Consider the following 144179-nt stretch of genomic DNA (forward strand, 5'->3'; position numbering starts at 1 on the left):
GTTAGAAATAACAAATGGTTAATTCTGGGAGATAATATTTGTAACCCTGGAAGCTGAGGGTCAAGAAAGACTGCAATCATGATCCAATGGATTTGTTCAAAGGAAAGAGTCTTCCACTACCATGAATTGGCTTAAAAGTATAAAGAAAACACGAATATGAGTAGGAGTGAGTTTGAGTTGGCATGAACCCACATCACTTTCCCTTTGGGTCTGTTTCTATGCCTGTAAAACTGTCTTGATAAAGTCTCTCCTAATTTCAATAATCTAGATACTCTTGATGAATTTCAGTTATCTGACCTAGATAACCTACATTCTTAGACAGTAGAAGAACCAATGGATTTTATTATTGACCCATACTTGTAAGATTTGTAAGATTATAGAAGATAGGACAGACACCACAAAATAGGTGGACAAATGTCCCAATTAAAAAAAAAAGGACAAGAAGTCTGCCAATTATAGATCAATGAGTCTGACTGATTCCTGGAGAAATTCTAAAATGTCTCATTAAAGAGATGGTTAACTAATGGGTCTGTATCCCAAAGAGATAATTTATAAAGGTGAGGGGTGGGGGAAGGACCTACTTGTACAAAACATTTATAGCAGCTTTTTGTTGTGGCAAAGAATTGGAAATTGAGGGATTGTCCATCAATTGGGGAATGGCTGAACAAGTTGTGATACATGTTGGTGACAATACTATTGTGCTATAAGAAATGAGAAGCTGATATGGGGTTTGGGTTTTATAAATTCTCTTACAAAAATGAATAATATGGAAATGTATTTTAAGACTCCAACATCAGTGTGTTTATGGCTTTATTTTTGGGTTTGGGTTTTGAATGACTTTGTTCTTACAACAGTGGCCAATATGGAAGTGTTTTGCATGACAGTAAAATTTTAAAAAAAGTCATAAAAAGATGGTTAGTCAGTTAGATAGGAAGGTGATGATCACAATGAGTCAGTGTAGCTTTATCAAGGACAAGTCGTGCTAACCTCGTTTTGGTGAGGAGGGGAGATTTATAGGGTGACTAAATTGATAAGGGAAATGGGATAAATATGGTTTGCTTGGATTTCAGGATAACATCTGATAAAATGTCTCTTGTTCTTGTGGGGAAATGGAATGGCATGAACTAGATGATAAAACAGTTAGATATATTCAGAACTGAACGAATGACTGGACTCAAAGAGAAATTGTTTATGGTTCAGCGTCAACATGGAAGGAGTTCTTCAGTGGAGTACCTCATGGATCAATGCTTGGCCCTGTTCCGTTTGACCCTTTTTTCAAGCCATGACCCCACCATCTTCCCTCAAATCTTGATGGGGATAACCCAGCACCGTGAGCACAAGTATTAGTGTCTACCAAATCATTGGACCTAGGCTTCTAGCCCAGCCCCTAGAAACATCATTAAGAGGAGAAATCATTATGGAGAAGGGGCCCAGTTTCCTCATCACCACCAGCAACAAGGGTTGACCAGATGAAGTTCTAGAAACAACACTCTCCATACCCTTGGTTCTGCTTTCATCCCAGCCCTTCCAAACATCATTTGGGGAAGTGGCTTCTGTGGAGAAGGACCAGTCATCCCCACTAGCTGACCACAACTCACAGGTCAGGCAAGCCAGGTTAGCTGAGCTGGCAAGGCTCCCTTGGAGACAAGAAACAACCTGTTCCAAGCAAGGCAAACCACTCTGACCATCCTCTCCCCTCAGATCCTGATGACTCTGAACCCAAGAGCCTTGGGAATAACAGTGCTTCCAACTCACTACCCTCAGCCACCATCCCTGGAAGCAACCCCAATGGAGATGCCATCTGGCCAGCAACAGCTACTGAAGACCCTGATAAGAAAGTTCTTGCTGTTGAAGTCCTTGGCAGTCAGATGAGTCTCCATCAGAAACTGGTATGTTTTTGTTTTTATCAGTGGACATGACATTAAAAAAGAGATGTTCTCATCTGCTTTGCCCCTGAACCCTAAAGACCATGGCACTTCCACCTAACTTCCACAAATATTGTTTCCTCCATTAGAATGTGAGCTCCTTGCGGGCAGACCCTGTCTTGCTTTTGTTTGTATTCCAGCACTCAGCACAATTACACATACTAAGTTTTTAATAAATTCAGTGTAATATAATGAAAATGAATAGCCAGCCTCAAAGCCAGTAAGACCTAAGTTCATGCTGATTGTGTGGCTTTAGAAAAGCCACTTGACCTCAGTTATCTAGGCAATGTTGAGGCTAAGTTGCTTAGAAAGTAAACCCACCTACTTTTGTGGAGGGAGTCTCCTCATTTGGGAGTTCCTTATACCAATTAAATCACAAGTCTAGACTTTATCCTTATCAAAGACTTGGGACAAAGTCCTATAGAAAATGATCATCAAGTTTGCAGATGGCATAAAACTGGAAGGGGCAACTGATACTGACTGGATAATGATTAGGATCCAATAAGACCATGACAGATTAGAGTTCTCAAACTGAAATCTAAGAAGATGAAATGCCAAATTGCATAAATGTCAAGTCATACATGGGTTCAAAAAATCAATCTCACAGGGTATGACAAAGTTGGAACACTAATGCATTGCTGGTGGAGTTGTAAATTGCTCAAATCATCGGGACAGCAATTTGGCTTTAAAAGAATGCATGCCTTTTGATCCAGCAATACCACTATTGGGTTTATAGCCCAAAGAGATTTTAAAAAACTGGGCAAGGACCTGTTTGCACATGAATATTCATAGCCACACTCTTTGTGGTGGCAAAAAAAATTGGAAAATGAGGGGATGTCCCTCAATTGGGGAATGGCTGAACAAATTGTGGTATATGATGGTGATGGAATACTATTGTGCTATAAGAAATGATGAATTGATGGGTTTCTATGAGAACTGGAAAGAACTACATGAACTGATGATGTGTAGTGAAATAAGCAGAACCAGGAGGAGAACATTATACACAGAGATTGCAATACTGTGGGACAACCAAATGTGATTGACTTTTCTACTAAAAGTAATGCAGTGATCCAGGACAATTCTGAAAGACTTATGAGAAAGAATGCTATCCACAGCTAAAGAAAGAACTGTGGGAATAGAAATCCAGAAGAAAACATGTGATTTATCATTTGTTTATATGGGCAAGTGATTTGGGGTTTGGGTTTTAAAGGATTACTCTTTTACAAAAATGAATAATATGGAAATGGTTTTGAGTGATAATATACATGTGTAAATATATATATATATTTATATGTATGTATGTATGTATAACTCAGTGGAACTGCTTGTCAACTCTGAGGGGGGAGGAATGAGGGGAGGGAGAAAACATGAATCACGTAACCATGGAAATTTTTTAAAAAGAAGTGTTTTGCATGACAATAAAATTTCTAAAAATTTTAAGAAGTGAGTCATAAATAAATAAATAAATAAAAGTCATAAAAAAAGGGGGGGGGGGGAGTCAACCTCACAAAAACAGGTCAGGACAACATGATTGGATTGCTATTGATCTGCAAATATCTGAGATTTTATTGGACTGCAGACTATGAGTCAGCGATGCGAAGGTGGAAGTCAAAAACAAAAAGTTTATGCCATATTTTGTTGTTGAGTTGTTCCAGTCGTGTCCAACTCTTCATAGCCCCATTTGGGATTTTCTTGGCAAAGATACTAGCGTGGTTTGCCATTTCCTTCTCCAGCTCATTTGACAGATGAAGAATTGAGACAAGCAAGGTTAAGCGACCCACCCAGTGTCTCACAGCTGGCTAGTGTCCGAGGCCAGATTTGAACTCAGGAAGATGCCTGACTCCCGGCTTGGCACTCTGTGCACTATGGTGCCACCTAGGTGCCCCTTGGTCATCTTGGGCTGCATTTTTTTTTAAAGCATAGCTTCCAGCAACGAAGGGGTGATAAATCCTTCCGTATTCTGCCCTTGTCAGACCACATCTGGTGTCTCCTGTTAGGAGTACCAGAATCTGGGGATGGTAAGTTGGAGACCATCCAGAATGGTTCAGGCCAGTGAATCAGTTGAAGGAACTAGCAATATTTAGCCCAGAGGAGAATTGAGAGGCTCTAAATCTTTGGGTTTTGCAAAGCATGGAAGGATTTTACTTGTTTTCTTTGGTCCCACCAAAGAGAACTAGAAATAAATGAGTGGAACCTGGAGAAGGGCAATTAGAGCCTTCCCTTCTAAGGTTACTCCTATCTATTATTATTATCTTATGTGTGTTGATTTATAGATGTTTCCTCTATTAGAATGGAAGCTTCTCTGAGGACAGGATTTCACTTTTTATCTATATATACTTAGCACATGCCGGAAATATAGCTTAATTGATTTAGGAAACGGACCCACAAAATTGTTTTTAGTGCCACGGAGAATAAAATGGGACATGAGAAATGTTTTAAAACTTTTTATAGGGGATAAAAAGTAGGAGAGAAAAATGGGACCAGGAGACTGGACTCTTACCTCTGGGGTTGGAAGGAGAGTTTAAATAAGCCTCATTTCTACACAGGAGGGGGCACGAAGTGAATTTAACATAAAAAATACTGAGACTGCTAAATAGTTTGGGATTTTTTCTTTCTTTCTGAGCAGCAATTGCTCTCTGATAAAGAAAGAAGGGGGATACGTTTGGACATGAAGGGGATTTTTTTTGTCTTTTTTTGTGAAAATTTTATTTAGTCCATTTAGAACATTATTCCTTGGTTACAAGAATCCTATTCTTTCCCTCCCTCCCCTCCCCCCCCCCCAATGAAGGGGATTTTAAAAGAGCTAGAAGTGAACATTTTTTTTAGAGAATTAACAAAAAGGAAATTTGACCATGTGAGATCTTTGCCAGTGCTCTAAGGGACCACCTGAATGAGGGGAAGAGGCAGGGGAGGAATGGCCATCGCCAGGAGCTTAGCAGCAGTCCCAATCTTGTATTAGGAGTCCTTTATAACATCAAGGTTTTGGGGGGTCCTCCCAACCCCTTGAGAGCCTATAAAAGACCAAACACTGGAACGATGTGTAGGCCTGGTTCTGCCCCCAATTCCCTCCCTGTCAGAGGTCCAAGCGGTCATGGGCTAACCTGGAAGTCTTTACGAGAAGTGAAAGGAGGTGAAGCCCGCTGAACTCTGGCCCTGCTTTGCCTACAAGATGGGCAATCCTACTCCTACTCCAAACCCAAAGCGAAGTTCCTCTTAACACGTAAAAGTCCACCCTTTAATCAGCGGAACAAAAACCAAAATGGTGCGGCAAGGCAAGCCCGGCCTATTAAGTCTGAGATTCATGAGGGAGAAAATGTCTTTATGGGTTCTTTATGGCAATCATGTTCCCCCGTGAACTGGGGGCTCGGAAACGGCAGGGAAGAAACGCTGCCCTCCTGCCCACGTGCGTCCTGTCAGCCCCGCCCCCAACCGCGCAGGGTTACGGCACCGTGAAACGGAGCGCATACATCCGTTTCTTTATTAAGAAACACACGGGACGTTCCCCCACCGTTTTATTAATGTGGACAATTCTAGAGGCGCAGCATTCATTTGTTTGTCCCTGTTCTCATTTGGTCCGTTTTCCTAAAAAACAATACAGAACCCTTTACAAATACTTTAGGAAATTAGCAGAAGTTAGACAAGTGGCGCTTGCCCGTTCTTAGAGTGTTTAGACAATGAGATGGTAAATGACGGCGTGCCACGGGGCATCGTCAGACTGAACACACACGAGCACTGACCTTTTTGTTACCTGTGGGCATTTTTTTACATCTCTCTCTTTTAAAATTCTTTTAAATTTAAAATTTAATTTAAATTTGATTTAAATTAAATTTTAATGTAATAAAAATTTTTTAAATGTTTTAAAATCTCTTTTAAACAACCACATCGCCAGTCGCTTAGGCGTCCAGGGGAAGCGTCCAAACGCCGCTGGTCACTTCTGTGCAGTCACGACAAAGGGTACGCGCGGTCTGCCGGCCCTGGGCCACGGAGCGCGGTTGGTTTCAGACCTGGGGAATGTGGGGGAGGGCCGTGAACGGCACCGAAGGCGACAAGAGGGATCGGAGCTGCTCCGTCCGGCTCCCCGAGAAAGAAGCAGGAGGGGTGGGCACAAGGCACAAAGGAGCACGTTCAGGCGTGATGCCAAGCACGAGCTGGGCTGCCTCAGGAAGCCGCGGGCTCCCCCGGGCCAGAGGCATTTCAGCAACATCGGGGTGACCACCTGTTGGGGTTCTCTTTCTCTGGTATGGACTGAGCCCGAGGGACCCCGGAGGAGTCGCGCAGCCCTGAATCCTGGGACTGTTCCAACGATGAGTGGAATGAACTCATTTCCACGCCGTCCACAATTCACAGAAATGCACCGGCACTCGCCGGTTTTAACGTGATGCCAACGCTTCCTCCGGGGTCCCTCGGGTGCTGGGCCTCCCGCGCACTGGGCAGAGGGCAAACGTCCACTGAAGCTCTCCGGCACGGACGTCTCCCCTCAGTCAGGGCTGAAACCAAGTTCGGAATCCAGCCGGGGGACGGATGAGGGTCGCTCGGAGCGAGAGCCTTCGCCGTGCCTCGCCGTGAGAGCAGGACGCCGCGCGTCTCCCTCCAGCTCTCTGGGAGTTTTATTACCGTCCTACGTGGGATCTCTCATCGGAAACTGTCCGTCCTCTCCCAGATCTTACTGGAAGAGTTTAGGAGGACCCCAAAGGCTGGGACGAGGCCTCCTTCCACAGCTGTAAGGAGGTTATTGAATAAACAAAGTAGATACTGATCAATCTCTGGGTAGAAGAGGCGGAAACCCAACTGTGTCGGTAAATCTTCCAGAAGCCCAAGAAGTGACTTGACAATGACGAGACGAACACTGAACAGAATTCTGTTTCGGCTCCCTGATTAAAGTTCGTAAGGGCACTTCACTGGTTAATGCTTTTCACTCGGATAAGAGACAGTCACTTATTGGGTTATAAACCCTTTTCGACTACATCTATACTTGTCTAAAATAATACCATCTGCATGCACGACATTTCGGAAGAGTTTAATATGATTAATATTCCACTCAAACTCTCCTCAAACAGCTCGAGCTGGCATGAAGACGAGCCTGGGTTCTTGGAGGCTCAGCGCCGGCACGTCCTAGAATGCTGAAGAGCTTTCAAGCCTAGGAGCAGCCTCGCTCCGTGTGGAGAGGTTCAGTCCCTGAAGACCAGCCGAGGGATGGCGTTTTGGGGGGCCTCCCAAGAAAAACAGATTGGACGGCTTTCACGGAAACCCCGCGGAGTGCTGGAGGGAGAAGGCTGGGACTCTCTACGGTCAGCCGGGAAGAAGCATCGGGGCAGTGACGCAGGCCGGACTCTCTTGGGGCCGTCGAGCTCAGGAGCTGGTTCCCGCGGCGTCCCTCCAGGGCCGGGACCCGGCCGGGTGACCGAAGCTGCGGGAGGCCCCGTAGGTCAGGCGCCTCACTTCTGGGGGCACACCGGGGGGCAGCCCCTTCTCGGCACAGGGGAACCGTCCTGCCTTCTGCCCACGCGGCCGCACTCCTCTCCTCAGCACCACCCAGCATGCCGCGGGGCAAGGCCGGGCTGGCACAGAGGCCACTTGTCGTTCCACAGCGGCTTTGTCCCCCGTCCTCTTCTCCACAGCCGGCGGCTGGGCTCTGGGAGGACACGCGGCCACGGTGGGGAGCGGCATGGAACGTCCGGCCTGGAGGGAGAACCCGCGTGGGAGGAAGGGAACAGCCGGGATGCCGGATAGCTGGGAAAACGCCACCCGGCCAGTGACCCTGCGGAGGGGCCATCGGGGAGTCGTGGTCGCGTGGCCGGGCAGACAATTGGGAAGGCCTCGGGTCAGCCTCGTGGCCTGCCGAGGGGAGGGAAGATGTGGGACAAAGACAAAGAGGAAGGCGGGGGTGGACGCTGGACGTGGTAGTCGATCTCTAACACGGGGCTCCCAAAGGAAAGCCATGGGGGAGGGGGGGCAAACAAGGGGTCCGACGTCCGGGCGGCGGGGCTGAAGGCCGCTTCCTTGGGGTGCCGGCCCCGAGGAGGCCAGCCGTGGCCCTGTCTTTGGCACCGAGCCCTCCGGCTGCAGGGCAGGCGGCGATGCCTGGGGTTCACTCCGTGCTCTTTTTGTCTTTCCAGCTCTTCTCCCGTTCCTGGAGTTCTGCTTGAGTGAATGCGGCCGGTCCCCAGTTTGTAATTAAATGGGGGTTTTTTGGACCTGAAAAACAAAGAGACTTACAGACTGGCTGTGACTCTGGAGGGCGCCCTGCCCCCGGGATGTCTGCCATTTCTCCTGCCACATTTACAGCTCTGGGCAGGAGGGTCACGCGGAGGGGACCCCTGAGAGCAGGGACACCCCGGGGGCCACTCATTTGGTTTTCTTCACATGTTTGTTCCTCGGGATAACATTTCCTTCGGGATCCTAAGCCTGCCATCTCCTGCATGGGAAGCCCTCCCGTGAGCAGCATCCCGCGTCTTCCCAGACAGACAGACGCCCCAGAGGAGGGAAGAACCCCGCAGAATCACGCCCACACGCAGAGGACGGAAAGCCCCGGCGACCCTTACCCGGTTCTATCAGCCGGATGAGCCCCTCGTGCTGCGCCACCTTGTCCTTCCAGCTCCTGGTCTTGCTGGCCGCCATCTCTAGCTTCTTTTTGACTCCCTGAAATACAGAGTGGGACTGGGATGAGACCTTCCCCAGTGTCCGTGGGCGCACGCATTACTCTAAGGAAAAAGCGGTCCAGACTGGAAACCCACGTGGCTGTCTAGGCCTCGCACCCACGTGATGAGATAAAAGAGGCCTAATAAAAGAGGCCCTCCTCGAATACCACCACTCTGCTCCGACCAGCACCCGCCCTCCCTCCCTCCAGCCTCCCATCCTCGCCTCCAGGACTTCCTTTTCCTGACTAAAAACCACTCCTTTGCTGAGACAACAGGCAGATAAAAGTCAGTTCCTGTGAAAAAAGGCATCTCAGGGGCTGGCAGAGGTCATCAAGAGCCGTCCATTGCACATGGTTTCAGGCTTTTTCAAGGCCCCAATCCATTCTGCTGATCTTTCCCCCACGTTTTTGCCTTTAAAAATCCTTTCATTTCCATGGAATGGCTCTTGGAGAGAAGTAGGGGCACCGGGGGCCTTATGGTGACATAAAGAACAAAAGCCTTTAATGAAAGCTAATTTATAAGAACAACAGACACAAGGGAACAAATGAGAATTCAGAAGGAAGTATGGACAAACAGGACAGCTGGGAAGGTACATGCTAAATAGCCTGCTCTCTTGAAAACCAAAATGTACAAGGAGGCAGCTGGGTAGCTCAGTGGATTGAGAGCCTGGCCTAGAGATGGGAGGTCCTGGGTTCAAATCTGGCCTCAGACACTTCCCAGCTGTGTGACCCTGGGCAAGTCACTTCACTCCCATTGCCTAGCCCTTACCACTCTTCTGTCTTGGAACCAATGCACTGTATTGATTCTAAGACAAAAGAGGAAGACAGGCAGGAAGGCAGGCAGGCAGGCAGGCAGGCAGGCAGGCAGGAAGGAAGGCAGGAAGGCGGGAAGGAGGGAAGGCGGGAAGGCGGGAAGGCGGGCAAGATGTACAGAATAAGTGATTCCAAGTAGAACCTTTAACTTTGCCACTTTGCATATGGAAATGTTCTCTTTGTTTGATGTTTATTAAATTCAAAATTTTAACCCCCCCCCCCAAAAAGAAGGAAGGCCTAAATGTTTGCAGCAAGCAAAAGAGAATCAATAAAGGTATTTACTAGACTAAAGGAGTCTATCTACTACAAAAATATGGCCTAGAAGACCCCTATTTTTCTGCCTTTTTAATTCCCCCTCTTCCCCCTCCCCTATTTGCAAGTTCCTAAAACTGAAGTCCTGTTAAAAATGAGGCCTGTACAGAAATCCCAACAGCCCAGGGGAGGTGGGGGGCCCCTGAGCTGCTTGCCTCGTATTGCTCCAAAGCCTGCTTTCTCTCCAGCTCCAGCTGCTCCAGCTGCTCCATGGCTTCCTGAAGGGCCCGCTCCTTCAGGACGCGCTCGTTTTCCAGCTCCTGCTTCTCAGCCTCGGTGGTCTGGATGGCCTGCTGCTGCTCCTGGTGCCATCTTTCTAGCTCAGCTCTCTTGGAAGACTCTTCTTCCAGCAGCCTGCAGAAGGAGCACTGGGGATCAGACAGAGAAAACGTCCCCCACCCCAGCAACTGACTGCCAGGCATATTAGGGAAAGAGGACAAACACATAAAACAAAGCAAAGGATTTGAGGGAGGAGAGTGATGATGAGAAGTGGAAAAGGGAAACGAGAAGGTCTTCTAGGCACTCAGGCAAAGCTCCCAGGCACGGTGGGATTCCAACCAAATGAGCATGCATGACAGGGAGGGTGGTGAGCTGCCCGAGGCTTCAGGCATCCAAGGCCGAGTGGACCATTACCACTGGGGATAGGAAACGACATGCACACACAGATGAGAGAACCTGATAGGAGCACCGGGAATCACCACTTGAGAGGTCAGATACAAAATCTGTAATTGACCTGTAATAAACAGAGAGGAAATTGACAGGCCGTTACGGGGCTCTGTGCGGAATGGCATCCTCCCGCCAGGGCAGGCACTCCGAGGGAATGACGCCGAGCCCAGCACATTGTCGCGCACACAGCGGGCCCTTGATAAATACTTGTTAGTTCGGCATGTGTTGCCAAGCAACCTTCTGAACAACTTAGAAAGTGCCTTCTTCCGTTCCTGATGAATTCCTGCAGGGAGCATAATCAGCCCCTTCTTGCCCCTGGCGCCTGCCTCGTGGGGTTACCCAGAAGAAGGCTCTGCAAGGCAGGTGTAGCCCCAATGCGGAGCGCTACCACGGCGTCCCTCTGAAGGCTTTCACGTCCTCCCCAGATATTCCATTCCTGGCCCGTCCATCCGCTCCTCCTCTTCCATGGCTCTGAGCCTTCTCCTGGGCGCCCTCCAGCCAGCCAACGTCCTCTGGGAAAGGTGGAGCCTGGCACTCTCTCCTCCCTGTCGGAGAGCACAGGGACACTTTTTGGCAGCCACGGCCCTCCTGGCACATGCCAAGCTGGGAATAAGACTCCTGGGTCTTTTTTCACACCAATCACTGCAAAGCCTGTCCTGGGCTTATCTTATTTGGCAGCCTTGCAAATGGTGACTTAATGGAGGCAATTAGGATAAAGATGAGCCCAGCTCCGAGGGAGGGGAGCTTATTTCCTAGATTTTTGTCATGATTTCATTCATGGGCTGAAACCAAGACAATAACAAATGCTTATCATCCGAAGCTCCTTCAACCTCCTCCTGGTCTGTGCACTTGAAATGGACACTTCAAACCGGGCTGCAGGGGAAACGGTAAAGCATTCTGATGGCCCAAGCTTCTCTCTCAAACAAAGACCCATCTTTGAAGGCGGATGCTGATAAGGTGTTGCGATACGGCTGCCCATCACCCACCATGACCATTCTTTGAAGAATCCAACTGCGGATCACCAAAGGGGTAAAGGGAAACACAGAGCTGGCCATGATGGGCAGCTGCAGATTTGAATGACGAAGCAGGTGCAGGAAGTTCTATAAAGCCCAGGAAAGATGGACCACAGTCCCAGAGGGGGTTCCAGCCCTGGGGGTGTACCAAGACCCACAAAATCTTATAGGACCTAAAGGGAAGCGCCTGATATGATGACTGGACTCTGTAGGAAATGTACAGGAAAGCAGGGACAAGAACTGAGAAAGCGCCCATCTGTTTTTCTCAAAGAGGTCCCTAAAAACCAATGAGATCCAGGTGCAATTAAGTGCTGAAAAAGTCCAAACATAAAGCCAAGAAGAAATATTTGTTGGATTGTGTGGCATTGTACTCTTACTCTGTACAGATCAGACTGGACTGGCAAGTATTTTCAAGTTTATTGAATACAGATGAATGTAGGCATCATATAATGTATTTTCATACATGAATGAGGTTTTTTACATTTTATTTTGATCTTCAGCACCAAATTCTCTCTCTGTCCCTCTCCCACCCATTGAGGTGACAAGAAATACACAATCTCTCATCAGCAAATACAGGGATGCTTCATGAAGTTGGGGGGTCATCTCTGCACAGGGACCGTACTAACCTCTGTCTCATTCCAATGTTGGCATGCTCTGCTGAAGGAAGCCCAGAGGACAACATTTTTCCAAGAGACACGTCTATTAGAATATGACAGTACTGGCTAACCCATGCCTGCCCTCTCTGTTTGTAAGCTATCCACTCTATTTGTCTTCCTGTAAGGGAACTCTCCAGACTTCTCTAGCCAACTCTTTACCTTGGGAGGCACCGCTAGTTCCACCTCCTGTACGTCGTGCCCCTCTGGCACCTCTTCCATCCCTGTGCAGCCTCCTTTGAAGGGCAGTTTCCCCTCATGAGACTGTGAGCTCCCTGAGGGCAGAGTAGCAGGGCTTCCTAAATGTGGACTGACTAATTGCCTTATTATAGAAGTCTAAAGCATGCTCCCACGGTCAATTCCATCATGAATGATTTCAAGTTTCCACCATAAAATCCTAATCCTAAAAGTCAAAGACATCTTTTTCAACCAAGGTGGAGATCCATGTTCTTCCTGCATGTTTAACCCTAATAAAGGCCGTTAGGCAGTATAGACAATGAAGAAATATAAGTAATCAACATGTATGCACCAAATGGTATAGCATCCAAATTTCTAAAGGAGAAACTAGTGGAGTTGAAGGAGGAAATAGATAGTAAAACTATACTAGTGGGAGACCTGAACTTACCATTATCAAATTTAGATAAACCAAATAAATGAAAGAATGAATAAATAAATAAATGAACAGATAAATAAATAAATGAGTGAACAAACAAATAAATAAATAAATAAATGAGAGGTGAGAGATGTGAATGAAATCTTAGAAAAATTAGAGTTAGTAAATATACGGAGAAAAATAAATAGGGACAAAAAGGAATATACCTCCTTTTCAGCAGCACATACATGCACATACATACAGCAGCAGTACATGCACAAAGATTAACCATATACTAGGGCATAAAAACAAGGCAAACAAATGCAGAAAAGCAGAAATAATAAATGCAACCTTTTCAGATCATAATACAATAAAAATAATAATCAGTAAGGAAACATGGAGAGGCAAATCAAAAATTAATTGGAAATTAATAATATGATTCTCCAAAATCGGTTAGTTAGAGAACAAATCATAGAAACAATAATTTCATTGAAAAAAATGACAATGATGAGACATCCTTTCAAAATCTATGGGATGCAGCCACAGCAGTACTCAGGGGGAAATTTATATCCTTGAGTTCATATATTAACAAATTAGGGAGGGCAGAGGTCAATGAATTAGACATGCAAATCAAAAAAACTTGAAAGCGAACAAATCAGAAATCCCCAGATGAAAACTAAATTAGAGATCCTAAAAATTAAGGGAGAAATTAATAAAATTGAAAGTGAAAGAACTATTGAACTAATAAATAAAACTAGAAGCTGGTATTTTGAAAAAACAAACAAAATAGACAAAGTACTGGTCAATCTAATAAAAAAAGGAAAGAAGAAAACCAAATTAACAGTATCCAAGATGAAAAGGGAGACCTCACCTCCAATGAAGAGGAAATTAAGGCAATCATTAAAAACTATTTTGCCCAATTATATGGCAACAAATATGGGATGAATATTTACAAAAATATAAATTGCCTAGGTTAACAGAAGAAGAAATAGAATTCTTAAATAATCCCATATCAGAAAAAGAAATTGAACAAGCCATGAAAGAACTCCCTAAGAAAAAATCACCGGGGGGGGGGGGGCAGCTGGGTAGCTCAGTGGATTGAGAACCAGGCCTAGAGAAGGGAGGTCCTAGGTTCAAATCTGGCCTCAGACACTTCCCAGTTGTGTGACCCTGGGCAAGTCACTTGACCCCCATTGCCTAGCCCTTACCACTCCTTCTGCCATATTGACTCCAAGACTGAAGGTAAGGGTTTAAAAAAAAAAAGAAAGAAAAAATCACCAGGGCCTGATGGATTCACAAGTGAATTCTATCAAACATTCAAAGAACAACTAATCTCAATATTATACAAACTGTTTGACATAATAAACAAAGAGGGAGTTCTACCAAATTCCTTTTCTGACACAAATATGGTACTGATTCCAAAGTCAGGCAGGTCAAAAACAGAGAAAGAAAACTACAGACCAATCTCCTTAATGAACATTAATGCAAAAATCTTAAATAGAATACTAGCAAAAAGACTCCTAATAAAGGCCATTGCCAGAGCCAAACCCTTTAAAAACCATTCAAAACCAAACATCTAAGAAGAAACGAGGAGAGGTGATGTGAGCAGCTGCTGCTGCTGGCAAAGACAAATCACAATCAGATCCCTGCAAGTTGCATATTAACTTAGAAAAATACAAATGAGCACTATATCTGTGTTGTGCTGTTTATCTAAAATTCTTTTGGACATTTCCCAGGTACATTTCAATCTGGTCTGGGCCTCCCTTTGGGTCCCTTTCCCAGCTCCCTCCTCCAACTTGGACACTTCTGCTAGAGAACAATCACCGACTCAAATGAAAGTGGTGACTTTTTTTTTCTTTACTACAGAGCACTCCAGGAGAAATTTGCCCCATTTCAAGCTCAACTCATGACAACTTCAAGGGGGAAAAAAAGAGATAAGAAAAATAACTGATATTTGGATTGGAAACATGAAGAAAAGCTATGTGCTCAAAACAGTGTTAACTAAGGTTGAAAGAAATATTTTTAGAAGAATTTCTAAAACAAAAGTTTTGGGGTTTAATAACCCTTACTTTCCACCTTAGGATCACTACTGTGTATTAGTTCCAAGGCAGAAGAGTGGTAAGAACTAGGCAATGGGGGTCAAGTGACTTGCCCAGGTCACACAGCTAACAAGTGCCTGAAGCCAGATTTGAACTCAGGACTTCCTGTCTTTTGGCCTGGCTCTCCATCCACTGAGCTACTCAGCTGCAAGTTTTATTGCTCAAATAGCATAGTTATCTAAAAGTTTCTCTTCTCCAGAATAGTCAATAGGTCAGTCCATTCTGGACCATCAGCAATGGCTGCTTACAGCTGATCCTCAAGTTTCCTGGGGCTTCTGTCATTTACTCTTTGGTGTCACTTACTGAGAATTGTACCCTGAGAAACTTCCCTTCAGATTCCAGGCAAATACCTATATTCAGAGCCACTGAACCTGAGAGAACGAAGGACTTTCAGAAGTCGCTGAGTCTACACCGTCCTCTACAATGAATGTCTATACCACTCTCTCATCTATTCTCTAAACTAAATAACTGTCAGTGAGAATTTACTAAGCCTGGTGCTGAGGGCGGTTTGTACAAGGACAGAAGAGAAGTGGACTCAGCCTCCCCTGCCCTTGACTGCAGAATCACTGGCCCAGAGGGCCTTCCAGAGACCCCGCACCCTGACCATTATTGGAGAACGCCAGCCACAGCACTTCTGACCACCTCCACATCCCCGGGAAAGGAGGAACACCATTTTACTTCTTTAAAAGAGAAGCTTATCCATCTATAGAGAGAATACAATATAAAATACTTAGGAATTCATTTGCCAAGACAAACACAGGAATTATATGAACACAACTATAAAACTTTCCACACAATTAAAACTAGCTCTACCATGATCAAGTAGGATTTATCCCAGGGACGCAGGGCTGGTTCAGTATTAGGAAAACCATCCACATAATCGACCACATCAACAAACAAACCAACAAGAACCACATGATTATCTCAATAGACGCAGAAAAAGCCTTTGATAAAATACAACACCCATTCCTATTAAAAACACTAGAAAGCATAGGAATAGAAGGGTCATTCCTAAAAATAATAAACAGTATATATCTAAAACCATCAGCTAACATCATCTGCAATGGGGATAAACTAGATGCATTCCCAATAAGATCAGGAGTGAAACAAGGATGTCCATTATCACCTCTACTATTTGACATTGTACTAGAAACACTAGCAGTAGCAATTAGAGAATAAAAAGAAATTGAAGGCATCAAAATAGGCAAGGAGGAGACCAAGTTATCACTCTTTGCAGAAGACATGATGGTCTACTTAAAGAATCCTAAAGATTCAACCAAAAAGCTAATTGAAATAATCAACAACTTTAGCAAAGTTGCAGGATACAAAATAAATCCACATAAGTCATCAGCTTTTCTATATATCTCCAACACAGCTCAGCAGCAAGAACTAGAAAGAGAAATCCCATTTAAAATCACCTTAGACAAAATAAAATACCTAGGAATCTATCTCCCGAGACAAACACAGGAACTATATGAACACAACTACAAAACACTCTCCACACAACTAAAACTAGACTTGAACAATTGGAAAAACATTAACTGCTCATGGATAGGACGAGCCAATATAATAAAAATGACCATCCTACCCAAACTTATTTATCTATTTAGTGCCATACCCATTGAACTCCCAAAATATTTCTTTACTGATTTAGAAAAAATCATAATAAAGTTCATTTGGAAGAACAAAAGATCAAGGATATCCAGGAAAATAATGAAAAAAAAAACACATATGATGGGGGCCTTGCAGTCCCTGACCTTAAACTATATTACAAAGCAGCAGTCATCAAAACAATTTGGTACTGGCTAAGAAACAGAAAGGAAGATCAGTGGAATAGACTGGGGGAAAGCGACCTCAGCAAGACAGTATACGATAAACCCAAAGATCCCAGCTTTTGGGACAAAAATCCACTATTTGATAAAAACTGCTAGGAAAATTGGAAGACGGTGTGGGAGAGACTAGGAATTGATCAACACCTCACACCCTACACCAAGATAAATTCAAAATGGGTGAGTGACTTAAACATAAAGAAGGAAACCATAAGTAAATTGGGTAAACACAGAATAGTATACATGTCAGACCTTTGGGAGGGGAAAGACTTTAAAACCAAGCAAGACATAGAAAAAAATCACAAAATGTAAAATAAATAATTTTGACTACATCAAATTAAAAAGCTTTTGTACAAACAAAACCAATGTAACTAAAATCAGAAGGGAAACAACAAATTGGGAAAAAATCTTCATAGAAACCTCTGACAAAGGTTTAATTACTCAAATTTATAAAGAGCTAAATCAATTGTACAAAAAAACAAGCCATTCTCCAATTAATAAATGGGCAAGGGACATGGATAGGCAGTTCTCAGATAAAGAAATCAATACTATTAATAAGCACATGAAGAAGTGTTCTAAATCTCTTATAATCAGAGAGATGCAAATCAAAACAACTCTGAGGTATCACTTCACACCTAGCAGATTGGCTAACATAGCAGCAAAGGAAAGTAATGAATGCTGGAGGGGATGTGGCAAAGTAGGGATATTAATTCATTGATGGTGGAGTTGTGAACTGATCCAACCATTCTGGAGGGCAATTTGGAACTATGCCCAAAGGGCGCTAAAAGACTGTCTGCCCTTTGATCCAGCCATAGCACTGCTGGGTCTGTACCCCAAAGAGACAATGGACAAAAAGACTTGTACAAAAATATTCATAGCTGCGCTCTTTGTGGTGGCCAAAAACTGGAAAACGAGGGGATGCCCATCAATTGGGGAATGGCTGAGCAAATTGTGGTATATGTTGGTGATGGAATACTATTGTGCTCAAAGGAATAATAAAGTGGAGGAATTCCATGGAGACTGGAACAACCTCGAGGAAGTGATGCAGAGCGAGAGGAGCAGAACCAGGAGAACATTGTACACAGAGACTAATACACTGTGGTATAATCGAATGTAATGGACTTCTCCATTGGTGGTGGTGTAATGGCCCGGAACAATCTGCAGGGATCTAGGAGAAAAAAACACTATGCATAAGCAAAGGATAAACTATGGGAGTGGAAACACCGAGGAAAAGCAACTGCCTGACTACAGCGGTTGAGGGGACATGACAGAGGAGACTCTAAACGAAACTCTAATGCAAATATTGACAACATAGAAATGGATTCGAATCAAGAACACATGTGACACCCAGTGGAATCACGCGTCGGCTATGGGGGGTGAGGGGGTAGGTAAAGAAAATGATCTATGTCTTTAATGAATAATGCTTGGAAATGATCAAATAAAATATTATTTTAAAAAAAACTACCTCTAAACAATTGGAAAAACATTAATTGTTCATGGGTAGGATGAGCTAACATAATAAAAATGACCATTCTACCCAAATTAATTTATTTATTTAGTACCATACCTATCAAACTACCAAGAAATTTTTTTACTTAATTAGAAAAAACTATAACAAAGATCATTTGGAAGAATAAAAGAACAAGAATATCAAGGGAAATAATGAAAACAAAATGTGAAGAAGGGGGGCCTAGCAGTACTAGATCTCAAACTGTACTATAAAGCAGTAGTCATCAAAATAATATGGTACTGGCTAAGAAACAGAAAGGATGATCAGTGGAATATACTCAGGATAAGTGACCTCAGCAAGACCATCTATAATAAACCTAAAGATCCCAGCTTTCAGAATGGGTGAATGAATTGAATATAAAGAAGGAAACTATAAGTAAATTAGGTGAACACAGAAGAGTATACTTGTCAGATCTTTGGGAAGGGAAAGATTTCAAGACCAAGCAAAAGTAAGAAAAAATTACAAAATATAAAATAAATAATTTTGAGTACATTAAAATAAAAAGGGTTTGTACAAACAAAACCAATGCAACCAAAATTAGAAGGGAAGCAACAAAATGGGGAAAATCTTTATAACAAAAACCTCTGAGAAAGGTCTAATTACTCAAATATATAAGGAGCTAAATCAATTGTACCAAAAAATCAAGCTATTCCCCAATTGATATTTATCAATTTAGCAAGGGACACGAATAGGCAATTTTCAGATAAAGAAATCAAAACTATCAATAAGCACATGAAAAAGTATTCTCATTCTCTTATAATTAGAGAAATGCAAATCAAAACAACTCTGAGGTACCACCTCAAAACTAGCAAATTAGCTAACATGACTGCAGGGGGTCGTCAAAGAGAGTAGGGATTAGTGGCTCCCTGGAAGGATGAAGACACCCACTCAGCCCCCCTTTGTGTGACTTCTCTCACTAACATCCCTTACTATTGGAATTGCTGTGGTCATTGTTCTCTCCCTAGTTTCAGGAAAAATAATATGACAGCAAAATACCTGCAGGATTAATAGTAATCCCCCCAGAATATCACCAAAAGATCATACTTATGAAATCAAACCTAAAAGACTCTTATGGGTTAACTTCTAACAGAGCTGTACTCAAAAATCTCCACCCAATGTACAGGCCTGGAACAAGTTCCCCTAAGCCAGTATATCAATCACCCTAGTGAGAGGCCAATACACCTCAATGACTCAGTTTACCAACTAAAATTCATCTTGGAAAGTCCCCATGAAACACTAGAAAAAATGATTAGCCCCATATTAAAAACTTGGCAGCAGTGTTTGTTTTTTGTATCCTAGAACTTCTGACTGATTATCTATTTTATTAAAAGTAACAAATTATTTTCTTTGATTGTCCACAAATCAAAAGCACCTCACAAGCACCTAACAAAAAAAGTGACCTCTAACTACACCGCCTGTGACAAAATCATTCATCTTTTACAAAAGCATTGTGTATGTTCTCAGAATCAATAGTAACAATGTAAGTATATAGAATGATCGCAGAATGTTAATCAAACAATTTGTTAAAAGTTAATGTATCGGGGGCAGCTGGGTAGCTCAGTGGATTGAGAGCCAGGCCTAGAGACGGGAGGTCCTAGGTTCAAATCTGGCCTCAGACACTTCCCAGCTGTGTGACCCTGGGCAAGTCACTTCACCCCCATTGCCTAGCCCTTACCACTCTTCTGCCTTGGAACCAAAACATGGTATTGATTCCAAGACGGAAGGTAAAGGTTTAAAAAAAAAAAGTTGATGTATCACTTATCCAATTATCTGCATTTGAACATGTATATTGAAAAATGTAGCTGAGTGCCAAGAAAGTATGTAATCATTGGGGTATAAAAATAAAGCCAACCCTGGGCCTAGGAGAAGCAGTTCCATGCAAAGCCTGGCCCAGGCTGACATTCCCAACTGTCTTCCATCACTCATTTATGCCTTCATCACCACATGTAGTCAAGGAACCCCTGAAGCCGTGGACAGGGCGGGACCTGAGAGCACAGCACATGACAGCAAAGGAAAGTAATAAATGCTGGAGGGGATGTGGCAAAGTTGGGACATTAATGCATTGATGGTGGAGTTGTGAACTGATCCAACCATTCTGGAGGGCAATTTGGAACTATGCCCAAAGGACGCTAAAAGACTGTCTGCCCTTTGATCCAGCCATAGCACTGCTGGGCTTGTACCCCAAAGAGATAATAAGGAAAAAGACATGTTTAAAAATATTCATAGCTGCGCTCTTTGTGGTGGCCAAAAATTGGAAAATGAGAGGATGCCCTTCAATTGGGGAATGGATGAACAAATTGTGGTATATGTTGGTGATGGAATACTATTGTGCTCAAAGGAATAATAAAGTGGAGGAATTCCATGGAGACTGAAAAGACCTCCAGGAATGGATGCAGAGTGAGAGGAGCAGAACCAGGAGAACATTGTACACAGAGACTGATACACTGTGGTACAATCGATTGTAATAGACTTCTCTGCAAGTAGCAATGCAATGATCCAGGACAATTCTGAGGGACTTTTGAGAAAGAACACTATCCACATCCAGAGGAAGAACTGTGGGAGTAGAAACAGAGAAGAAAAAAAACTGCTTGACCACATGGGTCGATGGGACATGATTGGGGATGTAGACTCTAAGAGATCACCCTAATGCAAATATCAATAAAATGGATATAGGTCCTGATCAGTGACACATGTAAAGCCCAGTGGAATTGAGTGTTGACTACAAGAGGGGGGGTGGGAAGAGGTGAGGGAAAGAACGTGTATCATGTAACCATGAAAAAATTTTCTTAATTAACCAATTAAATAACATTTTTTTAAAAAATAAAACGAAGGTAAAGGAATAGCAAGACAAAACCAAAATCACTCTGATTTGATCCAAATCAAATCCACTTAGGGCAGCAAAGCAGCACAACAGATGGTGCCCCAGGCCTAGCATCAGAAGGTCTGGGGTCTCCATTGGGCTCAGACACTGCCCAGAGATGTGACCCTGGGCAAGTCACTTTAACCCCTAACGTCTGGCCCTCACCACTCTTCTGCCTTAGAGTCAATACTTATTCATTCTGTGGGAGAAAACTAGGCAGGATCTCTATGGGCATGTGCATGTGTCTATAGACAGTATGTATGTGCACTTACGATAAGCCTGTAGAGATGAGGTGCAGGCAGGTCACTACAAGAGGGAGGCAAGGGGGGGTCCCTTTTTCTAGGAGCTGGACTCCTCGCAAGAAAAGGGAAAGATAAAAGAAGGGTCTAAGGAAGTAGAAGGGCAATTGAAGATCCGGAAAGCATTTTAACATTTCAAGTTCCTTCAACTAACCCTTAAAGGAGCCTTTGATCCCTTGCAATCTTCTTAAAACCTGGCCCCAACCTGGCCCCATAACCAGCTACAATACTCTGCATAAGGTCTCCCATTCAGACTTCAGCCCAGAAACAGCCTCATCCCTCCCTCCCTATCTGGCCCAGAATGGCCCAGTTCTCCTCCAGGCCACCATCGAGGCCCCCCAGGGAAGGAAGGTCCCTGAGGCATCATCCCCGACATCAGACATCTCCCGGTCGCGGGGATAGGGGAACTCACAGCATAAAGCAGGCTGGGATGTTTTGCTCCGATCCTGTGCTTTCCTCAGTGCAGGGAACTCCCTCAATGGAGACTCTCTTCATTGATACAAATTCAGAATCAAATGAAATCTAATTATTAGTCCTCTATAGTCTCTGAGAGTTGCTTTGGAGAACTAAAAATATGTGTGTGTTCACATGAATGGGCAGAGAAGCAGTTGGTGCCACCATGAGGTTAAAACAGACTTTTTCATTAAACTCCTTTGACTTTGTGTTCCCTTTTTCTGGTAAGCGGATAAGAAAGCTTAGGGCAGCATTAAGGAAAACGAATGAGCACCTGGCCTGAAGCTTCCTGACCGTCTCTTCGTCTTGCCGGGCTTGCTTCTCATCTTCTAGAGCCTCCTGGAGCCTTAGGTACATGTCTTCAAGTTCTCGGACTCTCTGCAAATACTGCTCCAGTTCAGACGACTTCTGGGCCACCTGTTCTTCCATCTGCTGCCTGATCTAAGGGCATAAATGAGAATATTTTAAAGTACAGTCAGTCTACAGGGGTTGAGGGGACATGTCGGAGGAGAGACTCTAAATGAACACTCTAGTGCAAATACCAACAACAGGGAAATGGGTTCGAATCAAGGACACATGTGATACCCAGTGGAATCGCGTGTCAGCTGGGGGGGGGGAGGGAGAAAATGATCTTTGTCTCCAATGAATAATGTTTGGAAAGGACCAAATAAAATAATGTTAAAAAAAATAAAAAAATAAAGTAGTCAGTTCCACCCTACAAGAAGGGGCCTCACTGACAAGATCTATCCATGAGAGTCCCCAAGTACTGAATCCTTCTCTGCTTGCTCCTCATCAAGACATAACCACTGCCTGCCAGCTTTTCCAAAAGGGGTATCCCGTTCTAATCCAAGAAATATTTAGAATTCAGAATCAAATAAAATCAGAATTCAGAATCAAAAATAATTCAAATATCCTAATTTGTCCATCTCTCCAAAAAATTTCCTTCCTATAATCAAGAATATTTTTCCTCTAGAATCTCTTTCCCTTAAACATGTTTTTTCCTGCATTGAAAAGCAACTATGGGTGGCTAGTAATGGAGTAAATAAAATGACCGCCATTCTTTTCAAGGCAAGCAAAGGGTTAAATTAAAGAGTAAGACTTCGCCAATGGACTAAAAATTTTAAGAAGGGAGGGAAATTTGGGGAGTGGGAAGGAGGATGAGGGCTCAATTTATAGCTACATTCTCATCTCCTGCCTGCTGCCTCTCTCTCTCTTCTCCATTTTCCATCCCATCCAGCTCCCCTGGAATAGTTAGGCCATCACTCCTCACCCTAGAACCCCTCTGACCCTAGTGGGCAGCCACAAGCAGTGAACAGGGCTTAGAGCATCCGGACAGTCTCCCTTTAAAGAAAATCCAAGAGCTTCACTAGGAAAGAAAATCCCGAAGCCAACGGTCTCTCAACTCTCTGCCACCATCCCTCTCTGTTCTTTTTTTGTCTATACACCTGCAGCACAGCCTCTTTCACTCTGAACAATGAGAAACTGATTTAGGGAAGAAATATTAGGAGGTCTGAGTCATCCTGGTTGAGTCACCATTCTTGAGTAAAGGGATTCTCTAATAAGAATGAGATGGCCAGGATGATGGAAGGCAGCATGTTCATATGATCCCATTAACCCACAGTCTTTTTGCATTTGAACAAGAAAGTATTTGGAATGGGGAAAGAGGAAGAAAGGGGAAAGGAAGAGGCTACAGTCGCTGAATTTTCAACTTAAAAAGAATCTTGGAAAGGATCTCGTTGAGGCCCCTCATTTGATAAAGAACTGAAACCTGGACAGGGGAGGCCACCTGTCAGGGTGCAAGGCCAGAGCCTGTCCCCTTCCCCTGGGACCACGCTTTCCCCAGCTGGCATTCTTACGAGTTTCTCTCTTTCTAGCTCCAGGCTGAACCTGTCCTGTAGTTCCACTTGCGTCTGAAGGCGTTTCTTTTCCTCTTCGGCAGCACGAAATGCAGCTTCTTCCAATTTCTGTAGTTTAGCAAAAATAACACATAAAAAATGAGTTGATGAATTTGGAGAAGCCAGAATGAATGAATGAATGAATGAATGAATGAATGAATGAATGAATGTATGTATGAGCATTTATTAACCATGAGCCAGGCTCCATGCTATGGAAATCAAAGACAAAACAGAGAGTTCCTGTCCTCAAAGAGCTTACATTCTACTAGGGAGAGACAGTCCATATAAGGAACTGGTAGCCAATGAAGGGAGTTTTCTCCCCCCAGAGAGGCACCAGAATGGTGAGTAGAGCTGTAAGACAGTCCACTGGGCCTGGGCCCTTCGTGGAACAACGGCAGCCCTGACCGGCTATTCCCAGGGCTAGAAATGGGGAAGGGGCAGCAGAGTACGCATGCATGAGCAGATCTACAAACTGCTCTCTGACTCTGACACGGCCCCGGCTACCATTTTCAAAGGTTTCCCCACCCATCCGGGCTAACAATGCGAGAAGCTCGTGTGGCCTAGCCCACACTTGAACAAGAATCCCCCGTCCACCATCCCCAATCAATCATTCTGCCGACTCTGCCTAAAGATCTGTAATGAAGGAGACCCTCCTCCCTCCTGAGGCAGGCACCCCACTTTGGAACAGCTCCAGTTCTTGGAAAGTTGTCTTTACAGAAAGCGGCTCCAAAGGGCAAGACCGATGAAAGACGAGGTGTCTGAGAAAGACACCCTTCTTGGCCCAAGGACGCCAAGTATCCCCCTTTCCTTTAACCCAGCCTCCTACGGCAGATACCTTCCAAGCAGAACAAAAATATTCCAATTATGCTTTGAGCTGGGCACATGAAGCAATCGCTTACCTAGTTCTGGACATTACGCTTCTCTGAATTAAGCCCAAGTTTGCATTGGCTCTTTTAGTGATTTATATTAAGCTTAAAATCCACCCCCCAAAACTTCAATCCTTTTAGCTGAACTTCAGTCTGGCCAAACTAGTCAACACAGCGAAGCACTGATGGCTCATTACTATACAGATGCCTTCTAGCAGGATCTACTTCCCTTTCCTAAGCTAGTTATCATCGGATGGAGAGAAGTAAAATTTTAACAGCTGCTTCTTGGAAAAATCCATTTTTAAAACATGCCTACTCTTTTTGAGACTTTCTTCCTTTTTAGGTCATATATTTATTTTAAAGTATTCTTTCTATCAAAAAATCATCTTGAGGTATATAATAAAAATAAAAATACTCTTAGAAGTACATATATGCCAACTACGAATAACAGCCATTTTGGTGGTAACAAACGAATGGAAATAAAGATTCCCAGGGACTGGAAAATAGCTAAGCAAATGGTCATTTGGAATAGAATGGAAAAGCATTGAAGCATTTATTATATACAAAGTACCACAAACACAAAAAGAAAATCAAGACAGACACCTTGTTGTCAAGGAACTCACATTCTATTAGGGGAAGACAACACGAAAAGGAGAGCTTGTGCTGATGCAGATGGGAAAAGCCCAGGAGTTCCTGAGCGGGTAAAGCAGCAGGGTAAATGGCAAGGCCCAGGGCACTGGGGGAAGTCATGGCTAGGAGATGGTCCCCACCCAAGAGGACAGTGAGGCATCCAAGACTTAGAACAGAATGAGACTCTGGGACACTTCCAGCAGAATTAAGGATGAGGAACCTTGAGATCAGCACTGCAAGTGGAAAGAACAATAAAACAACAAAAAACGAATGCTGTGAAATTATAGTCACCAAACTCAGCCCCAAAGAAGAGATATGAGAATGGGCCTGCTTCCCTTCTTTGCAGAAATAGGAGTGGGGCTCATTTCAATATAATATTTGGTTTAGCTGACATGACATTTAACTGCATTTTTTATTCCTGTTAGAAGGGATGGATGGCTGGGTGAGAGAAGATGATGAGAAGTGGAGGGTGAGACGAAAACAACAAAAAAGTTGAACTAAGGAGGAATAGTATAGTACGCAGACTATTAGAGTCAGAATGAAAAGCCCTAGATTTGATTTCTAGCTTTGACATTGACTCAAGAAAAGTCTTTTATCCTCTCTGTATCTGAAAGTCCTCATCTTGAAAACAGGGATGATAATTCTTCATTTTTTTCCAGCTTCAAAGCACTATATTAATGCAAGTTATAATTACTATTAACTAAGCTCCTTTACTTGTGTGTGTACTTATTTTAATTTCCTTTTGCCAAACACGAGAAATGCTAAGTGGTGCACCATTAACCATAGAAGGCACCCAATGAACAAACAAATGAACCAAGAAGCTGGTTCTGATACCAAGAAATAAACAAGACTAAGCTCCTTTCCAGTTCCAAAAGGTGAAAATTCTAAGAGTCTAAAGTCTGTTCAGTTGTCATTCTATTCATAGACTCAGAGAAATAATGTATTTTTAAGCAATTTTTCTAGTTTTGTTTTGTTTTTTTAAGTCTCACAAGTAACAGGAAAGTCCCAAGAACAATTCTTCCTCAAAACTTATAGTAAAAAGCAACATGAGCCACAAGGTAAGCCCACAGAAAGATTCTTTTTTTTCATGCTACAAATAATGAAATAATGATTTACATCAAGGAACCACAAGCATGTGAACAAAAAACCCAAGGCCTAATTTTAAAGTATTCTAGCGTTACCACTTAAATATCACCAACCACCCAAACTATAAAAATTGTCCCCAAAGATGTTTAAATATAGAAAGTGAGTCACGACATCCTGTAAGAAGACCGATTGGAATACAGTTAATATAACAAACATTTCTTTCCTCTCTCCACCAAATGATTCCGAAAACTCAGCACGCCCTGGTTTCCTTCTTTCATTTTCATAGCTATGGGAAATACCAACTCTCATCCTTCTCCCCCTCTTCTCTCCTGTATTTCCCTCCAAGGTTCCCTTTTTAGCAAACAAAAATTAAAAAATCAAAGTTATCGCTAATGGTATTTCACTTTCTCACGGCAGAAAGAAAGCCTTGCTTTCAAAGGCCATTTTCTTTTTGACTTTGGTTTTGTTTTAAAGTTCCCTATTCCCAGCCCACCGGGTCTGTCGAGGACGGATGCTTTTTCAGTTCTGGGATGGACTAAATGGCTTCTGAGAATCCCTCCGGACAACGCTCCAATTCCGGGAAGCCCAACCCCGCTTTAGAAGCTAACGCTGCATTTGCCATTTACTTTCCTGCACATGCAAAAAGACCGAGGTGTCACGTGCTTCAAGAAACATCAATCAAGTCTACAGCGTGCTGAATGCGAGAGGAACAGTAATGGAAATGTAAGTGTTCTTGCCCAGATGTAATGGGGGCTGGGGAGAGGGAGAGAGGAAGATGACGCACCAAACAACACGATACAGAGCAATGAGTCCGTCTAAGGACAAAGGAGAGACCCAGAGATCGTGTTTGGGGAAAACTCAAGAAGGGAAAGATGATTCCTGAAATGGTTTTCCAAGAAGGGTTCAGAGGGGAGGAGGCGGCCGGCACGAAGGACGCTCCGCCTAAATGCCGGGGGGAGGGGCAGAAGCGTGGGTGCCCACGACTCGCCCGGCATCACTGACATGCATGGGGGTAACAAGAACCCGTGCAAAGTTAAGATGGAAGTGGAGGGTGCCAAGCCGAGAAGGGTCTATTTCATCCTTCAGGCAATGGAGTGCCCCAGCAGGCCTCTGAGCATGGCTGAAGGGCCCTGAGAAGCAAAAAAAAAATCCGCTGGCGGGTGGGTTGTGCCTGCCCGGGAAGAAAAGTTCGGTCCCTGAAGCACTTGGGCTGTTGGCAGAGGGCAGGCGCCGAGGACCAGGGGCTCTTAGAACAAGGACGCCCATCCGGGCCGGAGAGAGCCCTCCTCTTGGGCAGGCAACCACAGAACGCTCCCTGGCACGCTCTGGCCAGAGGCGGCTCCTCCGCTCCAAGGGGCCGGATGGACGTCAGGCAGCTACTCCTGGAAGGAACGCGCCACTCTGGGCTCCCTGTGGGAGTCCATCCTCCCAGGAGGGAAAGATCAGAGGCCTGCCTGGAGCCAGTGATCCGGGGGCCTGCCAAGACAGACAGAGCACGGAGGAGGGCGACCAGAAGGGGCAGAGCCTCCAAGAACGGGGCCTGCCACAGCCGGAGAAGGGAAGGCTCGGGCCGGGCAGGACTGCCATGTCTGGGACGGAATGGGAAGGAGGTGAGATCAGAGGGATGGAGGGGCCGGCGCGCCTTTGTGAACCTTAAAAATTCTCAGATCCTACTTCATAAAGTTGGGTTAAGACCATTCCCCATTTAAACAATGAAGGAACTTAGATCAGGAATGTGAGACCTCTACTCCATCCCTACTTAAGCATACTTTAGGGGAAGATAAAAGTTGTAAACTCTTCGCTGAACAATGAAAAGTACTTAACCCATACCTATAATAAGGCAAAAAGTTCTTAAGCTGTGCCTATTTTTAGAACTAATACAAAAGGGTGCTAAGTACCTATAAAGGTCAGGCAACTTGTGAACTTGCAAAAGGCAAAGAGGTGAGAAACTTACTCAGAAGTTTTCTGGTGTGAACTTAATCAAAAATTAAGACTTCTTAGGTGTGAACTAAGAATGGTCTGTCCTTTGGAAAACGTCTACTGTGATTGGTAGATAGGAGAACTATGGGGAGGTGACATAGGAGAAAATTCCCTTTAAATTGGTGCTCAGAGACATTCAGATTCATTCAGATTCAGGATTGAGCTGATGGAGTCAGCTGAGATGAAGCTGGCCTGGTGTCACTAGAATCCTTGCTTGAACAGATCTTGTGGTGAGTGATTAAGGACTGACTGATCTTTCTCTTAAGGCTTAGGCCTGGGTTTGCCAGGGCTGCCCTGGGCCGACCTATCCTTTTCTCATTATTCCCTTTTTCTCTCTTTCTTTAATTCCACATTTGTATTAATTAAAATCTCTATAAAACCCAGCTGACTTGGGTATATTTAATAATTGGGAATTCTTCCCTGGTGACCACCTTATATTTGATTTAAAACAAGACACTGTCTTGAAACCATATTTTCTGCGGTCAATTTAACAACCATTCTTATATCTACTACAATTTATATCTTCCACTATTTTAATCACTACAATTTATGGCCTCACTATTTTAATTATTACACCTTGTTCCGGGGGTACGCGGGGTTTCTTCCCCTGAACTACTTTTTTCTATCCCCAGGCTTAGTCTGGCATGTAGCATTAAGGGTGTCCCTGAACGGACTGGCTGGCCCCAAAAGAGAGCACCGGCAGCCATGGCTGGCAGCAAGAGAATACATTCTGCCGGGCGCGCCGGCCCGATGACCACCTACGGCAGCCAGCGGGCAGGTTGCCCAGGACGCAGGTCCAGCGCTAAGAGAAGCTGCAGAGGACAACTGAGGTTTGGGGGGGAGTCCAAAGGCTGAGCAAGCTCCTTTCTTCCTGCAACAAGGCCCGGAGGACGGTGTCCACGGAGGGCTGCAGGGAAGGCTCCTTGTGCACCGCATGGCCCGGTGGCCCCTCAAAACTCTCCTTCCCTTCTGGAACCCGGGCCGGGCGGCTCCCCTGCGCCTCCGCCTCGCCGCCCAGGACCCCAGCCCAGGCCTCTCACCTTCCTCACTTGCTCCAGCTCCTGCTGCTTGTTCTCGTTGGCCACCTGCAGCTCCTTCATCTGCCTCTCCAGCGCCTCCTGCTCCGCCAGCATCTTCTTCCGCAGCTCCTTCCGCCTTTGGCGGGCTTCTTTGTGAGGGGGGGGACTGCCCAGCTTCAGCAAGTGGACAGTAGAATGGATGGCTGCCCAGCACGTCCGCAAGGAGAGAAAAGAGAAGGAGAACAGGCGTTACACTCTGCCTCACTGACCCTCGACCCGGGCACCGTCACCACCTCTCACTAGCGGCTTCCCACCCCGTGATTCCAAAAGCTCCAGGAATCTATGGCATTTCTCGCTTCCTTCGCCCTCCACTACTGTAAAGGAGGCCAGAGAAGGCCCAGCCCCGCCTGGGCAGCCAAAGGAGCTCCCCACCCTCTCGCGGACTCCCCGACGTGGCGTCTTTCATCCCTGCCAAGAAGTCTGCAACGCTGGGGGGCCCTGACTCTAGAAAAGAAAATGTTCCTTTATCCTGCCATCGGCTCTAGACCTGATCGTCTGTTTTCTCTTCTAAAAAGAAATATTCTGGGGGCAACTGGGTGGCTCGATGGAATGAGAGCCAGGCCTAGAGGTGGGAGGTCCTGGGTTCAAATCTGGCCTCAGACACTTCCCAGCTGTGTGACCCTGGGCAAGCCACTTAATCCCTATTGCCTAGCCCTTACTGCTCTTCTGCCTCAGAACCAATACACAGTATTGATTCTAAGGAGGCCTTTCAATGGAGGCTAGATGGTCACTTGTCAGCCGTGTGGAGGGAGACATTCTTGGTTGGCTCGCTTGTGAGTGGGGAGGCTAACGGAATTAACCAGTATCCCTCCTCTTTAAAAAAAAAAGTCCCATCCCCCCCCATCCCCCCGCTCCTTTTTCTAGGATCCATGGAGGTGTCTAGGAGGAAAGTGCTGGAACCACTAAGAGGTGGGGAACCTCTACGGGAGCTTCCCGATGCCCCCACCCCGGGCTTCACCCATCAGTGTAGTTACTCCACACATGGCTGCCTTCCTCTCTCTCTCCCACCAGAGCCCAGGATGCTGTCACCGAGACAGGAAACCATGGAGGGAAAAAACCCAGAATCCTCCTCTCCCCTCGAGCTGCACACCCACACCTGCCAGAAAGTCCTCAAATAATACCACCCGGAAGCGACTGAAGATTCATTTCAGCTTTTCCTAAGACTTACAAACGACCCAAAGTTGTCCCAATCTAAAGCACTCTTGGCCCCTTTTTTGCTTTCTTTACTGCCGTGACCTCAAAATAGACCCCTTCCGCCTGCCTCGGTAGCCAGGCAAGAGAAGAGGCTCGCTCCCTCCCTCCTCCATCCTCTCCTGCAGAAGCTCAGAGTCCTGCTGGTGTCTGGGGGTCCCCCGCCTCTCCCTCAGGCCACCCCCAAATATATGTCCCCAACCGGCGTCTGCTCTGACTTCTCGTCCTCTCTCTGCCATTGCCTATAGGACTCTCCATCCAGACGTCCCCCCAGAACGTCTGCCTCCCACACAGGCGCCTCCTCCAGACCTTGCTGTTCCTGGGAAGCCATCGCCATCCTCCCAGGCCCCGGGTTCGAAACTCAGCTTCATCTTCGAGGCTCCCTCGGCTCTCGGTTCATCCCGCCCCCCCCCCCCCCCCGCAATGCGGTGCCGGTCCTGCGGCCACTTCCTCCATAGACATCCCTCGCGCTTAGGCCCCTGGCCTACAACTGCACGCTTGCAGGGCCTTAGAGGCCACTCATCCAGCCCATTTTACAGGAAAAAGAGAAGTTGCCAAGGAGCTCAGCCGGGCTCCTTCCCCTCCCCGCTGCCCCCCTTCTCCCGGCACTCCTCGCTCCGCTCTCCCCATCCCAGAGGGCTTTCCCTTTCCTTCCCCAGGCTCACTCCCTATCCTGTCCCAAGCGGAGGAGGGCTGCTCCTCTCCCCCAGACGAGGAACGCGCCTTCCCTATCTCTGCCAATTAACTCCTCCTGATCCAGCTCCGGCCAAGGGCCTCCCCGCCTTCTCCCATCTCACACGCTCTGTCGCACCCCTCCTGACTGTGCCTGGACAGATGACCGACGGACCGACAGACAAGGGCTCTTCAAGGTTCAGCCTCAGCTCAGCCTCCCTCCAGAGGCCTCCTCTGCTCCCCTAAACAGTCAGCGGCCCACCCCGCGGCTCTTTGGTGTATTTCCTGCAGGCAGGGGGGTCTCTCCCTACAGAACGTAAGCTTCCGGGGGCACCCTTTTATGCGTGTGTCCCCAGGAACTAGCCCAGGGTCTGGTGCTTAATAAGTGCTTATCCACAGATCAGTCTAATTCCTATTCTAGTGGTTTCTGTATACAGTTTAACCGGTTGGTCAATTCAACTGTAAATCTCTTGCTGGCAAATACGTCCCCGTCAGCCCCGAAAGGGCGTCCGAGGCTCGAGTTCCAGCGGCAGCATCTCCTCCAGAACAGAGCCGAGGAGCCAGCTGGCAGCTCGGCAGGGAGCAGGCATTTCTCGCTCTAACCGAGCCCACCCCCTTTGCCCTCGTGCGCCCCTCAGAGCGAGCTCCATCCTCTTTGGACAGGACAATCACGGACAGAGGCGGAGTCGTTCTATCCCTGGTTCCAGCACACTTACTGGATGTGAACGGCTGACCTGAACACAGACGCTCCTAAAACACTAAATGCTCAGCTTGCTTCAGGTGAGAATAATCTCAGAAGAACATAAAATAGGGCAAATGATGACTGAGATCTCACCTTGAATCCACTCCTGTTTCTTCTTCTTATCTGAGGCACTGATTTCAAAAGTCTTATCCAAACATTTTATCAGAAAAAGACATTTCTTTCCATCTTTGTCAGGTAAGGACTAGAATGGAAAACAAATTTAGTTCTTTTAAAATGCTTATGATAAAATAATGAATAATGACATAAAAATGTTCTAAACCCCTCCTGATTAGAGAAACACAAATCAAAACAACTCTGAGGTACCACCTCACATGTAGAAGATTGGTCAATAGGACAGTAAAGGAAAATAATGAATGTTGAAGGGGATGTGGTAAAATTGGGACACTAATACATTGTTGGTGGAGTTGTGAATTGATCTGACCATTCTAGAAGACAATTGGGAATGATGCCCAAAGGGTGCTAAGACTGCATGTCCTTTGATCCAGCCCTACCACTACTAGGTCTGTATCCCAAAGAGTTTAAAACAAAAAGCACAGTTTTAAATCTGTGCTTAAATCTGTTATACAAACAGATCCTTTCCCTGTTTTTTTTTTAACTCTTTGGGATATTCCATCACCCATCAGATACCACAATTTGTTCAGCCATTCCCCCATCAAGGGACACCCCCTCATTTTCCAAAGCAAGGAAAGGATGTGTTTGTACAAAAATATTTAGAGCTGCAGCTGGAAAATGAGGGGATGCCCATCAATTGGGGAATGGCTGAGCAAACTGTGGTATCTGATGGTGATGGAATCTATTGTGCTACAAGGAAAGATGAACTGGAGGGATTCCATGTGAACTGGAACAACCTCCAGGAAGTGATGCAGAGTGAAGGGAGCAGAGCCAGGAGAATGTCGTACACAGAGACGGATACACTGTGGCACAATCAAAGGTAATAGACTGCACTACTAATAGCAAATGCCGGGGGAGCTATCCACACGGGAGAAAGAGCTGTGGAAGCAGACTCACAGAAGAAAACGTGTGATTTATCACTTGTTCATAAGAGTATATGATTTGGGGTTTTGGTTTTAAAAGATGATTCTATTACAAAAATGAATAATATGGAAACGGATATTGAGTGAGGCTATGTATAGCCCAGTGGAATTGCTTGTCAGCTCCGGGAGGGGGGAGGGAAGGAAAGGGAGTAACCGTGGAAAAGTACTTTAAAATGAAATTTAGAAATAATGAAATAAAATAAAATAACATATTAATGACATAACACAAACATCTGACATGAAATTCTGAGATAACATGTCAAAATGTCATGTGTTGTCAATAAACAGCTAGACATCCTCAAAGGACATCGCCACTGACGTACAACACTTCGAACGCCAAATCAGAGTAAGTTTACTATCTCTAGAGAACTCTTTGCCTGTTAAGAGTGGGAAGGAATGTTAGCAATATCTAGTCCAACTCCATCATTATTACTGCGGTTGTCCCTCATCATTTCAGTTGTGTCTGACTCTGTGACTCCATCGGGGGTTTTCTTGGCAAAGATCCTGGAGCGGTGTGCCACGTCCTTCTCCAGCTCGTTTCACAGATGAGGAAACGGGGGTCAACAGGGTGAAGTGACTTGCCCAGGGTCGCACAGCGAGTAAATGTCTGAGGCCAGATTTCGGGCTCAGGATCCTCAGGGTCCTCCTGACCCCAGGCCCGGCCCTCTCCCCGCCGGGCCACTCAGCGGCCCAGGCTTGCCTAGATACTTCCAAGAAGAGACGATTCTGCACTTTCTCAGTGTCCCCTTTTCCAAGAGGCGACCCCAAATGAGGATGACGTCCGCCCCAGGGCAGCACCTCGTCAATCATTCCAAAAGAAAAACTTAACAAAGAAAAGGAAACTCCACCTCGACGCAGCACGTGTCGTCCAGCATGATGTCTCCTTTTTTATCCTTGAGATCCTCACTCACGTAATAAGAAATGATGTTGGGTTTCAGCACAAACCAACGTTCCGTCCAGTTTTTCCTTCGATGGCCTTTTTTCATCATGTAACCCTAAGAGAAACGAGAGCCGGCATGAGTGCCTCTGGAGAGCCGAGCGCTTCCCTCTCGCGCTGGCGCTCATCGGCGGCGTTTAAGGGCTCTCCTCCCAGTGAAGGACCCGCCCTCCTTACCTGAAGTCACCAGGAGAGGGAGGAGGAGAGGCCTCGGCTCCAGGCACAGCCGAGCTCCGAAGCCCGAAGCCCGGCTCCCAGAGCCTCCGGGACCTCCCCGGAGCGTGTTCCAGCTGGCTCAGGCTCACTGAGCCTTAAATGCCCCCAAAGGGCCTCTGTGAGTAAGCTTAGAGGCTGGAGAACCACCAGAGAGAAAAGAGCAGCAGAAACCCTGGCCTGACCCGCGCTTTAGGACATCCCTTGGGTGGAGATGGGGGGAAGCCAAGGCTAACGCCTCGGGAGGGCTAGGTGGGGCCCAGAAGGGGATGGGGGGGCCGTGACCCCCCATCTGTAAAAGAGGAGTGCAGAGGCGAGCGAGTCTGGAGGGAAAGAGAACGAGTTTGATTCAGAACATGAACCAGGTTGAAATGGTCCATGGGTTATTGATGTCAAACGGGAGCTCAGGAGAGATGAGGGCTGAGTGACACAGAGAGGGAAGTATCTGCCTAAAGGACTCGTAAATGCCTGAGGAGTGATGAGGCGGCAGGGAAAGAGGAGAAGGGCTAGGGCAGTGTTGTGTGAGGGAGCAAGCAGGAGGCGGGGCCTGATAACTGCATCCCGGCTTCTAGGACACGGTCAGTAAAAAACAAGTATTGGGGACCCTGCCATGAATTTAAAAAGCATTCCCTCCTCAGGAGAGTACAGATTTCAAAAAATCTTCCTGTGGGCTAACCTGACATTGGACGTGTGGCGGGTCCAAGAAAAGCAGACTCTATTCTAATAATGAAAACATGAGGTTTCCCCAAACAGGGACGCTCTATAGATGTCCTTGAAAAGGCAGCATTCGCACGTCTCTTCAAAGCAGTAACTCTTCAATACATGTAGCTGAAAATTGCATTTCATCTCCTCCACCATGAAAACCTACCATGATACTAAGGAAATAGACTTTAAGCCTGTGGGAAAAAATCAACTTCAAGCTTCCAGAGTGGAAGGCAGAAGGGAAATTAAATCACTCGTACCTGTTTCAGTACATCTAATATAAGTTCATTAAAAACTTCGTTAATGGCCATCGACACCGTCTGCCGATCCATGCCTTTGCTAAACTGCCCGCTTCCGATGAGCTCGATCAATTCCCACGCAGAAAGGCCATCTCGATGAGCGTCGAAGTTGATTTTGTAATGTTCGAATTCTTCCTGCTGCCAGCCTCCCCCCATGGCTTCGGTTAGTTTCTTAAGCAGGTATTCAATCTGTACAAAAGAGAAGAAAGGGTCCTTTAAGAGTCCAACGCGGGGTGCTCGCCACCCCCGCAGGAAGAGCCGCTCGTGCCCCAGTGACCAGCGTGGAAGTGAGCTTTGCAGGACAATAAAATAAGTGTCTTTTAGTCGTGCACCCTATTAAAGCACGCCGCCTGTGCAACAAAAACGCCGCTCAACCTCGGAGTGCTTCCGGCAGCGCTGCGAGGCGCTACATTGCAGAAGGTTCCCCGCGGCCCTGGCCCTGGCAGAGGGAGCTTCCTCGTGGGGGAGTCCCTGCTAGCAATACAATGTGAAGTCCAAGGTGCATCTCTATTCTACGTGGCTTGAACTGCCACGGGAGGGCCAAGAAACGCTCCTTCACAGGGCCAACAAAGCACGAAACCATTTTAAATTTTAACGACAAACAAGCAGACGGCATTCTGCGCAACGCTTAACCTACCCCAAAGCCAGCCGTGCTGATGGCGCCCCTCTGGAATGACCCGGAGGACAGGAGACGTGGAGGGAAGAGCCAAAGGCCGAGCTTTGGGGATGGCCCGGGCGTGGGGAGGGGGAGAGCAAGAGGGGGGCACCAAGGCCACAAACAGGCTACCAGCACAATGGGGTGGCTCGAGTTTGGGAAATGGAGAAAAGGAAAGGGGGAAGGCAAAGACAGCGCCTCTAATGGGGCACGCTGACTTTCGGGGGCCTTTGGGGCATCCAGCCCAAGAGGTCCGAGAGGCAGCTGGAGCCCAGTCGAGAGGCGGGACTAAACCCAGAGATGGGGGCATCCTCTGCCTGGGCAATAACGGATGCAAGGGAGCCAATGGCCGAGGACCACGCCTCGGGAGACAGCGGGCATGAAAGCCCCACCAAAGAGCCTGAGAAGCTGTGATGAGACCAAGAGGAGGAGAAGCAAAAGACAAAACTAAAGAACGCCTCGAGGCGGTGGTAGGGAGAGGCAGTCAAGCAGGCCAAGAAGGAGGAGCCGAAGCAGCCCTGTGCCCTCCCTCACCTCCAGGCCTTTGCCCGAGCCTCCCTGCACCCCTTGGAGGCACCTCCAAGCACCCCCACTGCTTTCAAGGCTCTGCATTCCCCCCATAAAGGAGGGAAGAAGGGGTGGTGAGGCAGGGACCCAGCTCTCAGAGAGCTCCGGCTGCCCTTTGGACCAGGACGGCACAGATGCTGGGGGAAGAGGGGAAGGCAGAGTGGGGAAGAGCTTGGTGGGGACACAAAGGGGAGCAGGCCCTCGGGGGCCTAAGCCCCAGCTGGGCGGGTGCCCCGGTGGAGAATAAAGAGTCCTGGAGAAGAATCAGGAGCCTGGGCGCCGGGCCCAGCCCTGCCACTAACTAGCTTTGTGACCACACACTTCCTCTCTCTGAGGATATCAATTTCCTCCCCTGCTAAATGAAAACGCTGGGCGAGATTCTCTCCAAGGTCCCTTCCGGCTTCATGACCTCCATCCTCAATTATATCAGCTACACTCAGTATTTTATCAAGTCCCCAAAGTAACTAACTCCAGGATCTCTGGGTGCATGGAAACGTTTCTACTTATCATTACTAAATACTATGAAGAAGCAGCCTGCACCTCCATGGATTTCTCATGCTAAACACAAACATTCTGGGAGCTCGTTCATTTTCAGGAAGCAGCTTACTTCCTATTTCCATTCAAGTTTCACCCGAAATAACAAAGAATGAACCTTCACGTGGCGTGTGATCCTAGATAGCTAGTTCTGTTGCCTTGTAGAGCCAAAAAGCTTGTTACTAGTTGGCCTAATACTCATTAAGATTTTGTTTGAATAAATCTTTCCAAATTATATCAGTTTTAACTTAAATAGCATCCCCAATGTAATTCTTCTAAAAAAAAAAAACCTACATCAGACACATGTCCTGTTTTATTTCTGACTCGGTGAGCAGCTGGCACCAAATATATTGGGGTAATGGCAAAAGCAGTGGTTGTGGAACCAGAGAAACTGAGCTCAAATCCCACCTCTTATCCACATTAGCTCTGTGACCTGGTACAAGTCACTGCAGATCCAAGGACAAGCTCTTGTCTGGACAAGAAGGAGCAGGTGAATGAGGTGGCCTCTGAGGTCCCTTCCGACCCTGTCTCCATAACCCACAACAATACCCATATTCTGTGGCCAGCACAGATTTCCAGGAGTAGCCCTTGAAAGAAGGATGGATCAAAGGGTTGTCCATCAGTTGGCAAATGGCTGAACAGATTGCAGTATAGGATGGTGATGGAATACTATCATGCTGTAAGGAATGATGAACAGGATGGTTTCAGAAGGAGTTGGAAAGACTTATATGAACTGATTCAGAGTGAAATAAGCAGATCCAAGAGAACATTGTTCGCAGTAACAGCAATATCGATCAAATGTAATGGGCTATTAACAACAATACAATGATCCAGGACAATTAGAGGGACTTATGAAAAGAATGCTACCTACCTCCAGAGAAAGAACTATTGGAGTAGAAATGCAGATGAAAGCATAGGATTTATCGCTTGTTTATTTGGGTATATGTCTTGGGGTTTGGGGTGTATAAGATTATTCACTTGCAAAAATGAATAATATGGAAGTGTTTTGTGTGATAATAGATGTATAACCCAGATTGAATTGTGAGAGAAAAAAAGAAAAGAAGGAAAGAAGGAAGGAAGGAAGGGAGGGAGGGAGGGAGGGAGGGAGGGAGGGAGGGAGGGAGGGAGGGAGGGAGGGAGGAAGGAAGGAAGGAAGGAAGGAAGGAAGGAAGGAAGGAAGGAAGGAAGGAAGGAAGGAAGGAAGGAAGGAAGGAAGGAAGGAAGGAAGGAAGGAAGGAAGGAAGGAAGGAAGGAAGGAAGGAAGGAAGGAAGGAAGGAAGGAAGGAAGGAAGGAAGGAAGGAAGGAAGGAAGGAAGGAAGGAAGGAAGGAAGGGACTAGAATTCAGAAATCAATCAACAAGTATTTTTTTTCAAATAAAGAACCACCTTGGTCAAATCACTCTGTCTCTTGGTCTCAACTTTCTCCTCTCCATGGGATAATATCTCTAACTACCCATCTAATATCATTTGTTTTAAGAATCAAATAACAGAATATACGCTAAAATGTTTTTAAGTGTAAGTGCTATAGTCACATATTACTGTAATAAATAAAACAAATTTTCTGAGAATACCTTAACTTTGGTATTAAGTCAATAACCTTCATTTAACATCCATGGTACTACTACTGGAAAAGTGAGTCCCCAAAGAACTAAACAATTTTCATCATAATTAGATATTCTATAATTTTTACCTATGGAAATTGTCTGACATAATTGCGGTACACAAGCACAAGTCTAGACAAAACATGGAGGAAGGGATGGGGGAAACTGGCAACAACTGAATGTCATTCTCATTTAAAGTGATCAAAGATGGGGAAGGATGCACTCACACAGATGGATACAAAAATGCATTTCACTTGACAGAGAAACAGGAGAGAAAGGGTTTGAGGTAGAAAGAAGAAAGGAAGAAAAAGGGGAAATAAAGGGAGAAATCGGTCCTAAACAAATTATGAGCATATACAAAAATATATCTAGCAGCTATTTTTCCAGTGGTGAAAAGATGGAAATGGGGCAGTGCTGATCAACTGGGGAACAGCAGAACAAGTTCTACTGTATGATGGTGATGGAATACTATTGGGCTATAAGAAACAACGAAAGAAACAGTTTCAAAGAAACGACAGAAGGCATATGACCTGGTATGCTGAAGGAAGCAGAACCAAGACAACAATGACTCAATAACTACTGAATTAGAAAGACAAACAACTTGGACTTAAACCAAAGCAATGCAAAGACTAATCAGCTCAAGAGGACTCGCGCTAAAGCATCCTACCCACTCCTGATAGAAGGCTAAAGGGCCTCAGAGAGCAGGTGAGACATATTTTTCTGGACATGGCCAGTGTGGGAATTGGTTTTGCTTTGCCTATAAAAATGTTTAACAGAGATTTTGTTTCTCTTTCCTTTTTCAGTGGGGGAGGGAAAGGGTGAGAGAAGGTAAACTGTCATTGATGAAAAAAAATTAAATTTACTATTTAGAAAAGGGGAAAAAAAGTAGGAAAAAAGTCAGAGACAAAGGGAGAACCTGAATAATAAAGGGTCAAAGATACACAATAAGGAAAAAATGTCAAATAATAAAGGGTTCCGTAAAAATATATAATAAATGCCGAGTTGTGTGACCCTGGGCAAGTCACTTAACCCCCATTGCCTAGCCCTTACCTCTGCCTGGGAACCAATACACTGTATCAATTCTAAGATGGAAGGTAAGGGTTGTTTGTTTTTTTTAAGCAATAAGTGCTACAAAGAGGTCGAAGAGAACTCAGTTCAAACACTTATTAAGCTTCCACTTACCAAGCAGAAGGAAGGCACCCTTGAAAACTGTGAACTCAGAAACAAGACCCCAGAGCTCCTGGTTCTCCCCCCTCAGTGTGGCCCGAGGCAAAGGGCAGGAAGAGCGGGCACCAGTGCCTGGGGAGAGGAAGGCTTATCAGAAGGCCCTGAAGAACCTCTGAAGACGAGGGCTCTGGGAGGCCGGGATGAGGAAGGAGGATGGAGGAGCGCGCCCCAAGCCCTGGAGGCCTTCCAAAGGCACGCAGCAGAGAGGGCAGAAAAGGGAGTACCACGAGAGGAGGCTGAAAAGACGGGTGGGGATCCGCCGCTGACCCCTTCTCTCCGGGCTGAGTCTGTATGGCAGCCCAGAAGCCACGGAGAACGGCTCCCACGGAAGACATCTCCGTGGTCTCCACCACCGAAAGAGCGAGGCTTGAAAGGCCTCCGTGCCCCCGGCCTTTAGCCCACGCCAGTAATAAAGGCTTGCTGGATGACGGACTCAGCAACAAAAGAAAGAAAAGGAAAAAACCGGGCAGCCGAAGGGGAAAGCCGAGCCATGCGGCATTTATTTAAAGGACTTTGGGATGAACGTGTCTGCAGGGAACGGAATAAGGGCTGAGAAACGATGCAGTCTGGCCAGGAGAAGCATCGTTCTCCACCCCTGCATGAGGAAGAGCAGCACTTCCAAGAGGCGCCCCTCGAATCTGCGTCTCCATCACGGGCAGGGTAGCGAGGCGACCCGGTGGGGAGAGCGCCAGGCCTGGCGGCAGGAAGACTCGTCTTCCCCAGCTCCGATCTGGCTCCGACACTCGAGAGCTGTGTGACCCTGAGCAAGTCCCTGAGCCCTGCTTGCCTTCGCTTCCTCATCCCTAAACTGAGCGGGAGGAGGAAATGGCAAACCATGCCCGGGTTTGGGCCCGATTCCCACCTGGAATCGGGAAGTCTCAACGACTCCCCGGCCATTCTCCAGCCGTGCTCCGCTCCAGAGGTCCGGTACCGCGCGGACAGCCACTCTGGGCTTCTCCGTGCGGGCGCCCCGTTATCACCTCAAACTGAAGCCACGTCTTCTCGGCCCGACTCCGTGGCTCAGCCAACCAAGGAAAAGGGCCTGTGGCGGCACTGCTGCAGGACAAGCGGGTCCTTCTCTCACGGGAGGAGGCGGCGGCGGGGAATCCCCAGGAGCCGAGCCCCCGACGCACTGGGCAGGACGGATCAATAGTTTTCACTCCGACGGAGGCACTTCCTCCCCAAGGCTTTCCTCCCGAGGCCACTTCCTCCTTTTCCCCTGACAATACTCACCCTCATTTTAAATGAACGTATCTGAGAGCGCACTCAGCAGCCCGGGAGAGCAGAGCTGCTTGGGATCGGAAGGTTCCTCATTCCAGGGCCTCTCCTCATCCCCTATAGATGGCAGGGCTGCGACCGGAGGGCCTGAGGAGTACTCAGGGATGGGATACGCTCGACCCAGGCACCGGGAGGAAAAGGGAAAGACGGCTACAGTCCGGAGCTGTCTGCATCTGCTCTCCCTCATTCGCCTGGGAGCTCCCTGAGTGGGGGACTGCTTTTTTGCCCAGTTTTTGGCCTCGCTGCTTATTACGATGCCTCGCAAACACCAGCTCGCTCACTTCCTCTCGGGAAGCACCACGATCGCAGAATCGCAGAATTCCAGCGCGAGACATCCTCAAGCGGTCTAAGGCGGCCCCCGGGCCCTGATGCTTCACCAGCTGCCCCAGGCTCAGCGCCTCGCCTCAGTCCTCAGCTGAGAAATAAAGGGGGTCGTGAGGACCAAATAAAAAGGGTTTTGTGCACTCAACCTCTGCAGCCCAGGATTCGATCGGAAGCATCAATCCTACTTCTCCTCCCTGGTGTCTTTGCAATGCACATAAAAGGAATCATTTCATGTCAGTTTTATGTGAACAAGCACCAAGTTCAGGGACTATTAAAAGTTCACCTTGCATACTTCTGGGATGAGTTTGTATTCTATAAGAATACAAATTAACCCTGTTTATTCTGCAGAAGATTCAGATTCATTTTCTGGACACTAAAACTCAATAATAATTTTTGCTCTATGCTCCACGATCTTGTCCCATAAAGCTCTTCGGGTAGCAAAAATAAAAAATGTATGTGCTTAGCTCTAATTCCAATCCAGACATGACTCTCAGGTATTTAAAGTCTATCTATAGACTACAGGAAAATCTTCCCCAGCCTCCACTCCCAAAATAAAATGAAATAGAATAAAATAAAACCCCAAGAAACATTGACAGGGTGTCATTCGCAGCCTGCTTGGTGTCTCCGAGATGTGCCTTCCTGTGTTCCCTTTTGAAAGGAATTCTCTTCTCTTGAAATGGCACCAAGATGTCCCTGGAGGCCCCGAATAACGCTGCCCACCCCTCGGAGACTGGGCGACTTCTGGCTTAGATCAAGCCCGGGAATGTGGCTCGGTCCTAGCATGAAATCAGGAGGCAGCTACCGGGGAATCCGTGCAGGCTCTCTGAACGTCCTGGCCTGTGAACTTCTCAAGCCTATGAGGAAGAGCAAAGCCGTCCTACGAGCTCAGAGTCCGTCTCCAGAGACGTCCTGCCTCTAAGTCACTGCCCAACTGTGGAAGCCAGGAAGGCTCGTTTCCAAACGCCCAGGCTGTGCCTCCGAGTCACAAAAGAGAATCTTCCAGAGAGAAGAGGTTCTCACACCATTCCAGTTCTTCTTCCCTCCTCTCAATCAATCTGCCCACCAGTTAGTGCCCGGGGCCGGGCAGAGGAGATGGAGACTCTGGGGCACCAGGGAGGACCAAGGAAGCCAGAGAGACCCAGAGGGCCCGCTATAAAAAGAGTGTATATTTGATTCTAGAGTGTGCCGGGAAGGGGAGGGAGAGGGGTAGAGCTGTGCTTGGGGAAATATCCCTTTGGTAGCAGTACAGAGGATGGAGTCAAGCAGGACGGATGAAGGATGGAAATCAAAGGTGATAAAGGTCTGAACTAAAGGAGAAACAAGGAGATCCTGCAGAGGGCTAGATGTGGGAGGGAGGAAGAATGCAGAGTCAAAAATAACACTAAGGCGGCTAGCCTGGGAGAGCAGGAGGGCGGAGGGACCCCCAAAAGGCCCAGGGAGGTTCCAAGGAGGCACGAGCATTTTATAACACAAAATCGAAGAAGGGTGACTCAGGAGTGGGGAAAGAGAACAGGTTTTCTTTGGACGGGGCGAGACAGATTTCACTGGGACATCGAGTTTGAAACGTCAAACAGGCAAGAGAGAATAATGCAAGTCCGAAGTTCCAGGAGAGACGAGGGCCGGAGAGATGGCTCTGGAAGTCACGTGCCCAGAAATGACCATGAAACTCCGGAGCTGCCTCCATCCATCTAAAGCCACGAGAAGGCTACTGGCCAGTACCTTGTCCGTTGCCAGGGCAAGGATAACAGCAGAGATCTTCTTGGATGGCGCCCCACAGTTCTTCCCACAGGAAATGACTTCACTTGAGGATCTACTGAATAATGTTCCAATTTTAGAATGGACTGGAGGTCCTACAGTGTGGTAAGAATGTTTCCTTCCAATTTCTAAGAAAACACAAATTGTCAATTAAATCTGGCACCCTTACATAGACCTACAAAACCTGATCTTTAACCTATCATGGACCTCTCTTCACATTATTAGGGAAGGGTTTTTACCATCTGTTCATTCTTTTACAACCTCCGGGGAAATGGTTCTAAAGCTGTCCTTACAAATGTTCATAGAATCACAAGATTTAAAGTTTAAAAGTTCCTTTGCCTTTTGTTTTACAGATGAGGAAACTGGCCATAGAGACGAAATAAAATAATTTAAACAAAAGGTCACACAACACATAAATATCCAATCTGGGTTTGACACAGGTTCTTGTGCATTCAAATTTAGCTGGTTCATTACCTTAAAAAAATTTTCTTGGTTTAAATCACCCTAGACATTATAAAATACTTAGGAATCTATCTGCAGAGACAAACACGGGACCTATATGAACACAACTACAAAACACTCTCCACACAATTAAAACTAGATCTAAACAATTGGAAAAACATTAACTGCTCAGGAGTAGGACGAGCTAACATAATAAAAATGACCATCCTACCCAAATTTATTTACTTCTTTAGTGCCATACTCATCGAACTACCAAAAAACATTTTTTACTGAATTAGAAAAAACCATAACAAAGTTCATTAGGAAGAAAAAGATCAAGGATATCCAGGGAAATCATGAAAAAAAAATGCAAAGGAAGGAGGTATAAAGCAGTGGTCATCAAAACAATTTGGTACTGACTAAGAGACAAGAAAGGAGGATCAGTGGAATAGACTTGGTGTAAATGACCTCAGCAAGACAATCTATGACAAGCCCAAAGATCCCAGCTTTTGGGACAAAAATCCACTATTTGATTAAAAAAAAACTGCTGGGAAAATGGGAAGACAATGTGGGAGAGATTAGGTTTGGATCAACACCTCACACCCTACACCAAGATAAACTCAGAATGGGTGAATGACTTGAACATAAAGAAGGAAACAATAAGTAAATTATGTGAACACAGAATAGTATACATGTCAGACCTTTGGGAAAGAAAAGATTTTAAAACCAAGCAAGACTTATAAAAAGCCACAAAATATAAAATAAATAATTTTGATTATATCAAATTAAAAGGTTTTGTACAAACAAAACCAATGTAACTAAAATCAGAAGGGAAACAACAAACTGGGAAAAAATCTTCATAACAAAAACCTCTGACAAAGGTCTAATTATTCAAATTTACAAAGAACTAAACCAATTATACAAAAAATCAAGCCATTCTCCAATTGATAAATGGGCAAGGGACATGAATAGGCAATTCTCAAAGAAATCAAAACCATTAAATAAGCACATGAAAAAGTGATCTAAATCTCTCATAATCAGAGAGATGCAAATCAAAACAACTCTGAGGTATCACCTCACACCTAGCAGATTGGCTAACATGACAGCATGGAAAGTAATGAATGCTGGAGGGGATGTGGCAAAATAGGGACATTGATTCATTGCTGGTGGAGTTGTGAATTGATCCAACCATTCTGGAGGGCAATTTGGAACTATGCCCAAAGGGTGTTAAAAGACTGTCTGCCCTTTGATCCAGCCATAGCACTGCTGGGCTTGTACCACAAAAACATAATAAGGAAAAAGACTTGTACGAGAATATTCATGAGGTGGCAAAAAGTTGGAAACTGAGGGGATGTTCCTCAATTGGGAAATGACTGAACAAATTGTGTTATATGTTGGTGATACTATTGTGCTCAAAAGAATAATAAAGTGGAGGAGTTCCATGGAGACTGGAACAACCTCCAGGAATTGATGCAGAGTGAAAGGAGCAGAACCAGGAGAACATTGTACACAGAGACTGATACATTGTGGTACAATCGAAGGTGATGGACTTCTCCATTAGTGGCAATGCAGTGATCCTGAACAACCCAGAGCAATCTATGAGAAAGAACACTATCCACATTCAGAGGAAGAACTGTGGGAGCAGAAACACAGAAGAAAAACAACTGCTTGATTACATGGGTTGAGGGGATATGATTGGGGATGTAGACTCTAAATGAACATCCCAGTGCAAACATCAACAGCATGGAAATAGGTTCTGATCAAGGACACGTGTAAAACTCAGTGAAATTGTGCATCGGCAACGGGAAGGGCGGGGGGAGGGGAGGGAGAAATAGAAAATGATTTTTGTAACCAAGGAATAATGTTTGAAATTGACCAAATAAAATTTAAAAAAAATTTCTTGGGCAAAAAACCCCCCAGTGTGCCTCCCACTTTCCATTTCCCCATTTAGGTAACATACTCAACTCACTTAAGCTAATATTTATTAAAAGCCTCTGTACCCTCCAGCCAAGCACTTATACACAATGTACATTGCCTTCTATACTAAATGCCAAAGAATCCAGAGAATCTCTGCTCTAAGTGATGATTAACTTAGCTTTCCTGGCTGACCCAAGCTAAGCTTAGAACTCAAAGCAGACTGAAGTCAAAGCCCTGAGTTCGAATGTGTCCCTCACTACCCCTGTGACAATGAGATGGTCCTCTATCCTCTCCTGACATCTAAGAACAGAGGCAGCCCTGGGAGCGCTCTTCATCCTGGCTGTCTCATTTTCCTCATCCTCGTTCTGCTTCAGAGGACAACAGCAAGACTTCATTCTCCAAAATGTGTTTTCAACTGCTGAGTGTCTCAAAAAGACAATAAGAGGGGCAGCTGGGTGGCTCAGTAGATTGAGAGCCAGGCCTAGAGACGGGAGGTCCTGGGTTCCAATCTGACCTCAGACACTTCCTAGCTGTATGACCCTGGGCAAGTCACCTGACCCCCTTTATTACTCTTCTGCCTTGGAACCAATACTTAGTACTGATTCCAAGACAGAAGGTAAGGGTTTAAAGAAGAAAGACAAAAACAATAATTTGGCACGGAATTTCTCAACGGAGCTGGGTGGTTGTTCTAGCCTGACGCCAGTCAGATGACTTGGAAAACTGGATTCTCCTTTGTATTTTGTTAGGAAGAAGGAAAATAATGCAGAACTTCATGGATAGAAGTCATACCACTGCCCTGCCACGGAGGCCCAGCAAATGATACTAGAGTCAGGATCTGGACCCAGGACTTCAGTGGGAGACAAGCCCACTGCCGCTGCCCAAGTGGAGGTGTCAAACACCAGCCACTTCACATGGTCCACAACACACCCAAGCGCCCCAGACCAGATTCTAATGTAACCAGGAAATATGTAACAAAATAAATAAAAATTTATAGATAAAGCATAGATGATGTTAATATGTGGTTTTCTAAGTTACTGTGTGGCCCACAGGGATCCTGAGATAGTTTAATGAGCCCCATTGATTGGCCCCCAGCCCCACTGATTGGCCCCCAGCCCCATTGATTGGCCCCCAGCCCCACTGATTGGCCCTGTGAATTTTAAAATCTCCATCTTAGTTGATCTTGCACCCAAAATTGTGCACACCCACACTACACGGGCATGTGTTAGTCAATGACAAATCAGAAATAACTAACTGCCCACCTGGGCTGTCCTAAGCCAAACTTGAGCCACCATTGGCACTTGTGAGGCACAGGAAGTGTGGTAGGGAACAGCCTCTGAAATTCGCTCACTTCCTGTGGACAGAGCTAGAGGCCAGTTCATGCTAGGAGCTGGAACAGGGAGGAGGCCCACAAAGAGCTCTCCTTCAGATCGGTCACATGAGTCAAGGACTGATTCTCCTTTCTACCTTGGCCTTAGGGCCTAATCTCCCTCTGGCTCTGCCAGAAAGCTGAGTTAACCTCTTTCCCTTTCCTCCTCTCTCCTTCTCTCCCTGTCCTTTTTTCTTACTCCCATTGTGATTAAACCACCATAAACTCCATTCTGACTTGTGTGTTTCATTTTAGGAATTTCATAAGTAAATTCCTTAGTGACCATAAATCAATATTATAACAATCTTTAGGGGTGAATTTTCACCCATTACAACCCCCAGCCCCACTGATTGGCCCCCAGCCCCATTGATTGGACCCCAGCCCCACTGATTGGCCCCCAGCCCCATTGATTGGACCCCAGCCCCACTGATTGGACCCCAGCCCCACTGATTGGCCCCCAGCCCCACTGATTGGCCCCCAGCCCCACTGATTGGACCCCAGCCCCATTGATTGGACCCCAGCCCCACTGATTGGCCCCCAGCCCCACTGATTGGCCCCCAGCCCCACTGATTGGCCCCCAGCCCCATTGATTGGACCCCAGCCCCACTGATTGGCCCCCAGCCCCATTGATTGGACCCCAGCCCCACTGATTGGACCCCAGCCCCACTGATTGGCCCCCAGCCCCATTGATTGGACCCCAGCCCCACTGATTGGACCCCAGCCCCATTGATTGGACCCTGATCCCCATTTCTCTTTTTTTTTCCATTGGCCTGGAGCGGCTCTGACAGGTTAAATGATTTGCCCAGTCACCCAATCTAGGCAGGATATATCAAACATGGGACTTGAACCCAAGTCTCTATAGATCCAATGCCAGCTCTTTACCCACTAAACAATGCTGCCTCTTTTTATAATGTGTATTTCAGCAAAATATCATCCTGGAACTTAAAATAATATGTGCTAAATGAAAATAGCCTTGAAAAAAGGTTTGGTTTTTTCCCTCCACAACACAGTTAACATGTAAGTAGGCAGAAAGCTATGTCTGCTAAATATGCCTTGTCTTGCAGAAAGATGTTTTGGGCATAAGAAATAGATTTTTCTATAATTGCAGCAATTTAGAAGAGGAAGAAAAAGAGTCCCACCCTGCTTGCCAACCTACAGAGGAATTTGGCTTTCCCACAACATTCCATTTTGGCCTTCCCCAGAGAAAGACTTTATCTGCAATTATGTGAGACAAATGTCTGGCTAAGTGCTGTATTTCTTACCCATAAACTCTAGTCTCTCCATATCCATTTTAAGCCATCATGTTCCTAATTTGTGTCTACCAAAACATGTCACCGTTTTAAAAAAAAGATCCGGCCTGAGCCAAGAGATGGGTGGATGCTGCCCCTCAGAGGGGGCCTGAAACTCTCATTGAGCCTCTCTGAATTCTCTGCTTCCTGCACCATTCCAGGACTCTACCACCATCAGAAAGCCAACGGTTTTCGAAAGGACCCCTTACCTCTTCAGGCACAATAATTAGCGGGTATTTGTCTTCGGATAAAAAGTTGAAAATCACCCACACTTTAAAGGAGTCTTCTTCGCCGATGAGCAGGGGGCTTTTGGTGAGGTTTTTTTTCACGCACAGCGTCCAGCACATCCTATTAAACTCAATCTTGTCAAAGTTTCCTTGAACCTAAAAAAGGAAGAAAACACAAGGCACTGAAAACCGCTACAGGGACGGCCAAAATGGAGCGCGGGTGGACGTCCCCGCCTTGGTGCTCTGGGGGGCCAGGGCCCGGGAACAAAGCCTCCCCCCGATAACAGGACGCTGACTGGCCTAATGTCCCGACGGGCCTTTGAAGGACGGCTGGAGCATCAAAAGCAAGCCGGTCAGAAAACAGAATTTACAGGCGTTGCTACCCCTCCTGAGCTCCTCGGAGTCCCGGCCTCCCTCTCTGCTCCGGAGCCCTCGAAGGGCTCCCCAGCACCTGCTTTAGCGGCCTCCCCGGCCGCTGGAAGAAACCATTCTCACACGCGGGGGGGGGGGGGGGGGGGCCTCCCTCACTCTCCGATGGGTTGAAGATCTGTCGGCTCCTTCGGGCCACTTTAGACCGTCGGCCCAGAGGCTTTTACTGGGGCACGGCCGGCCGCTGCACACCCAACGCTTCCTTGGGGTTCCAAGAAGCTAAAACACTGGATTTGGGTTCAGGGAATCTGACTCCAAGTCCCAACGGGGCTCTTTTACTACCTTAAAAGTGTGGGCAGGTTTCTTAACCTCTGGTCCCCAATTTCCCCATCTGTAAAGTGGGGAGGTTGGACAATAATGACCTTAAAGGGCCTTCCCAACTCCATGAGCATCTGGTGAAGGAACGTGCCATGCACACAAGAGTGGTATAAAGTCCTGGAGGAGTCAGAGAAAGCCAAAAGTGCTTCTGGCCAAGAGGAAGGGAAAGCTTCCAGAGGAGGCGACAGCTGCACTGGCCTTGAAGGTAGGTATCATTTCAATAAATACAGAGTGGGAGTGTAATGGAATTTCTGGCCAGTCAATAGAAACAGCAGGACAAAGGCACAGAAACAGAAAAGCAAAAAGGATGCTCAAAAAATGCAAAATGGCCCAAATTGGCTAAAAATTTCTGGGGTAAATTGAAATCAGTTCAGTAGAAATTGGATTTATGCTTTAAGCCATAATAAGCTCCAAACTCAACAAAATATTAAATCGTTTTTCTTAAACTAGTATTGTTTCATAATGATGGCTGTAGGGAAAATTTCTAAAATTTCATGCAGAGATGACTATAAAAGAAAAATGAACCACTGAATTATGTATGATTTAAAATTATTAGCATAAACAAAATCAAGGTTGTTAGACCAAGAAGATAAACTCAAGAAAAAAAAATTTGTATTGAAAAAAAATGTTTAAGTCTGATGGCCAAAATACATCAAGAATTGACACAAATATGGGCCTGTTCCTCAATGGCCAAAAGATAAGAACAAGTTTCCAAAAGATGAATTTTAAGTGGCCAACAACCACTTTATGACGATTCTAAATCACTGATAAAAGAAAAGTTTTACCTCCTTCCCCTCAAAGTGGCAAAGATAAAAGACAAACAACAGATGTTAGAGAAGCAACAGGAGCATAGGGCCACTAACAAACACACTTGATAGCATTGTGAATTGGTGCAACAGTTCTGGAAAACAAATTCAGTGATTTTTCTTGTATTGTTCCAAACTGTTCATATCCTTTGACCAAGCAATCCTACTACTGCCATACTCTATTCAAGGCGGGAGGGAGGGAGAAACAGAGGGAGAGAGAGAGACAGAGACAGAGACAGAGACAAAGGCAAAGACAGAGACAGAGATAAAGTCAGAGGGAGGGAGGGAGGGAGGGAGAGAGGGAGGGAGGGAGGGAGGGAGGGAGGGAGGGAGGGAGGGAGGGAGGGAGGGAGGGAGGGAGGGAGGGAGGGAGGGAGGGAGGAAGGAAGGAAGGAAGGAAGGGAGGAAGGAAGGAAGGAAGGAAGGAAGGAAGGAAGGAAGGAAGGAAGGAAGGAAGGAAGGAAGGAAGGAAGGAAGGAAGGAAGGAAGGAAGGAAGGAAGGAAGGAAGGAAGGAAGGAAGGAAGGAAGGAAGGAAGGAAGGAAGGAAGGAAGGAAGGAAGGAAGGAAGGAGGGGAGGAAGGAGGGGAGGAAGGAGGGGAGGGAGGGAGAAAGGGAGGGAGGGAGGGAGAAAGGGAGGGACAAAGAAGAGGTTAAATAATAGGAAAATGCTCTTAGTGGTATTTTATAGTGATAAAAAATTAGAACAAAGTAGGTGGCCATCAGTAGAAGAATGGCTGAACAATTTGAAGTACATAATTAGGATGGAATATCATTGCGCCAGCAATGCCATAGAAGTTCTGGCTGCCATGGAGGCGGAGCGCCAGTACCTGCAGAAGCCACTGTTCAGTCTCATCTCTCCAGAGGATCCTCCCCGGGATGCTGACTGTTGGGGTGCTGGGAGAACACAAGTAACCCAGAAGAGGCTTCCTGGCATTCTAGCTATAGGAGTGGCACTAGAAGGTAGCACTCCATTCCCGGATCTCTCGGAGATAAAATGCCTTTCAGTGGCATTTGTTCAGATGTTGGTTGCAAGTGGTGTAAAAAAAGGTAACTGCCTCCTCCACAGTGGCTGCTCCTCTCCATGATGGTTCTGGGGCCTGGGATGGAGGCAGGGTTGATAGATGGTCTGGGGGCAGCAAGGCTGTGGGTTCAGGGTCTGGGGTTAGCTCCATGAACAAGGTTGTCCAACCATCTGAGACGAAGTGGCAGGGGAAGAGATGGTGGGGTTTGACGTCCCTGGCATGTGCTGCCTCCCATCTCTCCCTGTCCCTCTCTCTCTGCCTTGCTACTTCAAAAGCACTATTCTGAAGTCAGTTTTCAACACCAAATAATACTGTATGGTATGTAAAGTTTAGCATCTACCCCTAGCACTGCACTATCAATAAACTAGAATGGCAAGAAAGCCAAGAAGACAGCAATGCATGTATATGTAGGTGAGTTAATAGATGTATGTATGTAGAGGGGTGTGTGTGTGTGTGTGTGTGTGTGTGTGTGTGTGTGTGTGTGTGTAGAGACAGAGAGAGGAAGACAAAGAGAGACAGACAAAGCTAAATAGTGATTCATATAGAACCAAAGCTAGCAAAGCATTTTTAAACCAATATTTTATTGATGCTTTTTTATTTCTTACATCACAGCTATTTCAATGACACCCTACACCTGTGATGGCAAACCTATGGCACGTGTGCCAAAGAGGGCACACAGAACACTCTCTGTGGGCATGCACGCCATTGTCCACCAGAGTTTGTTACTAAAAAAGCAGAGGGATTCGGGCAAAGCTGATCCCCTCTCTCTCCACGAGAGCCTGAGAGCATTTTTTTCACACACCCTATCCCTCTGCCCAGCAGCCCAATGGAAGCACTTCCTCCCACCCCAGGCTGGGGCAAGGGAAGAGTAGGGCAGGCAGCACTTGGGGGGGGGGGGGTTGGCACACAGTCTCAAAAGGTTCACCATCACTGCCCTAGACTAACAGAGCACTAGATTAAAGATGTCAAAAAAAAGTCATGGCCATTTACTTCAAAGATTTTGCCTACTTCATAAAACTACATGGCTACCACAAGAAAATCCCAAGACATAAAAGCGGTTCTACAAATATGTAATCAACTAGCCAAATGAAATGAGGACTGATATAAATCTTAAAACTATAATTTGGCTAGGGAAAAGTTTCAACAGCAGGTAACGGGGAAGGGGAAAGGATGTGGTGGTTTCAGGGACCATAAGCTCCCTAGAGCCTAAATATGACCTATGACAGAGCAGTCAAAATGGCTGCTGCGAACTTGGGCTGTAGTAACAGAAGGACTGACCAGAACAAGAGTGATAACAGCCCCCCTATCCTTGGAACTGGTCAGATGACACTGGGAGTATCATACCAAGTTCTGAACCCATTTTAAGAGAATATTGACCAAGCAGAGTAGACCCAGGGAAGTGGAACTTGTCCCAAACTTGACCCAGCCCCCCCCCCCCAATGGGACAAGACTGGAACCAGAAAAATGTTCTTTTATTTCCATTAACAAGCATTTCCTTTCTTTTCATCTCACCTACCCTCCACTCAAAAAAAAACAACTGAAAGAAAGACAAGTAAAGCCCTTGTAACGAATCTGCATGGTTAAGCAAAACAGATGCCTGCCCCAGCACAACCAACAATGTATATCTCGTTCTGGGTCTTGGTCCATCACCTCTGTCGGGAGGCGGGGGGTACATGTCCCTCTTGGTCCAGGGGAATTGTGGGGAGTCACTGTTTTGGTCAGATAATCACTGTATTGATCGGTCTGTCCAAGTTCTTTCTTTCCAGGATTCCTCTGGTATGAGGGATTCTTATCAGCTCGCGAGTCCCGATTTCTCTGAAACTGTCCATTTCATCAGTTTCATATTCTCTTCTGTAACAGGCCACGGTTTGCTCAGCCATCCTCCAATTCATGGGCACTCCCTGGTCTCCAGTTCCGTGCCAGCCCAAAGGGCCGTCAGACCTGTTTGTATGGACGGACCTTCCTCCTGGGGCTCTCAAGAAGGGCTGGACTCATTCACATTCCCCTACCAGGCATCCGAGGGGACAGCACGGAGAGATGGAAGTCGGCATCAGCAGGCCTGTTTCCCCACATCCTCTGCCGTATCTGGCGTGTTTCTGTTCCGTCACTTCGCCAGCGTGGCAGGTAAGATGGAATCTCGGAATGGCTGTCACTCGCTTTGGGGTTCTAATGATCTGGAGCTTTTTTAATGATGGCTGTGGATCGCACGGCCTTCTGGGAAAGGCTTCTGACAATAGGAAGGGTCCAACCGGCGTGTGAGAAGCAGCTGAAGCGGGGGTGGTCCATCGGATAAAGGGACTAAATACAGAACGTCATGGCAGAGAGAATAAACTGTTCTACGGGACGCGTGCAAGCAAAGCCAGAGCCAAGACAGGAAGGCTGAGTCGGCCTGCCTATAAGAGAGGGCATCTCTATCAATCACTTCCTGGGGAAGCTGTAGAAGGGATTTGCGCAGGAGGTACAGGAAGAATCAGATGCGATTTCTGCGTCCTGACTCTAAGAATGGAGGATGCTCTTCATTTTTCTGAACAAATTATTATTTTTTTAAGCCCTTCCCTTCTGTAAAACAGCAGGGCTTGCAGGGCCTACACAAACAGGGTTAAGGGACTTGCCCAGGGTCACGCAGCTAGGACGTGTCTGAGGTCACACTTGAACCCAGGTCCTCCCAATTCCCAGGCCTGCCCCTATCCACTGGGGCCCTCGTGGACTGGTGTGAACAATGAAGGCTGGTTTAGCATTAAAGTTTGAAAGATTCGTTTTTTATTTTCATTTTAATGATTGTTTCAACATCTTTAAAGGTCTGAAACATCATTAAATGATTAAGTTTAACAATTTAGTCACTAACAGTAATTCCTACGTTCTGCTCCGAGTCCCTTATTTAAGTGCACCACAGGGTGGAATGCCTCTTCCTCCATTTGTTCAGACGGAGGGTACCAGCCCATGCGTTTTATCAAGCAATGAACGACCAGAGGAAATGACTCACCCATCGTCACCCCACTGGGGACTAGATCCCAAGTCTCCTGACTCACAGAAGGGTCAGAAGGCGCTTGGTTTCCACCTGATCTAACGCAAACCTAAATAATCTCTCTTTTTCCTTAACCCTCACCTGCCATCTTAGAATCCACACTGTGTATTGGTTCCAAGGCAGAAGAGCGGTAAGGGCTAGGCCATGGGGGTCAAGTGACTTGCCCAGGGTCACACAGCTGGGAAGCGTCTGAAGCCGGCCTAGAACCCATGAAGATCAATGTTCCCAACGCCGGTCTGGTGCTCCGTCTCTGCCTTGCTGCCCAGGAGCCCCTGACGCTCGGGGCAGCACGCCTTCTCCCTCTAACCTCTCGGGCCAGTTTCCTCCTCTCTAAAATGGGGGCCCCTGCAAATGCCACTAGGGGGTCCCCAAGAGGCGGGGGGAAAGTCTCCTGCCAGCGCCGGGGTCTGGAGGGCCGACGGTGGTGGATTCTTAAGGGCGCTGCCCGCCCTCCGTCCACTTGGGCAGCCTAACTTGATGGCTAGTGTAGCCTCCAGAAGAGCAAAGCAGCCAGTTGTGCAGGGCCCTCCAGGCTGCCTCCAGGGAACGGCACCCCCAGGGCATCTCGGCATCCCCTCCAGGCACGCCGAGGCTCTCCCCTCATTACCAACCCTAAGCACTCATTTCTGCTCCTTCTAAATCCAGGCCATGGAAACCCGGGCTGCTTTCCTGGGCCTGGACCAGCCGGCTAAAGTCCACCCCAGGGGGCTGGGCCCCCCGCGAACAAGCGCTCCCTGGGCCACCTCCTCGTCCTCTAGCCGGGGATTTCGGAAACGCTGGAGCGGCCCTGCGGCTCCCCTTTCCTTTACAGTGAGAGCTTGAATGTGGTGACACTGACGGGACGGCCCCAGGGACAGGAACGATACTGGGGAAGCAGCCACCCGGGCAGGCCCCCCGCTGAGCAGAGGGGTGCCCTGAGGAGGAAAGCTGTGGGGGACAAGTGGGGGGCAGCCTGGGGAAGAGAAGGCTCAGGGAGGGTGACCCGTGCTTGCCAATATTTACGAGAGAGCCCCCAGGACGGCACCGGGCTCTCCTCAGCCCAGGGAGAGGGTCAACGAGCGAGGGCCTCCCGCTCTGGCAGGTGAAATGGCCTGCTCTCAGCCACACAGCAAAGGAATGGCCTGTGTTACTGCCTAAAAAAGAAAGCTCCTAGTTTTATGTATTCATTCAACCTTTTTCTTTTCAACGTTGTTCATCTCCTCTTTGATTTTCAAGATGTTTGTTTTGGTATTTAATTGGAGGCTTTGAATGGGCCGGTTCTCTAAATCTGCTCAGATCATTTTCTCCATCCACCCCCTTCCTCCTCCTCAATAGTCCGATTCCCTGCCCTTTCCATTTCCATGAATCCTGATAATAAGGTGCTGCGTCCTGAGACTTCTATGCAGATATTTGTGTGTGTGTGTGTGCGCGCGTATCACACAAAACTGGAAGCCTCTCCTCATGTCAGAATGTAAATAGTTTATCTTTGTTTAGGCCCTGACGAGGTTTGGTTCGCATCACCTCTTGACACCTGTGTTTGCATTTCAAAGTTTCTATGCAGCTTTGGTCTTTTCATCAGAAATGCTTGGAAATCCTCCATTTCATTAAAAATCCTTTTTTCCCCATATAAGGTTACACTTTGTTTTTCCGGGTAATTTAGTCTTGGTTTTATCATTATAAATTATACCCATATCATTATAACAATAATTCTACATTATAAACGTAGGTAGTAGAGCCAATTTATATATATATGTGTGTGTGTGTGTACATATATATATATACACACATATGTATATATTTTTAAAATATCATCTAACAAAAAATAGAAGTTGAACAAAATCTACGGAAATGTCCACGCGTCACCGTGGTAAATAACTAAGAAAATGGAAACGGTGCCTCCCACGAGGTCTCCTTCCCTGTCCGAAAGGCTGTAGCCAGATAGCAGCTGTCAATCAACAGACTGCTTATGTTAGCGTCACCTTCTAACACTGCCACTTCTGCCTCCTCCTTCACTGACTCAATCAACTGCCTGCATGTAAGACAAAAGAGTAAAGCTCGGAGGAGATTCCTCTGGCTCTGTGAAGCTTCTGCTCTTAGAGGGAGAAGACTATCCCCGATGACTCTCTCACACAAAAACACTGAAGTATATGCGGGATGAGAAAAGCACTTGGAGGACCAAGAAGGGAGGTGGTCCAGGGAGGACGCATGAAGGAGGGAACCTGAGCCGAGCTTTAAAACGGAGCTGTAGACATTGAAAGGTGGAGAGGAAGGCTGAGCACTGCAGGCTCTGGGGATCCTGAACAAAGGCGCAGGGCCTTCTGGAGGGCAGACCTGTTTGGCTGGAGCATCAAGTGTGTGCAAGGTGTCCGATGAAACGAAGCTAGCAGGTAGCGTGGCACCAGCGTAGAGAATGAGGTCAGAGAGGGAAGTTCTGAAGTTTATCCCAGAGGCAACAAGAAAGCACAGCAGGCTCTTAGCAGAAGAGTGGCGTGACTTCTTTTGAGCACAGGAGAGATTATTCCAGCAGCAGTATGGAAGGACACGTTGGAGGGAAGAGAGAAAGGAGAAAGGAAGACGACTGCTGCCATCATACACGTTGCACACTGGCCTAGCAATGTGAGGCAAGAGAGGAGAGAATGGACGGAGCTCACCGCTGCAGGAGCAGTCACCCATCGCCTCCTCCACCCCCAAGGTGGCTGCCATTTCTCTTGGCGCTACAACAGACAGACGGCCTCCCCATCGGTCATGGCCACCGTGTCCCAACCCTCCCCGACCAGCAGTCACTCTTTTCCCTTCCCAGAAAACACCTCTACATACATCAGCTGGCTGCCACAAATGACGCTATTTCTGTATGGGGAACAAGACTGTTTCCATGCAGAACTCCGTCGGGTTCTCCTCCAATGTATGGAGTTTTCTGGTTTCCTGATACTCTGTCCTGAAAGTACAGGTTCCAAATGCTTCTGCCAGGCTGGAAAGGCTTCAAGTACTGTCTCAGCAACAGGCTGTCTACTTTCTTTGAACTCTCCCAGCTAAGGACAGACAGGCTCATCACCAAGAGCTTGATTCCCGGGAAATGAATTCTCTGACCATGTCAACCCATAAAGCAAAAACACACAATCACCCTTAGACCTATGCAGATAACTTTAGCAGTAATGGTGGAAGAAAAGGTAAGAGAGAATCAAAAGCATCCAGTTTTTAGCCCATTAATTTGGCTGATGATACTCGAATGTGAGATAAACCACTGGAGGAAATAAATCATATTAATCTTGACATTATTGCTAAAAATCAAAGCAGAAGACAATGGGAAATTATAGCTAAATGATGCTCATAGATTCAAGGAAGGAAGGAAGGAAGGAAGGAAGGAAGGAAGGAAGGAAGGAAGGAAGGAAGGAAGGAAGGAAGGAAGGAAGAGAGAGGTGGAGTGCTTTCTCCTGTTTAGAAGCAACAAGAAATATTTTATGGAATACTCAGTCATCTCATGTTGTAGCTCTCAAGACCAGCAACTGCAAAAAGGCCACCATGAAGATCATTGAATCTTATGTATCAACATTTGTTGCAGAGGCTGAGGTGATGAAGAAATTCTATGAAGAATTCAATAAAATGCTCCAAATTAAATCAACATGTGTCTTAATATTTGATGACTTCAATTCAAAAGCAGGCTTAGGGAGGTCAGCAAAAATGCTGGAAAATAAGCTACCAAAGGTAAAGATTTTTAGGAATAATAGAAGTCTCAAATAAGTATATTCATTTATTTCTATATGTCTTCACATATGTACATATGAATATTTCCTACAAGAAGAAAACATTAAATATGGAAAAAGCAAAATAGCATCATAAAAACAAAAGATATATTTTAACAAATAGAAAAAAATTATCTCTAAATAATATTCTGTGTACAATCAACTTTTTATTACAAATATCAAATACTAAATTAAAATTAAGGATAAAAATGAAAAAATACGGCAAGCCATTGAGGCAACTTCCATCCTTACCTATTTTTTAAAGCTATTGGGGGGGGGGGGGCGGCTAAGTGGATCACTGGAGAGTGAGGCCTAGAGATGGGAGGTGCTAGGTTCAAATGTGACTTAGCTGTATGACCCTGAGCAAGTCACTTAACTCCAATTGTCTAGCCACGAAACCAGTATTGAGTCTAAGACAGAAGGTGAGGTTTTTTTTTTTTTATTTAAGCCATTAATTAAAAAATAAAACCTACATAAAAGAAAATCAAAATGAACTAACATCATTTTTGAGGGATGCCTCACTAATGTAAATCAGTCAGCACAACAAGGAGACCAACAGAGCCCATAAACTATATCATACAAGAAATATTTGATCAATTGACAAGGCAAAAGCAACCCTGACTTAAACCATAATTTACTGGTAAAGTCTTACAGAGGAATATGAAAGATCATTTCATAAAAAGAAACAGGAGAAATAAATTATCTAAATTTTAGAAAGAAACTCAACTAAGACAGATTACAAGGACATTTAAGGATGAAACTAGAAAGATAAACAAAGCAATGGAAAAGGTGTCAACATTTCCATTTTCCTCCATAAATGACAACAGAAACATCCAATTTTAATCTAATATTACCATCCCCGATGTGGCAGGAGAAAATAGAAAGGGATATGAGGAGAAAACCAATAGTATTGGACTAAAGATAGCTAGAAGGAAAAAAAACACAATTTGAGGGGTATTTAAAGATCAATCTTCCCAAGGACTTCCAGGTAAACATGGCAGCAGTGTAGACCCAGGACTCTTCCTCTCCTCACCACCTACTGATATAGACTAACTCAAAAGGCCAAAAAAAACAAATTCATATATACAAAGAGACTCTACAGTAGGGCACAGCATTGAAGGTATGTAGAATTTGGGCTTTTCCACACTATAAGGGGGTGAAATAGCTTCCATCAAATCACAAGTTGATCTCACACACACACACACACACACACACACACACACACACACACACCGCCCCACCTATGGAGCCAGTCAGAGCGAGTGCACTAGAATCAGTGAGTGAGCAAGGGGCATCTCTAGGTCCTTGGCAGCTTACTAAGACCACCAAACACCTACCCCTGAGAGCAGCTAGACCTGAAACCCCAGCAGGCTGAAAAGAGCAGACCTTGGGCGCCCTTGCAGAGATAGTGCAGAGAAGAGAAATAAACAGTAGAAGCTGCAGAGACTAGAGAGGTGGTCTCAGGCAAAAATCAGGCTCCTTAGCTCCATACACAGAGAGCCTGCCATCCTCACTCAGACTTCTGACTGAAAAGGGAAAGAAAAACCACCATGGTGATGACAATCAATGCCCAGGAAAAACAACTTCCCAACACCAAGAAAAACAAGAAGAAGGCATTGACTCTGAATAATTTTTATGGAGGAAAAATCCAGACTACAAAGGAAATAGCAGAAGAGGACATACAAATAAATGCACCCAAACCTTCCCCCCAAAAAATGGAAATTGGCCACAAGCTCTTAAAGAATTTAAATTGGAGCTTATCAAAAAGATGGAAGGATTTTGGCAAGAAAAGTGGGAAATAGTTCAAAAAAGAAAATAACAATTTAAAGGACAGGAACTCCCAATTGGAGAAATAGCTGGAGGCCACAAAAAGTAGCAAAGACCAAACCAAAAAGAAAAATCAAAAGATTATAGCAGAAAACCAGTCGTTAAAGACCAGAATTAGGCAACTGGAAGCCAATGATCTCGCAAAACAGCAAGAATTAATAAAGCAAAGTCAAAAGACTAACAAAATGGAAAAGATCAATCTTCAAAATATCCAAATACCTTAGGATTGGAAAACATTATATATCCTATTATTACTTCTTCTCCCACACCCCAACAACTGAGAAACAACCAATATGTTACCAACTCCTACTCCTGCTTTTCCTTCTCTACAAAATCTTTATAAAATTAACTTCTGCATGCAGAGATAGCATCCTTGATAAAGGCACGGGAAGCAAACATCCATGTTTCACAAGTGATATTCTGTGACATAAATCTTCAGTCACATAATCAACTGAAGGGTGTAAAAATGATCTTGTTTTTTAACAACTTTTTTTTTAAATGGATTAAGGAAAGCAAATTCTTGCCTCTCCTCAAATGACAGAAAACCACAAGGCTGACATCGACATCATGCAAAGCATCTTTAAGGATGAAGCAGAGATCTCGATGTTCAATGATCCTCTGGTTTTTCATCTCAAGTAAGGCTTCATTGGGAAGACGAATGCTGGCCAAAGGGGTTTGCCCCTGCAGGGGGGAGATATCCAGCACCAAGTCAAAATGGAAGCAGGATTCTCTGCAGATTATGAGATCTTCCACATGCTCCTGCATACAAATTCACTGGGCCTGCTGCTGCCAGTCCTGTTCGATAACTCAGTCAAAAAGGTGTTTTATTTCATATGAACCTGTCTATCTCTCCCCCTGCTTATTAGTCTCTGCTTCTTCTCTTTCATGTCTGCTAAGGGACTCCCACGACAGAACCAAGGGAGGGATAGAACAGTGGCCTGGGAGTCTTATTTCCTTGACTTTCAAATCTGGAATGCTTATACCCATGCTTCAAGATTTCAACCTCAAAAGCCTTGTTACAGAATAACCTGTTCACAAATTTGCTAGCTATCTAGACTCAAAAACTGTTCAAGTTTTAAAGAGAAGCATAAGTTTAAAATTTCATTCCCTGCATTTTAAATTTCAGGATGAAACCTCTAACTCTCAAATGGCAAAATAAATACTCAAGCAAAAGTCCTCTTTCATACTCTACTCCCCCTTGGGTGGAATGTAGAGTTGGGCTTTCCAGTTTTTCTCATGAAAAGATAACTAGAAAATAATAATTATAAAACTGTCCCAACTAACTTTAACAGTGAAATCCAAACACAAAGAGGTTCATTAAATAACTACCAAGTGGGTGCCACAATTCATTTCAATAGATTCTAATATAACTAAGAGGCATCATGGTATATGGCTAAAAAGCCAGCCTCGCAATAAGGACAAGGTGGGTCCAAGGCTCACCTCCAACACAGAAAGGCCATGTGTTTGTTGGGACATCACCTCACTGATGTGCATTAGAGAATGTTAATGGATGGCTGATCAAGAGGCATACCATCACTTGATCATGGGCACGAATATTCATTTGATCACTGGTTTATAGAACCTTTCCTCTCAAAGGTGTGAGTCCTTTTTGCCCAAAGGCTTCAATTTCACTTAAGAGAATGACAATGCGGAGACAACATATGAAAATCTATGGAATATAGCCAAAGCAGTACTCAGGGGAAAATGTATGTCCCTGAGTGCTTCTACCAAAGGCATCAGAACTGTGGGGGCCCCTGTCTTCCTGTCCCCCACAGGAAGGAGCCCTATCACCTCCTGGTCCAGAGAGACCTTAGAGACCTTCCCAATGGGTGGCTACAACCCCAGCCACACACCAGGCCTTCCTTGTTCAAGAACAGGCTACCAAGGGGAGAAATTGGCCTCTTACCTTTTCCAAAATGAACTTGTTTAAATATGGCATATAGCCCTGATTGGAGACGGGTCCTTCGTCATCATCCCGAAAGTGCTCTTCCAGAGCCACGGGGTCATGCGGAACCTTCAGCACCGTGCACAGATTGTGAGACAGGACCTAGGATGACAAAGGTCTTTGAGACAGCAAACCACACTGCCCACCTTTAGGGTCCCCCACCCCCAAAGAACTCCTTTCCCTGGGACAGTGGGGAAAACCAACAAGGGCTCCCCTTGGCCTGGGCAAAGGCGAAGATGGGATCTCAGGACTCTCTCAGCTCTGTCCCAGCAGCCAGGTGGCACCTTGCAAGGCACCATTTTGTTCTTCATTTGTACGTTGGGGAGGGGTGAATGAATCCCTGCTGAGGTCTCTCGAGCTCTCCTACTGGGGTCTTCAGTACAATTCAACTCCATCTGACCAACATCTATTAAGTGTCTCTAACACGCAAATGTGCCCTCTGCTGCAGGGCTGCTGCTCAGAGTCTACCCAAGAATAAAGGAAAGAACACGCGAACACAAATTGCCAGGAGCTGAGGAGAGTGTGAAGATGGCCAGGAGAAGCCCTGCAGAGGCATGGAAAGTGCTAAAGATCACAGAAAGGGATCCACACAACCACACAACCACACAACCACACACACACACACACAGTGGGTCTAAGACAAGACAGAGAACCCAGTAGATGAAAAATAACAGGAATTGTATTTTCTATAGCTCTAAACCTGTGAGGAGAGTGAACAGTCATCAGGCCAGTGGCCAGCCTGCTGGGACACTGAGCTGGTCTGTCTCCAGATCCCTCCCAGCTCTAAATCTATAATTCGAGAAGTCAAAACAAGGAAATCTTTAAATCACATCCACTTTGAAAACAACAAATTAATTCTAAATCTTTCTGCTGAGATAGCTAACCTCAGGTTAAAGTTCCCCTCCCTTCTGAAAAGCTAAGTAACCACCCACTGCCGGCTTTCCTTGCCAGGAGGGGGACTGGACAGTTTCTGGCCAGGGTTTGTTTTTCAAGATCTTTATATTTTTAAGCTTTGGAAAAAAAGAGGTGCAAATCTCCACTGTGCACTTGTTTTTCTCAACGTGTACAGAAAAGGATCTCGCTGAGGGCCTTTCCTACATGCTCCAATGGTTTTAAGGAAGTCGTGCAAAGTGAAGGAAGTAAATACAAAAGAGAGTCTAAATGCAGGAATGAAAGCTTATCAAAACCATGCAAAGCGCTGGGTTTCTTAAGGGATCCTCCTACTTGCCAGTAATGACCATGTTTTAAACAAGGAGACATTTGGGGGGGAATTAGACTGTCCCAGAGCAAGAAAAAACTTGGAGCTCCAAGCTGTGCCCTGCTCTGTGGGGCCCCAAAGCCACTCTGATTCCCCTCCCCCCAACCCTCCTGAAGATAAAAATGAAGATCTCTCTACAGGGCCGAAGTTCCTCTCACCATTCTGAAATGTTTGGGCCTTTACCCAACACAGCATTTACCCAGTAAAAAGAATCGTGGAGAGAAGCTTTCCTCAGCTTTCCAAGTCAGGACAAATGGAATAGCAGTGACAAAAGCACCTCTAGGGGAGACGCAGAGATGTGTTCAGAGAAGGGCAGAACCATGCTGTATGGAAGTCCTTCTTCTGGATGACATTGAAAAGGCGCAGACCATGTCGGGGAGATTTTTGTTTCAATTTAGGGGATGTTAGAAGGGCAGGTTGGGGACCAGACCAGAGACATTCTAAATCAGACTATTCTTATGGCTTACAAAGCACTTTCTACAAATTATAAAGATGGATCCTTACAGGTAGGAGGGACAGGCGAGATGATGGCCGCCATTTTACATAGGAAACCACCTCGGACAAGCTAAGGAACCTGCCCAAGGGCATACAAACAGCTGGTCCAAGGCAGAACAGGACCCATAATCCAGGACTCCAGACACTAATCTCTTCTCACCATTATCAGGATGTCACCAAGTTTTCTACATATTAAGCCCATCTAACAAGTGTCCCTCCGTGGGTCCCACAACTAACAGGATTAACTACTTCTGCTTCACTTATAATTACTAGTTGATTCCTTTGTACTTGGAATAATAATAAAAATATAAAATAATATATTTTATTATTTATTATTATTAATCTATTTTCTTATTTATAAATATAAAATTTTAATTTAATTTTTAAAAAATAATTTAAAACTAATTAAAAAGATGACAGCTATATTCTTTTAGCAGTAATGGTGAGGGATTTAAACAGATTCCTTCACATTTTCTCACTGATTTCCTACCATTTCATGACGGTAATGGACCCAGCCTGTGTCCATGAAGTGGGCCAGGTTACCTGGGATATCCAGACACGGATATTGCAAAACTTTGGTGAGCTGATGTTCCAACCAAGAACTGCCCAGCAGCTGACTGACTTAATGCCACAGGCCATAGCAGAAAACTACAGCTGAGCTAGCAGCCATGAGCCATGTAATCACAAATTCTTGATTTAAAAGGAAAAATCTTTATCTTTAATCATCAGGCTTGACTGTTTTTTTTTTTTACAAACTTGTCTTCCATAAAATTAATTATTCAAGTGGCCATGCAACTATGAAGCATTTTTTCTGTTTTGTCATGATCAAATATTGAATTATTGCTATCCCATGAAGAGATAGAGATTTCTTTATAAGAAATGTATCTCTCCAGACCATCAGTAGCATTCTGATGTGGCTTCTAGTTAATTAGGAGTCCCTGTTCACATCTTCTTAGCCTCTGTCTCCTCATGGATTTGCTGTTTATCCTTTAAGCACTTAGTCAGATCTATCATGAAAATGAAATCAAGAAGCCCAGATAGATTAAATGAAATGAACAGGCAAATCTCAAAGGAAGACATCCAAGTGACAGCGGCCATAGGAAAAAAATGCTCCAAATCACTAATAAGTAGAGAAAAATTACAAGGCGTCTTGGATTTTAATTCAAATGTTACGTTGGCAAAGATGATCCAAAAAAGCAAAGTGACAATTGTTGGAGAGGCTGCAGGAAAACAGGCACATTAATGGACTATTGGAGGATATGAGAATTTGTCCGGCCATTCTGGAAAACAATCTGGAACTATGAGCCAAAGGTTACCAAACTGTGTATATACCCTTTGACCTAGCAATATAATTAGTATAATAGTAGAATTAGTAGAATATTAGCCCTGTTCCCAAAGATTTCAAATCAAGTTGAAAAGGATGCCTATGCCAAAAAAAAAGTATAGCAGGTTTTTGGAGGTGACAGAGAACTAGAAATTAAAAGGGCAACTCATCAACGGGGAAATGGTTTAATAAATTATGCTATAAGTACATCATGGAATACTCATCGTAAAAGAAGTGGCAAAGGGATGGTTTCAGAAAAATATGGAAAGGCTTTTATGAACTAGTATACTGAAGTGAACAGACCCAGGAGAACAATTTATACAACATTGTAAGAATGAATGAATGATTTTGAAGAAAGTTAAGAACTCTGATCAATACCTATGCAGTCAAGTCTTGAACTAATCTTGCAGAAATTAATAGACTGACTCTTTTGAGTAAAGCGAATTTTGCTTTTTCTCACTATAAAATGAGAGGGCAAGAACCAACTACATGGTAAAGTGGATGAAGGACTGGAAATCAAATTAAAACCTGAGTTTGAATTCTGGCTTCTACTGTGTGAAATTAGAATCATGGTTGGAAGAGGTCATCTCATTTCTGGACACGAATTCTTTCTTGAACATTTCCAAAAAGTTATCATCTAGGATTCAAACTGTTGTGGAATTTCAAACTATCTACTCTTCTAAGAAGAGTAGCTGTCCACAGCTATCAAAACTGTATAGTCCAGTACCAAGAGCTCTGAGGTTCCTGACAGTAGATCCTATAGATCCAGTTTTTAACTTTTAAAAATCCAAAGAGGCCTAATCTTAGGATGTGGAGGTCAGTGCCAGAACACATGGGCTCTAAGATAAGACCCAACATAAGCAGTCAACATACCCAGAAGTTCTTTCTGGGTCATAGCTCAGTTGCAGGAGAAAATCCCATTTCAGGAACTAAACCTGGAGAGATGAATAAATTAAAGATGAAAATAACATCCAGTATCAAACCCAGAGATCCTCAAGATGAAGGAATGATCAACTCTATAACAACTCTAACTAGAGACTTTAAGGAAAAAATAAATTTTCCACAAGAATTTCATCAATTCTTAGAACAAATGAAAGAAGAGATAAAAAGTGAAATATGAGTCCTAGAGGAAAGAATTGGAAGTAGAATAAATAGCTTAGAAGAGAATGTGGAAAACTTTGCCCAAAAAGTAGAGTAGATCAAACAGAAATCAATGACTCCTCAAGACAGCAAGAAATATTGGAACAAAATCAAAAGATTGAAAAACTAGAAGAAGAAAATGTAAGATATCTGGTATCATAAACAACTGATTTAGAAAACTGGTCAAGATGAGATAATATTAAAATTATTGGGGTCCTTGAAAACACTGATCTAATAAAAAGCTTAGATACTATTTTTCAAGAAATCATAACTGAAAACTGCCCAGATTTATTAGGACCAGAAGGAAGAGTAAAAATTGAAAGAATCCATAGATCACCTCCTATAAGAAATCTTCAAATGAAAACGCCCAGGAATGTCATAGTTAAGATTCAGAATTCCCATATCAAAGAGAAAATATTGCAAGAATCAAGAATGAAACAGTTCAAATACCAAGGAGTTACAATTAGGATCACACAAGACTTTGCAGCTTCAACAGTAAATGAGAGGAGATCTTGGAATATAATATTTATAGAAGCAAAAGACATGGGTTTACAACCTAGAATAATTTATCCTTCAAAACTCAGCATAATCCTGTATGGGAAAAAATGGACATTTGATTCAGTAAAAGATTTTCAGGCATTCTTAATGGAAAGACCAGAACTGAGTATGAAATTTGGAATAGAAACAAAGGAATCCAGAGAAACCTAGAAAGAATCCTGGTAGTGTGAACTGATGCTGTGTGAAATGAGCAGAATCAAGAATTAAAATCAACAATGTAAAGAGAAATAATGCTGAAAGTAATGAAAAAAAAATGGACAACCAAATTTTGAGACAGAAGAGATGGACTCAGGATGGATAAAGAAACCTATATTTTTTTGACTGATCCCACTACAGGGATTAATTTTGTTGGTGTTACAAATCCTCTCAACACTGTTTTGGAGGAGAAATGAGAGGTTGGGTTTAGCAATAATGATGTCTTAATGGCCATTGCAATATTGTAAATTCATACAAAGGAAGAGAAGTTCAAATAGCATGACAAATGTTTTGAAATGAAAGTATAGAATTTTATACTTAAAGCAAATGGTATAAAGCTAGCATTCCTGGTTTCATATAAAGTCCACTTTTTTGTGTTTCCATATTTTGTTTTATGTTTGGAAGGGCTTTTTATGTTTATTAGTAATAAAAATTAAAAGTCTCCAACAAGTTGTAATTCACATTGTCTTTGAAGATGTTTTATGACTGAGAATCTGCCTTCCAAACCATCATATTTTGCTATAATAGAAATTTGGAAATTTTCATTAAAATAACTTGTCTGATCTCCAAAACTTGGGGCTTACTGGTTCTAGTTCTGAACTTTTCTGTCCCTTCCAACCCACCTCTTTTCTTAAGAAAAAGAAGCCTGATTCTTACTCTTGCCCATGACATCCCTATATGAAGTGATCTTTCTTTACTGCTACTGTCAATCCTACTTCAATAGGTTTTGAGGTTTCCCATTACCTTGAAGGATAAAGTTCAACCTCTTTAACTTGACTTTCATCTCCCTACATTTTGACACTAAATCAGTCACTCCAGCCACATCTTTCATCCACTGAAGACCACCAGTACTTTCTCTTGAGAAATTTGCTGCCCCCCTCCTTCATTCATAGAAAAAAGTAACTTGAGTGAGTTGAGGATCCTTAAGAAGTATACCTTACCTTGTCTAAAAGCTTTTTTTATGCATATAATAAATATCTGTCAATATAAAAAAAAAAAACACTGATCAATAAAGCCCAGCCACAATTCCAGAGAACCATGAGGACTCGAGGTGAAGAATGAGATATATGTTATTGGACTCAGCAAATGTGTGGATTTGCTATTAAAATGCTTACTTGCTATGATCATGCTTTTCTTTATTTAAGAGGAACATCTGGGTGGAAGAGGAGAACTATTGATAGTATTACCTCCCCCTAAAATGGGGAGGGAGGTCAGTGAAGCATTTTCTGAGGACACGGAAGAGAGGAGTTTCAGAAGGAAACACCCAGAAAGAACACTTGCTTTCAAAGTAAAAGGTTGAATAAATAATATACTTTTTTTAAAAGCAAGCTATCGAGGGGCAGCTGGGTAGCTCAGTGGATTGAGAATCAGGCCTAGAGATGGGAGGTCCTAGGTTCAAATCAGGCCTCAGACACTTCCCAGCTATGTGACCCTGGGCAAGTCACTTAACCCCCATGGCCTAGCCCTTACTGTTCTTCTGCCTTGGAACCAATGCACAGTATTGATTCCAAGACGGAAGGTAAGGGTTTTTTAAAAAATAAATAAAATAATTAAAAATAAAAATAAAAAGCAAGCTGTCTTATCTATAACAGATAAATTGGTTTCCTATGTAATCTTTTTTCTTTTGTCCTTTTTACGGTGTTTGTTAAATTCAGAATATAAAATAAATTTTTTAAGTTTTTAAGGAAATGGAATCAAGAGATGTGCACTCACTACATGCATTGGTCCAATAGAGTAGAAATAATACTTCCAAATCAACAGTACCGCACCAGTCAAAATACCAGCCCTTCACAGAACCAAACAGGATCCTGACACAATCTATTTGCAAATGACGAACATCCCTAACCAAAGCATATCAAAGCAAGAGTCCTCCCCCAATAAAGAAGTGGTTAAAAAGATATGAACAAACGGGTCTCAAAAGAAGAATCACAACTTTTTACAACCATATAAAGGAAGGCTCCAAAGCACTAACCACAGAAAGGTGACACCAAACAACTCAAGCTTTACGTAACACCGAGTAAATTGACAAATGGTCATTTTCAGTGTTGAGGGAGTGAGGGGAAAGCACGATGCGTATATACAGTTGGTCTAACTACCACAGAAACTTGGAATTATTTAAAGAAAGTGACTCAGATGCCCTTTGATCCAAATATCCCACTCCGAGGTATAATAAAAAGAACGGCACGACATACACCAAAACACTTACAATGACTATTTTTTGTAATAGAAAAGAACTGGAAACAAAGGAGATGTCTCTTCATTGGGTTAAACAAATGGAAATGAACTGGAATGGGATAAAATACTACTGTATTGGAAGAAATGAACTTAATGAGCACCATGAAGCATGAGAAGATTTACAGGAACTTTTGTCAAGTGAAATGAGCAGAACCGAAAAGACGGCATACGACAACGATGCTGAGAGTTGGCGTGAGGCCGTGGAAAGGGTTCTGATTTAGAATCAAAGGACCTGGGTTCAGCTCTTGGTTCTGCTACTTTGAATTTGGGCAAATCACCTCTGTGGGACTCGGTTTCTTCATCTGTAAAGGAAGGAGTTTGATTAGGGAGCCTCCGAGGTCCCTTCCAGCTCTAGATCATAGATAGGATCATAGATTTAGAGCCCAAACCGAATGTGGCAAAAAATAATCTAGCTTTCTCCTCCCACTCCCTAAAAGAAATAGAAATAAGTACCTTCTCCTCCAGAGATAGAGCAGGCCACGATGGGATTGTCTAGAACATCTATTTTCAATATGTTGGCTAGTTTTGCTGAACTATTTCTTTCCTTCTTTATTCATTTATTATAGGGATGCCTCTGTAGGAGAGGTAGGGGAGGGATACTCAGGAAAATGTAGGTGATACTAAAAATATATATATCAATACATCTTTTTTTTTTAATGGGCAAGAATTCCAAGTGGATATATAGGGACCAAAGGCTGATGAAGGCAAATTTGCACATACAGACTTTAAAATATATTATGAAATGACTATCACCAAAACTATTTAATCCTAGGAAAAAGTCGAGAAATAAATCCATGGGATTGGAAAGACATCTCAGACACTAAACCAATAAATGCCAAAGGTGAGAGCTTGGCAAATTTATAAAAAAAAGGAGGGAGCCAGATTAGGAAGGGTCAGGAGTGTTGGGGTAGGCATCTGGAGGGGAAAGAGAAGAGGCCCCAGAAAAGAGTCATCATTTAATGATTATAAAACTGAATAATCATGTAGTAGAAATACATCCATATTTCATATCATATGGCAAAATGTATTCTAACTGCATCATACATAAATACTTTTAAAATTAATTATAAAAACATGGAAAGAATACTTAATTCAATTATAGATTTTTAAAACTATATCCATTATGCAAAATCTAGAAAATATCAAAGACAAAAAACGTGTTTTAATGAAATAAAAATAAATTTACAATGAACAAAATATAAAATACAAAATACAAAAAAATATAATTGGAAAAAATGGAACTAAAAAATTTAGAGTTAATATGAAAATAAAAACAACACTTTTTATTTATAAGGAACTATTAAAAAAATGTTCAAAAGCAACACCCAGTCCCGAGAGACCAAAGAGTCAAGGAATAGGAACAATTTTCCAAAGAGCACACATATACTGTAAAAATCACTTGGAAAAAAGTAAAAATTACTTGGAAAAAAGTATTCGACTTCACTACTATCCAAAGGATTAAAAATTGTGTTAGAAGCCAATCAGGCAACAAGAATTAGGGGCCTGCTATATGCTGGGCATCATACCAAGCCCTGGACAAGGAAGGGTAAAAGATAGTCTCCAATGAGCTAGACAACATGAAAACAGCTTTGTACAGATCAAATACATATAAGACTAATCAACAGAAGAAAGACACTGGGGGTGGGGGGGTGTCAGGAAAGGCTTCTTGTTGAAGAAAGCCAGGAGCCTGAGATGAGGAGGGAGAGGAGGAAGGAGGGAAGAGGAAAGAGGAAGAGGAAGAGGAGGAGAAAGGATGAGAAAGGGGGAGAGAGGAGGAGGAGGAGGAGAAAGGAGGAGGGGGGAGAGAGGAGGAAAAGAAAGGAGAAGGAGGGGGAGAAGAAGGAGAGAGGAGGAGGAGGAGAAAGGAGGAGGAGGGGAAGAAGAGAGAAGGAGAAAGGAGGAGGAGGGGGAAGAGAGAGAATAGGGAGAAAGGGGAGGAGGGAGAGAGGAGGAGGAGGAGGAAGAAGAGGGGGAGAAGGAGGAGAGAGGAGGGGGAGAAGGAGGAGAGAGGAGGGGGAGAGGAAGGGGGGGAGACCCAAATGAAGAACAGCCAGGAGGCCAGTGTCAATGGATCCCAGGGCACAAGGCTGGGAGTGAGGGGCAAGGTCACTAGAAAGAAAGGAGGGAGCCAGATTAGGAAGGGTCAGGAGTGTTGGAGTCATCATCTGGAGGGGAAAGAGAAGAGGCCCCAGAAGAGAGCCCTGTGGGGCGTGTCACAAGCCCAGGAGACAGAGGAAGGGTCAGGAGAAGGTCCAGGCCAGAGGAGCACCAGGAAATCCTAGAGAAGAGTATCAGTGAGAAAAGGATGATGGACAGCATCAGAGGCTACATGAGAGTCCAGAAGGACCAGATCTGAGAAAGTCATGAGATCTGGCGATCAGAAGATCATTGGGAACCGGTTTCATTTGAAGGATGAGGTCAGAAGCCAGATTGTCAACAACAGTTAAAATGACAGAAAATGAAGTGAAGGCTTCTATTATGGATGGCCTCATACCCATCAAACTGGAAAAAATAATTGAAAATAAATAATGTTCACAGGATTGTGGAGAAACAAGTATGGGCATACTCTGAAAAATTCAAAAATAAAAACCGGGGCAACCACTTTAGAAAGTAAATTGGGGGCACAGTGGACAGAGCCAAGCCTGGAGATGGCCTGTCTTCAAATCTGACCTCAGACACTTCCCAGCTGTGTGACCCTGGGCAAGTCACTTAACCCCCATGGCCTAGCCCTTACCTCTCTTCTGCCTTGGAGCCAATACACAGTACTGACTCCAAGCTGGAAGGTAAGGGTTTAAAAAAAAAAAAGTTCCCTGAAAAGCAGTATTTCAACATAGCTTGAGTTTCTGGTGTTAAATCCTCCCAGAAAGTGTTTCAAAATATTGAAGTCAAACAATTTGCCTTTCTGAAAATATGACGTTTCCATGCACTTTGCAACTTGCCGGATGGAAGGAAAAAAGGACGTTTTTCTCTACACCAAACAGGCAATGATCAAGCTTTCCTAGGGCAAAAGATTCATTTCAGTTGACTGACAATGTTCCTGTCGCTAGAACAAATCCTGCTCTTTAGGCATGAAGATTTTCTGCAGCCTCAGAAAACACAACCCTAACTGCAAATCCCTGGACAATTCCTCCTCACAATGAACCCCATGACCAATTTCCTCCGGAGCATTGTCTCCCCGAGAGTGCGGCCCCTTTCCCCAAGGAGTCACTCTTCCCTTTCCTGACTTCTTCTCTCCTCTCGGTGGTTTTCTCCTTTTATGCTCAGACCGTCTGAGGGGCTGCTCTGCTCCCGCTCGCCCACTCGGGGATCTCAGGGCACTGACGTGCGCATCCGTCACCAAGTCTCACCCTCTCCACGCTGTCCTGACCCTGCCTTATCTCACCTCAGTGGCTCCGACAGTGTCTGCAGGACAGAGCATCTGGGCCCAGGATGAGGAAGTTGGGAAAGGCCATGACCCGGTCATGGGACGGCGGGCAGGAGTCTCGGGCTTCCTGACGTCTCCTCACCCCGAGGACCCACTGCTCGCATCGTCTAAGCTTTGTCAACTCACCACAAGTGAAGCGCAGAGAAACAGCCCAGTCTTTCCTCTTCTTCTTGGGCCCCTGGATCCAACACTCACCCCCCGAGCCCCGACATCCCCCCAAAACAAGGCAGAAGCACAACAGCCGATTCAGCGGATCCATCTGGCTAGCCAGTGTGGCCAGAACACTGTCCTGCCTCTCCGGGGAGCTGCTCCGGCCACGTCCATAATTCAACTCTCCCTGATGAGGTTCAGTACAGTCACCTTATCCTCAAATCCTCTCCCTCACTTTTAAGTCTAGTTTCATGTTGTCGGACTATATCCCAACTACTGGGAAGATTCGTGACAAGACACTCCATGTGAGAAAACTTTTTCATTGAACTCTTTACAAAAAGAAATACAGGGACAGCTGGGTGGTTCAGTGGATGGAGAGCCAGGCCTAGAGACAGGTCCTGGGTTCAAATCTGGTCTCAGCCACTTCCTAGCTGTTTGACCCTGGGCAAGTCACTTGACCCCCATTGCCTAGCCCTTACCACTCTTCTGCCTTGGAGCCAATACACAGTATTGACTCCAAGACGGAAGGTAAGGGTTTAAAAAAAAAAAGGAAATACAGTCTCCTCTGCCTCCTTGAAAATTCATTTCAATTTATTCCACACAGTTGTTGAAAACTATCATCATTATTCCATTCCTCTTTAAAAACTCAAAATAGCTCTCCACGAGAGTCAATGAATCCAATCTAAATCCCCCAGACTACCGTTCACAGGCTTCCCCTATTTAAGCAAACTCTGAAAGTCAGGATTCAGCTTTTCCAGAAAATCTTTCCCAAAAGATCACTTCCTTAGTTTTCATTCCTTCAGTAGTTAAGAATACATTTTGTACCAACCCTCACATTCACAGGTTGATTTTTTCTTTAAAACTCTTAGCATATATTATTTATGATTTAACTACTTACATTTTTTATTACACATTTTTTATTAAAAAGACTACCAAACTTGGAATGAAGAGGCCTTATTTTGAGTCCCAGGAGTGCTATATTTTAAATTCTTGACTGAGCAAATCACATCCCTCCTCTGGACCTCAGGAAGTTGAACGTGTTGGCCTAGGGGGCAGCTGGGTGCCTCAGTGGATTAAGAGCCAGGCCCAGAGACCAGAGGCCTCAGACACTTCCCAGCTGTGTGACCCTGGACAAGTCTCTTAATCCCCACTGCCCAGACCTTACTGCTTTTCTGCCTTGGAACCAATACATCATATCAAGTCTTAGGCAAAAGGTAAGGATTTAAAAAAAAAAAGTGTTGACCTAGAAAATAATCTTAAATAAAATAAAAATAAATAATTCAATAAGTTTAATTTTAATGTGAATAAATTTAATCATTGAATAATAGAAATATAAAATAGAATACAATAATTCTTTAACATTTTAAAGCCTTTGCAGCTCCAATTTCACATTCTAGGAGTCTGATTTTTTTCCCACTAGACTACACTGTGAGCTTGAGGGCAGGACTGAAGCGGTTTTCTGGTTCCTTGGTGCAGACACCTCGGTGCTTTGCCGCAGGCTTCCCCTGTGGCATTTATCCATTCAGCTTCCTATCCTCTGGGGAACAGTCCAATGACGATGATCTCCTCCTGGGCTTGAGGCCTCCATCGGCAGCCTCCTTCTCCTGACAGGATCAGCCACCCGCTGCTTCTCGGCGCCACCTCCAGATCCTGGGGTGCTGCTTCAGCAACATCACTGAGAGGATGAAGAACCTTCCAAAATGGAGGAACTTCACCCGTCGCCGTCTTGGAGAATCGCCATTGGCAGGAAATTCCTCCCCGGCAGACAGGCGCCCCACGTTTCCCTGCGCCCGTCCTCTCCCCGCCGCAGAACCCGCCCAAGTTTGCATTCTGGGGGTCAAGAACCCAGAACTGGGTTCTTGAACTGGGGGCAGAAGCAGGGAAGGGCTGGGAATTCGGATGAAGCGACTTGCCCGGTGTTGGGGCACATTTGAACCCGGGTCCTCCTGGCTCCAAGCCTGGCGCTCTCCACCGGGCTACCCGGCTGCCCCTCGGGTCCACGTGTCTTAGAGCTCAAAACTGAGGGGCAGTCGGTGTCAGAGGCGAAATGGGGCCCTGTGACAAGCCCAGAAAGCTGTCCATTACAGCAAGCAATCCCCACGGACGGGACTACTGCGCGGGAGTCAAGGAAAGACCCAACTGGAATCTCTTCCCTTGACGCCCTCGTCTCCCAGGAGGCTCATCCCTCTCAGCCTGCTTGCCCAGGAGTGCGGACAAGTCCTGGCTCTGCTCCTCACTCCTCGCTCAGGGCCTCCCTTTGCTCCTCGGCCACACCAGGGGGCCGCAGAGGCTGAGGATGAGGCCCGGGAGGACGAGGACACCCCGGGAGAAGATGACGAGCTCTCTCTGGAACACGGTAAGTTTAAGGTGCTCGAGGGGGCAGCAGGCGGCTGGAGATTTTAAACTGTAAGTCAGCAGCAGAACACACCAAACCCCAAGTCTGAGCTCCTCCTCCATCCGGGTACCAGGCTGAGCACGCCCCCATCCCATCCTCACAGGGACTCTGTCCGCAGGTCTACCTCCTGTGGTAGCTCCATAAACAGAGGCAGGGAGGCGAAAGGCCACGTGCCCAGGAAGTGCCTGAGGAGGGAGCTGAATTCGGGTCTTCCCTCGACGCCATTCCCGGAACAAATAAGTCCTGGGCTTGTCAGGGAGCGGGTGGAAGAGTGGCAGAAGAAAGGAGGGTGAAGGGGGAGCCCTCGGCAGACGGCCTCAATGTTTTCAGTGAAGTAGGAGGCCAGCAGAGGCTCTGGGAAGATGGAAAAGGGATGAGAAAGAGCCGCTCGGGGGCTTCATTGAGGAGGCAGAAGAGGAGGCACAGCAGCGAAGGCCCGTCGGAGCTCGGGCACATAACTTTGCAGTAGACCCAGGCAGCAGGTTTCTCCTTTTTTGTCATTTTCTCCGGCTTCACTCAGCCGAGAGTGTGAAGGAATGAAAGCAGCAAATGGCAGTTCTGTGCCTTAGTCTCCCCATCCATTTCCACCGGCAGGAGTCACAGTGCTCTCCTGGAGAGGCAGTTTTAACGTCTTCCATAGTGACCCAAATGAAGACGGTTTCCTATACAGGCAACCAGAACCCCGAAACGACAACCGCAACACAAGGACATTGTAGGAGAAAGTGAGTGGATGGGAAATTTCCACAACTCAATTTTAACTGAGTTCAGTTATTCAAGTACCGATTAAATGCCTGCTACGTGCTGGGGGCAGGAGAGGCGCTACAAAGGGGAAAAAAAAAATTCCTGCCAAGAAGCTTAGCCTGCAAAGGTAAAATAAATAAGCGGTCATCTGAGGAGGCAGAGAACACCAGCAATTGGAGGGAGAGGAGAGGAGGAGACATCTGGGAAGACGTTCCAATGTGAGGCATCGGAGAAATGGTTACAAGAAAGACAGAGTTTCTGAAAAGTGGCAGAAGGTATGGGACAGTGTCTGGGCAGACACACAGGAAAGCGATGGAAGGCTGAATTTAGGGGAAAACTAGTCCTATTTGACTGGAATAGACAATATAGGGAAATATGGCTTAAAAGGGTGAGGTCAGATTATAGAGGACCCAAAGTGCCAACCAGAAAAGCTAGTATTTTATCCTGGGAGTCGTGGAAGAAATGGAACAAGTGGGTGGCCCAAGGAGACCGAGGCATCAGGGACGTGGACAACGAGAAGGCTGGTCCAGACAAGAAGTCAGAAGATCCCGCCGGAGCTCCACCTGTGAGTGGAGAAAAGGGAATGCAAGAGATGCAGGAGGAAGACCCAAGAGGTCTTGATAACCAATTAGATCCAGAGAAGAGCCATCAGAGACTGACCCCAAGGACTGAAATTCGGTGAGATGAGACAATCGCGTCCGGAGAAGATGGGTTTGGAGAAGACGATGGGCTCCACTTTGGGCATGTAGAATCTGACTCGCCAAAACATGAAGCAGGAAATAATGGTGATGCGGGCAGTCGTCATCCAGGACTAGAATTCTAGAGACGTTAAGGTTGGATATAATATATAAGAGAAAACAGGAAGGCACAGGAGCTCAGGGTGGAGAGGAACTCCCGAAGCCTCCACCAAAAGATCTCCTGGCAGCCTATTTTCCTTTTCAATTCCCTGGAAGCTCTTCCTTCCAAATCTGACTCTGCTAAGGATACTGACTGTCCACGATTCTGCCCTCCAAAGCCAAGCCAAACAAATCTAATGCCTCTGCCACACTCGGCTCTTCAAATCTAAGAAGACAGCACAGCTTGGGTCCTCTAGGTCATCTCTTCTCCCAATGAAACGAGCCCAGTTCTTTCAAGCGGTCCACAAAGGGCACCATCTCCAGCTTTCTCCATTCCAAAGAACTTCCCAAGATGCTCTCCAGCTAGTTTATCAAGATCCTTTCTAAAATGAGACCCTCAGAAGTAAATGCAATATTCCAGGTTTGGTCCAACCTGGGCCAAGAACCAGAAAGAGATAATTTACTGCTTCCTGATGGCTGGATGTTATTCCTATCATATGCCACCGGCAGACTGTTCTTGCTTTTTTTGGTTGCCTCATCACTGACTACCTTAAAAAAAAAAAAACTTCATTCAAAACTTTCATCTTAGGATAAATACTATGTACAGGTTCTAAGGCAGAAAAGTGGAAAGAGCTAGACATTGGGGGTTAAGTGACTTGCCCAGGGTCACCCAGCTAGGAAGTGTCTGAGGCCAGGACCTCCCACCTCCAGGCCTGGCTCTCTATCCACCTAGCTGCCCCATCACTGATTACTTCCTGAGTGGGCTTCATATAACTGTGAATATCCCTAATGATGCTAAATATTCACCCTTTAAAGAAGGATTTTTACCTATTGTAATCAGCTAAAAAGTCAGACCTGGTGATTGAAGAAAAAAAAGAGAGAGACTGATTTTAATAAACAAATATGCCCATCAGAACTTCCATGTGGATCTAAGTGCTAAACCCCTCTGTTTTCACCCCAAAAAGGACCCACTCTTGGAAGCTATCTGCTTATTCTAGCAATGCTGCCATTATTCAAAACAGGCTCAGAATCCCTCTGGGGAATCACCTTCAAAGTCATTCCAAAAAGTCCCATTACCTTTGGGTGAAACAGCTTTGGCCTTTAATTAGCACACTCTGGTAGTTATCTACAGAAATCAGATCTCACTTGCAGGATGAAGAGTTACCATCATTAGGGCTATTCAAAATAACATGATGCAGACGCAGATGGCAATGCCAAAGGAGGACTTCCAAAGATGTGCAAGCCATGGTGCCATGATGGGAATAAACACCTTCCTCTGAGACGACATCCATTGGGTGTGTGGAGTTCGGACGTAATTATTTAAAAAAAAAAAAAAACCCTCTCCTCCCCCCCCCCCAAGAGAGTGTCAGCTCCTTGCGGAGCACCCTTTTTTCGCCTCAAATCCCCAAGCCTAGCATAGTGTCTTGAAGACAGGAGCAATTAAATCAAGGCTTGCTGAACTACCTTGGGGTCACCAGCTCCTAAATTCCTCAGCTGAGACTATAACTGAAAAGCTTGGGAAGGTCGGCCCTCTTCTAAAAATCCTGATCCAGGCTGCTAGCAGTATTTTCTGGCAAACTAAAATAGGATCTTTAAACTTGTTCAAGTCTAGAATTATTGGCAAAATGAATAGAATTAAAATAAATGACAAACATAGAAAATTACAAACTGAGATCCACAGCCAAAACTGCACTCACAATCACATATCCATTTTTTTTTTAAGTCAAAGGTATAAGGACTTCAGGGGCCCTTGGCAAGGAACACGTAACAAATGCATTTGTCTTCTTTGGTTGGTTTTTCTTTGCTAAAAGGGATTTATTTTGTTCCTTATTTTCTCTGTTTTCACTGATGTAAATTTATAATAAAATAATTTTAAGAATTAACTTTGGGGAAAGTCTTTACAAATGTATCCATCCTGAAAATTTATATAGATGGTTTCTCTTCTTTCCTCCTATCTTGGACTCCTGAAATATCTCTCCGCCCATTCTTCCAGCCCAAGCTCATTTCACTCAATATACAGGCAGACTCACTGTGGGGGCATGAAAAAAACTTTGGCAAAGCTAAAAGCTAAAAGCAAACAATGGTGGGAAGGAGGAAGAAGAACAGGCAGGGTTTGCTCAAGGTAAGAATACCATACCCAGAAGAACTAAATCCTGTCCTTTTGAGTTCCAAATTCCCACTAGTTCCAGCCTAAAGGAGAAGTAGCTACGTGTGCAAATCAGAGGATGCCAACCCACTGAGAGGGTGTGTGAGAAATCGGAAAGGGAGTAAAAAAGCAAACTTCCAAAAATAGGTGTCGCCAACCAAGCGAATCCCCACCTCCCTAAAAGCTATTCAAATCTCCTATTAACTCTTTCATTTTTGAAGAGGCAGCCAAGGGTGGCAGAAAAGGAACTAACTAGAATTAGGGCACCCCAGTTCCTCTGGTCAAATCATAGGCTCTCCCCCTTTGCTAGACCCAAAACCTCAACCAACTCCACTGGAGCCTGACCCACACATATGAAACCAGAGCCTAAGCCGGCTGAAGAGGGCACATTTTGGAACATACACACACACACTCTCTCCAGACTGAAAAATACACACAAACCCATTCACACATAAAATTAAAAATAAACTTTAAAAATACCAGAACCTGTGCAGACTGAAACATAGCACAAGAACCTCAATACCAGACCCTATGGAGATTAAAACAGACACACAAACATCCTAGGCTGAAATACCAACACAAACTGGAACCTGTACAATCTGAAACACACAAACCAAATTAAAAAATACAGACAATTCAGAACCTATGGAGATTGAAACACACACAAACCCCAAACTGAAATACACACACTCTAGATGGAAATACACACAAACTTGATCCTGTGCAGTCTGAAACACACAAAGCAATTGAAAAATACACACAAAACAACTTATGGAGACTGAAACACACAAACACCAAACTGAAATACACACAAACTAGGGCCTGTGCAGTCTGAAACACACACAAACCCCAAACTGAAATACACTCTAGATGGAAATACACACAAACTTGAGCCTGTGCAGTCTGAAACACACAAAGCGGATTGAAAAATACACACAAAACAACCTATGGAGACTGAAACACACAAACCCCAAACTGAAATGCACACTAACTAGGGCCTGTGCAGTCTGAAACACACACAAACCCCAAACTGAAATACACACTTTTAAACTAGAGTCTGAAACACACACATACCAGATTGAAAAAATCACACATAATACGAGAACCGGGAGAGGCAGAAACACACTCCACAAACTGAAATACACACACAAATTAAGATCTAGGCAGCATGAAACACTCATGCAATACCAGAACCAATGGAGAATGAGACGCACACAGAGCCTATGGAAATTGAAACACAAAAACAGAACCTAGGGGAAATGAAACGGCACACACTCCTTTCCACCAGCCTAGCCTCAGTCAGCTCCCTCCAACTTCAGTTTGCACGCTTGTCCAAGTGGGAATTTAGCCCAGACCCTTCCTCCTGCTGTGGAGTTCAAGGACTCGACCCTACAAATCCCATTCGCCAGCACCGCCCGAGACGCTGAGTCTGGATTGGGGACTGCGCTGGGCCTCGGTTTCCCCCTTTGTAAAATGAGAAGTCCGGGATTAGACAACCTCCGGGATCCCTGATTAAGATTCCGCTAAGGTGTAAGGCTCGGGGAAGCCGTGGCGAAATCCAAGCCAGTCTGCCCCTCTCCCTCTCCCTCTCCCTCTCCCTCTCCCTCTCCCTCTCCCGCCGGCCGTCTGGACAGACAGCCCGCCCGGGGGTTGGGGATCTGAGATCTAAAGGACCCACCTTGAGCTGAGACTTGGATACTTTGCCGCTACGGTCCAGATCGAGCGCAGTGAAGGCGTGCCAGATGGCCTTGAGCAGCTCCTCCTTCAAGCCCCCCATGGCGTGGTTGTAACCTAGGCCTCCACGACCCCCACCCACACAAGACCACCCCAGCCGCCTAGGGGCCCCGGGCTCCTCAGGCGCCGCAGCCGCCGCAGCCGCCGCCACCCGCTCGCTCTCTCGCTCCCTCCCCTCCGGTCGGGTCACCTGACCCTCGCCCCGCCCTGCTCCCCCACTTCAAGCCGGGACAGGGGGAGGGGGGGGAGGCGTGCGAAGGCGCCTGGGGCGGAGTCTGGGCTGCGTTTCAGGGACCAGAGCTCCGCCGGGCCAGCCGCTCTCCAGAGCGAAGCCCTCGCGCACAGCACGCACATCAAGGCACCGCCCCCAGCCCGCCTCTAATGCGCCGGTTCTCGGACCCGCTCCGCCCCCTCGGGACCTTTTTGGCAGTGTGAGGCAACCGGATAAAACTAAGGAATGAGAGGTTAGAGTTTAAGACTGGAAGACCATCCTAGACAAGCCAGCCTCATTGACTTCACCTGCAAAATGGGGGTGTCCTAATAGTTAGCTCCCCCTTCCAGGGTGGTTGTGAGAGTCCCTTGAGATAATAATTACAAAGTACGCCTGACATATACAGGAGGTGTTTAATAAATGTTTGCTTTCTTCCTTTAAAGAGTGCATTTAAATTACTAGAATAAAATAGATAGGATTCCAAAGGAAATCAATTATAATCAAATGTAGTTTTAGAAAGGTTAAAAAAAAAAGTTCACGGACCCAAATTAAGAAGCCCCGCTTTTCCCAGAAATCTCCAGGAATGGGAGCAGCCCCACATACTTTTAGACAGTTGAGGGGGGGGGAGGCACAGTTTGGGTTTTTGTTTCTCCCCTAATGTGAAGCCTAAATCTGCCTGCCTACAACTTCTATTTCTCCCTCTGGTGCCAAGAAGACAAAGGATAATCCCTCCTCCCCCCAGAAGGCCGGGATTATGGGATCACAGATTTAAAATTTAGAAGCCATCTAGTCAACAAACCCCCTTCTTTTTACAGATGAGGAAACTGAGTCCCAGTTAGCTTATGGGGTTTATTGAAATCCTGCATCTCCCCAGGCCTCTTAACACGGCGGACCATAAAGTCTTATTAACGTTGGTTGAAGTTGAAATAAAAATTTGCCTTTGGGGGAAATCCTTACTTTTTTTTTTTCCCTCCGGGGTGGAAGCAGTGCTTTCCTAGGGCTGATTTCACCGTGGAGTAAGAGAAATGGTTGAACCTGGAGTGAGGAAGCGTTGGGTTCCGGGCCTAAATCGGATGTTCATCCTTATGTAGCTCTGTCCTGTTGTGTTGACTTTAGCCTTTAAAACTTCCCAGCGCCCAACACTGTCCAAAGATGGGCTGTAGCTGCTTCCGGAGGGAGAGCGTCCTCGCTGGGGGTCTTCAAGGGGAGCCTAGGTGGCCGCTCCTTGCCGATGCTAAAGAAGGGTTTCTAAAGCAAGAGATGCCATCTGGGGGGCCCCCCCGACTATTTGAACAGTCTACAAGAAAATATTGGAGTACCCTTTAACCTAGAGATCCCCCTGCTATACATCTACACCCAAGGAGGTCAAAGACAGAAAAGCTCCTCTCTACATTCCCAGCAACACTTTGGAAAAAAACCCAACCTCCATCAAAAGGGCAAAGACTGAGCAAATTGTGGTGGATGAATGGAATGAATATTAATAACTGTTTGCTTTCTTCCTTTAAAGAGTACATATAATATAATAATAAATATAATAAAAAGAGTGATATAATAAATATATAATAAAATTATAAAATATATAATATAATTAAATCATTCTATAATTATATAATTAAATAATTAAATTTAATTTGATGATTTTAATTTAAATTTATTAAAAATTTTATTAAGTTTTTTATTATTTTTATTTTATTTTATATATTATATAATATTTTATTATTAAATTTATTAAATTTTTATTTAAAAATAATTATTATATGTTATATATTTAATATAGATATGCTAATAGATTTATTAATTTGTAATAATATGATACATTTGGTATAAATAAAATAAATAATAATAAAATTGTGATATAATAAATAATATATAATATATATAATACAGATATATAAATAGATATATATAATATGATAAATAAATTTAGTATGAATAAAATAAATAATAATTTTGGTACAATAAATAGTACTTTAATATAAATATATACCTAAAGTTATTAATTTATAATAATATAATAAATAGATTTAGTAGAAATATAATATAAATTTTAAGATAAATTCAAAGAAATATGAGGGGAGACATTTGAAATGATGCAAAATGAAGGCTGCAGAACCAGGAAAGCAAAGTATACAATGATCACCACAATATAAATGAAAAAAGAAAAATGAAATCATTAGGTAATTATAATGACCAATTTTAACTCTGGAGAAGAGGTGAGGAGGTAGCCCTCTCACTGAAGACATGGGAGATGATTGGTGTTCACATAATCTAGCCTGTTTTGTTTTGTTTTTTGTTGTTGGAGGCTTTTTCTTATTTATAAGAGAGTTGGAAAGGGAAAAAAATCTGCTGAAAAAGATGAAGGATTTCAGTAATAGTTTGGTGGTGCTTTTTTTTTTTTAATATAAAGGAATACTGATAAATATAGCTATGCCAAGTAAGGGACAGGAGGAATACAGGAAGGTGAATGGGCAAGTTATAAATTTGGGCAGACTAGGGAAGGTTTCATAAAGGAGGTTATTTTTAGGGTTTCGAAGAAACTGTCGTTTTTGACCACAATTTCTGAAGTTCTTTTCTTTCCTAACTTCCTACTGCTAATGAGAAGATGCACATAAACCCAAGGAAAATTAGGGATGTCTTCTGTTGAGAATCATCTCTGGACTCTTGGGCTTCTACAAAACGAGTTACAGGTAGAGTCAGAGCTAGAGGAGAAGCATTAGACCTGGAAAGGCCCTTAGAGATCATCTAGCCCAACCCAGACATTTTACAGATAAAGAAACCAATTCAGAGAAGGGAAGGAACTTGCCCAAGGGCATACAGAAAATAGTGGAACTAGGATTCAAACCTGTATCACTGGGCTGTGAGTCTAGGGTTTTTCCTGCTATGTCATACTTTCTTTGATAAAAAACCATTGATCCAGGGTTCTAGAAGTGACTTGAGAGCTCATTAAATCCAACTCATTTATTCTCTAGAGAAAGAAATTAAGGACCACTCCAACCATCCTATATATTTGAAGGTATAACTAAGAGGAGAAGTAGAGAGAGCCCTGGACCTGAAGTCAGGAAGATCTGAATTCAAATCTAAGGACAGTCATTTACTAGTTTGGGCAAGTCACTTAATCTCTGTCTGCCTCAGTTTCCTCATCTGTAAAATAGAGATGATAATAATAGCACCTGCCTCCCAGGATCCTTGTGAGGATAAAATGAGATAATACTTGGGAAGTATTTTGCAAACCTTAAAGCACCCTATAAATACTATTCTATCAGCACCCAGGACAGGGTACAGTGTGAGCAAGTGTATTCAATCAGTATTTGAAAAAAATGATGATGATAATAATTGTGGTGCCAGACTCCTAATGTGATGGAAAGATCATTGTACAAGGAGTCAAAAGTTCAGCATTTGATATTTACTAGTTCTGTGTCTTTGAGCCTCAGTTTACTTATCTGCAAAAAATTATCTGCCCTGCCACCTTCACAGGGTTGCTTTAAGAACCAAATAAAATTATATTTAGGAAAGTAAAAAGAACCATATGTCTATTGAGCAAGGTAACACTGGGTCTAGAATTAACCAAACTCATTTGTAGCTTTGAACTGAGTCTCTTCGTCATACACAAGTTCTACAAGTTCTAGGGTGATCCAGGGATAAATGTGGATACTTCTTCATAAATTGTTCAAATATAAGCATCTCTGGAAATCATTTAAGGTCAGAGCCATCACCCCAGTTCATCAGATATTATTTACTTAATGAGGTTAGGGCCAATGTGAGGAAACTCCCTCTACCAATACCTTCTCTGTAATTTAAATTATTAGAGAGTTGCCTAAAGTATTGAGAGATTAAATAATTTGCCGAGGATCATAATGCTGAAACGGGGCAAAAACAAGACTCTTTTCTTCTAAGTCATTTGGGCTCTCAATCCACTAAACATAATTCCTCTCTAGACCCCAGCATCCTCGCCTTGTCCAGACCTGGAAGGGATGGATAAATGTATTTAATCAACTAGGAAAATTCTTTCCCCATAAACAATGGTCTTTCTAGAGTGTGACAATAGAGGAGAAAGAACCAGAACCCTTCAGAGTACCCTACAATCATGTCTCCAACACAGTTTAAAGAAAATAAGCCAAAGTGTACTCACTACACGTATTTAAGACAAGAGTAACTTCAGGAAGTAGAAGTGTTGTCTTCTCTGAACTGAGCCCAGAAAATCTGGATACTAGACAGGAAATAGCCAACATCACTTATTTCCAAAAAGGCAATGCTTGGTTTTCTCTGGAGATAGTTTCTTATCATCCATGGCTTTATACGACTCTGTAATTCTTTTAGAGAAAAGGCATGAGGGGAAAAGGTATGCAAATAAGAAAGGAAGAGTAGAAAAAGGAGCGGAGTGTGCTCTCAAATGGCAAGGCAAGAGAAAGGAGGAAAGAAGAAAAAAGTAAAGATGAAAGTCTCATACAAAAAGAAGAACAGAGTAGAACATGGAAACAATGAGTGGGAATTGGGGACAAAGGGAGAGAAAGACAGACAGAGACAGACACAGAGACAGAGAGAAATGTTTTGTTTTCAATACATGGCCCAGAAGACCACAGTGAGTCTGCCACTATCTCTACCAAATAGTAATAATTCCCTTTACCGTCACTCTAGTGATTCTTCCCTCCCCAAATCTCTCATCTTTCTTGGTTTGCCAATGAACTTATTTTATAAGTCTATGTGTGTGTATATACTTCAATTATGTATGATAACTTATAATTCTTTGTATAAATGTCATATTAAATTCTAAACAATTTGAGAGTAGGGACTGGGTGTATTTTCATCTTTGGTTCCCCAATGCCTTAACCAAGTAGGAGTTTTGTTTTTGTTTTTGTTTTTGTTTTTGTTTTGGGGGGGGGGCGGTTAACCACTGTGTATTGGCTCCAAAGCAGAAGAGTGGTAAGGGCTAGGCAATGGAGGTTAAGTGACTTGTCCAGGGTCACACAGCTGGGAAGTGTCTGAGGCCAAATTTGAACCTAGGACCTCCCATCTCTAGGCCTGACTCTCAATCCACTGAGCTACCCTGCTGCCCTCAAAGTAGGAGTTTTAATAAGAATGTACTTTATAAAATAAAACTCAATGCCTATGTTTCCTCCACTTCGACTCCTACACAAGTCAGCAAGTTAGAAGAAATAAAACAATTTTAAACTCTGACTCTGACTTGCCAAACCTCATATTCATGGGCACAATTAATAGCAGATTCCCAGTCTGAAAAATAGGGTGGGAGGAATGGGAGGAAAGAGTGGAAAGAACCCAAAATCTGGGGTTCAAAGACCAACATCCAAAGCTCAGCTCTCTCATTCCCACCAGGTATGACCTTAAACTAATTTGTTTATTTATCATCTCTGAGTGTTTTTCTTCACCTACACCTATATTGCACCTCTTGCTGGGTGTTCTAAAAATCAGAAGAGATTCTTCATGTAAAACATTAAGTAAATATCAATTATTCTTAGGATTCCTGTACTCGGGGATGGCTCTCCCACCAGATGGTCCTCCTCCCTCTTCTGTCTCTGTCTCCAGAGGCTCAAGGCCAATTTTAAATGACATGGAGAGATGGCCACAATGTCCAGAGCCTTCTCTTGCCCCAACACTCTCACAATCCTCACAGACTGGCAATTCAAGCAAGTTAGACCTACCATACACGTCAGTTAACTCTTGAGTCTTTATCTTTCTAAAAGGTCACCACTGGCCCTAATCATTGCCCATGATCTGACAACAGGAAGCCAGAGCTGACGAAGGGAGGCTTGTCTGGCTTGGCAAAGCTCCCGATACCCTCATTCCACACCCTACCCACCTCATCATTGACTTTTCATCAAAAAACACAGGTAAAAACATCTGTGCACTAGATAATAAACTTCTGAGGAGGGAAGGGGGAAATGTAGACTCCTGCCTCCATCACCTGAGTTCAATAAATTTAATTCAATAAAAACATTGGTAGAGCTGGGACTGAAAAGAAAGGCAAAAATAGTCCCTCATCTCAAGGAGCTCATATTCTACTGGAGTAGGCAGCAAGCAAACACTCTAAAAAACAGCTCTCTAAAGGATGCATCAGAAATAATCCTAAGTATGTGTAAAGCCCAGTGGAATTGTTCGTTGGCTCTGGGAGAGGAGAGAGAGAGAGAGAGAGAAAGAAAGAGAGAAAGAAAGAAAGAAAGAAAGAAAGAAAGAGAGAAAGAAAGAGAGAGAGAAAGAAAGAAAGAAAGAAAGAAAGAAAGAAAGAAAGAAAGAAAGAAAGAAAGAAAGAAAGAAAGAAAGAAAGAAAGAAAGAAAGAAAGAAAGAAAGAAAGAAAGAAAGAAAGAAAGAAAGAAAGAAAGAAAGAAAGAAAGAAAGAAAGAAAGAAAGAAAGAAAGAAAGAAAGAAAGAAAGAAAGAAAGGTATCTGATTTGGAGTTTTGGTTTTAAAAGATTACTCTCTTACAAAAATGAATAATATGGAAATAGGTTTTGAGTGATAATATACCTATAACCCAGTGGAATTGATTGTCAGTTCCAGGAGGGGGAAGACAACATGAATCATGTAACCATGGAAAAATGGTTTTTTAAAAAAAATAACATGTTAAAAAAATAAAGAGAAGGAATCCCAAGGAAAGATACAGACTGAAGAGAAGTTGAAAAGACTGCTTGAAAAAGGTGAGATTTTAACTGAGACTTAAAAAAAAAAGAAGCTGGAAAGTAGAGATTAAGAAAAGGAGGGTTTAGTGCAGCTGGGTGACCCAGCAGATTAAGAGCCACCTAGAGACAGGAAGTGCTGGGTTCAAATATGGTCCTAGCTGTGCAATCCTGGGCAAGTCACTTAGTTAACCCCATTTGCCCAGCCTTTCCCATTCTTCAGCCTTGGAACCAATACTTAGTATTAATTCCAAGACAGAAGGTAAATGTTTAAAAAGAGACAGTGTCTTGAGGGATAAACATCCCAGAAGTTAGTATTGTTGGATCTGAGAGCATATGGAGGAGAATAAATTGTAAGAAGACTAGAAAAGAGTAGGAACAGTCCAAGTTTAAAAGCGATTTAAAAGTCAGAGGTTTTTATTTTTGATCACAGGGGTTTAATAAAAAGCTACCTAAGGTTACTGAGAAATGAAAGTGGCATGGTCAGATCTCAGCTTAGAAAGTCACTTCTGCCCTTTGACCTAGCAATGGCAGCACTACTGGACATCTATCCCAAGGAGGTCAAAGGTAGAAAAGAAGATTCCATAGGTACCCCTCAAAAATATTCAAGGCAGCTCTTTTAATGGCTGTCCCTGTTCATCCTTTGTTTTTAAAGAGGACCAATGCCTTCACTATGAATGATGTCTTGACTCCCTTGTGAATTGGCTGGGAGAGAGACAGTTACAGAAAGTCACAGTCTCACTCTCTTCCAGAATCATTGAAATCCAGTGGTAAGACAAAAGCCAGGACTATTAGTGATGGTCCAGTATTCAGGGGATGACCGCCGCATCTTGAACATCTATCCAAGCTCCAAGTGATGCACAGCGCCTGTTTCAGCTGCCTTTGTGACTGTTGGAACAAATTGTTCTCCTCTGCCCATTCAGCCAGGGAAAGTCTCCTTAGGTTAGACATCCTTCTGAGCAACTGACAGCTCTGAGGCTTGTCAGTTACCCTCAACCTAGTTAACCCAATCAGTCCTTAGCCTAAAAACTGGAAACAAAGTATATTCCCCTCACTAGGGAACAGGACCACAAATTGTGGGATGTGGGTGTCATGGAATGTTATTGTGCTAGAAAAAAGCAACTAATGTGAGGATGTTTTTAATTATCTAATTATTTATAATTAGAGAAGCATAGAAAGCTGTGTAGCAACTGATGCAAAATGCAAAAGCAGAAATGAGAGCCGTAATGTGCATGATACAAATGGAAACAGCTTTAAAGGACATCAGAAAACAGATTAAATGCAATTACCAGTCTAGATTCCAGAAGCCTGCTGATGAAAGTGATTTCCTTCTTAAAAGAGAGTAAAGTACAGAAGAATAATGTCACATAAGTCATCAAAAATATTAATTGTGTGAATTGGGTTTGCTCAGCTGTTTATTTTTTTTAGTTGTTTATAAGAAAGGTGGGGTGGAAGGGAGGTGATAATAGGAAATGAATATGGTATGGAAAACAACCACCAACAAAACATTTTAAATAAATATGAAGGACAATTAAAAGTTACATAATAAGAAGTCACATGTCTATAACACTTTAAGGTATACAAATACTCCTGTCAAATAATACAAATACTCTTTGCAGATGACATATTATTGCTTGATAATTACCAAACTAAGGTCTGGGTTTCAAACCTAACCTCAGACACTTCCTAGCAGTGTGATCCTGGGCAAGTCACTTAACTTCCATTGCCTAGCCCTTTTGCCTTAGAACCAATACACATGGTAACTGTTGGTGATTGAATACTATTGTGCTCAAAGGAATAATAAAGTGGAGGAATTCCATGGGAACTGGAACGACCTCCAGGAATTGATGCAGAGTGAGAGGAGCAGAACCAGGAGAACATTGTACACAGAGACTGATACACTGTGATACAATCAAATATACTAGCAGCAATGCAATGATCCAAGCATCTTATTAGAAAGAATGCTATCCACATCCAGAGGAAGAACTGTGGGAGTAGAAACAGAAAAAAAAACAACTGCCTGATCACATGGGTCGATGGGGATATGATTGGGGATGTAGACTCTTAAACAATTAGCAAATATCAATAATATGGAAATGGGTCTTGATCAATGACACATGTAAAACCCATTGGAATTGAACTTTGGCTGCGGGAGGGGGATGGGAGGAGGGGAGGGAAAGAACATGAATCATGTAACCATGGAAACATATTCTAAATTAATTAATTTTTAAGAGAACCAATATACAGCAATGATTCTAAGACAAAAGGTAAGAGTTTTTTTTAAAATAAAATAATTATCAAACAAATCATAAGCTGCTCTTTATATGCCTAGGACTTTTGGGGACACTCAGGCAAGATGTTCTTTTCTTCTGTTTATAGATTTTTTTTTTAGCAATAGAAATGATCAGTGCTTTGCATAAAGCATATAAAGATATTTAAAAGGGTCTCTGGTGTTCTCATCCTCTGGAAATAGGTAAGTGATACCTTCAATTAAGAAAGTTGGAATCAGGCTTCCATCTGAGAGGAAGCTAGTGAAGTGTGATGCTGATAATTCCTGTGCCACTGTAAAGCATTTAAGCCAATAATCAGTGGACCTTCTCTAGCCTGGTTGCTGTCCAGTTCTACAGAAAGGCTAGAGTTTCAGTGACCCTCCCTTAATAGAACTGTTCAATTGTTTATTACCTTAATGACATGTTGATGTTATATTTCTTGTTGACTCAACTTTTATTCTCATTGTATGGGATTTCTTGTACTCACATATAGAAAATATTACACATCCACCTTCTATGACAATTGTTTTGTTTATCATTATTATTATTATTATTATTATTATTACATACAAATTTGAGTGATTGCTGGTATTGGTTCAAGTCAACAGAAGTGTTGCATTCTTCACTCTGAAATTTATTAAACAGTGGGAAGATCTCATGCCTATCAACTAATTATTGGCTGAGTTCTAGATTACCATCTGTATGTTCCAACCTCTGGAGAAGCAAACAAAATGACTATAAATTATCATAATGAGGATCCAGCAATTCATGGCACTTTCTACATTTTTTTAAACTCTCACCTTCCATCTTAGACTCAATACTATGTATTGGTTCCAAGGTAGAATCGTGATAAGGACTAGGAAACGAGGATTAAGTGACTTGCCCAGGTTCACACAGTTAAGAAATGTCTGAGGCTAGAGCTGAACCCAGGACTTCCTTTCTCTGGATCTGGCTCTCCATCCACTGATCCACCTCGCTGCACCCACTTTTTTCATTCTTGTCCTATATTAGCACTTGTCTGAGATTACAGTAGACAGGGACCAATCTGGAATTATGTCCCAGCTCTGTTTCTTTTTGTCTGAATGAGCTCTCTGGCCCTTGTTTCTCCATCAGTAAAGATGGGGGTAATAATACCTGCTCCAGCAAAACAGTGTTTGTTGTAAGGCTTAAATAAGATAATGTATTTTAATTGCTATAGAGAGGTTAAAGAATATGACCATCATTAAGGGAGGCTCCCAAACTAGAAAGAGAATTAAATATAGGGTTCTGAGTCACAGAGTTAAAGAAGTTTCCCATCCATTGCCTGAGAATTCCCTCTATGAAATCCCCAACAAGGGGTCTTGAAGACCTTTAATTAGAACAGGATTTCCTAACCTTTTGTGAGTCACAGACCCCTGGTGGAACCTATGGAAGTCTTCTCAAAATAATATTTGTTGTCTAAATCTGTAATTGAAGAAAATATTAGGTTTCGGTAAGATGTTAGTAAAAATCATGATCCATCCAAATTCATGAACCTCCTGAAATCTATCCCCAGGCCCCCAGGTTAAGAGCCCTGGCACCAGGGTGTGCCCAGTACCTCAACACAATTCATTACCCTTTTAACTTGCCTTCATCATTATGAAGTTTAATAAATTAATGACATGTTTTTGCTTCTGTCACTTTTTTTTTTTGCATGCAGTAAGAGATTAAATCTCTGTTGCTACCTCCCCAACCCATCTGAGGAGATCACAGGAAATGGAACTTTATCAAAAAAGGGGAGCCTCCCATGGAGCCAAGGCTGGGAAGTTACAGTGACCTCATGATGGGCCCCTAGAAATTAGAGCTGCTTCAAAAATAGTGAGGGATGACTGAAGTTCTTGGACTCTGGTCAAGAGGACAGGACCTGTGTAACTGAGAAGAATAAGGCTCTCCACTTTTTTGAACCCATCTCCTTTGGGTGTTTTTTCTAGACCTCTCCTCCGGGGTGGACATGAGTCTATATTATGTTTTGAGCCCTAGGATTCATAGGGATTGGTCTTAACTTCTTTATTTCTTTCCTAAGGCAGGGAAGAAGACACCCAACCGTTAGAATACTAGGCTTGGAATTGAAAGACTCATCTTCATGAGTTCAAATACAGTCTCAGACACTTATTTAACTATGTGACTGTAGGCAAGTCACTTAGCCCTGTTTGCCTCAGTTTCCTCATCTGTAAACTAAGCAGGAAAAGGAAATGGCAAACCATTTCTAGTATCTGCCAAGAAAACCCCAAATGGGATCATAAAGAGTCATAAACAATTGAACCACAACAAAGGCAAGGACGTGGAGTCTATTTTATCTCCACTGTTTAGAACCTCCTGTGTTCAGAGCATAGTGCTGGACTGGCTTGATGAAGTATATATATTCTCACTCTCTCTTTTTTTTTTTACTTTCTACTCATCTTTACAAAGGAAAAATCTGATCAAATTCTGACTATTTCTTTTTTATTTTATTTTTTAATATTCATTTTTTATTTTTCAGTTTCAAGTTCTCTCCCTCCCTCTGTCCCCTCAATAACCCATTCAGAAGGCAAGAAATATGAGATCCATTATACATGTGAAGTCATGCAAAACATACTTGCATATTAGTCATATTGCAAAAAAAAGGAAGGACAAAAGTAGGAAAATAGAGCATAAAATAGGTATACTAATACTGTCTTGTGACAGATCCCCAAGAGCTCAGGATGGCCCCAGTACGTAGGAACACTAAATGGAGCCTTGGCTGAAGGAGAACAAAGTTGCCACATAGATGGGACTGGTCTAGGGATTTCAGGAAAAGAGAAAAATAGACTTAGCAAGAGTTGGGGGACAGACAGTTAAGATCCCCTTAAATCTTCTCTCTCACCTAAATAACCTCAGTTCTTTCCACCTATCCTTGGTCCAACCTCAAGGCCTTTCCTGATTCTCTTCTCTGTCACATACTCCTAGATGGTGGTTACCTCCCCATCCCAGAAGAATACCACCATTCCACCTGGACCTCAACAATGAGTTCTTCCTTGTTGGATACTCCACCTTGTGGTGTTAGTGATTCTTCTTCATTGCTTCCTCTACCCCTTTTTTAAAATTAAGTTCTTGCATTCCATTTTAGAATCAATACTAAGCCAGAAGAGTGGTAAGGGCTAGTCAAGCAATGGGTCACACAGCTGGGAAGTGTCTGAGGTCAGCTTTGAACCCAGGACCTCCCATCTCTAGACCTGTTTCTCAACCCACTGAGCCACTCAGCTGTAACCCCTCCCTGATGCTTGAAGAACAAAACTGTCATTAAGTCAGAAGCCAGATTATTATTTGTTCTGATATTTGGTAAAGAGCTTGTTTCAGGGACTGTCTAAGTAATTTAGGAGAGGGAAAAGAGGAGGAAGAAGAGCTGCCAAATCCTAAAGTTCCCCTTCTCTATTATATTATATTTACCTCAGTTCCTCATCTGTAAAATAAGCTGGATAGAGAAGGAAATGACAAAACACACTGAAGAAAACCCCAAATGGGGTCATGAAGAGGTAGATAAAATGGAAAAATGCCTGAATATTACTATTCTATTATGCCCTACTTTAAGTCTCTCCCAGCTTTAGTCTTTCCTTCACATGTTCCCAAAGCAATTTTTCTAAAGCGTGGTTCATTCTCCTTTCCCAGGAAGCTCCTGTGGCCCCTTATTCCCTGTATGATCAAAAATTAATTCCCTTATATGACGTGAAAAGCCCTTCCCAATCTGGCTCCATTCTACCTTTCCAGAAATATTACACATTTCTCTTTCAGGTTCTCTAAGATCTAGCCAAATGGGCCTTCTTACATGTAGCACACACGCCATCTCCAGTGTCTTTGCACTGGCTGTCCTCCTTTACTGGAAAGCTCTCCCTTCCTCCCCATTGTCCCCCAAAATTCCTAAAAGATCAAGTAAGAATAAAGGTTTTTACTGTGCTATCAATGATAAGGCGCTAATCCCTTTGCCTGTCCCCAATCCCATCTCCACCAAAATTGGTGTTTATTTTCTATTTTGAATATGCTTATGCATAAGACTAGAATGCAAACTCCTTGAGGGGGAGAATATTTTGCACTTTTGCTTTTGTATCCCCAGCATCTATTCTATTATCACATTTTTACTAGGCACTGATGAATGCTTATTGAATAGGGGCAGCTGGGTGGCTCAATGGATAGAGAGTCAGGTCTGGACAAAAGAAGGTCCTGGGTTCAAATTGGACCTCAGACACTCCCTAGCTATGTGACCTTAGGCAAGTCACTTAACCCCCATTGCCCATCCCCCTACTCTTCTTCCTTGGAATTGATAACATTGATTCTAAGACAGAAAGTAGGAACTTTTTTTACTTCATTTTGGATTTGTGATCTAGTTGCCAAATTCTTCATCTCTTTCTTCTTTCTACTTCCATGAAAACATTGCTTCTCTTTCACCCTCTGCTAGTCTATCTAAAGGATTTCCACCATGCTTCCCCCTCGATTATATTTCTTTTTCTTTAAGAGAAACACAAATTATTTTATTTTTTTTTAATATTTTTCCATGGTTCCATGATTCATGTTCTCTCCCTTCCCTCTTTCCTTCCCCATCCCAGAGCTGACAAGCATTTCCACTGGGTTATACATATATTAATGTGATTATATCTTGTAAATATACAATGCTATTCCTACTCATCTCCCTTATATATTTTGTTCCTTGGGGTGTTTAAGGGACTGGCACCTCCAGTGTGAGAGCTCACAAAGATCGTTTCAGGCTGCTCATCCTGCTGTCTACCTATCATCCAGCTCTCACCTGTGGCTCCAAGAAGCTGTAGGATGCATAGTGGCCACACTCTGGGTTAGAGAAGGTTGAGGGCAACTGACAGACCCCAACCCAATTTAGGGGGTGTCTACCCCAAGTATCTGTGGACTTCCCCAATGGAATGGGCAGATGAGAGAAATTTGTTTCAACAGTCACAAAGGCGGCTGAAGCAGGCACTGTGGAGCTCCCAGACTTGGTCAGACAATTGAAGACACCAAGATCATCCATTGCATCCCACCCCATCGCCAGTCATCCTGACTTTTGTCTTGCCACTGGATTTCAGTGGCTTAGAAAGAGAGAGTGAGGCTGATGACTTTGTGCAACTCTGCCTCACTTAAAACTAATCTGAATTTGAGTCAAGCTATCACCCCATGATGCCGTTGGTCCTCTTAAAAACAAAGAACAGTTGTGTGACCCTGGGCAAGTCTCTTACCCCCATTGCCTAGCCCTTGCCACTCTTCTGCCTTAGAACCAATACACAGCATTAATTCGAAGACAAAAGACAAAAACTTAAAAAAAAAGAAAAGAAAACAAAGAACAAACAATGATATATTTAGTTCCTTTCAAATATTATATCCTTCTAACCTTCTCTTCCCGGTGATGGGTCTCATCATCCCACCAAGTCTAAGTGATAGGTAAGAGGTTGAATCTGCCTCCTTGAATTAGGATCTCTAGATCATCTGGCTCATTACCTGTCTTTTGTGTTTGTGTACAAGGCTTGGTACTTGTGCCTTTGAAGTCAGGATTTTAATTTCTAGTTCTCTTCTTGGATTTCTGCCTCCTATGAATTACTACTCTCATTTTTCTTCATTGATTGTAGTACCTTCCCTAGAATCTATCTGAGTATTACCCGTAGATAAAGGTTTTTCACTCTCCCTTTTGATTAGATTTGTAAACTCCAGGTAAATATTTTTCCTTAAGTACTTGTTAGATACAGCCCATCACTGGTTAAGTGCCTTTGTATAGCCTCTACATATTCCTCTAAACATATAGTACCCCCTGAGGTACCCTGGATTCTGGGCATTGAGTGGTACAGCAAACATTGAAATCACTTATTCTTCTAAAGGAGCTTAAGGAGGAAATAGAGAGTAGGACCATTCTAGTGGGGGACTTCAATCTTCCCCTTTCAAAACTAGGTAAATCAAACCAAAAAAATAAATAAGAAAGAAGTAAGGGAAGTAAATAAAATGTTAGGAAAATTAGAGTTAATAGATATCTGGAGAAAATTAAACAGGGATAAAAGGAATATACCTTTGTGATAATTAAAATGTTTTGGGAGCAAGGGAAATATATAACAATTATGACCGCTGAAATATGTTTTCTACTGTGTCTTGGGTTTATATAAATATAAGATGGTCACCAGGGAATATATTCCCAATTTATGAATATGCCCAAGCCAACTGGGTTTTATAGAGAAATTTAATTTATAATACACTGATTAATCAATAGAAAAAGAGAGAAAGGAAGAAAGGAATAAGAATGAATAAATCAGTCAGTTGGTTTTATCACTCACCCAAGATCTCTCTAGGTAAGGCTTCTCATGCCAACCTCAGGCTCCACCTTCAAGAGAGCCTCCTTTCAAGAAATGTTTCCAGAGCCTTCTCCTCCTGACTCCTCCTGAGTTCTCCTTCCACAGCCTCCTTCAAGACCTCTCCAGGAGCTCTCCCTCCAGGAGCTCTCTCCTCTCAGACTCCTGCAGAGCAAAACCTCCTCCTCTCAGAGCAAAAAAACTCTCCTCCTCCAGACTTCAGACCCCACTATCTTTAAGGAAACCATCTAAGTTCCCTCCCCTCAGTTCTCACATCTACCAATCACTGTCAATGTCTCCCCTGTGCCAATGGTGGCTCTAGTTTAACCCAGGACCTCCCAGAGGTCTGTGGCTTTGCACATGTCTGTTGAAGGTCATATTCTCAAATAATTAAATCTTGATCTTTGCTGCAGCCCTTCCTAAATCCTGTTACTCTAAGTAGGGTGGAGATTGTAAGTTCCAAGACCTGGTTCTGTCATTCCAAGTATCTCTATTGTATCAATTCTAAAATCAATCATGACTCAAAGAACTTCCTGTTCTATGCTTAAGCATAGGTCAAAGCCCTTTCCATTGTTTAGCAAAAGGTTTCTGTCCTAAAGTAGTCTTAAGTAGGGAGGAGAAGGATCCTCCCATGCCAAGGGGTTTCACATTCCAATAGAGTTCTTACTATTAGTAGGAAATTTTTTCCAAGTATGAAATTTCCCAATGGTGAAATTTCCAACATTCATAAGTCTAAGAAATTTTAAGGTTTACACCTTCTTCTCAGCAGTACATGGTACATTTACAAAGATTGATCATGTACTAGGGCATAGATAGAAAGGTTGCAAAAAATGTAGAAACAATAAATGCAACTTTCTCAGATCATAATGCAATAAAAATCATAATTAATAAGGGTCCATGAAAAGGCAAATTTAAAATTAATTGGAAACTAAATAATCTAATTATTCAAATCACTTACTCTTGAGTTCCACTAATGTATTTAGTTTTAGCACCCAAAAGACATGTTAGTTCAATCATGTATACATATCTACTTAAACAAATAACAAAGTAATAAAAAGTAACATGAAAAAAATTCCTCATACATGTGTATGTATACTTGAGGGAACCAGTAGAAAATATTTGCATCCGGGGAACATATATAAAAGGACACATACCCATGTCATCAGAATCTAAACCTGGAGAGCACATGCTCTCTGACTCCACCTGCCAAGGTACAATGGCTAGAAAGCCTCTCCCTGACAAGGGTAGAGTGACTGACTCTCTTTTTTAGTATCCTTCAGGTCTTCAGTTTCTTGCCTAGGACTTCAGCAATCTCAGCAATCATTTTTAGATTCCTTCCAGCAATAGTGTTTTTGTCTACATGAATCACCAGAAATCAGTAGAAATAATCAGGTTTAACAAGTCTGAGCAGCTTCCTCAGACAAAAGCCTTGGAAAGAAAACAGAGGTTTCTGCCAAGTTGGCAAAAAAATTTCCTTAAGACATCTCTGCAGAAATTCCCCCCAACACTATATAGCTCTCTTCTTAGAAATGACTAGATGTTATTGTGGGTAAGAACTCTGGACTTGGAGTTGGAAAGACTTGAGTTCAAATGCTGCCTCAGATATGTACTAACTATATGACCCCAGGCAACGCATTTACTTTCTTTTTCTGAGTCTCAGTTTCCTTATCTGTAAAGATGAGATAACAGCACCTCCTTCCTTCCAGGATCAAATGAGATACTGTTTGTAAAGGGCTTTGCAAACTTTAGAATGTTATATATAAATATATATGGGAAATATATATACATATCTATTAGAGTGTTATATATAAGGTGTTATATGTAAATATATAAATTATTATTGTTATTATTATTATTCCTCTGACTGCCACTAGATAAACGATTCCTCTTCTAGGGATCTATTACATCTACCAGCTGCTTACTCTTCATAGGGATGAGTCTGCTTTCTATTATATTGTTCCAAATTTGTAGTGGAAGTAACAGCAATATTATGGAATGATTTAACTACCCTCAGCAACACAATGATTCAGGGCAGTTCTGAGGGATTTATGACAAAGATTGCTGTCCACTTCCAGAGAAAGAACTGTTGGAATCAGAATGCAGATGAAAACATGCAATTTTTCCCTTTAGTTTATTTGGATTTTTGGTTTTATATGATTATTCCCTTACAAAAATGAACAATACAGAAATATGTATTGCATGATAATATGTTTAATCCAGATCAAATCGCTGACCAGCTCTGGGAAGGGGGAGGGAAGGAAAGGAGGGAGACAATTGGGATCATATAACTGTGGAAAACTTATGTGGAAATTTGTTGTTATCTGTAACTGGGGACCTTCTTTTTCTCCTTGCTGGTGATAAAAGTAAAAACAAGTAAGTGCAGCAGTGAGAAGTTCATAGACTTGGCACCGACTTTCTTTGGTTCATTGGCGTTGTGTTCATGGCAGTGTGCAATGCTCTCTGCTCAGTGTCTTCCTCTGCAGAGTAGACTAGGCTGAAAGATGGAAGAGGAGATTTTTGTCCTGTGTGGTCCATCTAAAGCGTGAGATCTTCTCTTTCAGAAGAAGAGTGGCAGGGAAGGCAGTAGGTTACCTAAAGGATTGTCCAGATGATGCCGTGCAGTTGGAAGGATGAATGAATGAGATTAACTATCAGCATGTGTATTTTGGACAGAAATAAGAGAATGACCTGAGACCAAAACTGAAGAACATCAGACTGAGGATGGAAAGGAAAAGGGAAGAATGAGGTGGAAGGTGGAAGGAAAATGGGAGAAGAGAGGCAGAGAGAGAAAAATCAGGAGGAGGCAAGGAGTGGAGCCCAGTAAAGTTTGGATGTGAACATATCAATTAGTAGAGGAAACATAGGGCCTGAATTGTCAAAAATTCAATGTCAGGCAACTTCTAGACTCTGAAGACTAAAATCTTGGGACAGATTACTCATGAGAATGTGGGAATAACTTTCAAGACAGACATCTTAGTAAAAAGTAAACTCTTCTACATAAAAGTGAATTCTTTAGGCATTAGCTGGCTATCTAAGTCTTCAAAAGGCCAAAAATGTGACTAGGAAAGTAGAAAAGAAAATCACCTTGCCCTTTGGACTTCAACTTTCCCCCTTTGTGCCTCGGTACATGAGAAAATGAAAAGGATTTGAATTAATAAACAAGGAATTTCTAGACCCTCAGAATGCTTTGACAGCTATTGATTAAGTAACCCTTCAATGGGTGACAACTAGGTACACTAGCCAGCCTTCAGAGGTTAAAAGGGAAATTCCTGGGAAATGTTTACCAAGACTTAGAGCCAGATCCCCCACAAAGATTCAAGGCCAGGTACTAGGAAGTTCAATCCAAGGAAAGATTTCTACTGAGGGCATTAACTAGCTAGGATGTCCCTGGTCTATATCCTAATGAGCTTGGAACTTGGGTCAAAGATTCTTCTGTTGGGAAGAGAAAAACCTTTTTGACAAAACTAAAAAGGAAAAGACTGGCTACTCCATAAGAGAGAAAAGTCAGAAGAGTTTCCCCCAATCCTACCTAGGGAGGCTTATTACTAATCATATGGAAGAGGAAAGGATTGCTACTTTTCTAAAGGAACAAAAAGGAAAAAAAAATCTTCAAGCTTTGAGCTAAAGGAAAATGGTAGAGTCCATTCTCCTCTGAAGGAAGAGTTCCATAGCATGATGACATTAGAAAACACCATTGGCTACAGCTTCAAAGCATAAATTTCTCTTCCATTTCTGTGCCCTAAACAAATATTCCTTAAGTGTTTGCCTTTCTTTTAATGGTCCCTATATGTGTCCACTCTTCCCACCAGTGGTTGGCATATTTTTGTGTAGGGGCTCGTGGACAATGGTTTGATGAGTATGAGCCCTCAGAACCCTTTGATCATGGAGTAGTAGCCTTCTCTGGGAGACCCACTCCATGAGAGTGGGTGGCCCCAAGCATTACAGATCCAAAATGTTTTTGCCTGGAGACTGGTGGCTGAGATGGCTCATCAGGTCTTTGCAGCCTTAATATTTTAGGAGATAGCAATAAGCCACACTGATTCTGTCCAGCACCCTATGCTTAAAATGAGAACCACAAAGCTGCTCCATGACTGAGGGCCACAGGCCAATCAATAAGCCAATACAAACTTATTTGGAATTTCCTATATGCCAGGCTCTGTTCTAGTGCGCATTCCTTGGAGGAGAATGGATTCTACCATTTTCTTTTATTTCAAAGCCTGAGGATACAAAGACAAAAGCATGCAGGCTTTCCCTTCAAAAAGCTTCTAATCCATAACCATGGAAAAAAGATTCTAAATTAATTAATTAAATAAAACATTTTTAAATCTAAAAAAAAAAGCTTCTATTCCATGGGAAAGACACCATGTACACATATAAGGTAAGTACAAAATACATACTAGGTAATTTGGGGAATGAATCCGAAAACTGATGAGTTCTCATATAGAAGATGGCTCTTGAGTTGAGACCCAAAGGATATGGCAGTTCCAAGATATTCTAAGATATGGAAATTAGGAGGAAGTTGCCCTTCCAGGCAAGAAGGGAAATGTAATGCCAGTAGGAAAAGTAAGAAAACCAACCAGTTTGACTAAACCATCTATGGTTCACATATTCTAATACGTTCAGATCTTCTAATACATGAAGGGGATTCACGTATAATAAGTCTGGAAATTTAGGTGGACTCCAGATTGCAAAAACAGAGAAGTTTATATTTTACCCCAGAGATAATCAATAGGGAGTGACTGGTGTTTCTTGAGGGAAGGTGATATATTCAAGCAGGTGCTTATGTAGCAGATGTTTGGAGGATATTTTAGAATGGAGAAAGATTTGACCAGTTAGGTTATAATAATATATCAGGTGAGGAGAGTCTGAACTAAGGATGCGACTTCTCAAATAGAGAGCAGGGGAGAGATGCCAGGGGTGTATGGAGGTAGAAACAAGCTTTGACAATGGACTGGACATGATGATGGAGAGATGATGACAGTCAAGGGAGACAGTGGGATTGCCAATCTGGGTGACTGGAAGGGTGGTGACAGAAGTGAGAAAGTTTTTGTTTATTTGGGTATATGATTGGGCCAGGGTTTTGCTTTAGTAAATTATTCTCTTACAAAAATGAATAATATGGAAATGTGTTTTGAGTGATAATACACGTATAACCCAGTGGAATTGCTTGTCAGTCCCAGGAGGAGGGAGAGAACATGAATCATGTAACTTTGGAAAGCTTATGTTTAAATTTTGTTATTGGAATAAAATAAAGATAATTTAAAAAAAAACTAGAAAGTTTAAATAATCACCCTAGTGCAAATATCAATAATATGGAAATAGGTCTTGATCAATGACATATGTAAAACCCAGTGGAATTGCACATCGGCTATGGGAGGGTTCAGGGGAAGGGAGGGAAATAACATGAATCTTTTAACCATGGAAAAATATTCTAAATTAATTAAATAAATTTTTCCAAATTTAAAAAATGATAAAAAAAAACAACTAGAAAGTTTGAGAGACAGCTAGGAAGTACAGTGGATAAATCCAGATGTGGATTTAGAAGGTCCTAAATTTAAATCTGACTTCAGACATTTCTTAGCTGTTTGACCCTGGGCAAGTCACTTAATTCCCATTGCCTAGCCCTTACCTCTTTTGCCTTAGAACAATATTTAGTAAAGGTTTTTTAAAAAGGATCAGGTAATCAAGGCACAAAACCCAGTTTTTCCTGCTTTGTTTCACATGTTCCTCCTCTCTAAAATAAAGATATTAGATTAGATAATTATGGAGGTTCTTTCCATATGGAAAGGCTATGATTCCAAAATCTAATTCTTTCTTCCTCTTTTATAAGATCTGCTACAGGTTGGATAGGTTAAGGAATAGAAGGAAGTGGTTCCCCCAAAACAGGAAATTCTGCCCAAAGGTCACTCTCTGAGATTCTGGTCTACCAAAGTGGTAGAGAAACCCTTGGGAATTCCAAGTGTTTTGGCCCCTTGCCCATTTTCGTTTTCTCAAAAGCCTCTTTTATTTGTTTTTAGCTAAGCAAACAGAAGAAAAAACCCAATTCAATGCTTCTGGACCTTCAGAGTCAAGTTCAAATCTTGAGACATTTTCAATGGGATTTTATTTCTCTTATTCGCTTTTGCTCCCCCCAATTTTAAAAATGACTTCACTTGGGAATAACTATTCAGTTTCATATCTAATGGGTATAGTATTGCTTGCCTCCTCAATGGGTGGAAGAGGGGCTAGAGGGAGGGACAGAATTTGGAACTGAAAATAAAAATTTTTTTAAAGTATTCAGTTGCTGAAATTACTGTAAGAGCCTGACAGGGAACAGCAGTAAAATCCTGGAGATTAATATAAACAATAAAAGCATAAAGACTGGGGAAGGTAGGTGATTTAGTGTATAGAGAGTCAGGCCTAGAGACTGGGTTTAAAAATGGATTCAGACACTTCCTATCTGTGAGACCCTGGGCGTTCAACTTGACTCCAGTTGCCTGGTCCTTGCCGTTCTTCTTTCTTTTTGTTTTTAATTGAAATTTTTGATTTAATTAATTAATTTAGAATATTTTTCCATGATTCCATGATTCATGTTCTTATGAATTTGGTTTTGGTTTTTTTTTTTTGGTCTTTTGAGGTAGTCTATATCAGTGGGTGCTGAGGAGAGGAAGCATCCCACATCTAGACTGCCGCCATGCTTACCCGGAAGTCCTTGAGTGTACATCAGCTGTTCTTTCTTGAAAGCAATATTTAGTGTTATTTTTAAGACAAAAGGTGGATGTTGTTTTTTTTTTTAAACAAGGACAACCCATAACCCATATTCCCAAATGCATACAATCTCATCTTCTTTATCCCAAAGTAGTTTGGGAAGTGACTATTTCCACCATTTCCCCATGCAGAAGGCGTGTGCATAGTTTCTCTCTGCAGCTGGAGTAAGAGAGTCAAAACCTTGAGTCTTAAAAGTCTTGGTCTCCTGGATTCAAAATTGTTCCTGATGATTGTTGATGATCTGTTGACCACTGTTTGCTGGTCTCCACACAATTCCTGGTTTGTCTCTGTATCCTGCAAGGACCCAGGCCAGTACTGGAGAGAGTGCTCAGGCTGGTAAATGTTTAACAATTAATTCTCTGAAAGAAAAATACAATTGCCACACTTTTACATTTCACTTGCATTATTATCATTTTCTCCATCTCTTTCTTAAATCTAGACAATGAAAAAAAGCATTCAAGCCCTGATTTTCTCTCAGTGAAAATTTAATTTAACAATCTACTCCAAGCTGACAGAGACCTCAATGAATTCTCCAACTCAGGGTCCCCTTCTCCATTCTCCCCAATATAATCAGTCTAGGATAATAATCCACACACACTCTTTGAAGTTCTTCTTCTCCCAAAGAATGGTCAGACTCTTCACCTCGGCATCCTGGGAAATGTAGCAGGCTTCTCTCGCCTACTCCAAACTTTAGGATAAATTATAAATTCCTTTAGGATAAAATAAAAATATATAAACTAAAAGGGCATTTAAGACCCTCGACAGTGTAATCCCAACCTACTTCACAATTATTTTCACACAGCCTACAATGGCGATGGTCCTGGCTGATATTTATAAAGCACTTTGAGCTATTTTATTTTATTTTGTTTTTTCATTTTTTTAATTGAAATTTTTTATTTAATTAATTAATTTAGAATATGTTTCCATGGTTACATAATTTATGTTCTTTCCCTTCTCTCCTCCCATCCCCCTCCCAATAGCCAAAGCACAATTCCATTTCGTTTTACTTGAGTCCATTTTTAGTCATCCCCCCTCACCACCATCAATGCTGATTCTACATTCCAGGGAGAGAGAGCCTGAAAGACCACTCCCTTTATCTTCTCTCTATAGGAAGTACATAATGACAGGAAGTCAGTGGGCTCTTGGGATATGTAGTTCTTTTTTAGGGTAACAGCTTTTCAATTATATATTATTGATATTCAGTACTTTCAGTCACATCTGATTCTTTCTGACCCAATTTGGGGTTTCCTTTTTTTTTAGCTTTTTAATATTTTAATTTTTTTCTTTGACAAAGATACTGGGATGGTTTGCCATTTCCTCCTCCAGTTCATTTTACAGATAAGGAAACTGAGGCAAACAGAGGTAAGTGACTTGCCCAGGGTTTCACAGCTAATCAAATGTCTGGGCCTAAATTTGAACTCAGATCTTCCTAGCAGGTGTTTAATAAATTATTAATTGAATTGAAATATTCAAAGTGTACCCCCCACCCTGCAACATGAAGCAGAACATAGTTCTTTGCTAAATATTGGTAGAATTTAATCTAATTTGTCAGACTTCAGTTAGGATTATTAGATGAGTTCCCCAAATGGGCTCATGAAGGACATGACTGAACAATAACAACCTCTCTCTCTTCTGGGTATTCATAAATGTTAAAAAAGACTATTTATTGCCTCTACTCCATTCCCAAAATATGTTCTATTTCAGACCATACCAAGATTGACTAAGGGAGTCATCCCTTAGGCCAACCTTGTATTCTGTCTACATTACCTTCATACCATTGTTTAATGCCCAACCGTCCTGCATTGATGGATCATGGTCACTCCCAGGCTCCCAACCTCAAGTAGGAAAGGGGGATGGAGATGGGTGTATAAATGTCATGGGCAGATGTGACCACATTTGGAGCTCTAATTGTTGGCTTGGAGGTCCAAGATTTAAGTCTGCTCTGGTGGTGGGTAGGATTCTTGGATTTCTAGATCTAGAACACAACTAGGTGTCTTTTGTGCCTGCTTGTGCCTGAGTAGCAAACCTTGGCAAGTTGTTTTTATAGCCACACAATAAGAAAAATACAATCTCAGGCCCAGAGCAAACATCCAGTACATTTCCTTCCTCTCTAATCTGGACCGCTCCCATTTGACCTTGACCAAGACAACTGGGCTTCCAAGGTGCAGAAGGCAGCTACTAATGCTATGGGAGTGAGTCAACAGTTCACCTCAACACTGCCCTCCACTCTCAAATCCCAACCCTCCATTACTCCTACCATCCATTTATTTTAATTATTTATTTGTAAACCTTGCCTTCTGGTTTAGAATTGATACTGAGTCTTAGTTCCAAGGCAGAAAAGCAGTAAGGGCTAAGCAATGGGAAGTGAGTCCATGGTCACAGAGCTGGGAAAAGTTTGAAAGCACATTTGAATCCAGGACCTCCTGACTTCAGATCTGGCATTCTATCTATTGGAGCTACATGTATTCTTTCTTTTTTTTTTCCAAACCCTCACCTTCCATCCTAGAATCAATACTATGTATTGGATCCAAGGTAGAAAAGCAGTGAGGGTTAGGCAATGGGGGTTAAGTGACTTGCCCAGGGTCACATAGCTAGGAAGTATCTGAGGTCAAATTTGAACCTAGAAAAAACTCCAGATCTGGCTGTCTATCCACTGAGGCACCTAGATGCCACATACATGTACTCTTTTTTTTTTCACAGTATATTTTTTATTTTTATTTTTTTTCCATGTGAATTAGTTTATTTAGTTAATTTAGAACATTATTCCTTGGTTACAATAATCACATTATTAACCTCTCTCCCCTCCACCCACCCTTCCCGCAGCCGACTCACAATTTCATTGGGTATTACTTGTGTCCTTGATCAGAACCTATTTCCATGTAGTTGATGTTTGCACTGGGATGTTCATTCAGAGTCTACATCCCCAGCCATATCCCTTTGATCCACCCATACATATACTCTTAATCTCATCCTCCCTTAATTTTTCCAGCAAATTGATCCATCCCACAGTCACCTCCCCTCTCATTCTTTTTTTAAATTTTATTTAATTGATTCATTAAGAAAAATTTTCCATGGTTACGTGATTCATGTTCTTTCCCTCTTCTCCTCCCATCCCCCTCCCATAGCCAAAACTCAATTCCACTGGGTTTTACATGTGTCATTGATCAAGACCTATTTCCACATTATTGATACTTGCACAAGCATGATCATTTACAGTGTGCATCCCCAATCATTTCCCCATCCATCCGTGTGATCAAGCAGTTGTTTTTTTTTTATGTGTTTCTACTCCCACAGTCCTTCCTCTGGATGTGGATAATGTTCTTTCTCATGAGTCCCTCAGAATTGTTCTGGATCGTTGCATTGCTGCTAGTAGAGAAGTCCATTACATTCGATTGTATATCTGTCTCTGTGTACCACATTCTCCTGGTTCTGCTCCTTTCACTCTGCATCACTTCCTGGAGGTCTTTCCAGTTCACATGGAATTCTTCCAGTTCATTATTCCTTTCAGCACAATAGTATTCCATCACCAAAACACCACAATTTGTTCAGTGTAAGGTGGAAATGGGGTTAATTTTAAAAGGATTGGGCTTGATTATTTAAGAATGTGGTCGCCAGGAATTTAATTAATCCCAAAGAGATTTTATTTACAATTTATTTACAAATTATAGAAAGAGTGAAGTAAGAAATCAGAGAGAGGATAAGGTAAGATATCTAGCCTGAGCACTAAGTAATTTACTATTTGTTCCTCTGGGCAGGGAGAATTAGTTTCAGTTAGCCTCAACAAAGCCAAGAACCTAGGGAAGCCTCTTTCAAGAGAAGGTCTTCCCTGAGGCCAGTCTCTTCAGAGAAAAACCAGCAGTTAGCAGTCAGCCTTTCACTCACCATGTGTCAGTCTAGTCAGCAGATTCTTTATCAGCCTCACCAGGAAAACAGGATCTCAGGGCCTTTCAGGGGATCCTTCTACCCCTCTTCAGCAGCCTCAACTCAAAAGCATGAAGAATTCCTCTAGTCTCCACTTACAAAAAATGAGGAACTGTCTCTCACAGGAAGTAACAGCTCCTTTTCAAGACAATTCTTTTTCATCACTTCCTGTGTCTTCCTAATTTTACATCTACCAATCACAATTGATGCTTTGTTTTAGGACTACCCAGAAGGCAGTCAGTTGATTCTGATTCGTCATCCACTATCACACAGGTGGGTTACAGACCTTCCCCACTCAATGTGTGAAATGGGGTATAAACCTTTGGTGATTAAATCTAAAAATGGGTAGATCTCCAGATTTAACTTTTAAGTACCCTGTTCTAAAAATAGACACGGGTTACAATTTAATCTTTACAGTCAGGGGAGAGTTAAGTATTTTCATTGTTATAAAAACAGGGGAGAGTTCATTTTAATCTTCACATCAGTCATTGCCCAATCAAAGGGCATCCCCTTATTTTCCAGTTTTTTGCCACCACAAAGAGTGTGGCTATGAATATTTTTGTACAGGTCTTTTCCTTATTATCTCCTTGGGGTATAAACCCAGTAGTGGTATGGCTGAATCAAAGGGCAGGCAGTCTCCCCTCTCTTTCTGACCTGTAATCTCTGTCTGACATCTGATTCCTTCCCAGTTGTCTACAAACACAGGTGGGTCTCTCCCATCTTAAAATACCTTCACCATCATGGCCAGGATAGTTACTGGGAATGCAAAGAAAAACATTTTTTTAGTTTAGTTTTCTTAATCTGTCCCTACTACTGTGTGAAATTTAGATTATTCCACCCTACTTAGATCTTACTTTATGGTGAAGATAAAATTGTAATCTCCTGATTGAACAATGAAGGTACTTAGCTCTTACTTTATAGTGAAGCTAGAACTTTAAGCTACAATCTATTTTTAGATCTTATTACAAAAAGGTGTTAAGTAACTATAAAAAGTAAATTAATCACAAAAAAGGTTAAGTAACTAACAAAAGGTGAACTTAACAAAGAAGTGTTAAGTAACTCAAAAAGATATCATCTAATCAAAGAAGATGAGAATTAAAGAATGTGCAGTACTGGAGAAAAGCCTCTGATGTGATTGGTAGACATGAAAATTTAGAGGAGGGGACACAAGAGTAAATGGTCTATATATTTTGCATCACTTCCTCTCTCTGGTACCTTTAGAAGTGGAGAGGTGGCTGGTGGCAGTGTGCTGGGCCTTTTGGTATCTTGGCATGGCTACAGCTATTGTTCAGTTCAGTGGTGAGTTTCTGGCTGAGTTTTCCTTCTTTACTTTCCAAACTTTATCCTCTTAGAAGCCTCTAATCTCCTTCAGAGACCTAGTGGCAGAGATATTGAACTCCTCCTGGCACAGGCCAGGTGGGAGAAATCCTATACCTTCTTCCCTCTTTCTCCTTAAAATCCTTCCCTCTATATTAATTAAAATTACCATAAATTTCCAGACTGGTTTGGATATTTTATTTGGGATTTTTTTTTCCTGGAGACCAATTAATTTAGATTTTAAGTCACAACCCTAAAATTATCTTTACAACTGGAAGTTAAACACTGAAAGTTGGAGGATAAATTCTTACTTAAGGAGGCTGTTGTGGTACTTGTTGATTTATTAATGTAAGATGGGTAGTTAGTGAATCAATTTTAGATAGTGTAGGTTAGATAGGCCTGGTCTGGCCAGGCAAGAAGAACCTGTCCTCAGAAGACAGAAGTAGGGTTTTAGAAATTTTAGTTAGCATTAGGCATTTAGGTGTAGTCATAGGGTATTAGAATAATAATCTCTTGGGGGCAGCTGGGTGGCTCAGTGGATTGAGAGCCAAGCCTAGAGATGGGAGGTCCTAGGTTCAAATCTAGCCTCAGACACTTCCCAGCTGTGTGACCCTGGGCATTGCCTAGCCCTTACCACTCTTCTGCCTTGGAGCCAATACACAGTATTGACTCCAAGATGGAAGGTAAGGGTTTTTAAAATTTAAAAAAAAAAAAAGAAGAAGAATCTCTTTTTCCTCCTTTCTATTTTCTATCTGTACTTATTCTCAAATTAAACTAAGTGTTTTTATTAAACTGCTCTTCTTACTTTTGTCAAACTCCTACCATTTAACCCTTATAGCTAATAACAGTTTAGTTCTTCACAGTTGATCATCATATAATATTCCTGGTTCTGCTTGCTTCATTTTACACCAAATCATATAAATCTTTCCATGCTTTTCTGATCTAATTATGGTCCAATAGTATTCCATTACAACTATAATTATTTACCAATTTGTTTATCCATTCCCCAGGATGGACTAGGGGATTAGATATTGGATAATTTAGTCTTGGGGAATTGGATAAACCATTCCCCAGATGATGAACAACAGTTTAGTTTCCAATTCTTTGCCACTACAAAAAAAAGCTACTAGACACATTTCGGATAGGTAGGTCCTTTTCCCTTATCTCTGATCTCTCTAAGATGCCAACCCAGTAATGGTATTGCTGGATCAAAGGGTATGCATAGTTTTGTGGACCTTTGAGTGTGGTTCCATATTGCTCTTGTAAAAATGGAGACTTGAACCCCAGAGTCCAATCCCCAAAAGTCCTTGATACTTCCCAGAATTCCCTATGATCTCATCTGAGTCTCCACCTGGGTGAGATCACAATTTAGTATTTAACAGGCTCTCTGCCTCCCAAGAGTCTCTTCCTGTACTCGGAGATTGCAAGATGTAGTGAGTATGCTAAGCGTGGGGATTCTGAATTGGCTAATCAGCCATGGGCACATGGTTTTCTACTTAGTATTCTTAATTCTAATAATCCTTAATAAATCTAATAAAATATAATACTTTTAGTAGAGAAACTAAATTTAATTTTTACACACTCTAGAATGTCTGTATCACAGTTCTACTAACTGGACTGTTCACAGTTCCAACCATAGTGCATAGTTTTCCCAATTTTCCCACATTCTGTCTGACATTGATCATTTTGCTTTTTGATCATGAGCTTTTCATTGTGAAATTCAGTGGCCTTTTTCAGTCCTTATCTTGACTTCTCTGCAGTATCTGATGCTGCTGGCCACCCCTTCCTTCTGATTACTCTCCTCTCTGATATCTTATTGATGCTAATCTTTTTCCGACCTCCAGGATTCCTCTCAAAGTTTCATTCCTGACTCTTGACTGTCTCTGCCATGCTACTGAAACTTTCTCACTCAAGAAGTTCACTCCCTCTCACACTAAAATTCATGCTTGTGACCCCTTCCTGTGACTGACTGGTTCTTTCTGGAACTTCCATTTAAGAAGTCCCCATGCTGGCCATATCTTTTTTTAATTTCTTTTTTGTCTCTTTGTACTTTCTCTACCTCATCCCCATAGCTGGGTATGTCCTACATACAAACTTTTCAACTTCCTTGCACTATTATCTTCTTCTATTAAAAAGTAAGCTCCTTTGGGGGCAGGTAAGTGTCTCTGTGGACTGAGAGGAAAACATAGAGAGGGGAGGTTCTGGGCTCAAATCTGGCCTCAGACACTTCCCAGCTGTGTGACCCTGGGCAAGTCACTTAACCCCCATTGCCTAGCCCTTACCACTCTTCTGCCTTGGAACCAATATTTGGTATTGATTCTAAGATGAAAGATAAAAGGTTAAAAAAAGGTAAGTTCCTTGAGGACAAGGACTGTTTTTCTTTCTTATTGTACTTATTTAACACGATGTTTGGCATATAATAAGCTTTAACACACACTTCTAACTTGATTCTCCTCCTATCCAACCATTTCTTCTAGGCTCCTAGGCTGGATTGTTGCTCCCCCTAACAGACCAAGGCTTTACCCTAGGACTTCTTGTCTTCTCTCTCTCACTTGGTGACATTATCAACCCCCAAGAGTCAATTGTCATCTTAATAGGAATGCCTCCCAGATATATGTATCTAGTCCTTCTTTTTCTCCAGACTCACATCACCAGCTCCCTGCTAGATGTCTCATTCTGGATGCCCCAGAGATCTCAAACTTAACATGTCCAAACAGAATTCATTATCATCCCCCACCCTACTCACCCTCAAAATCACTCTTCTTCCAATTGGCACATAGTAGGAACTTAACAGTCCCTCTAGTAGGGGCAGCTAAGTGGAACAGTGGAGAGAGAACAAGATCTAGAATCAGGAAGACTTATCTTCCTGCGTTCAAATCTGGCTTCAGACATTCACTATCTGTGTGACCGTGGGCAAATCATTGAACCCTATTTGCCTCAGTTTTCTCATCTGTAAAATGAGCTGGAGAAAGAAATGGCAGATTACCCCAGTATCTTAGCTAAGAAAATTCTCTATGGGGACATGGACTGAAAAGACTCAACAATAAAAAGTCACCTAATGATTTTTGGCTGATTGATTTTGTATTAATTCCTTGCCTTTTAAAGACCTGAGAGAGATAATGACACATACTTTACATACTTCCACCCTCACTGCCGAAAGATGGGGGACCACTGGCACAGAATGCTGCATATATTAGCAAAGAAGGTTTTTATATTGGATATTGTTGCTTAATTGTTCTTTGTTATGGGTGAGGGTTCCACCTAGAGGAAATGGTGGAAAGACAAAAGGTATCAATGAAAATCTAAGCTATACCATTTACTACCTTTGTGAGTTTGGATAAGTTCCTGCCTTTCTCTGTGCCTTGGTTTCTTCTCTTATAAAATGAGGGATTGAATTCAGTGTAGTGCAGTGGCAAGATTTGATTCGAAGCCTACTTCTGACATTCACTATCTATATGACTTCAGGTAAGTCACTTCACACCTTTGGGCCTCAGTTTCTCATCTATCAAATGAGGCAGTTGGATTACTTGGTCCCTCCTAAATGACTGATCTTGTGAAATTATCTCCAATGTCCATTTTGGCTCTATATCACATGACTCTGTGTTTGTTGGGTCGTGTCAAACTTTGAGCTACTTAAAAATATAACGATATGATTTTCCTTTTAGATTAGCTCTGTCAATCCATCGTCTCTTGATGAGGACAGAAGACAGGCAGCAATCAGTCTTCACTGGGTACACTGGCCACATTGAAGAATCCTTTTCCTTTTTTTTTAAACCCTGACCTTCCATCTTAGAATCAATACTGTGTATTGGCTCCAAGGCAGAAGAGTGGTAAAGGTTAGGCAATGGAGGTTAAGTGACTTGCCCAGGGTCACACAGCTGGGAAGTGTCTGAGGTCAGATGTGAACCCAGGACCTCCTGTCTCTAGGCCTGGCTCTCTATCCACTGAGCCACCCAGCTGCCCCCAGGACTAGCATCAGTTTTGGCCTCTCTGTGACCAACATAAAGCAGACAGGACTTCAGACAGTGATTTGGTTGGGCCAGAAAGCCTAACAAGTGTGGACAATTTAAAGTAGGGAGGCTATGAGCTCAAATCTCTAGGCCTGGCTCTCAACCCACTGAGCTACCCAGCTGCCCCCTCCTTTTCCTTTTTTAAATATCACGGTAGAATCTATATGAAATTTATCTATCAGTGAGCCAGTGAGATTATCTGTCAGCAGGCCAGTGAGATTCTGGGAGAGAATATATAGATAGAATCCAGCACCAATTCCCAAATCTCACTTTAGCCAGAAATTATAACTTCCCCCAACTAAGTTGACCACTAACTCCAAATCAGACCTCCTTCATCTCTCCCAGGATGTTGGACTCTAACCCTGGAAGTACCCTGGTAAGCTTTCTCTTTCTCTTGCCTAGACACAGGTCACCATCTCACTTCCCAGTCAGCAGTTTCAATAAGCCAGAAAGTAGTCCACCTCTCCATTCTCCTCTCCTGTTCTCCTTTAGAAGATGTCTTTCTCCACTAGAAAAGAAGCTCCTTGAAAGCAGGGACCATCTTGTATGTATTAAAAATAATTATAGTTGGACTCTAAAATATATTAATTAGGTGGTCACCAGGGATTTAATTTCTAAATCCCAAAATGAATTACTAAAGTGAATGGAATTTATGGTAGTTTATTTACAATAGAAGGAAGATATTAAGGAATGAAAGAGAGAGAGAGAGAACTCTGGCTTCTTCTTATACCAGTTAGAATTTCCTAAGTTCCAGCCAGGGGAAGAGAGTCTCAAGAAGTTGGGCCTTTCCTGGAGGCTTTACGCCTCCAGAAAGGCGGGGTCACTAAGTCAGCTTTTCACTCACCAATGGTAATAGTCTAAAAGAAGTCTGGGTGGCTGTATTCCAGTTGCTCCTCTGAGTCAGTGCTCGAATATCCGAACAAATGTTTGAATGTCTGACTTCCCTTCAGCTCTGAGTGATTGATCCTTTTTTTTTCCGTCTTTTTTTCCTCTATTTAAAGATCTTTTTCTCTTGTGTCACCTCCTCTAAATTTTCAGGCCTACCAATCACAGCTTTTCTCCAGGACTGCCCATTCTTTAGTTCACACCTTCTTTGGTTAGATTTTCTCCAGGACTGTCCATTCTTTAGTTCTTACCTTCTTTGGTTAGATTATATCTTTTAAGGTTACTTAACACCTCTTTTGTCAAGTTCACCTTTTGTAGTTACTTAACACCTTTTTGTGATTAATTCACCTTTTGTAGTTAACACCTTTTTGTAATTAAAATCTAAAAATAGATTGTAGCTTAAAATTCTAGCTTCAGTATAAAGTAAGAGCTAAGTACTTTCATTATTACAATCAGGAGATTACAATTTTATCTTCACAATAAAGAAAGAGCTAAGTATCTTCATTGTTACAATCAGGAGATAGCTAAATCCAATCTTCACATATGCTTATATTTGTGTCCCACTGTTTAGCATAGACCCTGACACATGAAAAGCATTTAAAATTCTCTGTCTGTCTGTCTCTCTCTCTCTCTCTGTCTGTCTTTCTCTGTCTCTCTGTCTCTCTCCTCTCTGACTCTGTCTCTGACAGTCTCTCTGTCTTTGTCTCTCTTTCTCTTCACTTTCTCCTTTGTCCCTCTCTCTCTCATCTCTGTCTCTCTTCTCTGCTTCTCTCTTCTTTCTCCTCCCTGTCTATCTCTGACTCTCTCTCTCCCCCTCCCTCCCTCTCTCTCTTTCCTCTGTCTGTCTCTGCCTCTCTCTTCTCTATGTCTCTTCTCTTTCTCCTCCCTGTCTGTCTCTCTCTCCTCCCTCCCTTCCTCCCCCCTCTCTCTTTCATTCTCTCTCTTCCCTCCCTGTCTGTCTCTGACTCTCTCTCTCCCTCTCCCTCCCTCTCTCTCTCACTCTCACTCTCTCTCCTATGTCTCTGTCTCTGCCTCTCTCTTCTCTATGTCTCGCTTCTTTTTTCCTCCCTGTCTGTCTCTGACTCTCTCTCCTCCCTCCCTCCCTCTCTCCCCCCTCTCTCTTTCATTCTCTCTCTCTCTCTCCTCTCTGTCTGTCTTTGACTGTCTCTTTGTTTTCACTTTCTCCTCTGTCTCTCTTCTCTGTGTCTCTCTTTTCTGCCTCTCTCTTCTTTCTCCTCCCTGTCTGTCTCTGACTCTCTCTCTCCCCCTCCTTCTCTCTCACTCTCACTCTCTTTCCTCTCTGCCTCTGCCTCTCTGCCTCTCTCTTCTTTCTCCTCCCTGTCTGTCTCTGACTCTCTCTCTCCCCCTCCTTCTCTCTCACTCTCACTCTCTTTCCTCTCTGCCTCTGCCTCTCTGCCTCTCTCCTCTTTCTCCTCCCTGTCTGTCTCTGACTCTCTCTCTCCCCCTCCTTCTCTCACTCTCACTCTCTTTCCTCTCTGCCTCTGCCTCTCTGCCTCTCTCCTCTTTCTCCTCCTTGTCTCTGACTCCCTTTCTGTCTTTCCTTCTCCCTCCTCTGCCTCTCTCCTCTCTCCTCTCTGTCTCTCTTCCCTTCTCTTTTCCCCCTCCCTTGCCAGGCCACCTGACAACCCATTCATTTCCTTGGCCCACCCTGGGACAAAAGCACAGAAGGACCAGAAAGAGGAAGAGTACAAAATCTATAAAAACCACAGGGTGGGTGGATGAAACTTTGTGGGTTTCTCAGTAAGTTTCATTCACTCCAAATCTATCAGGAGCTTTTCAGCCTGGACAAAGAAGTCCTTTTCTTCTCTAAGGTCTTCCTCACACTCTGATCCAAGTAAACCATCCTTCCTATTCCTCACATTCAATGCTCCATTTCCTATCTCTGCGCATTGTGCTGACTGGCACACGTGCCCAGAATGCCCTCCTTCCCTCCCTCTGCCTCACAAAGTCTTTTTCTCTCTTCCTTTGAGATGTAGCCTAGGTATCATCTTCTTAATGGAATCTTTTAGTCCTAAACCACTGGGGTCCCTCCTTCCAAACTACCCTGACTATTTTGCCTATATTTCTATTCATCCTGGATATATAGATATAGATATAAGATCTCAAACCCTTACATTCCACCTTAGAATTAATATTGTGTGTTGGTTCCAAGGCAGAAGAGCAGTAAGGACTAGGCCATGGGGCTAAATGACTTGATCAGGTCACATAGCTAGAAAGTGTCTAAGATCAAATTTGAACCCAGGACCTCCCATCTCCAGGTCACCTAGTTGCCCCTTATCCACTATATTTTTATATGTTCTTGTTGCCTCTCCCATTAGAATGTGAGCTTGTTGCATATAGAAATTGGTCCCTTCTCTCTTCTGGTACCCTAGCACCTAACTCAGAATCTGGCATCCAGCAGGTGCTTGGTAAATATTTGTTGATTAATGGTCAATTTTATTTGAAAGTCCTGGCTTTGGGAATTTGTGAATATGGCCATAGAGACCAAATTCACTAGTTCTTTAGTAGGGAGACCTGGGTTCAAATTTCCCCTTCTGATGCTTAGTAGGTCTATGTGATTACCTATAAGTCTTTTAACTTCCCTGAGCCTGTTTTGTCATCTATAAAATGAGAGGATTGAACTAGACAACCTCTGAGGTTCCCTTCTAGCTCAAAATCTCCTCCCATTATGTTCTGAACCTCTCAAGCATTCTTAAGTACATATTATGTGCCAAGGGGCAAAAAGCCAAATACAAAACCATTCTTGCCTTCAATGAGCCTACAAGGGGGGGGGGGGTTTACAGAGATGGTAAAAGAGAGGGTGAAGAGAGCCAGGGAGAAAATAAGACAAAGAGCCCTGAGACCATTTGAGGAGGGAGACTCACAAATGGCCAGGGAGGGCTCCCCTGAGAGGGTGACACCCTGAGTTTGGCAAGAAACAGAAGGCAGACATGAGGCCAGCTCACCAAAAGGATCCCCAGAGTCTTCCTCCAAGCGTGGTCTATCGTTCCTCTTTGATGGGTTTAAGGCTTCCTGGTGACCCTCAACCTGGTTTAGCCCATGAACAGAGACAGTTTTACCAGTGTGTGGCCACTCCACATGCTACAGCTTCTTGGAGCCACAAGTGAGAGGCCACCGAAGGGGGATGAGCAGCCCTAAAAAGGGATCTACAAGCCCCTCATGCTGCAGGTGCTGGTCCTCCCGGAATCCCCCATGCTCTCCTAGGATCGAAATAGAAAAGTTAAGACAGCCTCTGACCTCAATCCACTCAGATTCTAATGGAGAAGATGACTCTTTTGGAAAGCTTCAGCTGCAGGTCAGACAAACAAGTCCTGAGGTCCTCAAGGAGCAGCAGCAAAACAGATGGCCAGACAAGCCTCCTCTTGAATGGCTTTTCATTTTTTACTTTCCATCTTAGAATCAATGTATTGGCAGAAGAAAAACAAATGACTTTGTCACTTGCTTATATGGACATATGATTTGGGGTTTTGGTCTTTAAAAATTGCTCTATTGCAAAAATGAATAATATGGAACTAGGTATCAAGTGATAACATTTGTAGAATGTGTGAAATGGGTGTTCTCACCTTTTGTGGTTAAATCCAACATGGGAAGATCTCCATACTCAACTTTAAGTACCACTTTGGTGTATTTGGTGTTTTTTTGGTTTACTTGGTACTTTGGTTTACACTACTAAAAAAAGACAGGGGATAACAATGTAATCTTTACAATTAAGGAAGAGCTAAGTAACTTCATTGTTACAATCAGGGGAGAGTCAAATCCAGTCTTCACAACAACCCAGTGGGATTGCTTGTCAGCTCTAGGAAGGGGGAACAAAGAGGGGAGGGAAAGAAAATGAATCATGGAAACATGGAAAAATATTTTTTAAAAATAATAAATAGGGGACAGCTGAGTAGCTCAGTGGATTGAGAGTCAGGCCTAGAGCCAGGAGGTCCTAGGTTCAAATCTGGCCTCAGACACTTCCCAGCTGTGTGACCCTGGGCAAGTCACTTAACCCCCATTGCCTAACCCTTACCACTCTTCTGCCTTAGAACCAATACACAGTATTGATTCCAAGACAGAAGGTAAGGGTTTAAAATAATAATAATAATAATTAAGAACTTAAAAAAAAAGAATCAATGTATTGGAATTGGTATTAGAAACTAAGTACTGGTTCCAAGGCAGAAGAGTAGTAAGGGCTGGGCAATGGGGTTAAGTGACTTGCCCAGGGTAACACAGCTAAGAAGTGTCTGAGGCCAGATTTTACTGTCTATCCACCCAGCCAATGAGCTGCCATTAATGTCCTTTCCACTGATAAAATGGTACAGGGGTCTGATGGAATCGTGGAGGGGGTGGGGGGAGGAAGGAGGGTGCTACTTCCCCCTAGGGCTCTTGTACTTATCTGCTTGTTGGTGGTAGTTTGATAGTAAAGAGATTATAGAGACAGTAAAATCTGGTGGTGGTACTGGGGTAGTAGCAGTGATGAGGAAGGTGGCCCCCTTCTCCACAATAATTTCTTCCCTTAGTATTGATGGGGGAGGAAAGGGGGTCATACATTCAGGCATGAATAATGTGCTCATTTGTTTTGCTTGATTTCATTTTCTTGTTAAAGGGAGAGGGCTGTTGGGAGGGGAAAACCAATGGAAAATGACAGGGATTTTTTTTAAAGAACATCAATAAATTATTTTAAAGCAAAAATAAAAGAGAATGTCCCAGGCCCTCAAAAGAGCCCAGCATCAGTTTCCAAAAGTCCAAAGCTGCAGAGGAAACTCCCAGACCGCCTAGAGAAACCCCTCAAGACACAGTGATCTATGGGTGGGAAGCCTCTCGTGGACCTGGATGTGCAGATGTGCAGGCAGACCCAGAATGAAACCTGGTGGAAAGTGAGGCATGAAGCATTTGCATGAGTAACACGGAAAAAATAGCCACTGCCGGTGAGTGTCATTTATTTCAGCTCAGGAGAAATGCAGAAGTGCTCCTGCTTGCCCCAAGACAGTTTTTACGAGAAAATGTGCTTACCGTGTTGGAGTTTTCTTGAGGATGAGAGAGCTGAGGGACTGGGTGAGAAACCACCCCCAAATCCCCAGGTTCTTGGGGTTGGCCATACTGTTGGAGCTTTCTCCCATGTACAATAATAATAATAATAATAATAATAATAATAATAATATCTCATTATAGTGCCTACTGTATTCTAAACATTTTATTGTCTCATTTAATCCTCAAGACAATCTTGGGAGGTAGATATTATTATCCCCATTTTATAGATAAGGAAACTGAGGCAGTTTCCTTAACTATAAACTGAGGCAGACAGAGGTTAAGTGACTCACCCAGGGTCAAAAACCAGGAGGTGTCTGCGACCAGATTTGAACTGGGGTCTTCCTGACTGCAGGACCAGCATTCTATACACTGCCCACCTAGCTGCCCAACAGGGTTCATTGAGTTAAGGTCTGGCTGTAACCTTCTAAGGGTCTCTACTGACCCCCTCCCCTTCTCTCTCATTGGTGGGGGGCAACGGTGGTAGAATAACTCTAATGCTTCAGTCACAAGTCCCACTATGGAGATAATGGCACTTGGCTTATTTTCCCAACCAAGCTAAAAAAAAATTTTTTTAATGCAAATTGCAAGTAGAATTCATTAGATGCTTTGAGATCCTGGGCAATTTGTGGATTGCCAAGCCTTGATGGCCATCTCCCAGTTGGCTGAATCTAGCACATTCCATCAGATATCCAGTGGTTTTCCTTCCCTCTCACGCTGTCTAAGGCAAATAAGCATTATTAGAAAAAGTAAATATCTAACAGGCAAAATATTTAAATCTCCGAACAAACCATAGCGATAACCTTTATTACCCATTGCTTCCACCAGGACCACAAATGAGAGAAGCTACAAGAGGAGTAGTATCACCATTGTTCCTGTGCTTTCTCTAAGAAGCCAGAATTTGGTCATTCTCTGATGGATTGTCTTATGAAGCCCAGTCTGAGGCAAGGGAAAAAATGGCTAAGAGGTTTCTTCTGTCTGTCCATGTCTCCTTTAACTGTGAGCCTTGGCACATCATAGACACTTAATAAGTGTTTATTGATTGATTGGCACTGCCACCGTCTATGTCCAATTCTGCTCTCCTCCGTCTCCAGAGAGCTTTTTCTGTCCCCAAAGCCTCACTGCCCAGTGCCAATTCCTCAATAATGGTCCTCTCTTCTGCTGGGAAGAAATAGAACTCCCAGGCTCTTTAGCATCTCAGAGGCTATTAGTCCAATGTTGCCAGGGGAGCTACGACACATGTGTGAGTCCCACCAGGAAGAATCACAGTGGGCTGGCTTGTGGGCTGGATGATTTGATGAACAGGCCCAATGGAAGACCTAAATCAGAACCTTTCAGATGCTGGTGAGCTCCCACTCATCTGACAGTCTGACAACTGGACCTATATGGACATTCTTAGACACGGAGAATACTGGAATTTCTTTTGCTTACCTCTGTATGTTTATTCCTAGGGTTTGTTGTTGTTTCTAATCTGGCAGAGGGAGTGGAAGGAGAGGAAAAATAAATGCTGCTTCCTTGAAAAAAATAAAAGTATTAAAAAATGTAAAGTCTGGTCTTTGTTTCAGGAAGTTTGGGACCAGTTCAAAGTACGCCATCTTTCACTTGATTTCCTTCATGAATTTTTTTATTGTATGTGTAATATGTGTCTTTTATCAAGACATGAATAATATAGAAATGCATATTGCATGAAAGTACTGAAATAATTTAGATTATTTACCAGAGATGAAAGGGAGAAAATCTGAATCCTAAAATGTCAAAAAACAATTATCAAAAAATTGTTTTGACTGATCCAACCATTCTGAGGGGAAACTTGGAACTATGCCCAAAGGGCTATAAAACTGTGCACACCCTTTGATCTAGCAATACCACTACTGGGTCTGTATCTCGAAGAGATCATAAAAAAGGGGAAAGGACCTACTTGTACAAAAATATTTATAGCAACTCTTCTTGGAAGGAAGCCTTGAAGACAGATGGCAAAGAAATAGAAATAGAGGTCATGTCCATCAGTTGGGGAATGGCCGAACAAATTGTGGTATATGTTGGTGATGGAATTCTAGTGTGCTTTAAGGAATGATAAGCAAGGTGATTTCAGAAAAAGCTGGAAAGGTCTGCAGGAACTGATGCAGAGTGAAATAAACAGAACCGAGAGAACAACGTACACAATAACAGCAATATTGGACGATGATTATGTGTGAAAACTTGGCTGCTCTCAGCAATGCAATGATCTGGGACAATCCAGAAAGACTTATGAATGGGAATTGCTCTCCACCTCCAGAGGAAGAACTGTTGGAGTCCTCTTTCCCATCAGTGTATTTTTGGTTTTAGTTTGGGGGTTTGGTTATGGATGACTTTGCTGTTACAATAATGTCTAACGTGGAAGTGGGTTTTGCATGACAATAAAAACACATTTTAAAATTTTGTTCCTACATGTAACTGAAAAAAAATTTTAAGGCTTTTGGGACCCCTCTAAAAACCCCAAGAGCTTTCTTGACTCTCATAACTAATACTTCTGGGTGTGGTGGAAAGAACATTAGCCTCTGAGTCAGGAGGCTTGAGTTCTATTTCTGACTCTGACGGTTGTATGACCTTGTGAGTAAGTCACTTAATTTCTGTCATTCAGTTATTTTCCTGCCTCAAATGAGAAAAGAATACTTGTACTACCCAGGGAGGAAATCCCCTCTATTAATGAAATCAAAGGATCAGAGTAAAATGAAAAATAAACCACTCACCTCATAAGTTTAAAAAGAAAGTGCAGTATAGATATGAATTATTATGATTATGACTACTTCTTTTCCCTTACTCCTAGCAGTTAATTCAATTTAACTAACATTGACTGAGTCCCTGCTAAGTGTCAGGCACTGTGCTAAGCATTAAAGATACAAAGAAACATAAAAAACCAGTCCCAGATTACAAGGAGCTCAAACACTAATGGGGACGACAGAATGCAAAGGAAAAAATTGTCCATACAAAATAGATACTCTTTAAGTGGAAAGTAATCTCAGATGAGAAGGCACTAGCTAAGAGGAGGGATGGGAAAGGTCTTTTGTAGAAAATAGTATTTGAAGGAAGCCTGGAAGACAGAAATAGGAGGGAGGGCATGCTAGGCATGAGGGGGCATCAGGCATTGGGAGTTGGTACAACTAGTGGCAAAAAAAGTCTCTACCCTCACAGAGGATCCATTCTACTAAGCCAGAGAAAGCAGAGCATCAAATCATGCCCAGACCTTTAAGATGAATTCTAGGGGAGAGGAAGCATTTGACTGAGTCAGAAAATAGCCACAGCTCCGATACGGCCTGTGTGACCCAAAGTTCAGTCCTTCCCCTCTTGGGAGCTGTTTTCTTATCTACAAAATGAGGAATTTTGTGGAATGAACCCTCCAGTTCTGACATTTTATGATCCTAATATCTGCATCTGAATCATGTCACAGAATAGACAGGTGGCACAATGGATAGAGTGCTGGGTCTGGAATCAGGTAGACCTAAGTTCAAATATAACCTCAAATATTTACTAGATGTGTGACCCTGGACAAGTCATTTAACCCTGTTTGCCTCAGTTTTCCCTATCTGTAAAATGACCTGGAGAAGGAAATGGCAAACTACTTCTTTATTTTTGCCAAGAAAAATCTCCCAAAAGAGTCATGAAGAGCTGGACAAGACTGAAATGACTAAACAACAACAAAAATAATAGTCACCTACATTATAAGGATTTGTTGGAGGTCAAATGAGATGACACAGAGGAGGAAACGGAGGCAAACAGAGGTTAAGTGACATGTATAGGGTCACATAGCTCATAAATATCTGAGGCCAGATTTTTATTTAGGTCTTCCCACCTCTAGGAAGGGAAGGAAAAGGAAGGAAGGAAGGAAGGAAGGAAGGAAGGAAGGAAGGAAGGAAGGAAGGAAGGAAGGAAGGAAGGAAGGAAGGAAGGAAGGAAAGAATGAATGAAGGAATGAATGAATGAACAAGGAGGGAAGGAAGAAAGAAAAGAAGGGAAAGAAGAAAGGAAGGAAGGAAGGAAGGAAGGAAGGAAGGAAGGAAGGAAGGAAGGAAGGAAGGAAGGAAGGAAGGAAGGAAGGAAGGAAGGAAGGAAGGAAAGAAAGAAAGAAGGAAAGAAAGAAGGAAAGAAAGAAAGAAAGAAAGAAAGAAAGAAAGAAAGAAAGAAAGAAAGAAAGAAAGAAAGAAAGAAAGAAAGAAAGAAAGAAAGAAAGAAAGAAAGAAGAGAGAGAGAGAGAGAGAGAGAGAGAGAGAGAGAAAGAAAGAAAGAAAGAAAGAAAGAAAGAAAGAAAGAAAGAAAGAAAGAAAGAAAGAAAGAAAGAAAGAAAGAAAGAAAGAAAGAAAGAAAGAAAGAAAGGGAGGAAGGAAGAGAGGAAAGGAGGGAGGGAGGGAGGGAGGGAGGGAGGAAGGAAGGAAGGAAGGAAGGAAGGAAGGAAGGAAGGAAGGAAGGAAGGAAGGAAGGAAGGAAGGAAGGAAGGGAGGGAGGAAGGTCTAGACCTCTATCCACTGAGCCACTTAGTAACCCACTACTCTGTTTTTCCTTCTTGGGGACACCAAGATCCATTCCCCACACCCCCCTTTCCAGTAAATATCCCTCAATATCAGGAGCCTCCCTGACATTCTCTTGACTTCATCACATGACTTATTCATTGGCATTCCCTTCCTGGCCCTGTTCTGGACTTTTTGGACTTCATTGATCTCTGGGCACCTTTGTTCTCTCCACCTACTCCTTCCCCTTTTCTTTTTTTTTGAATTATCTTCTCCCTTTATAATAATATATATTTATAATAAGCTCATTGAAGAGAGGGACTATCTTTTTGCTTCTATTTGTATTTCCTGCACTTAGCACAGTTTTTCCTGCATATAGTAAACATTTAATAAATCTTTTTTTCTTCTTTCCTTCTTCTCTCCCTTTCCCCTTTCCTCCCTCCCTCCCTCCCTCCCTCCCTTCCTTCCTTCCTTCCTTCCTTCCTTTCTTCCTTCCTTCCTTCCTTCCTTCCTTCCTTCCTTCCTTCCTTCCTTCCTTCCTTCCTTCCTGTCAGTGGACCAAATACTGAACTTAAAGATAGGAAGACCCTATTTCAAATCTTACCTTTGACATTAGCTTTGTGACCCTGACCAACCCACCTAACCTCTTTTGGCCTCAGTTTCCTCATCTGTAAAACAAGGATAATAATATCACCTACTTCCCAGGGTTGTTGGTGAGAATCAAAAGAGATAATAAATGTAAAGTCTTTTGTAAACTTTAAGGTAGAGGAGATATATTTATATTATTACTAAGTTGTCTCTTATTATTTGCACAATCTATCTTTTATCCCCCTGGTCATTCAGACATTTCTTTGATGACATTCTCTACCTTGTGCTATGGTCAAGCCTGGCCCAAACTGGTAGCTTATTAGTTCAGATTCATTATTGGAGGGCCTGTGTAATTTGAATCTGTTACCCTAAAAACTACAATCCCCAGCAAAAACTATGATTCCCAGCACCCTCCTCTCTTCCTGCTGTTACATGCTGATGTAGACAGGAGATAAATTCAGTGGAGTTCCATGTCTAGCCCTCCTTTTCCTTCCTGTAGAGCTTTGGTGGAGAGGGCTTTTTTGAGCAGGTAGAAAACTTAGTCATGTGGTTCTATTTTGTCAGATAATAAACTTTATAAGACATGTGTAGGTCATTTAACAGTTAACAAATGCTTCCCTTAGGGGCAGCTAGCTAGCACCGTTTATAGAGCCAGAACTAGAGAAGGGAAGACCTGGGTTCAAATTTGACCTCAGGTTTTTCCTAGCATATGACACTGGCTAAGTCACTTAACCCTATTTGCTCTTTCATCACAGAGTTGTTACTAATAATGGTTATTTAAATCCCAGCTTTGAGGATAAGAACTCACTATTTCACAAAAATTGCTGGGAAAAACTGTAAAACGGTATGGCAGAAACTAGGTATAAACCAGTATCTCACACCGTATAATACCAAGATACAGTCAAAATGGGTATATGATTTAGACATAAAGGGTGATATCCTAAGCAAATCAGAGGAACATAAAATAGTTTACTGTTCGGATCTATGGAGAAGGGAAGAATTTATGACCAAACAAAAGAAAGAAAACATTATGAGATATAAAATGAATAATTTTGATTATATTAAATTTCAAAGGTTTTGTACAAATAAAACCAATGAAACCAAGATTAGAAGAGAAATAACAAACTGGGGTGGGGTGTAAAACTTTGCAGCAAATTTCTCTGATAAAGGTCTCACTTCTCAAATCAATAGAGAACTAAATCAAACTTATAAGAACAAATACAAGCCATCCCCCAATTGAAAGATGGTCAAAGGATATGAAAGCAATTTTCAGATGAAGAAATCAAAGCCATCAATAATCCTATGAAAAAATGTTCTAAATCACACATGATTAGATAAATGCAAATTAAAAACAACTCTGAGGTGCCATCTCACACATATAGATTTGACCAATATGACAGTAAAGGAAAGTAATGAATGCTGGAGGGAATGTGACAAAATTGGGATATTAATTCATTGCTGATGGAGTTGTGAATTGATCCAACCATTCTGGAAGGCAATTTGGAACTATGCCCAAAGGATGCTATAAGACTGTGGGCCCTTTGATTCAGCCATAGCACTGCTGGGTTTGTACCCCAAAGAGATAATAAGGAAAAAGACATATACAAGAATATTCATAGCTGTGCTCTTTATGGTGGCAAAAAATTGGAAAATGAGGGGATGCCCTTCAATTGAGCAATGACTGAAGAAATTGTGGTATCTGTTGGTGATGGAAAACTATTGTGCTCAAAGGAATAATGAACTGGAGGAATTCCATGGGAACTGGACGACCTCCTGGAAGTGATGCAGAGTGAAAGGAGCAGAACCAGGAGAACATTGTACACAGAGACTGATACACTGTGGTACAACTGAATGTAATGGACTTCTCTACTAGCAACAATGCAATGATCCAGGACAATTCTGAGGGACATAAGAGAAGGAATGCTATCCAAATTGTGAATCTTAAAACTTCTCAGACTGTACCTTAGAACATTTGGCTAAGGCTATTCCCTTATTGTAACAAATGAAGGTACTTGATCAGGAATGTATTGGGAACTTTAAAATTACTCCACCCTGCTCAGACAGTGCTTTAGGGGAAGATAAAGTTGTAAAATTCCTTATGGAACAATGAAAAAGTCCCTAACATACTTATAGTAAAGCTAGAACCTTAAGCTAGGTCTATTTTTAGATCTAATACAAAAGGGTGCTAAGTACCTATAAAAGTTAAATTAATCACTAAAAGGTCAAGCAACTTTCAAAGGCAAGCTTAACAAAAGAGGTGTGAAGTTTTAGTCTACACAGAGAAGGTGATAACAAAAGAAGATGTGAACTAAGAATGGTCAGTCCTGGGGAAAATGTCTACTGTGATTGGTAGATGTAAAAATTTAAGGGAGGTGACACAAGAGAAAATTTTCTTTAAAAGGAAGGAGCTCAAGGGGGAAGTTTTTAGTTGAAGTTCAGAGTTAGTTGGAGTTCTTAGTTCAGTTTGGGAGTTCGCCAGGGAGTTAGGGAGTTAGTTGGAGGAGCTGGGTCTCTGAATTCAATTCAGGAGTTGAGGATTTCAGTGAAGGACTGGAGTTTTGCTTGGGACAAATCTTGTGGTGAGTAATAAAAGACTGACTAGTCTCTCTTAAAGCTCAGGCCTAGGCCATTTGTCCTAGACCCTTCATTCTATTTTCTCTTATTCTCTCTCTCTCCCTTTCCTTAATTCCTTCATTTGTATTAATTAAAATCTCCATAAAACCCAGCTGACTTGGGTATTTTCATATTTGGGAATTTTTCCCATGGCGACCACTTAATTTTTATTTAAATCAAGACACTAAAAATTATCTTTACAGTTTTGGCAATTCACAGTCTCAAAACCCACATTTTCACGGTTATAAAATCCTGAGGAAGAACTGTGGGAGTAGAAATACAGAAGAAAAACAACTGCTTGATCACATGGGTCGATGGGGATATGATTGGGGATGTAGACTCTAAACGATCACCTTAGTGCAAATATCAATAATATGGAAATAGATCTGAATCAAGGACACATGTAAAACTCAATGGAATTGCTCTTTGGCTATGGGAGGAGAGTGGGAGGAAGGGAGGGAAAAACATCAATCATGTAACCATGGAAAAATATTTAGAATTTATTTTGGAATTTAGAATTAATTAAATAAATAAAACTTTTTTTTAAAGTTGTAAATAATAAAATGTCAGGGTCCAGGCTGTCCCAGCTTGGTCAAAGACTCTTATGCATCAACTCCATCAAGCAAACTCTATCGAGAAAAGTTTGAGTTTTAGCTCTTTGGGGTATCCATTCCCTGGGACTGATTTGTCACTTTTCAGGGGAAAAGTAGCCAAAGCGATGAAGAGAAGAAGAAGGAAACTCTGGGGGGAAATGGACGTGCCACCCAACATACACACACACACACACAGCTCCTCTAGACTCATTACTCCCCTGCTCAAACCCAACCATCTATTCAGATGCAATGGAAAGGAAAAGGGGAATCCAGGCTCAGTCACTGTGTGAACTTAAGAAACATATTTAAGCTCTCTGTGTATGCAGTTTCCTCAGATATAAAATGAGAGGGATACCTCTGTGTTCCCTTCTAGCTCTAGATCTATGGCCCCATCCCTCATCCTTTGAAGAATCCTCAACTTCAGTTCTTCTGAGATAGTGGATGGCATCCCATTCAATAGCAACTTTTCAATTCTAGCCACCAGGCAGAGCCGTAATTAAGAGCTCTGAGCATTGATTCAGGATGGTGTGAGTTCAAATTCAACTTCAGACACTTACTAGTTGTTGTCGTCCTGGGCAAGTCACTTAACCCTTGTGTGCCTCAATATCCTCAATTGTAAAATGAGGATAAAAATAGCACCTATATATGAGAATCAAATGAGATAATATTTGTAAAGCATTTAATGCCCAGCACACAGTAGGTACTATATTATTGTATTTGTCATCATTATTATAATTTTTGCTAGCTGTATGACCTGGGGCAAGTCACTCCACCTAATTCAGACTCATTTTTCTCATCTGCAAAATGGAGACAATAATAGCACTTGTGTTGTGAAGCTCAAAGAGATAAATTATAAAGCACTTATCAAATGATATAACACATCTAACACACCTAGGCATTTCAGAGGATTTTCTTTTATGATTTTTACTCAACTTTCCTCATCATTCAATAAGCATTTATTAAACACCTAGACCTATTCCAGACACTGTACTAGAATTACTTGTGTGTCATGTACTTGATTATGAAGATAAGAACAAAACAGTCCCTGCCCTCAAGGAGCTTACATTCCTCAGGGAGAAACATCATGATCCTACTTACCCAAATATGCAAGTACTGATTTCCCCAAATTCTATCCATCCAGTGGCAAAGGGAAGAGTTGGAATAAAACCTAAAGCTGCAAGTTCTCTGGGTCTGTCAGATTCCTTTGTGGAGATGGGGGTGACCCAGGCCCAGAAGGATGAATGAGTTCTGGGCTGGGTTCCCAGTTCCCCACATCAAGCCCCGTGAGCCAACCCCATTCATTATGTGTTAAGCTTTGTCCCAGTTCTGTAAGCTTCCTCTTAGACCTCACCAGGAGCCACTTGTACGCCTGCAGACATTTAGACGTGGCCAATGAAGGAATTTGTTTTCCTTGACAATGCATATTTGTTCCACAGGCTTTGTTTGTCTTTTCTTTTAAGTGTCTGTATTAGAGGGGGGCAAGGGGGGGAGGGGGCAGGGGAGAGGGAGAGATGAAAAGGACAAAAAATGGGGTTTGTTCATAAAAATAGGGGTTTTTTGTTTGTTTTTTAAGATGAACCTTTGTTTCAAGAAGAAACATGGGGCCATTAATAACCCAAATATATTCAGCCATTTTCTTCCTGTTCAGCTCTGGCCTCTGCTCATTATCTACTTGCCGAGGCTATTCAATATATTTTTTATTATACTAGCTAATAATAATACCTAGCATTTATATTTCACTTTGAGGCTTGAAAACACTTTACTGTACAAAACTTACCTCATCTGGTCCTCCTGACAACCCTGAGAGCAGAGTACCCTGTATTATTTCCATGTTACATATGAGGAAAATGAGCCTGAAAGAGATTGAGTAACTTGCCCTATATCACATAGCTAGTTCTGGTATCTGGGGCAGGTTCAGACTCCGGTTGTCTTTACTCTAAGTCAGAAGCCTAGCCACCGCGCCTCTTAGCTGATGGGCAAGGTCCGTGGGCTGAAGCCTATCACAGTAGCCTGAACTAAAACCATTTCTTTGTCCGTTTGGTTTTTCCAGATTGGACCACTGGGTTGAATGATTCTGTGCCTCCTTTAGAAAGCACTGAAGTGTTCTATGGCTTGATGCAACCAGCACAATTTACTCACAGTCAGTCAATTAGTCAATAAATATTTATTAAGCACCTACTATGTTCTGGTCATTATACTAAGTACCAGGGAGACAAAAGACAATCCCTGCCCTCAAGAAGTTCACAATCTAAAGAGAAATATCTTGGGGCTCTTATAATATATTATATTATGATATATTGTTTGTTATATGTTATGTTATTTATAGTTATATTACATTATATTGCTTTATATTCTATTATGCTATATTATTATGCTTTGTTATGTTAGTTATATTATATTATATTGTTATATTGTATTATGTTATATTACGTTATATTGTGTTATGTTTTGTTATGTTATGTTAGTTATATTACATTGTATTTTATTGTGTTATATTTGTTATATTGTACTTTATGTTATGTGTAAGAATTAAATTATCTCTAATAATAAAAATATTATATTTTATGAGGTTTATTAAGGATTATTAGAAATCAAGAAATAAAGAAGCTACAAAATAAAAACCACGTGCCCATGGCTGATTAGCCCGTTCAAATCCCCCCCCTCCCACCCCCCTTAGCTTACTTGCTACATCATTGCAATGGCAGAGAGAGAGCATGGGTGTTACTGCCAGTTAAATACCAATTGTGATCTCACCAACCTGGGGACTCAGGTGAGATTGTAGGGCATTCTGGGAAATACCAAGGACCTCTGGGGATTAAAGTCTGGGCTTCAAAATCTCCATTTTTACATGTTTTGGTTATATTATATTGTATTATGTTGTTATAGTGTATCATATTATATTGTATTGCATTGTTATATTGTCATATGTTTCATTACATTATATTGTTGTGTTTTATTATGCTTTGTTAGTTATATTGTATTGTATTGTATTGTGTCATATTGTCATATTATGTTGTTATATTTTATATTGTTATATTACATTATATTGTGTTGTGTTTCATTATGTTATATTAGTTATATTGTATTGTATTTATTATATTGTGCTTTATGATGTTATGTTAGTTATATTGTATTGTGTTGTGTTATAGTATATTATATTGTATCACATTATATTTATTATATTATGTTATGTTGTTAGGTCAGGTTATATTATCATTAATGAAGCATGAATGTCTTGGGTGTTTGTCTTAGCTCTTCAACTAGCCTGGAAGCTCCATGAGGGCAGGGACTCCATCTTATCCTTCTCTTTATCCATCAGAGAACTGAGCCTGGCTCCATTTAAGCAAGCCCTTCCGTTGGAGTCTCTTTCTCTTGAATTTCCACCCACAAATTCACAGGCTGCTTTTGCCCCCTGGGGAGGGGCGGGAAGAATATATTTTTTAGCATTGCTGGGGGGCCAGTCTTGGCCCCTCTGAATGAAAGGAACCACCAAAGTACGGAGCATGACTTCTTCCCCTCGTTGAAAAGGAAATGGTCCTGAGCCTGCTCCCAGAGCATGTTATTTACAGTTAGTCTTTAAGGTGAAACCTCCGGCTGGTTTTCCAGAAGTGCTTTGACCGTTCCCCCTCCCACCACCAGTCCGGTCCTTGGGGATTCTTGGGGATGCTCTGACGTGGGCTGCCCCCATCTCCTCTCTCCCAAACTGCTCCAAGAGCCAGAAAAATGTGTCGTGGGCTCTGGGAGTCGAATGGAACACAGAGAAAGAGGGCAAGAGTTTTCCAAGCCCAAAGTTCATAGGGCAGGGGGCAGAGAGCCCCCCCTCCCCAAAATGTACACATCCATCTGGCCCCAGGGGCGGCTCCGATTCCCCGGCACCTCTCCCAGCCCCCTCGCTATGTTTTCTGGAAGACTAGGATTCTGTTGGCCACCAGGTGTTGCTACAAGCTGCCGCACAAGCCTCCAGACCGGAAAACAGAACCCAAGCTGCTCTGTGGTTTCCAGGGAGCTCGAGTTTCTTGGTGTTTTGTAGACTTGGTAACCCAAGAAGGACCCAAACAAGCCAGAAGGGGATAGAGTCGCTGGACGTCCTCCTGCCTGGTTTTGGGGAGGGGAGGGGACCCCAGGATCCCCGAGGCTCTCCCAGGGCAGCTCCAGCTCCAACAGGTCCTACCTATCTCTCCAAGGGGCTGGAGCTTCGAGGAAAGAAGGCTTGGCAATGGTCCTCTGACCCAGAAATGGACTGAAGTCACTTGGGGAGGAATTTGGCTTTTTGGTTTTGTTTTCACGGACACAGCAGCTTCTAAAGAGTGCCTGCTAAGGCACAGGGGGACGGGGATTTTCAGGGGGACCATGGGAAAATCCCTTCCCCATCCCCACATCCCACCTCATGAAACCAAGGATCCTTCAGACATCGAAGTAAGTGTTTGGAATATGGCTTGGGGAACTTTGCTAGGGGGCCTGCCAGTGGAAAGGAGGCTGTTTCTCCTAAAGACTCTGTGTGTGTGTGTGTGTCAGGGAATTCTGGGGGAATTGGTTAATAGTTTACTCATTTAATTGCTCATGGTCCCAAGCCACTAGAGATGAAAACTCTTAGGGACAAAATGCAATTGGGGTAGCTCCTTTTTGCCCGCTTAGCAACTAGAGGGCCAAGGATTCCAAGGAGCCCGGGGTTAGAGCATGCTGGAGGTCATCTGGTCCTGCTCCTTCCCTTTACAAGGGAGGAAAGTGAGGCAGAGAGAAGCGACTCCTTCAAGAACACACTGAGGCAGGAGAGTTAAGCTCCCCAGGACAGGGCGCCATGTTTGTAGCTTAGACTCTTGCTCCATCTTCTCAGGAAATGTTCTTGTTGAAAGGGGTCGGGGAGGGGAGAAGGGAATCAGACAGGTTCAGGGAATGGCAACGCTGGCTTTAGATCTAGACCCGGTCTCAGAAGTCATCTGGCTCACCTCCCTCATTTTGCAGATGAGGAAACTGAAGCCCAAGGAGATTGACTTGTCCAAGGTCACACAGAGAGGTGCCCAGACAATCCTTGAAACTTAACCCTCCCAAAGCATTCCTAAGACAATAGAAAAAAAACGTTGAATCTGGAGTCAGAACTTCTACCTGGGAGATCAAATCCCATTCTGGCACCCTTTGAACAAATTCTCTCACCTTCTGGGCCCTTAGTTTGTTCTTCTGTAAAATAAGGGGTTTAGACCAGATGATCCCTTTGCCTTGTAAGAGTGCACTTACATTTTCATTGTGAGTATTTACACCTCAGAAATCAGCAAGAAAATACTACAAATCAGGTTTGATGTATCACTTTGGGGAATAAGTGGAGAGAAGGGAATAAACATTTATTAACAATATATTATGGGGGTGGGGGGAAGGGAGGGAAAGATCATGAATTATGCAACCACGGAAAAATATTCCAAATTAATTAAAATTTCAAAAAATATAATTAGGAAAAAATATCCTAAGAAATATTTTTAAAAGAATATATTATGGGGGGCAGGCAGCTGGGTAGTTCAGTGAATTGAGAGTTAGGCCTAGAGATAAGAAGTCCTGGGTTCAAATCTGGAATCAGACACTTCCTACTGTGTCTGGGGCAAGTCATTTAACCCCATGGCCTAGCCTTTACCACTCTTCTGCCTTGGAACTATTACATGGGATTGATTCTAAAACAGAAGGCAAAGAGAAAGAAAGAAAGAAAGAAAGAAAGAAAGAAAGAAAGAAAGAAAGAAAGAAAGAAAGAAAGAAAGAAAGAAAGAAAGAAAGAAAGAAAGAAAGAAAGAAAGAAAGAAAGAAAGAAAGAAAGAGAGAAAGAGAGAAAGAGAGAAAGAGAGAAAGAGAGAGAGAGAGAGAGAGAGAGAGAGAGAGAGAGAAAGAAAGAAAGAAAGAAAGAAAGAAAGAAAGAAAGAAAGAAAGAAAGAAAGAAAGAAAGAAAGAAAGAAAGAAAGAAAGAAAGAAAGAAAGAAAGAAAGAAAGAAAGAAAGAAAGAATCTATTATGGGCCAGAGGCCATGCCAAGCACCTTAAAATATTGTCTCATTTGATCCTCCCAATAACCCTGGTGCTATTATTTTCTTCCTTCTGTAGTTGAAGAGAAGTGACATGTCCAGGGTCACACAGCTAGGAAGCTAGAAAGAAGCTGAAGTCAAATTTAACTCAGATCTTCCTGACTTCAGGTTCTGGACTCTATCCTCTATATCACTCACCTGATTATTTTTTATTTAATTCCCCCCCCCCCCATTGCATGCAAATATAATTTATAACACTTGCTGTTTGTTTTTAATTTTGAGTCCTGAATTCTCTCCCTCCTTCCTTCCCTTCCTCCCTTCTTAAGACAATAAGCAATCAGATATAGATTTTGCACATGCAATCATATAAAAATTTTTTCCATATTAGTCCTTTTATGGAAAAAATTCAAACAAAAAAATAAGAAAGAAAATGAAATGTTTTGGCCTGGATTCCAATCTCCATCTGTTCTTTTTCTGGAAGCAGATGGCATCTTTCATCAGGAGTCCTTTCACCTGCCTGATTACCGATTGTCTAGACTTAAGTATTAATTGTTCAGATTAAACTTCAAGGTCTTTGCACATATATACCCCACCTCCTCCAGCTAGGTTGTTAGACATTTAGAAGCACCTCCTGCTCCCAGTCCTAAATCTATATCTCATGATTCCATTTTTTTGTTGTTCAGTCATTTCGATTCTATCTGGCTCTTCATGACCCCATTTGGGGTTTTCTTGGCAAAGATACTGGAGTGGTTTGCCATTTCCTTCTCTTATGTGTCCCTATTTTACAGATGAAGAACTGAGGCAAATTGGGGTCAAGTGACTTGAACAGGGTCATACACTTAGTATCTAAGACAAGATTTGAACTTACAAAGAGGAGTCTTCCTGACTTCAAGCCTAGAACTCTATCCACTGTGCCACCAACCTGCCCCTTCCATTCAATAAAAGAATACTATAAGGAGGACAGAAAGAAAAAAAGGATTCCAATGAGTTGGAAAAAACTCAGCATCCCAAGGAGGTTGGTGAGGAGAAAAACATGGCACAGTTGAAAAGGTGAGGGGAAAGTCCTGTTTCAAACAAAAGGCACAATTCATGCAAAGTCACGGAGGTGGGAGATCCTGCTGTGAACAACAAGAAGGTGCTTGGTTGGACTGTAATGTGATATGGAATAAGCATGGTAGGCTTAGAAATGTGGGTTAAACCTACATTGTAAAAGGTTTTGAATACCAAGGGGAGTTGGATTTGAACAGAGGAGTAACATGATTCAGAACCCATAAGACTAAGACTGATTATGATTATGATTATGACGACTCAATGTTTTGAAATCCTTTTAGTGTTCTTTTCCTTCATTGCTGGTTCTTTGTGATCACTAATCTCTTTCTTTTTTGAAGGGGATGGAAGAGGTTTGAGATCATTTAAAAAAAATAAACCTTTTGCCATGAATTTTCATGTATGTATTTATCAACTTTAAATTATAACTTTAAAAAAGACTAATTTTACTAAGACTAGGAAAAGAAAAGGAATTCTTTGTAGCCTTACTTAGATTTCACTTTGGGGCTGCAGCAGATGTATGGAAACTTGGAAAAATGTTCTTCTTTCTTTTTAAGTCATTTTTGCTCCATCTAAAGTAGCAAAAGTTCTTGTTCCGTCTTTTGTTTAGGGGCCAAAGTCTTGGTCATTCATTGCTTGGGTGTATGCCAAATGATCTGTCCCAAAGTCTGTTTTCTTCTTGGCTTTTCTTGACCTGTCTGAAGAAGTCTCAGAGGATCTTCTCTTTCCTGAACAACTTTATTGAAAGCATCCAGAGACTCTGAATATTTTTCTAATCACTCTGGACTCAGCTTTTTGTAGTTTTTTGTCATGGGGCTGCCCACTCTAGACTGAGAAGCAAATTCCTTTCTTTCAGTAGGATATACTAAAGATGACATAAATCTTTGTTACTCTTCTACCTTTAACTGTTCAAAAATTCATGCAGCACCTGATTTGACTGCCTCTTCTCTCTGATTCTTTGGGTCATCAAGAAATTCTTCTAGTGCTTGCCTTGAATATTGATTAATCTATATTGATTGAGGGGGTTGATGTTTGCTGTATTCTTGCATAACAAACTTAAAAGTAAATCCAGGCTGTTAGCAAAAGGGTCAAGAAGGCTGTCAACATTCCAAGGACATTGGGGGGGTGGGGGGAAGACCAGGAAGCCCAGACAAACAGAAATGAGTAGCCTGGCCACCCCTGTCACCCCTATTGATCCCTTTTCTGAATGTTCACTAAGCATCCCATTCTAGAATTTTGCCAGGAGTCATAGTCAAGCTCACTGGTTTGTAGACTTGTGTCTTCACTACTTTTTGTAGGAAATTAGAGCACATATGTCCTGTGGGAGAGTTCTTCTCCAGGCCTCTGTAGCTTTTAAAGTTCCCTCCATCCCTTCTTTCAGTACCTGATATTGTTCATCAAAGCCAAGTGACTTCAAATCATCAGCCAAGTGTCCTTACCTAGTTTGGGTGTCAACTGCCTATTATTCATTTTAATTCTGACATTTTCAACCCAGAGGCTTTTCTCCCTGATAGACAAAGCTGAAATAGTGGATTGGCCCCACCTTCTAACTCTATTATTTATTATAATTCCAGTCTGCAACTAGGTGATGCAATGAATAGAATGCTAAGGCTGGAATCAGGAAATTCAGTCATTTCAGTCATCCCCATTTAGGATTTTCTTGGTAAAAACACCGAAGTGGTTTGCCATTTCCTTCTCCAGCTCATTTGACAGATGAGAAAACTGAGGCAAATTAAGTGACTTGCTCAAGGCCACACAACTAGTGTCTAAGGCCAGATTTAAACTCAGGAAGATGAATTTTCCTAATTCCAAGCCCACTGAACCACTGACATTTACTAGTTGTGAGACCCTGGGCAACTCACTTAACCCTATTTGCCTCAGTTTCCTCCTCTGTCAAATGGAGATAAAAATAGTACCTACTTGCAGGATCCATTCCAACTTGGCAGGAGCCAAGCTAGTCTTCAAGTATTTAAAAGGTTGTCATATAAAAAGATTGGATTGTGAGGATCCAATGAGATGATATTTGTAAAGTTTCCTTCCTGAAGCAGTTCTTCTTCGAGGTTAATTTTTCCCAATAGAGCTAAAGAAACAAGAACAAAAAACCAGCCTGCCATTTTTGTTAACTCTGTTACTCATCTTGAATTCTGGAGGTCTGACGCTGTCCTCATAGGACCAGGCTGCGCTCGCCTTGGTACTTACTCTTATATTTCCTGCCCTACCGAGGATGCTTCCATCTTTTGTTCATCTTTTTAAAATCTCAGTTGGGAAGACCTCTGGGCACTCACATGGGTCTCTCTGAACCAGTGGTCTCAAACTTAAATAGAAAAGAGGATCACTAAGCCCTGTGTAAGTATCCTTGAGGGAAATTATGTTGCTTTAGTTTTAAAATGTGGTATTTTCTCTATCATATTTTTATTTGTTTTGTTAGATGTTTCCCAATTGCAGTTTATCTGGTTTGGGTCTGATATCTAAGATCCAAACCACTTCTTTTTTTTTCTTCTTAGAATTATTCTTCAGTTTTATTTCTGAGAACTTCCCATCCCTCCTAGGTTAGCAGTCCCTTATAGAGCCTGAGGTCACGGTATCCTGCCTGTCTTTTTTCTGAATCTCTTGGAATTAACTCTCCCCAGATGTAGGAAGTCTATCAGTCTATACCCAGATTTCCTCTCCTTCTCCATCACAAATTTGAAGATGATTGCTTTCTTCCCCCAGGGGCGCCCACGTACAAAATAATAGAAGCAAAAAACAGAATTACAGGATATTAGAATTGGAAGGGACCTCGGACATCATCCAGTTCAAACTTTTAACTGAAAAAAAAAACCAAACCATCATCTTTCTACAACATACTCGGCAAGGGGTCATAGCGTCTTTGATTAAAGACTTCAGATGAGATCTCCTCCTTCTAATGTCGTTCATCTGAAAATAATCTGAGGGCCTAAATGGGCTACAAGTTTCAGTGGGCATCACCAGTGGGATAGGATAGTGAAGAAAGCTAATGCCATCTTTGGCTGTGATGAGAATTTAGAATTAAGACGCTGCTAGACTTGCTACAACCCTGCCACCCCCGGAGCACACACAGAGGATTATGTCCAACCCCGACTGCCATCTTTGAGGAAGAACATTGATAAGACGGAGAGTAGTCAGAGGAAGGCGAAAGACTTCCAGATCATGCCAGGTGGGAATAAAGAAAAGAGGGGACGAATCAAGTAGGTAAGAGGTTGTCCTATAGAAGGATGGATTCGACTTTTTCAGTTCCACTCAGCCACAGCAGCCAGAACAAGGAGGAATGGGTGGACCTTTAAAAAGGGGAAGCTGAAGTTTAACAAAAGGAAAAACTTTTTGCCAAGTTATTGCTCAGTCATTTCAGACTCTTCATGACCCTCTTTGGGATTTTCTTGGCAAAGATACTAGCGTGATTTGCCATTTCCGTCTCCAGTCTATTTTACAGATGAGGAAACTGAGGCAAGTAGGAGTGAAGCGCCTTGCTCAGGCTCACACAAAGAGGAAATGTCTGAGACTGGATTTGAACTCAGGAAGATGGATGTCTTCCTCGCTCGGAGGGCACGCAGTATTCGCTGTGCCAGCTAGCTGCCCGGAGAGGCTGCCTCTGTGCTCAGTCTTCAGGCAAGCCAGGATGACCCGTTGCCAAATGTGTGGTGGAAGGGAATCTGATTAAGGCTTGGACTGAATGAGGCGGCTTCTCAGCTCCCTCCTCGTTCTGAAAAGCAGGGATTTCCGTGTTTCTGTCTTTGGCACGACTGTGCTTGGTGAGCGGATATCTACTGTAGAAAGAACCTCTTTTGCGGTGATGGATGGTGGATATGCTAAAGAGCGAGCCTGAATCCTCCCATGCAGGAAGTTGAGACTTCCTGGGGCAGTCCCAGAGCTTCCTGTAAGCCACTTTCACTGATCTGCTCAGCAGTGCCAGGGCTCAGAGATGAACAGATCTGGGCGCTGGTCCCTTTCCAGCCATCTTAGAACCCATCCTGTGTATCGGGTCCAAGGCTGGAGAGAAGGGCTACGGGCAGATTTGAACCCAGGCCCGGCTTCTCAATCCACTGAGCCATTTAACTGCCCCTGGGATTGTTGATTCTTGATAAAATACACTGGGATTTACAGGAACTTTTGTCTACTTCTCCTTTAAAAAAGGACCGGTTTAATGATGCCCAGGGCTACCCAGTCTCCACTATTAAGCGAATCCCTCAGGTCCAAACAAATCGCTGTCTGGTCTTGCAATGAATGTCTCCTTTTGAACCAGGGAGACTCGGTTTCATCACGGGAAGGGTCACTGAACTGATTGTCGTTCTTGCTTTCTTTTGCCTTGCTCCCGTGACTCCTTGGCTCAGCATTCCTTTTTTATGAGGCTTCCCAAATTTCCCAGAATTCTTCATTCTTGCCATTCCTTGTGGCACGATACAATTCCTTTCACATGCCAGTTTGCTCCGCCATCCCCTCATCCACAGGCACCTGCTTGAGCATCATCTGTGAAATCACATCACTTTGTGTTCGTGTAATCACTGAATTCTAATTTATGAGGAATACTTAAAGTCATGGATGGGTTGGAATGAGCATAGAGATGCTATTTGTGACCCAGGATGAGTATTATCACCATCTAGGCAAGCGAACAGAGTGCTAGGCCTGGAGTCAGGAAGACCTGAATTCAAATCAGGCGTTTGACCCTGGGCAAGTCACTTAACCTTGGTCTGCCTCAATTTCCTCAGCTGTAAAATGGGGGTAATGATCGTACCTATCTTTCCAAGGTTATGGCGAGGATCAAATGAGATTTGTAAAGCATCTGGCACAGATGTTTTTTGTTCTTCCTTTCTTCCCTTCTGTAAAATGAGGGGATTTAAGTAAATGGCTATTAAAATGTCATTTCAACCCAGAATCTTTGACCGTTGACTTAAGCCATGAGATCAAAGACCCAGTGGATTCCCCTGCTAACATCTGGCATGATCAGACCTATTTTGGCAGGAAATGTGTGGAAAACAGACTGGAAAGAGATAGGAAGCAAAGAAATCAATGGGAAGACTATCGTATTAGATCTGGCTAGATGGGTGGCGAGAAGGAACAAAGCGAAATGTCACAAAGGCAGGACTGCCAGGCTGGGGTAACTTAATGACTGTTGGGAGAGGAAGGAGATGGGCACTGAGGGAAGAGCATGGAGGACGATTCAAAGGTTGTCCACCTAGAGCAAGGAGCAATCGCAAAGTGGGGAGGGACAGATTTAATAGGGAAAAGGGAAATTTAAAGAGGTAAGGGAGGATTTGAGGGTGACGTCCAACAGGAAAAGCTGGAGATGCAGGGCTAGCTAGAGTTAAAAGAGGGTTATTTATTAGGTTTATTAAATGTAATCTTTGTAGAGGTTATAACTGAGACCAGGGGAAGAAAAGAAGCTTAGATCACCAAGAGAATATAGCTAAAAGAAATGGCCCAGGACATCCTGGAGAATATCCTAAGAATTCTTATTAAAAAAAAAAAAAGCTACAGGACTACCAAATGTAAGGACTGAGAAAAGGCCATTTAGCTATTAAATATACACAACCATCTTTGATGGGGATTTCAGTAGTGATATCAGATTGAAAGGGTATTCGAACTTTTCACTAACTGACAAAGGAGCTGGATATATAATAAAGATCCTAGGCTACATACCAAAAGAACCTAGGCCTGGAAAGTTTTGTCATATCAGCTATCACAAGCTCTAGGAGACTCGGTTTCTTTATCTGTAAAGTAAGATTGAATCAGTTTCTCTCTGTCTTGACTCACTAAGTCTATTACTCTATGAAAGAGATTATCTCAAAATGGAGAAAGCCAATGTAAGTCAAACAAACATTTCTTTACAAGTATCCAAAGACTAGATTCTTTTTTGTTTCAAATATTCTCTACAACTGTGAACAATTCCTTTGTTTCCCTTACTTCTGATCAGCATTTCAATTCGTACATCCAAATTCTAAAGCCAGCAAAAGTCTGATATCAAATCCAACCTTTTCCAAATTAAAAGAATTTTCTCTAATGACTGTGATGCAATAAGAATGCCAGAAGTAGTAACTAGAATGTTCCCAAATTGAAGCTATAGAAAAGAGCTGCCATCTCTTCAGTTTGCACACTCGAATGTGAAGGTCACATAAAAGCCCTTCTGTTTCAAACAATTAAAGCTGGGATAAAAAATTCTCTTGATTCTCATAAATTCTGGGGGCCCAAAATTTCTAAATTAAAGACCATAAACTAAGGGGTTGCAATTTTTCTGATTGACAAAAATTTTTCTAGGGTTAAAAATAGACCATGTAAGCATTGGGCACTGCACCATTTATGAACTGATGCTGATCACTCGTCTCCATCAGTATTTCCAGTGTAGCAAACTAAAGTAATGGCTTTTCACAGATCATTAATTACAGTCATGTAACAATTCACAAGGTACTTGCCACGCAAAAGTTTTGTGAGGAGGGTAAAGCACAAGTGCCATCCCTATTTTATAGTTAAGGACAACATAATTAATAATCCCAGATAGAGATGTTCTTCTATGACAGGAAACTGGGGCCAGAGGTCAATGGATCTTCTCTAAGTTACACAGCCATTAAATTAAGGATCAGGGACATAAAACACAGATTTCCTCCCTCCGGGCACTGTATCCTTTTGGCTGCAAGAAAAAACTTTGAAATGCAAGACCCAACTGAAAAGAGCACAAAGGCATTCAGAGACAGCAAGCTCCGAATGACTTTTAATATGCTCATCAACCCTAATAACTTAAAGTGAACCCACAAAAGTATAAACATGTTTGAAACAAAAATTGATGACAGACAAACCAGTAATAGTCACTTCTATTTGGGGCAAAATCCACTAAATCCACTAACAGTCTGTATTATTAGTTTAAGAGGCTAATTTACAGTCAAGGTTTGTTTCATGAAGAACTTGGAAAAGTAAGAAGTCATTCAGGTATTTTCAGATTGTAGGTCTGTACAGTATCAGCAAGATCAATTTATATACATGAATATCAAAGAAAAACCAGGCAAAAACATTTAAAAACAGACTAACAGTACAACCCAGTACAAATACTTGGGAGTAGAGAAAAGGAAAGGGGAAAACATTTTAAAATTTGGAAAAGGTAGGGCTAGAAGGTCATTATTGGGAAGAATTACAAAACCAGTTATAATTATACTACATTAATACAGAGTTCCAAAAAGAGACAAAGGTGCATCATCTTTCTAATGCACTAGCTTCCAAGAAAAACAAGGGGGATAAAAGCTGCTTCTTCCTGAGCAGCTTATATATGTCACATAATTGTTTCAACAGAAAGCCTATTAACAATGATTGTTTTAATGCTACAATTTTACAGCAAAGACAAAACTAAGATAGCAGCAAATTCACAAGGCAAATACTCCCAGGGGACAGTCTCCCGTGGTTTGCGCAATGCCTACAAAGTGCTCCCAGTTGGATATACAAGTAAAATTCACAAGTGAACAAAAAAAGGTCGACACCAGGTATGTTAAGGATGGGTGGTACGGAGTCATTTCAGCACTATTTTCCTGTACAAAGGCAGAATCTGGCCCTACAGTCCTCCTGATGGGTCTCTAAGGGAGAGATCAATGCCTTCTGTTACACGACGCAACAGCAATCTCAAAGCAGCACACCACAATAGTGGTTAACCCTGGGATGGCTGATGAACCACGGAGCAGGAACACAGCTGGGGCGGGGGTCCAGGTAAAACAGACCCCAAGACCAGGTACCACGTCCAAGAGAAATACCAATCGTCAAAATACAGCTTCCAACTGTAATTCACAAATAAAACCCATAAAAGGGATTTCAGTAAAACTATAGACATGAAAGATGGAAAAAGTGAGAGCAGAGGGAGTGCCCCGTGCGTCTCCTTGTCACAGGTTTCCGGGATAGGTCCATGGTTCAGTTCAGTATATAGTCAGGCTAACAGAACGGTTCATCTTCTTCCCTATGAGTCGTGCTGTTCTGTTACTCTGCGTGCTGGACCGAGTGGCCATTCTGTCTGTAAAGAGAGCTCTTTCCTCTGCAGCTGCTTTTGCCATCTGTGCTTTCTTTAGTTCTCTAAGAAGAGAAAGAAAGAATTAGGAAGCAGGAATTCAACAGCTATGCTATACTTAGCAAACTCATTCAAGCGATGACAAAATTCTGAGCAGCAAATGGTAGAAATAGTCAGATCTCAATTTAACACTATTATCCTTAGATGAAAACACAAAGACAAATACTATAACGCAAAGTTTTAGCATCCATTTAGCTTAAGATTTTTGAGCCGTTTCACACTTGGAAATTCATGTACTGGATGACAGAACTCCGGAGTCAGAGATGCAAATGCATCTTAGCAAAGGATCCAATTCCCTCCAACAAGTATCTGCCTGAATTATCTTTCTGGATAAATCCTACTGATGTCTACAATGATTCCGGTCTCACGGTGCTCTGGAATCTGTTGTCAGAGCATTCCCGCGCATCCCGCTTCCTGCGCTGACCGTGAACGCCAGTCACTCACACTTGTCTGTCTCAAGTGAGCTACGTCGGGGCCAATCAGTTCCCTCTCAAAAGCACAGAATTACTGTGAAACAAAGCCTGGCTAGTCAGAGGTCACCAACCAGCTTCTCAGAGAGAACTGGAGCTGTGGAGGCAATGCTGTTCCCTGGTTTTTGTTCCTAGTTATCTCCTAGGAGGCACGTCTTCCTGGCTCTCTCGGGCTTCGCAGACCACTTCCTTTAATGCCTTGCCACGGGCTCCCGAGTTCTCAAAGGCTGGGCCATTGACAGACAAACTGTGCAGGAGTTTTCCAGCTTTGTGTTCGGCTCCCTGTGCTGTGTGAGAGGCAGCTTAGCCAAAGTGAGAAAGTTCAAAACCAAAAGTTAATTTTCGTGAGATCTTTTCAGTCAAGGAGACCCAGAAAACTACTAAATACAAAGTGACCCTCAGCCAGTCCAACTTCTGTTGTCCGGGAGGCAAAGAAGGGAAAAAGAATTTTCAGAACTAGATGATTCTCTGACAATCAAGCTGTTGGCATCCTTTTGTGTATTCTTTATCCAATAATCATTGCATTGCTCTCCTCACAAGAGGAGCGGAAGTAGTCATCCAAGAAAAGCGGGGAAGGGATGCTACACAGAATGAAAAAGCCAGGGGAAGGCCTCTAATGTTGGGCAGATGCTCTGTGGAGGATTTTTGGAAAAGTGAAATAATGAGACAGCATGGAAGAAGGTCCTGGGATCTGCTTCAGTTGGGGAAGGGGGCAGACTGGCTTTGCTAAACTGGTTTCTTCCCCTTTAAAATCTGTCACAAGGATGGTGAGGTCCAGAAACCATCTGATTATCTCAATAGACATGGCTTTTGGCCAAATACAACACCTATTCCTTAGAAAAAAATGTTTGAAAATAATGTAATCAATGGAGTTTCCTGAAAGGAATAAATCTACCTGTCTTCTATCTATCTAAAACCAAAAGCAAGCATTTTCTGTAATGGGGATAAACTTGAAACTTCCCAATAAGATCAGAATGCTCATCACCACCACTATTTAATATTACACCAGAATTGCTTGCATAGCAATTAGAAAAAGAAATCAAAGGAATCAGAATAGGTAATGAAGAAACAAAGTTACCACTTTTTGCAGATATGTGATGGTATATACAGAGAACTCCAGAGAATCAACCAAAAAACTAATAGAAACAATTAAAGACTTTAGCAAAGCTGCAAGATACAAAACAAGTGCACATGGAATGAGGAATGGTGAGGGATCCAGGCAGAAAGAAGGGCAACACAAAACATGACATCCCCGAGCGACTGCAGCTCCTAATGCTGTGACAACATACAACTTACTTCTGCAGGAGTGAGTTCTTGAATTTTTCTGCATTCAGCTCTATGCGTAGCTGCTCAGCACTCTTCCTGGAGGCAGAGAGTAACACTGAGTGCTTGACCAGTGCCAACGCCGACGGTCTCCTCTCGGGGTCAGGGTGAATCATGACCTTTTTGAAAGAAAAGGAAGAGATGCCCAAATGACTCTCCGGAAATGGAAGACCCCTCAGCAATCACCTGGGTGAAGTTACCAAGAATATCCAGGGCTCACCTTCAACAGATCTGTCAGTTCTTGGGAGAGGACTTGGGGTATCCGTGGTAGCTTTCCTTGACGTATCTCGTGCCACTGGTCTCCATTTGTGGGGAGCGGTTCAGCGCCGGCAGCACACACCACAGTGAGAGCCAGAGCAAAAATATCTGCCTTTGGCAAATGAGTGTAGTTCTACAAGGCAGAGAAGAAGAGGATCTCAGAAGGGATGCTCTTGACTCAAATCGATGTTTACACATGAGACACAAAGACAAGGCTGCTGGGGGTTCCTGGTAAGGAGTGTTAGAGCAGGGGTTCAACCTTCAGACTTGGGCTGGACTAGCCTTTAAGCAACAGGAAATTGGGCAAAACCTTAGACTCAACAGAGTCACCTAATCACAGAGGTCAGAAGGAGGGTAGGTAGGTACAAAACAACAAAATTATTTTCAGTAGCTTTTTTCATAATAGAAAAAAAAAGAAAAAGAAACTAAAGGGGTGCCCAACTATTAGGGAATGATTAAACAAATTATGGCATATGATGTAATGAAATATCATTGTGCCATAAATGATTAAATGGACAGTTTCCAAGGAAACTGTGAAGATTTCTATGAATGGATGCAAAGTTGAAGTGAGGGCAACCAGATGCCAGAACAGGTAAGAGTGCCTAGCCTAGAGTCAAGAAGATATATCTTCCTGAGTTCAAATCTGGCCTCAAAGACACTCCTAGCTATGTGACCCTGAGTAAATCACTTAACCCTATTTGCCTCAGTTCCTCATCTATAAAAAGAGTTGGAGAAGGAAATAGCAAACCACTTCACTATTTTTGGCCAAGAAAATCTCAAACGGGGTCACTGAGAGTCAGACACAACTGAAAATGACTGAATGACAAAAGTAAGAAGAACTAGGAGAATAATTTATACAATGACAACAGTATTATGAGAAAAACAACTTGGAAAGACTTAGGACTCTGATCAATGAAATAATAAAACCACAAATCCAGAGAACTGAAGATGAAACACATGCCATTTCACTTTCTGCCAGAGAAGTGATGAATTTAAAATGCAGAATGAGACAAATGTTTTGTTGGACTGTGCATATTTGCTATGACAGCTTTATAAAAAGCCTGTTATTTAATATGGAAATGGGAAGGAGAGATAATAAATGTATTTCTGAAATACATTAATTATAAAAATAATTGAGAGAAAGGAGAGAGCTCAATAATCTCCTCACTAGCCCTTAAACAATACTGTCTCAGTTGTTTTTCCTTACGTAGTCCTGAGCTGATATACCTGCTTCCCTGTAGTACCTTCTCCCTCCGGGGACCAAGCCTAACAAGTCTAACCTGTTCTTCCTTGTGAAATCCCTCACATATTTTACAAGAGATAAGATCACTTCCTGAGTCTTCTAATCTCCAGGCATTTTAATATAGGCATACTTGACTAAATATGAGAAACACAACTCAACATTAGAGGGAACCTTTGGGATCCATTAAGTTCTACAATGTTATTCTAGAGTTTAGTTATAATGTCATAAATTATATTACCAAAAGGTTGACAGTGGGGGCAGCTGGGTGACTCA

At 42.9% G+C, this 144179-nt stretch overlaps 2 protein-coding genes across 3 annotated transcripts in view; both read right to left on the reverse strand.

Moving 5' to 3' along the window:
- Nucleotides 1-3456: 3456 nt before the first annotated feature.
- SWAP70 (switching B cell complex subunit SWAP70) lies at nucleotides 3457-80104 on the reverse strand. The gene is made up of 12 exons (XM_001367493.4): nucleotides 79857-80104; nucleotides 61243-61383; nucleotides 48172-48345; nucleotides 34970-35197; nucleotides 33706-33852; nucleotides 31896-32004; nucleotides 29159-29340; nucleotides 23518-23625; nucleotides 21936-22102; nucleotides 9843-10041; nucleotides 8468-8564; nucleotides 3457-8120 (listed from the first exon to the last, which is right to left on the reverse strand). Exons 1-12 carry the CDS (start codon nucleotides 79953-79955, stop codon nucleotides 8014-8016), a joined length of 1758 nt encoding a protein of 585 aa, XP_001367530.1. The 5' UTR covers nucleotides 79956-80104; the 3' UTR covers nucleotides 3457-8013.
- A 59264-nt stretch (nucleotides 80105-139368) lies between these two features.
- Nucleotides 139369-144179, reverse strand: part of WEE1 (WEE1 G2 checkpoint kinase) — a 16973-nt gene continuing 12162 nt past the window's right edge. For both annotated transcript variants that reach the window (XM_001367446.4, XM_007497081.3), the window contains exons 9-11: nucleotides 142626-142796; nucleotides 142379-142524; nucleotides 139369-140617 (exon numbers count right to left, since the gene is read on the reverse strand). In XM_001367446.4, coding sequence (XP_001367483.2) covers nucleotides 140464-140617; nucleotides 142379-142524; nucleotides 142626-142796 — 471 coding nt within the window. In that variant the 3' untranslated portion in view covers nucleotides 139369-140463. The remainder of the gene's footprint in view (nucleotides 140618-142378; nucleotides 142525-142625; nucleotides 142797-144179) is intronic.

The sequence above is a fragment of the Monodelphis domestica genome, chromosome 6, assembly GCF_027887165.1.
Source record: "Monodelphis domestica isolate mMonDom1 chromosome 6, mMonDom1.pri, whole genome shotgun sequence".
Lineage (NCBI taxonomy): Eukaryota > Metazoa > Chordata > Mammalia > Didelphimorphia > Didelphidae > Monodelphis > Monodelphis domestica.

What these genes read in the sequence shown, in the direction of transcription:
- SWAP70 (XM_001367493.4), bottom strand. Translation starts at nt 79,955, where the DNA reads ATGGGGGGCTTGAAGGAGGAGCTGCTCAAGGCCATCTGGCACGCCTTC. An exon ending in TATTAGATGTACTGAAACAG is followed by an intron (nt 33,853 to 34,969) that starts GTACGAGTGATT and finishes CGTTTCTCTTAG; the next exon opens with GGTTACATGATGAAAAAAGG. An exon ending in GAAACAGGAGTGGATTCAAG is followed by an intron (nt 29,341 to 31,895) that starts GTGAGATCTCAG and finishes CGTGCTGGGCAG; the next exon opens with CCATCCATTCTACTGTCCAC.